Raw genomic sequence first — 144,179 nt, forward strand, 5'->3', positions numbered from 1 at the left:
CACAGACTTTTATCCTTTTTTAAAATTTTTTTTAAATTTTTTTTTTTTTACAGTTTTCTTACATTTTTCTTTAAAAATCGTAAAGCAGCTGGGGATAAAATAACATAGCATTTTATGAAATAATGAAAAGAAATTACAAACAAATATATCTGGACATAATATACATTGCACTAAAATATGTAAGTTCATTAATTAAAAAAATAAGTGCTCCAAGGATAATCTTTAACTGTCAAAAATTGTGATGTAGCTAATAATTGTAAATCTACTTATTTTGACCCCCCAAAATATGTGTAGATACAAGAAACGGTCATTATCTTGAAAACAAAGGTGGTGACATAGTATTTTCTTTGCATTTTTACATATTCAGATATCACTGCTTAGGTATGCAAAGTAAAAGAAAAATCTATCGACTTTTTTGAATTTGACACTAGGGAATACACGACTATTCAGAATTTCATGGTAAAGAATATGTAACATATCATCATGTTCAGGTGGAGCATATTTCCAAAATTCTGTAGGGATTTCATCTTGCCCTGGCCTGGGACGCTTTTTTGTTTTTAAGTATGTCAATACATTTCCGAATCTCCCCCATTGTGATTGGACAATTTAGTTCTCAACAGTCGATGCTAGGTCGGTCCTGCATGTTTAATTCATCTCTGTAGTTGTGGGTTAGCTCATAGAATAAATGTCGTGGGCTATGAGCTAATGTAAATCTGACGGTCGGAAAGTTTGTCGCAATGGATATAAAAGGTGTCAAATTCAAATTCAGATCAACTTTAAAATGTACCAATCACTATATAATAAATGTCATGGGCTATGATATAAATGAGTGTATACGGTCTGACGAAAGTTTGTCGCAAGTTTCAAAGTGTCATACCATTTTCTATATAGTTGCCTTTTATTACTAGCTCGCATGGTTCTTTGAGTAAAAGTAATGACCAGAAATTTTGTCGCATTGGAAACAATTTCGCATTGTTACGTGCGACAGAATTTCCGACGAATTTCTACGCATGCGCATATCATAGAACCGGAAACTTTGGCGCAGTGGAAATTTTGGCACACGACACCGGCTATGAGCTGCCAGCCAACCAGTAGTTGACAAGTACAACACATTTTACATACATAATTACAAACGGTTGCTGTGGCCGGTTGGTGTATTGTATGGGATGATCTGATCACCACTTTTACTGAACCCCGACACCTACAGGTTTGTACGGCCATCCAATCCAATACGTCTGCTAATATTGACATGGGGTCCCAGACGAAAGTAACACCGCTAATGTTCTCTCCTAGCGATTACCAACGCTGCCTGGATGCCTATCTCAGAAACACGGACAGGGCAACGAAAGTGTACGAGATTTGTTCCACCTCAGTTCCACAGAAAATAATAAATGGTGTCACTTCAAGTGGAGAAGACGTTGACATATTCAGATACCTCGGAGTTGGCAGCGGATCAGGTACGTATTCCTGATGTCCTCCAGATTTGCCGGATGACATCCGACGTTCTACGTTTTGTTGTTCATATATCTCGTCGGGCTATACCAGATCTGTGTTTACGTGTGTCAATACACCGTCTATAATCATAGACCCTCCACCCAAAAGTGTTGGGTGGAGGGTCTATTCTACAAACGCTGTCATTCATGTCATGGAAGTTGGAACATAGTTTGTGTAAGTACTGCAGTGCTGTGTCCATAGCACTGTACTCTGTATCGTTGTACAGACTCCGAGAAGGGCCGGGGCGCATATATTTCCAGAAAGTGATTACCATGGAAAATCGAAAGGCCCAGAAAGATAACAATAAATCACTGTGTACAATATTGTTGCATATAAATGTTATTGTGACATTTTGGAAGTACAAGCTGTGTCACAGTGTATGTACGTGTATACAATGTGCGGAAGAATGACATGTCCAGTGTGTATGCAATTTATAAACATTTGTAATGTATTTCGTACGTGTACATCTGCACATGTATCAAATTTGGAAAAGACGTACCGTACTGGGATTTTGACGCTAATTTTGGCGAGGACACGTTCCAGGGAACGCATTATAAAAAGGTGACCGCTGGAATGACCGTGGAATGATACGATCGCAAATAGAGCGGACGAGGCTCCGAAAACTTCCATTGACAGCAGCAAATTATACAATCGCCACCGTGGCGACAACGTTTTATATCATTTTTTTCCGCCAATTAGGAATTTTATTCGCATTTTGCGACTGTGGCGAGCGCTAGCGCGAAATCTGGGTCTGAAGTGTGATTTTAGTCACAGGCACTTGAGTCAATGTGTATGATTAAAAAAATGTATACATTTTTCCCCCAAATCATACAGATTGATTGGAGTGCCTGTGATTTTAGTGAGTACCAAGAACCCCCGAGTAATGATGAACTAATAAAATAATAATTTCATTCTTATTTGGTCATGACTTCATTCTTATTCCATTCTTATTTGGTCATGATTTCATTCTTATTCCATTATTATTTGGTCATGATTTCATTCTTATTTGGTCACGATTTCATTCCTATTTGGTCATGATTTCATTCGTATGACTACCCAACACCGGACTTCACGGCATTTCACAGCATTTTACTGCCTACGAGTAACTATATTCCATGTACGCGACAGCCTAGAGTGGGTGTTGGGTGCTCATCTCACTTTTACATCTCAAAAAACACAAAACAAATTGTCAATAATTGAATCTTCAATTTGGTCACAAAACTACTGATTGGAAAATGTGACTCTCCCCCAAACATTATAATGCAAAATATGACCCTCCCCAAAAACAGGCCTAGGTTTGTAAAATGTGACCCATCCCACCCGATTCCTCCAGCCCTCCCCTGTAAATACTGGAGGCGCCTTAAAATAACTGGTATTTCTGTTGCTCTGTTGATAATGCGTGCCCCTGTCTATATACTTATTTGTATTCATCACAGGCAAGTCCAAATTACACAATAACAAAAACGTAAAGTAACCATTCTCGCAAACCAGAGCTGGTATCTATTTCGGATCCGTGACACTGCGATTAACCTATTGGCAGTGCGTCGTGAACGGTGCTGTAAAAAGGCTGTGGTATACGTACGACGTTAAAAATAACAAAATAGACTATAAAGAGGACAAAAAGACCATACATATTAGGCTAGCAGCACAACAAACAAAAAAATACACAAAACAACAAAAGACAGCTTGTAAAGGGAATGGTTGAACAGCTGTCAATGATATCTACTAGTGACACACCATAGACCCTGGTGGAGGGTCTATGGACACACCCAACATCAACCAGATACAAACTGAATGCCTCTATTGTAAAGCCCTCTGGCCATAAGATGTTTTAAAATTACCAAGTGGTTTCATGTTGGAACATAAATGCTAATTTATCAAAAGACACAATTGTAAATTCCTTTTGTCGCTCTCTCCTTTCACTCTGTCATTCATTGAATTTAACTGATATATGTTAAATAGTAGAGTTGGAACATATCATTCATCTATTATAAAATAGATCCATGAACCATCTGTCCAGGGGTCACTTGCATTGCAAGTACTGCACTGGTGCAAGTGTTGTCGATTATGTATTAGTGTCGACTTCATTCTTTGACAAATGTGTTAATTTTTCGTACCGAATCTAAATCACCTTCCTCCCATTTTCTCGATATCAATAAGATTATTAGACCAGGGAGTGTCCAGATTTTACTTCCAGGGGGACCCCAGAGGATTTCCCTTTTTTCCTTGTGTATGTTTTTCATGGCCCCCTACAAAAGCGTGGGAAAAATTGATGCGCCCTGCAAGTTCTTGATTTTTTCCATGCCCCTCCCCCATAGACTTACACACGCACACTATACATACACAAAATACATAAAAATGTATGTATGTTTTTCTTTAATCGTCAAAATGTGAATGGTTTCCTGTCTTCACAATCTGATGTGAAAAGGAAACATATACCTGGTAGTACGTACATGCAGAAAATAAGTAAATTCATTGAAAATCATTATCACATTGGTGAACTGTACATGGAATTCATTAGGGATACATTTACATAGAATAATTCACAAAATGTAGTTACTGTTCAAATACAGACTGGGTATCTCCATGTATATACAGAATACCACGTCCTATGCCTTAAATTCACAATCCAGGTCACTACATGGATGTTTTTGAAACCTCAAACACGAACCAAACTGTAGATGACTTCCAACCCCGTGCCAACATAAACCAGATTTAATATAAACTGAATGCCTCCAAGGGCAAAACCATATATCTTTGGGCCTACACACATTATTGGAATGCAAAATTCTAAACTATAGCTATTACACATGATGTACCACTTATTTGGAAAATCAATTATATGAAACGAAATTTGAAGCTTGTATAGTTAACATATTGCCTAATTATTAAAAAACATTGATTATGCAAATTAACCATATAGATTATAAGTTACAACATCAAGCGTTAAATGACACATGCACTTCAGAGGATTTAGAGGCTTTAGAGGATGCGCGTCCTGTCATGGTTAATATATGTACCAAATTATATGGAATTGAAACGTGCATTCCACAGATATAGTGCTTAATTACCGAATGTCATTAATTATGCAAATTATTCATTAAAACTGTAATCTACATCAACAAACCTTATAGGACATATGCGTTTTGTTATGGTTAACATATGAACAAAATTATATTAAACTTGAAGTATGCCTTCCAAAGATATAGCCTAATTACTCAAAACAATTAATTATGCAAAAAGCTAATTAATGTTCATTGGATGTTTACCAAAGTCTAATCAGTTCTTGCCATTAGCATATGGAAGATGTGTAGCAAATTTCATTATGACTGAGACAGCCGTTGTTAAGAAAATGACGACACAGACAGAAAGACGCACAGATGGACGGACAGATAGACAGACATACAGGCACATACACAGACAAAGACACAGACAGACCGACACACATCACCATTTCAATACCTCCCCTTACGGGAGGTAAAAAGCTTTATACTTCAGATATAGCCTAATTAACAAAATTCATTAATTATGCAAATTAATTTGTAAATCTGCTGCTGTGCACCGTGGCTTGTTGAAACTTGTTACATGTATATTGAATAGGAAATCACAGCAGCAGCCTTTTTGGTTTGATGCCGCGTGGAAAGATTTCAAAGCTCAGAAATATAAATGTTTAGACTCCGCTCATTATAGGAATCACACACTCAGATATGTCACAATAGTATTAAAATTTTATTAACAACAACACCTAAAACTTTAGACATGGTGGTCAAATATGTTTTCAAAACACAGTAAACACGAAAAAAATGGCGACCGCACCTCAACGCAGTCTCTTCGAGTATTGACAAATGAGGCATTGAACGAAACATGAATGTGTTTATTGTCTGATTAGCAATCAGTGTTTGTGTCCTTCGTTCTGGAGAAGTAGGTAATGGCGGTGGTGGAAGCTGTTTCCGGGGTGGACTTGCAGGTAACGGGGATGGTCTGTAATGCCACTTGCACCCTGGGTTTGTGAATGAGTAGCAGGTGTCTGGTACCACTGATGAGACGGGCTGCAGCATTCAGAAATGACTGCAGACGATCTATCTGGTATTATGAAATTCCATACAATAGGCATGGCCATTGCAGTAATCGAGCCATTCATAGCACTACATATTACTACATACTGATTTGAAATTGATTATTGTGTTGTCTGAAACAATTTTCAATTTTCACCATTTTCGTTAGAAGGGGGGGGGGGTGAGGTTGGGGTTTGAGGCCTAAATAAAGGAATTGAGTGTTTTATCCTACATTGAACTTTTGATCTCGTCTCATAGGGTTACCAGGTTAGGGCTAAATAAATGTTCACTAGCTAGCGAAAAGTCAGCTGTGGTAGGGGAAATGTGAGAATAAAAATCACGACTGGACTGTAGGCTTAGATTATGGTTATTAACAAAAGTGCCAACATCAACGACTCTGTCAGTCTAGCTGCCTTAACATTTCAGCTTCAATTATCAACATGGTCATTTTTTTTTCTTTATTCCAGGTGAGGCCGACATTAACGTTTTGATTGAGCTCAAGAAGACATATCCAAAAATACGGGCGACTATTTGGGAGCCTTCGTCTGGTCTGATTGAAGATTTCAAGGAGAGAGTTAAAGACCAGCCCGCTCTAGACGACATAGAATTTGAGTGGAAGACGGTGTCGATCGAAGAACAAATGAAGAATGGTACAAACGGTGAACGTTTCCATTGCATACTTCTAGTTGGTGTTATGGCGTACTTAGATGAAATGGCTCCCCCGATGAAATATTTGTACAATTTATTGTCAAAATCTGGGACTATGTTCAATGTTAACAGCGCAGGTAAGGTGAAGTCTGTGTCTTTATAAATAATCAGCATTATAAAGAGCGTATTTCCTACATTTGACACAGCCATGACTATACAGAGTGAATGCGAGGGCGGCTAGGTTATGACGTCACCTCCGGTATTGGCAGACGACTGCACTGTGCTTACAATAGTGAGTGAAAGTGATAATTTTTTTGGAAATGGAATGATTTTAGCCTATATTTTTTATTTTAGACCACTGTTTTTGCAAAAGTGTCGGCTCACTTTAAACTGTGCTTATTATTCGTTCATCGTGTTTTCAAGGAAATATAAAACATATCATGTTGTGTTGGCCACTATTTCAAAAAATATTTACTCTCAGTAATCCCTGATTTTTTCCCTTCATTTTAACTGAGAATGCGCCAAAAATTTTCTTAGGCAAGGTAACGGGAAAGTTGAATCATTTAGTTCTGAGGAGCATAATAATGCATAATGTATAATAACGTCTCAATCTTTTAACTGTCACTAGATTCGAGCGTCTTTGACAACCTACGGCTGAAGTTCCCTGAGCTATTGTATAGGCATAAAAGCGTACACACTAGCGACATAGTTACAGTATTCGAAGAAATCGGAGCTGAGGTTACCCTAGAAGAAGTAAAGGCAGTGGTGGATATCACAAAGTGCCTACAGCAGGATTCGGACGAGGGAAATGACATCCTAGATTTAATAACACACACTCTCAATTTTAGGAAAACTGTTCCTAAAGAGACATACGATAGTGTGTTTCAGTTATTGTTAAGTCCCCCAATGGTTGAAAAGAGAGATGGTAAAGTGTTTGTTGATAACACCAGAGATGTTATCATTGTCCGCAGAGCTTGACTTGGTTTCCGTTTTCATGATCACAATATCCTGATGTGACGTAACATGTGGGGCTTTACACCCTTACCTTTTTACCTTCGGGAAGGTTACGTTATGCTTTTATCTATCTATCTATCTATCTATCTATCTATCTATCTATCTATCTATCTATCTATCTATCTATCTATCTATCTATCTATCTATCTGTCTGTCTGTCTGGGAATACGTTAAAAAATAAGATAAGAAATAGATTGGTAGTATAGTTTAATGACGAGAATAATGAAGGGAATGGACATCCTATAGGATAGGGTCTCTCCATTGGTGACTATTTTGGGGTAGTGTTTGTTTGTTGTTGTTTATTAATATATTTATCGGTTTATTTGTTACGTTTGTTTGCTTGTTTACTTATTTGTTTATTTATTTATTTGTGTTTGTTTACTTGTTTTTGTAAATAAAACTAACAGCCTGAGCTCCCTGTGATATAACAGTCGAGTCGTCATGGAAATACAGTGAAAGTCAAACGATCGATTGTCTTCTGCATGCTTGTCTATTGTGGTCTGAGCGCTAAATTGACAGTAAATATTTAATACGCAGAATACGCGATGTGCAAAGACTGTACTTACACCACAGGGTTCAGCGAGCATGTAGTCGATTGACCGATTATCTTCTGGGAGATTATCACACTCGTTTATGCATCAGCTAGTATACTACTTCCTACTAATGTGTGTGCATGATTGACTGTTTGTCCGGTGTGATAATCTCCCAGAAGATTAGACATAAAGCAAATTTTCGCGGTAACTGATCCATGCTAATTATAAGATTAGAGGTGTTTTAATTTAGATAAGAGGAGAAGAATGGACAAGGTGTCTTTATTTAGTCAATAAAAGTCTGAAATCATCATGTGAAACGATTTCTTTTGAACGTGTTTATTGTATATGTGTTAGTTTGAATGTACTGTATTTGTATGTGTACACGTGCATCGATTTAGTGTATGTGTACATCTAGATAAAGAAACGGTGTATGCATGCACGTATGAGCATGAAAGTCTACTATACTATACGCAAGTCTGTCTGTCTGTATGTCTCTCTCTCTCTCTCTCTCTCTAGTAGATCTCTCTCTCTCTCTCTCTCTCTCTCTCTCTCTTTTACAAAGACAAATGCTAGAAACTAATACTGTTTGTATGTTTTGACTCAAAATGGCAGTGGTCAGGTTTTACGCAATAACGCGACTAACAGAATTGGAATGCAAAATTGTAAAGGCTTTATCAACAAAATAGCGCCAGTGGCATTGTAGCACAACTGTATTTGACTGTTACTATGGACGTGGTCTTGTTGCTATGCATATTTGCATCATATTCATTTCACCTATCGATGTCTCGCTGAGGCGTACATTTTATCCTCTTTATCGATCGTTGATTTGCAATCCATACTGACAACACTACCATGAAACCTTCAGGGGGTTGCTGTGGATGTCGGATGATGTTGGACTCATTCCTAAAAGTGTTGTATCAATTTAGAACATACTTGTCTTTATATAACCCTACTTACTCTTCACAACAGGGAACTTGCAATCCAGACTGAGCATGCTCAGATGCAAAGGACGATGGGATTATCTGTGGTTATCGCAATATCTAATCTGCAGCTACCCATAAAATAAACCTCCCGCAATGCTCAAGGGTAACTATGAATTGATTATTTGTGGTTGCAAGCAATGGAACATTTTTGTTTACAATGCTTATTGATTAGTATTTATTATCACATTTCCCATGATGCAACATTCAACATGGCGGGTTTGCAAGTTCCCTATCAATAAACCACATAATTTAAAAGCAGCTCCGGGAAGTAGCATAAGTGTTAGTAATTTCATTGGCAGTTGCATCATTATAGTCTTTCGACTGTGTAAGTTTGGTATAATAATTTATGCATGTGACCTCAATCCATACATTAGCTAGGGTTAAGTCATGTGGGGTTAGAATTTTAATTATCATCTCCTCTCTCGCCGAGCATTTCCTAACGAATTGTACTGCAGTGAACGCCCAAGTGTAACTTGTTAGTAGGATTTTGAACGTTTGCCTGCTGTGAGAATCTTACAAACTGTGTACAACATCAGCGAATTGCTGTAAAAGTATTAGAACAACATAATGAACCTGAAGATTTAGTTATGTATTAGTTTATTGTCATTTGGTTCAAAAACCCCATAATTTATTTACAGAAGTTGTTTTACTGATATATCAAAAATAACACACACCAAAAATCAAGTTAATTTACAATGAGAACTATTGACTTCTATATAATTTATCAACATTTTATAACTCACACCTGTCCTGCCAGTGACTCTTCAACTCTGGTTATGTAATCAAGCACCCACACAATATGCTATATCCAGTTCAAAAAACAAGTTTTCACACCAAATTCTCTTTGAGTTTGTTGAATTCATGGAGATCAGTCCAAGTTCAAAGGATGCACACTGCCTAGAGAGGTCAGAACTTTAGGAACTGTATGATGTCAAAAACAAGAGCTCAGTTCCCAAAGTGATTAATGGGGAACACCACTCCAGGAAATAAGGGTATTTTCATAAATTTGTGGTTTTGCAGAGTCATGATGGGTGAATGGTTAGCGTGACCGACTTGGAATCTACAGGTTGTAGGTTCGAGTCCTGTCGCTGCCTGCTGTTTGTTTCTGAGTGGCTAAAGTCCTTGGGCAAGATATGAACCACAACTGTGCCTCAGTCAACCCAGCTGTATAATTATGGGCCTGATAGGATGTAGGTTGCAATGTGAAGGCTTTAATCCTATGCGCTTAAATGGCTGCAATGGATTGTATGCTCCCTGGGGAGTTGAGAAAGAATAAAAGGGTCGTTGTGCTGTTCTGATCCGTGTCAGGTAATAATTGCAAAGCATTTGAACAAGGCAACAGTGCATCACAGCTTGAGTTTCAAATTGGTATATTTTGGCAATCAGGCAAAATTCATGTGACATGAAATCATGAAATTGACTCTTTAGAATCCAAAGTTTCTGAAAATACCTTTATTTTCTGGAGTGGAGTTCCCCTTCAAATTGAATTCTTTTTCTTCGACATAAAATTTCTGACCTACACGGAGGACCTTTGTGGGAATCTAAGTAAAATGAATAAAATCACATACCTGCCTATTTCTTTATTTGGTATAAAAAGATATAATTATATAAATGAAGTTTTTTAAATTCTTCATATCAAAAGTTATATCGTAATACGTACTTGAACAACATCGTAAACCACACACCGCTTTATGGCACCGTCCAAAATGTACCCGCCAATGTGTTCTGGCTAATTGCAGAGTATATGGTACTTGATATGGAAATGATGAAAACACAGAAAGGTACTCGCATTTTACTTTTCATTATTTCTCTCTTTAAGCACTTAGTATTGATACAAAATCTATAATGCAAATGAACCCCTATATATACATGAAGTCCTGTAGCCATATGAAAGAGTTGCATTACAAAAATCAGTATTTCCCAGTAAGTGAAAACGAGATGTAAATTGTGCAATTTTGTGTATGTTTTCACTTTTAAGATCAACAGACAACATGGTGATATAAGCTATTGAATGGACAGTTGGTTTCATTGTACTCACAGCAGGGTGACATTTTTCATGACTTCCGTGTTCTTGTATAGTATATTTTACAGGGGACTTTGAATATTTATGCTATGTGATTACAGATTCACATGAACAGAGGCACCGCTATCATCCACTTGTGTAATCTATCATGTTGAGCAATTAATAGTTTTAGCTTGTTTCTATCTTAGTAAGCGGAGACCTTGATTGCCAGAGTAGTAAATGGAGACATGGGAATTACAGGGGACAGGTTGTTCTGCAACATGTCACTTGATAAACTCTGCCAGTCAAGGATATTATACAACCCTAAATAAATCTGGCCTTCCCCTTAAACTGTTGTATGTTTTGACTCAAAACGGCAGTGGTCAGGTTTTACGCAATAACGCGACTAACAGAATTGGAATGCAAAATTGTAAAGGCTTCGTCAACAAAATAGTGCCAATGGCATTCTGCACAAGTGTTTGCATGTTTTGTATGTTGTTCTATTTCTGGACACAATGTAACCCCCCCCCCCCCCCCCCCCACCACCACTTTTTATGGTGAACATAACACAGCAAGGAAGCAGACGGTGTCCAGTTGTTTTACATTTCAATAACAATGGCCATAGTATTTCAAGTGTTTGTAAGGTTTCTGGAGATGAAGATCTTCTAAGGCAGAAGAAGAAATCATATTCCAATTTAGAACATCAGAACAGGATACAAAAACAATTCATTCCCCATCATCTAGGAGGTTCTGTGCCATTTTTGAAGTGATTCTAACTGCAATATCATTCTTTTCTTCTGTATTCCATTCTACTCCTAACATCATAGATTTCCTACACTTACAGTAGAGGTAGGCTTTAGCTCATAGAAGGGTTAATCCCGAAACATCAGCGATCTATCACCTTATTGGACTGAGTACAATTATCTCAAGTCCCCCCCCCCCCCCATTTTTTTTATCCAAAAAAGGCTCTTAAATCGGCAACATCATACAGTATATTTGAAGGTTTGGAAGGATATTAACCAAACCTGGGTAAAGTCACAACGGTTTCTCCTTTATGTTTTCTGTGCTGCTTCCTTGCAAAATTTCTGAGTTGCTGTACACACTTTCTTGAGGCCACAAACTAAATCCTCCTCTTCGTTGTACGTGAATGCTAAACGCATGCAGTTCTGGAAGTTACCTTTGATGGAAAAGCTGAAATATAACAAGATATACACAATAGTTATGATACATGTAGATAGTGATTTCAGTGAGAAATGTACTTTCTGAGGTGTCAACCCTAATATGTATACTGACAAACAATCTAAATCATTTCCTTGAAACGGTCACATGGGTGTCACGTGAGACCCTTCCGGCCTCCTCTGGTACAACCCATGTGGGTGGTACTTCCATACTTGATATATGGCAGTACAACCCATGTGGGTGGTCCTTCCATGCTTGATATATGGCAGTACAACCCATGTGGGTGGTACTTCCATGATTGATATATGGCAGAACAACCCATGTGGGTGGTACTTCCATGCTTGATATATGGCAGTACAACCCATGTGGGTGGTCCTTCCATGCTTGATATATGGCAGTACAACCCATGTGGGTGGTACTTCCATGATTGATATATGGCAGAACAACCCATGTGGGTGGTACTTGTATGCTTGATATATGGCAGTACAACCCATGTGTGTGGTACTTGTATGCTTGTATTCATAATGTAATATTATCATATATTCAACTAGTCTAGTTCCAAACAGGACAGAGTATTACATACTAAAAACTTCATTACACTTTTCCAATCTAGTCAAGGTAGCTAACATTTCCACATAATTCTGTGCTCCTTCCGACAGGGTTCATATAAACATGATGACGTCCTCGCATCTCCATGTGATCTTAGTTTAAACAGACTTGAGGAGGAGTTGGACATTTGCATATCATTATTACATGCTAAATTCCCGCGATAGTCAAAACATGGTCAAAACAGTTGTATCAAATGTATTAATGAGCGATGACAACAGCCTGTCAATTTGTGATGGATTACTACTGACATACGCCATTTGTTCTTTGCTCACCATGACGTTCAAACACACTTGACACCTTTCGTTGGGACCTTGACTAGACTGGAAAAGTGGAATGAAGTTTTTAATACGTAATACACTGTCCTGTTTGGAACCAGACTAATATTCATCCATAAAAGTAAAAATTATGTACTATTGAGAAAAGTCAACTTAAATTGTGACAACTTCAGCAATGATGTGATTACCAGATAAGTGGGACTCTGCTAAGTTATGTTATCGTTCTACATACATGTACAGCTGAAATTATAATTGTGTTCACTTTCAAATGATCACATGTGTGATAAGAGCTATACTCAACTAAGTAACATCAACAAAACCTTAGATAAGTAACATGTGACCAATAGGGAACTTGCAATCCAAACTGAGCATGCTCAGATGCAAAGGAGTATGGGATTATCTGTGGTTATCATAATACCTAATCTGGCGCTACTGATAAAATAAACCTCCTATAATGGTCAGGGTAACTGGTCATTCGTGGTTACAAACAATGTAATATTATTGTTTACAATGCTAATTGATTAGTATTTATTATCCCGTTTACCATGATGCAACATTCAACATGGCGGGTTTGCAACTTCCCTATTACTACAAGTAATAAATCACAGTAGGTGGGTACAATACAGTATGACAGCTGGGTGCTGATGGGAGAACAACATTGCATATCACTTTCATTAGATAGTTGACCTTTGAACTTAAAATATTCTTTTTTCTCCCAACTTGTACTTAGTTGTGTACAAACAAATACCCCCTAAGGGAGAAAGAGGATTTTCATAGATATATGACATAAGAGTACTTACCTTGGACCAGGCGCAAAGGTCACTTTGTATTCTTTCAAACAATATTCTCGAAGTTCTGTCACACTAACTGACTCTGGTAATACAACCCAAATAAAGTAACCACCCTGTGTACAGAGACAAAAAATTATAAATTACATCAAAGGGGAACATGAGTAAGATTGAGTTTATCTTAGCTGCATTTCTTAGGGATGATTGCACAATGTCACACAAGCTAAATAAATGAACTTTGTTTGTTTAGTCCAAAACCCCTCCCCCTTCCCCTCCCCTCCCCCTAAATGAATGTTCACAAGTGCATATCAACATGTTTATATATTACGTAAAACCATGATGAAAATTGGAACAGTCGTACCACTACAATTGATGCACTTTAAAAACACAGTGAACACATTAAAATATTAATGAAAATCCAGTACTGTTTATCACATTAGCAGTAAATTTTTTAATCAACTTATCAACATCACAATAGTAAATACAGAACCTGTTATCATTGAAGGCGTAAGTTTTCAAATTTTTTTTTAGAAGTCTGAAAACGAAATTCAACATTCACATTGACGTCAGACCTCCTCCTCAAAGTTTGTTTATTGAGCTTGTGTGATATCGTGTGATCATCACTTGTGCTTCAGAAAAATCAGAAATCATATCTATCAACTCTCCTGCATGCTGTAGTGTATCTTGGAGTGTCTCTGAAGTAAAATGATGAAAATTGGCAAACCTAGATTTTTTTAAATCAACTTATCAACATCACAATAGTAAGTACAGAACCTGCTATCATTGAAGGCATGAAAGTTTTCAAAATTTTGTGATGGGGGACGTTACCAACTTCCGAGAATTTAGGACAATTGTCTGAAGTAACACATGCGTCGTGACTTCAGAAAACACTGATGAAGCCATGGTGGATACCTCGCGAAAGCTTTGGTGAGCTAATTGTAAATTTTGGTGCAATACGAAGTTAAACCCATCAATTTAGACTGAACTCTTGCACAGATGAGCTATCATTGATTTATACTATATTTGTTGTGTTAATGCTTAATATATACACAGATGTTGAGGTGAATAATCACTCAGGACAGGTGTTACAAATTGTTAATATGTAAATCTTTGTATGTACAAACCTGAGGTTTGGTAAATTTCACTTCTGGTGGCATTTCCTTCGTCAATACATCACACATGGCATCTAGATGTCGCTTCAAATAAAACAAAACATATTTAAATTATCGCAGTTGGTTATAAACATGCAGCTATTTGTACCAAAAAGTTATAAATATTATCAAAATAGTGAAGGCATTGCGAAAGTAGTTTTGCTGTGATTTAATTTTAACAGTAAGAATAAACATCGCTAAAAGTTATGCTACAATGTATGGAAATCTTTGCAGTGTTTACATGATTTTTTTTCCTTTCATTACCTGATTCCCCAACTTCAGAAAAATCACTGAGAATCATCAATGTTTAAATACCTTGTATTTTTTTTGTAGTTTCAGTACATGTTCAGAAAGTAGACCAAGTTCTATGACACTAGCTAGGATACCAGAAGTGTAATTATTCCAACCTCCACCACTTCTTGTTATACCTCTAAAAAAAAACAAAAAAAAAAGATTTGTCAGCCATTTTGTTAGAAATTTCAAAATTGAACATACGTTAAATGTATATATTTTGGCTGTAGATCTATTTTTAGCTGAATTAGCGGGGATGATTTTTTGTGCCAAATTAAATAAGAGGGTAAATATATTCACAAATTGCAACTACAAGTAATGAAGGCAGATTTATCTTGAATAAGTTGTGAACTGATACATCAACTTTCAAAAGTGTGGCTATGAAATGTATTGACCCAAAAATTTGTTTCCGCCAAACGAAAATTAGTGAAAATGTGAAAAATTCGTCCCTCAGTAAAAAGTGTTTGCACCAAAATAGATATGTTCAAAGTATGCCATGTTCTGTTCATGGACTTTGTGGCCAATTTTGAATGACGAATCATGCATGGGTGCTCTGCGGAAGGGAGAAAATAAATGGTTGAAATTTCTGTCATTGTATTTGTCCATTTATCATTGTGGGGGGCTATTATTCTTGAGGTATGCTCACAATTAAAATAACAAAAGTGTATTGTGTGCTGTTACAAATGACTGCATTTTTTGTTGTTGCTGTCTCATGGTCAACTTATTGCCGGGTCAAGAACAGGTCACATGGTGTGACCAAAAAGTTGAGGTCAAAGTTCAAAGCATGGGTATTGGCTCATAATTTTAATACCTCATGATAGCAATCTCATCATTGGTGTGCATAAACTCCTTACAAATACACAAAGATTTTGTTTGTCTTTGGCAGAAATACTGAAATAAAACTATTATCCTCTAAATGACTGTTTGAACATATACATATAATTAGATGTTATTCCCCAATAGTTTTTCTTCGTTCAGCAACGGAAAATAGTAGTGACCTAAAGGGCCTCTCTTACAATGAGTTGTTAGATGAGTAGTGTGACAAGGCCCCTTAGGTCACGAATATTTTCCGGCTGAATGAAGAAAAATATCGCACAATAACATAATTATACCAGTGCCAGTAATATCAAAGAAAAATCAGGGAAAGTAATGACAATTTTGAACATTTTGACCCATACTTCAACACAGCAAAAACCAGTGACACAGACACATGTGATGTAGAACAACCAGAGTATATATTCCATATTTTTGGTTGACCCTGACTCATGCATGGTATAATACACAGAAAATTGAATTCTTTTTGATTTGTATTGTCTGAGATCACCTCTTTGAATTAAGACAAACCAGTATATTGGGTTTTTGTGGACATACAACGGCGGAACTGAGAGCTTTCAGATAGCAGAGATAGGCACAAACTAAAATGATTGTTGTGCCATAAAGGTATTACTGAATGGACATTGGTCACACAGAAGGATCATGGCATTTCTGATGACTTCCTTGATCTTGTAAGATACATTTTCGGTTACTTTCATTCATTGTTTACACTATCTTGATTTATATGGTGATTATATTCACACAAAGGCAATGCTGTAACCCTGCACTTGTGTAAAAATTACGACATTGACCGACAAAAATAGTTTGTGTCTGTCTTTGCAATTGTATGCTGAAAGCTTGGTTTCCACAGTACTTTTTTTTTTTGACAATTTAAACTAAAAGATTCAAGACAAATGATAGTTTGAATTATTTTGTGAGATAGAAATCACGAAAATCTTGTTCTTACGAAAATCTCAAAACATTGAGAGATCTAACTGGTGCTTCCACCCAGCCACACCGAAGTCCTGGTCCGAGGATCTTGGAAAAAGTGCAATTTGAAATAACATTGCCTTTGTACTCAGGATCCAATTTGTCATCATATGCAAATAATCGTTTAGGAGCAGGTAGAGGTACGTCTTCAGGCTTGTCACCGGGTATATACGACAATAAATTGTAGACATCATCACATACCACAAGTACGTTGTATTTTCTGGCTAGTTGGATAACTTTACGACACTTTTCTGTAATGTAGCACAACAAAAAAGCACAAATGATACGGTGAGATCACCAAGACTGCAAGAAAGGATTCCACACTCAGCACCTTAGAATGTAAGATACATTGTGTTGTGATGCCCTAACTGGGTTGACGGATGAGTGAGGGCGCCCATCATATCTTCGCTCGCAGTCTAGAACCTCCCTAGGGACAACCACATAGTATCACACAAGCTCAACAAATGAACTTCCTTCATTTAGGACAAAACTTCCTCCCTCTATAAACGAACGTTCACAAGTGTGGCATCGACGCATTTATATATGGTGTAAACCATGGTGAAAATTGTAGCGGTCACACTACTCTGATTGATACAATGTAAAAAACATGGTCCACACATTAAAATGCTAACTGGAAACCGCGCACCGTTTATCATATTTGTGGTAAATTTTAATTATCTTATCAACATCCCAGTCGTAAATACAGAACCTTTCATTATTGAAGGTCTTAAAATTTTCGAAATTTGGTTAGAAAGTGGAAATTTAGTTCAGCAATTATATTGACGCCAGACCCCTAGGCCCTAGCTACCCCCTCAACAAATGACATTTGTTTGTGAGTTTGTGTGGCATTGTGCAATTGTCTCCAAGGACTTCAATCATGGAAGTATCGCCATGGGTGTAATGGCTGTTTTGAGTGATTCTGTGCACTACATGAGGTAGTTGTTCATTTGCATGTTTTAAGGGAGATTTCCTTTTGAGTGAGCATAACCCACTAGAATGAGGTGTATTTACTAACACCACAACTTGACAAATTTTTGGGTTAAAATGAAGAAGCCTCCTTTCAAAGTAACACCTAATGACTCTGAAGGTACAATTTTTGTATTTTAGTGTAATAGCAGATTTTCTGAGTTAGATTTGATATCTTGCAAAATTCAATATGTCTGTCCTCATGTAAATCATTTGAAATCCGATTACATTTCCAGGAGTTTTTGAGTCAGTAACCCTCAGGAATTTTTTCGACCAACTTTTGTCATTTTCCAGGAACATTTAGCAGTAGTAGTACACGTCCATCTAACAGGTATGTCTTGAATATGTTTCTCCAATTCACTTACCTTCAGGAAGGCAAAATCCTCTAGGGTTGTTGAAAGTTGGAACGAGGTACACCATTGCCCAGTATGGTTTTGTGTCGGTAATCTCACGACTTGATTTTTGTTGATATTCAGACAAAAGTTTGTCAAGGTCATCAATGTTGAGGCTGTCAGCACTGGGAACTGGACAGAGAAGAAAATGGATACAACTGTTGAGTTATAATTAGATATCATTCCCCCAATATTTTTCTTCGTTAAGCCAAGGAAAGTACGTGTGACCCTAAGGAGCAGTGTGCCCTCTAAGCCAATTAGATGTGCTACTGACGCACACAATTTCTAATGACGCATCAAAATTTGATGTTCCCCTATCTCTTACTATGTGGTGACTCACACGAAATCCCAGTTCTTCTCATTTTGACTCACAACAACAAAATTAGGCTATCATTAGAGGGCACACTGCAGTAAGGAGCCCTTGTCAACCCTTAGGTCACAAATATTCTCCAGATGAATGAAGAAAAATATTGGGGAATAATATAATTATACCATAGCCAGTGATATAAAAAAAAAATTGGGGAAAGTAATGGCAATTTTGAGTGTTTTGACTCATATTTCAAACACTGCAGAAGTTCAGAACCAATGACGTAGACGTGCGTTATCATGACATAGATGCATGTTGCAGAATGACCAGAGTATATATTCCATATTTTTTTGTTGAACCTGGCTCATGCATGGTACAACTGTTAACATCAAACCGTGGACAAACAGAACCTGTTACAAACAGCGAAAGTAAACAACTGAATTGGATTAATAACACTTCGCACAGCATGTACAGGAACTTGTATTACCATGTACATTCCATTCCATCATTTGATAAGAACAGTTTTATGACCACTTTAACAATTTCCAGTTCCCCCGAAGAGGCCATAAAACTGTTCTTATTAAAACCATGGTGTGTAATACTAGCCTCTGCTGTTCCAGCATGCTGAGACAAGTGTTATAACAGGTTTCGTTTGTCCATACTCTGGTATCTGCAGTTGTATAACCATCTTATTACAGCCAATGTCATCTAAGCTGGGCAAAACAGTGTGTGTGACAAATGTATTTTTCTCCTGGTTGTGAGACGACTCAGTGTTATTGGGTGTTGACATCATTTTGGTAAAAATAGATATCAGATAAGTAAATAAATAAATAAATAAACAAAGCTGGCTCTCCACAGTCATAAGGGGCAAGATCAACAGTTCAAAGTAGGACAAGAAAAATCATCAAATTGAGAAATGGAAGACTTTTTGCTACAGTGATAGCAAATGCATATCACTAAAAATCATTGTACATGTACAGTGAGGTGTCAATAAAAGAGAATTTTTCTCACTACTTTAATAATACTGGCTTTGTATTTATAGTACTACATACTATGACATACTGAATTAAAATTAATTGTGCTGTATGAAACAATTATCAATTTTGCCTGATTATGTTAGAAGTGGGGGGGGGGGGGATAACCAAAATAATTTTTTTTTATCTTACATTGAACTATTGATCTCGCTCCTATCTAGACTGTAATATACGTTGTGTCAATCTGCCCTCACCAGCCTCCTCTCTGGGTGGGAGGCTGACCAATGTGTGAGGGTGCCCCGTCATGGCGTACCTTACTGACTTAGCTCCTATCTAGACTCTCTCACAGTCCTCGGAGCTTCACTTTACTAAAGTTGACGCAAAATGAATTATTTTGTATACACCGATACCATCTACAAAAGGTACTCCAAGATAGTACTTGAATAACCTTGTACTGTGTGCCCTCATCGACCACATAGAGATATCTGTTCGTTGACATGTGACTGCGACGCTCCATGTTTTCTCAAAGCCCGGGGCCCGGAAAACACACAGAGCGTCGCAGTCACACGTCAACGAATGGTTATCTCTATCATGGTCGATGAGGGCGCACAGTACAAGATTATTCAAGTACGGTGATATAGCTGGCATCAGGACATACAAAATAATTCGTTTAGCTTTAATTTTTGTAAAGCGAAGCTCCGAGGGCTGTGAGAGAGTCTAAGCTCCTATCATGTCTAAAGCAAGAACACTTGACAGGTCTTACCAGGCACTACTGTCATCCCCATTTCTTTAAACATATCTAAAGCAATAAAATATGTTGGATCTTCCACAAACACTATATCACCTCTGTTGAATAGCAGTGTTCCAATCATGTACAGACCATGTGAAGCACCGCATGTCACCATTAGGTCTTCACTAACAGAAAAAAAGAGAACATGTAATTATATAAGTATGTACATACAATTAAGGGCAAAAAAAAAATAAATCTGGTTCTGGTCAGCGCGCACGTGCCCTGAATACCCTCGCGTCGATCCTTTTTTCCCCTGATAATTTTTGCTGTCCCGTTCCTTATTTATTCCTGATATCAGGAGAACAAGCAGCTGAAATCTACCCTACATGCCAAGACTGCTTAAATACAAAGCCTAAACTGCTTCGAGGAAAAAGGAAGTTTTTCAAGAGATAAATATGATAGAACAGAGTATGTAAAGTGTCAAAAATATGTGTATTTACCAATTTGCAAAAAAAAAAAAAAAAAAAAAAAAAAAATAGGAAAAAAAAGAAAGAAAAGAATTCGCGTCATCGCACCACTCTAGAAAGTTTACCCTGACCAGAACCAGATATTTTTTTTTTGGCCTAATCTTGTTTCTCCCAACTTGAATCTTTTTTTTTTGTATACAAACAAATATCTCCCGGTAGAAAGAGGATTAAAAACCATACAATATGAAACAAAATATCGTCTGGCTCAACAAAAATCTTAAAGTATTATTAAACACTGCTATATTTTTTTGTCTAACCAACAGTGCTAAATACACAAACACACACACACACACACACACACACACACACCCACACACATACACACACACATGTACATGTACACACACATACATACATACATACACACAGAGACATTTCCTTGTGAATATAACACTACTGCACCTCAGTTCAATAGTGTTAACAATCTGGCCTACTTTTACATACGTATTGTACATACCTGGAAACATCATCTTGGTATTTTTCTGTTAGGAATTTTGACATCTGAATTCGGAATTTGCCGTCTCCTTGAGTGACACCATACTGGAATATATGACCTTCATCAGATTGCTAAAATACAAGAAAATGATAAAGAAAACAGATATATTAGAAGAACATTATTACATAGTCAAACATCTCTGGCACATACTGTACAGGAAAGGGTTACCTAGCTGCAGTCTTGGCGCTCGCTTGTTTAACCCTTTCATGACTGGAGACGAGTTTTAAATAATTTTGGGAACCAATTTATATGAACATTTTCATAGTTATAATAATATTACTTCATTACGAAGTAACATTTCTTTAATTCCAATCTAAAATGAAGCTGATATATGCCAAAAACTTACATAAAAACAAGAATTTTGTTCAAATAATTTTGTACTTTCAGTACTGAATGTGTTAAACGATACTTCATCAACAGGAATAAATGAATATGCATTAATTAGCCTCTAGGTATTCCATGTACCAGTGCATTGAATTTTCGTAATAGGCCATTATAGACTGCAAACAGGAAATTGAGAATACAGCACCCTCACTCAGATTGGGGGTATCATCACCTCATTGTACTGTTTCTTAAGAGCTTTGTCCCTGGGCTATTATGGAGAAGTGTAAATCATGGACGTTTTTTTTTGCATTGTTCAGAGATCGAGGAAAGCACCAGTGCTCTATGATTAACCGAGTAACCTATACCATGAATACCCCCTAAGGTACACACAGACAGGTAGTAGAGTGACTGACACCATTCTGCATGGATGTCCTTTCATTTGGAGCTACCTGCACTCAAAGTATTCAATTGAATTCAATTGAATTCAACTGAATTCGATTCAATTCAATTCAATTCAAAACCTTAATTTGTCCGTTAAATTCAAACATATAATGGAAAATTTCATTGTTTGGTGTATATTCAAGTTAAATAATGGAAAATGCAACCATTCGACCATCCAATCTAATTTTGTCGTTTGCTTACTGGAGAGTTCAGGGACACGGTAACATATATACTCTATTCATTGTATTGTACATACTTGGTTTAATAAATCATCTCCCTAGAGGTGGTATTCATAAAAGAATTCCTGCCGCACACAGCACTAGAAAAAGCAGTGCTGGTATGAAAAGTGAATTTGCCACAAAACAGATGTACACTGAAAGTACTGCTTTTTAGTTAATTTCTAAATATCTTGTTGACTTTAGGTCGAACAGAAAAGTGTACATTTGTGACAAACAAACAAACAAACAAACAAACAAACAAACAAACAAACACACCAAGTTATTTGAAATTTGAAGCTTAATTCAAATAATTGTACAATATTGCCTAATTACCTCAAAATGATTAATTATGCAAATGATTTATTACAATTACAAGCTACATCAACAAGATTTGTACATTGTATGTGTTTTGTTACCATCCATGTGTGCACTAAATGATAAGGAGCTTGAAGCTTGCATTCTGAAGATATTGCCTATGTGCCAAAATACGATTGCTTAATTAACTGACATTGTACAAGGATTGGAGATTGCTGCCCAACCTAGTCTGAAAGATTTATCATACTTGTAGTCTAGTTACTATAGGTATATAGTCGGTGGAGATGATTGAGATGATCGTAGCATGTATAGGGACCAGACTTATGATTGTTGTTGGTGCTCCTGGCAGTGGTAGCCATTAGTGAGTGATTATAATGAATATACACACAACAATGAATCTATCGTATTACAATTATTATTATTATTATTATTATTATTATTATTACAACCCATAATACCAAAGTAAAGCATGTACCACAATCATTTATAGCATCCTTATCAAGTGTAAAAGTATACTTTTTCTTTTGCCAATTGATCAGGTACATTGGAAAGGCATTGCAAATAAACCAATGTGAAACAGTATATTTTTACACTTGATGTGAATGCTGTATATATGTGTATCACATAGAGAAAGTATTTCACTTTGTCACTCGTGAATTCAAATTTAACCTACACAGCCTTGTACAAGCATGTTGTAACGTATAGCCCATTACAGTAAGAGGTCAACCTCTAGGCTAACTTACATGTACATTTTTATATGCTGTGCAGGTTATTACTGAGTTTTTACTCATAACTTACAAGTCTATGCTGTGTAGCCTTGCTCAACACATCAATACACATTGACAGGTCACTCTGATGAGGTGCACCCCTTGTTAAACAGACTATATCCTCAGTTGACTGACGACCTGAGCGTCTTAACTCCTCCTTCAGATTAGGTACGGGTTTAAATGATGCATACTCAGGAGAGGTTTTAGCCATTTCACCTCTATTGCTTACTCCTTCTCTGCAAGGATTAACTATATATGCTCAGATGTTTATACTTCCTGTTCTGCAAAGGTCAAAGGTTGAGTTCAGGTGTCACACACTGATGCAATGCAACAACTGTGTAGCTTTGTTTTTGTTTGCAATATTTTATCTTTTTAAAAAAAAAAAAATTATTTTGTGTGCCTTGACAGTTTTCGTTTGACTATATTTTCTGTCAGGGTTTGCAAAATATCAAAGTTTCTAGCAGAGGATTGGTACAGCGAAAATAACTTATTGTTACTGCTGTTATACACACTCATATCATTATTGTTTAGTGGCAAATTTTAGTTTATCATTTATGTAACAGGATTACAATGTCCTTATGAAATTTATATTTTGCTTCTGCAAAGGTCAGAGGTCGTGTTGCTTTCATACTGCATAGGTCAAAGATCAAGGTTTACCTATTGTGTGAGCTCATATATACTCATATACTTTCAAACTATCCTGTGGTGGTTTGCAAGTTAATGCAGCCAAATCAATTTATAATTTCTTACTTTTCACATCGATTCTTTGATGATTTATCTAAAAACGGGACATTCATAGAGTCTGTGTTGGGTGCAGTCAGTTCATTCCTAATCCAACTCGTCCCACTGCCGACTTGCTATAGTGTGCACTTTGACTTTGAAAATTTACCTGCACATGACGTGCACAGTATTTCAGTTCAATTTTGTGTATTAAAGAATTGTTTCTGGTCAGGAAATTTTGTCTAAAGTGGTGCAATGAAGCAAATTTTTAAAATCTTTTTTTTTTTTTTTTTTTTTTAATATTCTTAACAAAACTGTCACTCAATCTACTATTTATAGTGGTTAATGTTCTTTTTATTTAGTACTTTAGAGAAAGTGTGTATGTGGGGCAGATGTCATTTGCTTGTTCATCATTGGTTCTGCAGTTGTCTAAATCAGTGACGTAGAGAGAGTTATTTTTTGTATTTCCCCCTGGATGTACAAACTAAATGGGTTGGACAAAGACACACAAAGAGAGACCAACACGAGGGTATTTAAGTGAAGTGTGCACTGACCAGAAACAATTCTTTTTTTTTGGCCTTACATTATATTATTACATTGCAGCTGAAATGATGCCAGGAATTAATTCAAATGTGGAATTTATGGTAGCATTTTAATGTGTGTGTTTTTTTTTTTTGTATTTAATAACGTTTTTGTTTTGACTTGTTACAAAAATACAAATTTTTTCATGAATGAAAATTTTTACATTTTGTATTCGGACACTTTTCTTAAGTTATCAATTTCAAAAATTGTCCCCATATTTTGATATGTGCATTTAATTATTTTTTCTTACCGCAATATGAAACTCTGAATATTGAGCATTTTAAAGTTACCAGGTCAAGAATAGGCTGCCTGGAGTTTATGGTTTCATTGCTTCTTTGGTCTGGTAGACTGTAAGATGCTGTACGTTATGTTGTTCAGCCCTATCAGGCTCGCTGATAGTGTATCACGAATGTCTGTGTCTTTATACTGGTTCAATTGTCTGGGATGTTTGGCTGCACATTTCTGGAACTGAAATGCATTCTTTGATACTACATTTTATCAAAAAGACTATTATATAGTTGGTGTATCATTGTTGGATGATATTAGGGCTCTTCTTAGATGGCAGAAGGTAACAGTGGGACAAATTGACTGTGGTACGAGTGTATGGGACATGTTGGTTTTGGGATGAAGTGCAAAAAAGGGGTCAGGAGTTGTGAGTTCCCTTCTCAACAGTCATTTTGAGCTACTATTCTATTCAAGGATGGAGTTGGTTTTGGGAAAAAGGGACCCCCCCCCCCCCCACAAACATCACAAGTTTCCGGGTTCCTCCACAGTCACTTGTGAACTAGTATAATTTCTATTCAAGGATGGTCATGATACAGGATACAAAACATTGGTATTTTCAAATTTTCAAAAAAAAAAAAAAATACAGTCACTGGTGTTTGCACTGAAAAAGGAGACCAACACCGATGACGGTATTTTTTTGTAAGCCATTATTTTACATAAAAATTGTATTTTGATAATCCTAGCTCACAAGTGACTGTGGAGTGGGTGGTACTTCCGTGTGCCCAGAGACATGGTTGACAATGTTCAAGCCATAACTAGGACAGGCTAGCTATGAACGGTATTCGATATGTTCAATGTTTAGTTTATGATGTAGATTACAGAATGGTGTTTCTTGCCAATGGGTAACAGTAGCTACAGTAATTGTAGCTTTATTTTTATTTACAATACTTTTTTTTTTATTTGTATATTTTATTTTGTGTGATTCAACATTGTTTGTTGTACTGTTTATTTTCTTACGGAGTTTGCAAAGAAAAACACATGTTCTAGCAGAGGATCGAGAGTGTAGCGAAATCGCTACAGTACTGCATCTAGGCACAGACAAGTGTCTGTGATCTAGCGTATACTAAATGGATGTACACGCTGAGGGGTTTGGACATTTGTCCCCTACCCGGCTAGCAGCGTATACATCCAGAGCCACAGGGGCATGTATTATTGCTTAGATTGCTGTTTTTCTTAGGAAAATATCGTACGAATCCTGCTGCTACAAATGTATCAATCTCTATACTAGTAGAAATATTAAATATTTTCTCAGTACAGGTAGGAATATATAATCAAAAGGTTGTTATTTTTAGTCTGTAGACCTGGAAAAAACAATCTGTGAAATATTACATGCCCCTGTGTCCAGAGCTAAGGTAACAGCAAGTAGGGTCATGGCAGTGTCATCCAGGTTTTGGGACATGACGTACGATCAGTACATCCTCAGGCAGTGGACGCCAGTATCATAGAGTATCCTCATGTTGATGTATGTCCCTAAAATTTCAATGTCAACTGCATGTGTCACTTACTAGTCTGTTTGACGTGGCTCTATTCATTATCTCCATACAATCTTCCAAACTCTTCAGTGATGGAGATCCCCGGAATGCCACCAATGGTGTATCTCCATCTTTCGGAGTTTCTTCTTCGTGAAAATCCTTATAATACACCGTTTGTTGTTTCAAAATATTCGCCATATTGAACAATTTTGGTTCAATCGGTGACCTACTACAGTGAGGTGTACTTTGAACTCGCCCCCCTAGCCCTGGTCCCTGCTGGGACTCGCCATGAATTTTTTGTGTGCAGCGCCCTCTCAGACGGAAACATTAAAATATTGAGACTACCACCAACAAGTTCCTGCTTCTTGAAACAGGATGGATGCCGTGTTATTTTTTGTTTACAACCGATGAAATCGTGGTGAAAACCAAATATTTATATTTGTAAAATAAAGGAACATAATTATTAGATGAGCTCCTGGTCAGTGATTATTTTTCAGTGAAAAGATAATTCAATACAATCTTTTGTTATGTTACATCTCCAGACCACTAAACGAATTACAAATACGATACACTCAGGGGGATACACTCTATATCTCCAGTGTGGTTATGGGGTTGTAAATTGTTACAGCTTCATTTACTATGAATTTTGTATAGGTATCCATGGTTAGGATACAACAAGCGCTAAATATCTACTAAGATCTTGAAAGACCTTTACATTCCTGTCAAAAATGAAGAAATTCTGAAGAAAAAACACTTCTAGAAGCATCTCACCCAATCTGATAAAAATGTAGATGTGGGCTATTCGGTCATCAGGACGAAAACGTAAACATGTATCACGAAGGTCAATAGAGTACAAGCAAAAATACCGAGGAAAAATAACAATGAACGATTAGTCGACATCTACATCTGATTTTAATCAGATTGCATCTCACCAAGTTTCAGTCTCATTGACCAAGTACTTTTTGAGATACGAGTTTTTGACCAAAGTTCACATTTTAATATCTAATTTGCATATCACTGATGAAATCATTATGTGCTTAATATTTCTTCATCTATATACCCCAGGTGCTTCCCATTAAACTTCAACCCAATCTGCTCAGTAGTTTTGGAATTAAAGATTTTTGACCAAAAAGACACATTTTAGCCATTATTTGCATATCACTGAAAAAAGGCAGTAATTAGAGGGGACTTTCTCTTGAGAAAGGAAAACAGGCCTGGGATATGCTGATACTAGAAACGCCCCAAAATGAACTTCTATGTAAGTGCTGTGCTAAATTTCAGCTAAATTTTTCAATGATGCAGGCTTGGTGTTTCACTCATGGGACATTACGTTTTTGACACAAAGATAGACATATTTCAACTCTAGAGTAAACAACAACAGAGACACAATAAACACAGAGAGATCCTATGCCAATCACATTGAACAGTGATAAATATTGCTATTCTTTCACAGTGTCAGTGCAGTAAAAACTGGCTTTTATTCTAATGAAAACATTACACACATGGACTTGATGATTTCAATGGCTGCAAGTGTTTATTTTCTAACCAGGGCTCAAAATAATGGCCTTTTACTTGCCCCAGGCAAGTGATTTGAAGGCTTGGTCAAGTTGTTTTGAAAAGTACTTGTCCCAAGGGGCAAGGAGAATTTTGTATGATTATTGTTCAGGGATGTGTTTTTGCCTGTGTTCATGCTGTACTTATCAGACACTACACATGTCTGATAGGACTTTGGATACATTGTATAACCAAGGTGCCAACAAGTCTGGAAAATTATAACATTGTAGCAATATTGAGAAGATGTCTTTCTTGACTGACCACTTTTCAAAACAATCTGGACCAGCTGTCCTTGACATACTTTGTTTACTCTATCAAGAAAAAATACCTGGAATGACCAGTGACTCATTGAACATTGTTCAACAATAGTAAATTACAACATGATTTTTCAGGTTTTGGGTGTTTGAATCAACTGCACAGTTTGTGGGAGAAAAATAGTTGGTGTGGATGAAGAAGGAAAGAAAATATATTGACATGGTGCAAAAGGAAATACTTAGAAAGATTTTATATGTGTTGAAATAAATGTTCATTTTTTTTATATTGATAGCTTATGAAAGTGCTGAAAAACTTGTGATTATTTTAACAACTACTTTACAGGTGAACAAAAAATTGTATGTTATGCTACATAGTATGAATATTAATTAGGCCATATTATCTAGGACTCCTGTTTAAAAAAAAATCTTTATTGTGGAGAGAACTTTTCAGTACCCACAGAAACTTTCAAAGAGACATTTTTTGATAATAAACAAAAGAAAGACCAATCAATCACAACAGTGCATTTGTAAGCCACAAAAAAACACCCCACTATTTGGAATGGGCAAGCACTTCTTGATTTGGGCAAGTACTTTTTGTTTTCTACTTGCCCAGTGGACAAGCGAAATTTTTTCATTATTTCGACCCCTGCTAACTTATATTGTTATAATCAACATTTCAACTTGACTACTTATAGTACATCCTCGTTGTGCACGGCACCTATGTAATTGTTTCTTTTGCATTAGAAGTTGTCTGAGGGTGTGTGTGTAATAAAATGTCAAGTTGCAAGAGTGAAACACCTGCAAGCCTACTGGACTAATACGTGTTAGTCCAGTCTGCTGTCAGAATGAATAAGTAACGCTCAGACACTGTAACCGGTAGAATCGATTGAGTCTCGATGGAATGCAACCAATGTGACATTGTCGATGTCGGCCACTAATCCTTTGACACGAAAAAACGTCTTAGCGGGAAGTACCACTAAGTTGAAGCAGGCAGACACAGGCAGCAAACAATGGAAGCAGGCAGAAATGACCTTTGACCTTGAATATCGAACCCTCTAGCTTACTGTCAAATTACTGTATATCAAGAAACAAGGACTTTACCTTTCTTTATCAGTTTCACAGACTTTCAGAGGTGATAAATCATAGAAGTAACATAATATAACACATAAATAAAAACCCGAAGTAACTTTTTAAAAAAAATTATTCTTATGCAATGTGATATTTACATGTTGTAAGTATTAACCAAACAATTAGTTTCTCCCCATGCAAGAGTACTGTGTATTCACCATGCTTCAAAATAGAGCTCTATGAAATCTGTATTATTAAAGTTGGTTGTACCTAAATTTTGTCTTTTATACCCTTCAAAGAGTTAACTATAATAATGGGAATGTTACTAAGTCATGGATTTCAGAACTTCTCCTTGCAAACCAGTGTTCACACTATTCACATAGTATATACAGCAATGTATAAATGATGAAAAAAAAATCTACACAGAAACATGTGGTGCATTATGGGATATTCCATTATTTCATACACAAATCAAATGTTTTTTCATTTCAAACCATTCAGTGTGCACATTATTAAATCACCAATTAGGCCTAGTAGAGTACTATGTATGCTATAAAAAAAATAGGTATTTCATACACACATTCAAAGGTTTATTTTCTTCCAAACCATTCAGTGTGCAAACAATACAAGTATTAGGCCGAGTACAATAATATATCAGCCATCGTACTATAGATGTGACTTTGAATAAACTTCGACTTTTCTACCCAGCAGACACATAAATATATGGTGCATTATGGGAAATTTCACTATTTCATACAATATATGAAACCGTTGAGTGTGCACACTATACCCCTATTAGTACAGTACAATATCAGCTATCATATGATGTTTTTCACTTGCAAACAATTGAGTGTGCACACTATTGATGTAGTAGACTTAATACAGGTATATATAAGCTATATTATGATGTATTTCACTTTTGATAAATTTCGTCTTTCATACCCAGCAGACACACTTTTATTTATACAATTATAGGAATATTTATAAATTTTGATGAACTGCACATGCGTTTTCTTGTAAACAATTGAGTGTGCACATTATTCATGTATTAGGCCTAGTACACTACTATATGAGCTATTAAATGATATGTGTGACTTTATATAAATTTCATGTTTCATACCCAGCAGACACACTTTTATTTAGGAAATTATAGGAATATTTACAAATTTTGATGAAACTACACGTGTGTTTTCTTGCAAACAATTGAGTGTGCACACTATTTACCTATTAGGCCTAGTACAATATCATATCAGCTATTATATGATATATGTGACTTTATATAAATTTTGTCGTTGATACCCAGCAGACACTGAAAGATGTGATGCATTATGGGAAATTTCATTCTTTCATACACAAATTAAATTCACTTTTCTAGCAAACCATTGAGTGTGCACACTATTCACGTATTAGGCCTAGTACACTACTATATGGGCTATCAAATGATATATGTGACTTTATATAAGTTTCGTCTTTCATACCCAGCAGACACACTTTTATTTAGGAAATTATAGGAATATTTATAAATTTTGATGAACTGCACATGCGTTTTCTTGCAAACAATTGAGTGTGCACATTATTCATATAGTAGGTTTAATAAAGCTATATAGTAGCTATAACATGATATATTTCACTTTTAATAAATTTCGTCGTTCATACCCAGCAGACACAGACAGATGTGATGCATTATGGGAAATTTCACTATTTCATACACAAATGAAATTCCCTTTTCTAGCAAACCATTGAGTGTGCACATTATTCATGTATTAGGCCTAGTACACTACTATATGAGCTATTAAATGATATGTGTGACTTTATATAAATTTCATGTTTCATACCCAGCAGACACACTTTTATTTAGGAAATTATAGGAATATTTACAAATTTTGATGAAACTACACGTGTGTTTTCTTGCAAACAATTGAGTGTGCACACTATTTACCTATTAGGCCTAGTACAATATCATATCAGCTATTATATGATATATGTGACTTTATATAAATTTTGTCGTTGATACCCAGCAGACACTGAAAGATGTGATGCATTATGGGAAATTTCATTCTTTCATACACAAATTAAATTCACTTTTCTAGCAAACCATTGAGTGTGCACACTATTCACGTATTAGGCCTAGTACACTACTATATGGGCTATCAAATGATATATGTGACTTTATATAAGTTTCGTCTTTCATACCCAGCAGACACACTTTTATTTAGGAAATTATAGGAATATTTATAAATTTTGATGAACTGCACATGCGTTTTCTTGCAAACAATTGAGTGTGCACATTATTCATATAGTAGGTTTAATAAAGCTATATAGTAGCTATAACATGATATATTTCACTTTTAATAAATTTCGTCGTTCATACCCAGCAGACACAGACAGATGTGATGCATTATGGGAAATTTCACTATTTCATACACAAATGAAATTCCCTTTTCTAGCAAACCATTGAGTGTGCACATTATTCATGTATTAGGCCTAGTACACTACTATATGAGCTATTAAATGATATGTGTGACTTTATATAAATTTCATGTTTCATACCCAGCAGACACACTTTTATTTAGGAAATTATAGGAATATTTACAAATTTTGATGAAACTACACGTGTGTTTTCTTGCAAACAATTGAGTGTGCACACTATTTACCTATTAGGCCTAGTACAATATCATATCAGCTATTATATGATATATGTGACTTTATATAAATTTTGTCGTTGATACCCAGCAGACACTGAAAGATGTGATGCATTATGGGAAATTTCATTCTTTCATACACAAATTAAATTCACTTTTCTAGCAAACCATTGAGTGTGCACACTATTCACGTATTAGGCCTAGTACACTACTATATGGGCTATCAAATGATATATGTGACTTTATATAAGTTTCGTCTTTCATACCCAGCAGACACACTTTTATTTAGGAAATTATAGGAATATTTATAAATTTTGATGAACTGCACATGCGTTTTCTTGTAAACAATTGAGTGTGCACATTATTCATATAGTAGGCTTAATATAGTTATATATAAGCTATAACATGATATATTTCATTTTTGATAAATTTCGTCGTTCATAGTCATACCCAGCAGACACAGAAAGATGTGATGCATTATGGGAAATTTCACTATTTCATACACAAATGAAATTCCCTTTTCTAGCAAACCATTGAGTGTGCACATTATTCATGTATTAGGCCTAGTACACTACTATATGAGCTATTAAATGATATGTGTGACTTTATATAAATTTCATGTTTCATACCCAGCAGACACACTTTTATTTAGGAAATTATAGGAATATTTACAAATTTTGATGAAACTACACGTGTGTTTTCTTGCAAACAATTGAGTGTGCACACTATTTACCTATTAGGCCTAGTACAATATCATATCAGCTATTATATGATATATGTGACTTTATATAAATTTTGTCGTTGATACCCAGCAGACACTGAAAGATGTGATGCATTATGGGAAATTTCATTCTTTCATACACAAATTAAATTCACTTTTCTAGCAAACCATTGAGTGTGCACACTATTCACGTATTAGGCCTAGTACACTACTATATGGGCTATCAAATGATATATGTGACTTTATATAAGTTTCGTCTTTCATACCCAGCAGACACACTTTTATTTAGGAAATTATAGGAATATTTATAAATTTTGATGAACTGCACATGCGTTTTCTTGTAAACAATTGAGTGTGCACATTATTCATATAGTAGGCTTAATATAGTTATATATAAGCTATAACATGATATATTTCATTTTTGATAAATTTCGTCGTTCATACCCAGCAGACACAGAAAGATGTGATGCATTATGGGAAATTTCACTATTTCATACACAAATGAAATTCCCTTTTCTAGCAAACCATTGAGTGTGCACACTATTCACGTATTAGGCCTAGTACACTACTATATGAGCTATTAAATGATATGTGTGACTTTATATAAATTTCGTGTTTCATACCCAGCAGACACACTTTTATTTAGGAAATTATAGGAATATTTACAAATTTTAATGAAACTACACGTGCGTTTTCTTGCAAACAATTGAGTGTGCACACTATTTACCTATTAGGCCTAGTAAAATATCATATCAGCTATTATATGATATATGTGACTTTATATAAATTTCGTCGTTGATACCCAGCAGACACAGAAACATGTGGTGCATTCTGGGAAATTTCATTATTTCATACACAAATTAAATTCACTTTTCTAGCAAACCATTGAGTGTGCACACTATTCACATATTAGGCCTAGTACACTACTATATGAGTTATTAAATGATATGTGTGACTTTATATAAATTTCGTGTTTCATACCCAGCAGACACACTTTTATTTATACAATTATAGGAATATTTACAAATTTTGATGAAACTGCACATGCGTTTTCTTGTAAACAATTGAGTGTGCACATTATTCATATAGTAGGCTTAATAGAGTTATATATAAGCTATAACATGATATATTTCACTCTTGATAAATTTCGTCGTTCATACCCAGCAGACACAGAAAGATGTGATGCATTATGGGAAATTTCACTATTTCATACACAAATGAAATTCACTTTCCTAGCAAATCATTGAGTGTGCACACTATTCATGTATTAGGCCTAGTACACTACTATATGAGCTATTAAATGATATATGTGACTTTATATAAATTTCGTCTTTCATACCCAGCAGACACACTTTTATTTAGGAAATTATAGGAATATTTACAAATTTTGATGAAACTAAACGTGTGTTTTCTTGCAAACAATTGAGTGTGCACACTATTCACCTATTAGGCCTAGTACAATATCATATAAGCTATGACATGATATATTTCACTTTTGATAAATTTCGTTGTTGATACCCAGCAGACACAGAAACATGTGGTGCATTATGGGAAATTTCACTATTTCATACACAAATGAAATTCACTTTTCTAGCAAACCATTGAGTGTGCACACTATTCACATATTAGGCCTAGTACACTACTATATGAGCTATCAAATGATATATGTGACTTTATATAAATTTCGTCTTTCATACCCAGCAGACACACTTTTATTTATACAATTATAGGAATATTTACAAATTTTGATGAAACTGCACATGCGTTTTCTTGCAAACAATTGAGTGTGCACATTATTCATATAGTAGGCTTAATACAGTTATATATAAGCTATAACATGATATATTTCACTTTTGATAAATTTCGTCGTTCATACCCAGCAGACACAGAAACATGTGGTGCATTCTGGGAAATTTCATTATTTCATACACAAATCAAATTCACTTTTCTAGCAAACAATTGAGTGTGCACACTATTCACATATTAGGCCTAGTTGACTACTATATGAGTTATTAAATGATATACGTGACTTTATATAAATTTTGTCTTTCATACCCAGCAGACACACTTTTATTTAGGAAATTATAGGAATATTTACAAATTTTGATGAAACTACACGTGCGTTTTCTTGCAAACAATTGAGTGTGCACACTATTTACCTATTAGGCCTAGTACAATATCATATCAGCTATTATATGATATATGTGACTTTATATAAATTTTGTCGTTGATACCCAGCAGACACTGAAAGATGTGATGCATTATGGGAAATTTCATTCTTTCATACACAAATTAAATTCACTTTTCTAGCAAACCATTGAGTGTGCACACTATTCACGTATTAGGCCTAGTACACTACTATATGGGCTATCAAATGATATATGTGACTTTATATAAGTTTCGTCTTTCATACCCAGCAGACACACTTTTATTTAGGAAATTATAGGAATATTTATAAATTTTGATGAACTGCACATGCGTTTTCTTGTAAACAATTGAGTGTGCACATTATTCATATAGTAGGCTTAATATAGTTATATATAAGCTATAACATGATATATTTCATTTTTGATAAATTTCGTCGTTCATACCCAGCAGACACAGAAAGATGTGATGCATTATGGGAAATTTCACTATTTCATACACAAATGAAATTCCCTTTTCTAGCAAACCATTGAGTGTGCACACTATTCACGTATTAGGCCTAGTACACTACTATATGAGCTATTAAATGATATGTGTGACTTTATATAAATTTCGTGTTTCATACCCAGCAGACACACTTTTATTTAGGAAATTATAGGAATATTTACAAATTTTAATGAAACTACACGTGCGTTTTCTTGCAAACAATTGAGTGTGCACACTATTTACCTATTAGGCCTAGTAAAATATCATATCAGCTATTATATGATATATGTGACTTTATATAAATTTCGTCGTTGATACCCAGCAGACACAGAAACATGTGGTGCATTCTGGGAAATTTCATTATTTCATACACAAATTAAATTCACTTTTCTAGCAAACCATTGAGTGTGCACACTATTCACATATTAGGCCTAGTACACTACTATATGAGTTATTAAATGATATGTGTGACTTTATATAAATTTCGTGTTTCATACCCAGCAGACACACTTTTATTTATACAATTAGGCCAAACAAAAAAAAATGTGTGGTTCCTATTACATGGTCTTGAAAATAAGGGTAGGTAGGTAGGGATTTTTTTTTTTTTTTTTTTTTTTTTTTAATTTCTATTTTGCAGGTATGGACGGGGTTGAAAATACAACTAGCAACTCAAATATATGTACAGAGCAGACATAAATTCACAAATCAAATTATTTTTTATTTCTTTTCATATGATAATTCAGTAATACAGATTCCTTCACAATAACACTGACCAGTTGGTTTTACTGGCCTGCAAAATAACAAAATCAACATCCAACTGTGGATGTTATTTTTTCAGGTTACATTTCATGTACATTTATACATTATATTATTCACTTCAACGTCTCTTTCCAAATGGGCGTTGAACAACTGAATGGTTCCCATTGTCTTTACATGTAGTACAAATAGGTAAGACTGTTTTGTAGCGCTTCTTCAGTTCAGCATCAACTTCAGCTCCAACATCACCACAGTGGCAACATACATCTTTTCTTCCAATATCAATCCAGTCCTCTTTCCTCAAATAGATCTACCAATGAGTTATATAATTCTTGTTTATTGGTCGGTGAAACGCCACTACAGACAAGAGAAATTAAATAGACATTTATTAAAAATACTTTTCACTCACCCACCTCAAAGTATTACGAACATATATACACTCATAGAGTTAAAGCTGGAGTTATTTTTGAAGTAAAATTGAATATTCAACCTCGCATGCCTTAATTAAAACTTTGTGCGCAAAAAGTCTGACTATTGCGCCTAGCCTGTAAACGACGTATGAAAATAGTGGCGTTATAGAATAAAAAACGCAAACAAAACATTCAAAAAATCACGTCATCTTTACCCACAACAAATTCGTCTTACGTTTCGTCTTTTACAATGTCTTATTTTTCCAAAAGAATGGCACAAAAAAATGCTTCGAAACAACGAAGTAAAAAAAAAAAAACGGAGTAAAAATAAAAACCAACCTTGACGAGGGTTTCTTCCGAACAAAGTCCCGTCCGTCTGCTATTAGTATTTCGAATGCATTCACGGCTTTCGTTGTGGTTTCCTCAACAATATCCTCCATTTCACGAGAAACAGCGTCTCGTTGACATTGAACTCGTGCGTATTTAATACTAAAGTTCTGACTGACGGTGCCTAGTTGAATATTGCTTTGAGTAACTTCCATCCACGGGCCATTCATTGAACTCGGAACATTCAATACGACTCTGGTAATATTTGCATTCCGAATAACCTGGATGGTGGTCTTCTAACAATTGCTCGAATGTCCTGTCTGAGTTACCAGTAGTCAGTACAGATTTTTGCTGAATGTGGTCGCATCCTAGATCCTATTCCTGCGAATTCTGAAAACACGCCGTGTTCGAACGAGCGAGCGGCCATTTTTGTTTTCAAAGCATGGACGTCGTAACTCTCGCCCGAACTCTCGCGCTTTGCGAGATTCGTAAATTTTCGATTTTCTGTCGGGTTTTCGGTATTTTTCCGAAACCTCGAATAAAAAGTCGGCAGTCGGGGGTTAAAAATTAGGGTCGGTCGGGTAACCGGAACCACACAATTTTTTTTGTTTGGCCTTATAGGAATATTTACAAATTTTGATGAAACTGCACATGCGTTTTCTTGTAAACAATTGAGTGTGCACATTATTCATATAGTAGGCTTAATAGAGTTATATATAAGCTATAACATGATATATTTCACTCTTGATAAATTTCGTCGTTCATACCCAGCAGACACAGAAAGATGTGATGCATTATGGGAAATTTCACTATTTCATACACAAATGAAATTCACTTTCCTAGCAAATCATTGAGTGTGCACACTATTCATGTATTAGGCCTAGTACACTACTATATGAGCTATTAAATGATATATGTGACTTTATATAAATTTCGTCTTTCATACCCAGCAGACACACTTTTATTTAGGAAATTATAGGAATATTTACAAATTTTGATGAAACTAAACGTGTGTTTTCTTGCAAACAATTGAGTGTGCACACTATTCACCTATTAGGCCTAGTACAATATCATATAAGCTATGACATGATATATTTCACTTTTGATAAATTTCGTCGTTGATACCCAGCAGACACAGAAACATGTGGTGCATTATGGGAAATTTCACTATTTCATACACAAATGAAATTCACTTTTCTAGCAAACCATTGAGTGTGCACACTATTCACATATTAGGCCTAGTACACTACTATATGAGCTATCAAATGATATATGTGACTTTATATAAATTTCGTCTTTCATACCCAGCAGACACACTTTTATTTATACAATTATAGGAATATTTACAAATTTTGATGAACTGCACATGCGTTTTCTTGCAAACAATTGAGTGTGCACATTATTCATATAGTAGGTTTAATAAAGCTATATAGTAGCTATAACATGATATATTTCACTTTTAATAAATTTCGTCGTTCATACCCAGCAGACACAGACAGATGTGATGCATTATGGGAAATTTCACTATTTCATACAAAAATCAAATTCAATTTTCTAGCAAACCATTGAGTGTGCACACTATTCACCTATAAGGCCTAGTACAATACTATATCAGCTATCATATGATATATGTGACTTTAAATAAATTTCGTCTTTTGTACCCAGCAGACACACCTTCATTCAGGAAATTATAGCAATATTTACAAATTTTGATGAAACTACACGTGTGTTTTCTTGGAAACAATTGAGTGTGCACATTATTCGTATAGTAGCCTTAATACAGTTATGTATAAGCTATGACATGATATATTTCACTTTTGATAAATTTCGTCGTTGATACCCAGCAGACACAGAAACATGTGGTGCATTATGGGAAATTTCACTAGTTCATACAAAAATCAAATTCAATTTTCTAGCAAACCATTGAGTGTGCACACTATTTACCTATTAGGCCTAGTACAATATCATATCAGCTATTATATGATATATGTGACTTTATATAAATTTTGTCGTTGATACCCAGCAGACACTGAAAGATGTGATGCATTATGGGAAATTTCATTCTTTCATACACAAATTAAATTCACTTTTCTAGCAAACCATTGAGTGTGCACACTATTCACCTATTAGGCCTAGTACAATATCATATCAGCTATTATATGATATATGTGACTTTATATAAATTTCGTCTTTCATACCCAGCAGACACTCTTTTATTTAGGAAATTATAGGATTATTTACAAATTTTGATGAAACTACACGTGCGTTTTCTTGCAAACAATTGAGTGTGCACACTATTCACCTATTAGGCCTAGTACACTACTATATGAGCTATTAAATGATATGTGTGACTTTATATAAATTTCGTGTTTCATACCCAGCAGACACACTTTTATTTAGGAAATTATAGGAATATTTACAAATTTTGATGAAATTGCACATGCTTTTTCTTGCAAACAATTGAGTGTGCACATTATTCATATAGTAGGCTTAATACAGTTATATATAAGCTATAACATGATATATTTCACTTTTGATAAATTTAGTTGTTCATACCCAGCAGACACAGAAAGATGTGATGCATTATGGGAAATTTCACTATTTCACACACAAATCAAATTCACTTTTCTAGCAAACCATTGAGTGTGCACACTATTCACGTATTAGGCCTAGTACACTACTATATGAGCTATTAAATGATATGTGTGACTTTATATAAATTTCGTCTTTCATACCCAGCAGACACACTTTTATTTATACAATTATAGGAATATTTACAAATTTTGATGAACTGCACATGCGTTTTCTTGTAAACAATTGAGTGTGCACACTATTCACCTATTAGGCCTAGTACAATATCATATCAGCTATCATATGATATACGTGACTTTATATAAATTTCGTTGTTGATACCCAGCAGACACAGAAATATGTGATGCATTATGGGAAATTTCATACACAAATCAAATACATTGTTCTTGGAAACCATTGAGAGTGCACACTATTCACGTATTAGGCCTAGTAAAGTACTATATCAGCTATGATATGATATATGCCACTTTAAATAAATTTCGTCTTTTATACCCAGCAGATACATAGAGGAATTTTACTATATGCATTGGAAATTCACGTGCTTTATCAGTGTGCACACTATCCAACTAACAGACTTAATACAAGTATATTTAAGCTATAATTTGATTTACTTCAGTTTCTGTAAATGTTGTCTTTACACCCAGCAGATATAGAATTATGTGGTGCATTATGGGAAATGTCAATACTCCTACAGAAATCAAATGATTCTTACTTTCAAACCATTGACTATGCACACTTTTCAACTAGTAGGCTTAATTAAGTACTATATTAGCTCTAATATGATGTACTTGATTTTACATAAATTTTGTCTATCATGCCCAGCATTATGGCATTATATAGGAGAATACAGGATTTTATAGGAAATTATTGAAATTTTTACCAACGCTGAAAGTTGGCAGTCTTTTTTCTTGTAAACTGACGAGTGTGCACACTATTCACCTAGTATGCTTAATACAGGAGTATATGACCTATAACATGATGTATTTGATTTCATCTACATTTTGTCTGTTTAATAATATATCAAACAGAAACGACTCTGATTATGAAGTTATGTGAACTTTTAGTAATTTTTGCAAATTCACAGACATTTTTCTTGTATAGAATAGAGTGTGCATGCACACTTTAATTATGGGGCTAAAAATATGTTTGTGTGTTATTCGATAACTACAGATAATTCATATATAATAGTATCTAATTTTCTATGAAATAATATTGAGTATTTTTGCATTTTATCATACTGATATATGTCACATACAAACCTTTGTTTAACAGGGGAAAACATTGCCTATAGGTGTTGAAATATAAGGTGACTTTGTTTGGTCATGGAGATATAATAATGTTCTGCCTTTAATTAACATGACCTTCTCAAGGTTGTTATAGATGACATGTGTATCCTATACTGATCGATTTTTTCATATTGAAAATTTAGCAGTTTGGAGATACCTATTAAGTACACAGAAGCATTATTATAAGGGACTTTGACTTTATAGATGTTGACTGAGTCAAAGTTGGCATAGGTATACATACATGTAGCATATGCTACTCCCTGTTATGCAACTTGTTGATTCCCTTAAAATTCCTGAGTTGTTTGATTTCCTGTACTTTAATATAAAGTATTGTTATTGTACAGTCACACAGACCAAAAATTGTTTTTCTTGTAAATATTGCAATTTTATTCTTTATGAGAGTGTAGCTGAGTACACTATCATTGTAATATGAAAGAATACTGAATGCTGTCATGTTCTAGCCATCACTCTACACTTTACAATAAACTGTAAACTAATGCCAGAGATGGCTAGAACATGTGGCATTCAAATTTGGCTAAGGACTACTAGCTGTGACAAGTTTTGATGAGATTGTCAGCTGTTTTAAGCCTTTGACCATGATATGTCCAGTGTAATTAGTGTCAAGTATTTAGAGAAACAATACCATAATTTTTGCAAACTTTGCAGTCGACACCCATATGCAGTCAAAGCCATACCAGTGTAACAGTTTTAAATTAACATGGAATCCATGCTAACTGTATAGCCTGGAATCCATGCAGATCGAGAAGTTCTAAACATGGCTTTCAAACTTTAAAATCCGAATCTGCATGGATTCCAGATTTATTAGCTGTTATCAAACTACATGTATACCTCTTTTTCCCACACATCGTGCACTGAAGACTATATGAGGCTTTTAAGCTATGCTTTTCCTGAACCTGACTGATCCTTCCTAGCACATGCAGATAAGTTACATTATTATCTCAAACTCAAGCTATATTATTCTGAGGTAGGTTTTGAATGAGTTCATTATTTAGACAGGCTACATGCAGGGTACTACAAGGAATCTGTCCTTTAAAATCTGATACTATACCAAGTAAACACAATAAAAAGAAACCACTTAGCTAATCAGTATTATGTAGTGTGTTTACACTACAACCCTATAAAATTAGCAAACAGATAGTAGTCAATATTATCATAAGGGAAAACATGTGGACTCTTTGTAAAAACTGTCCACAGGAGTAAAAAAATATTAGATACAAGTTTTTCCTAGGATGCAAAACAAAAAAGCATGAATTGAGAAACTTTATTATTAGTCATCATTGATATGTATGTATGCAAAATGCATCATGTTCAATGCATCACTAAATATCGACACTACCCCAGAAAAACTCAAAATTCTGCGTGTTATTATGGCACACGAACTTGTCACAAAACATGTCCTTTTAGTAAAGTGTGACAACCCATTACAAAAAGCTACACATGAAGTTCAACACAGAGATCAGTATCCATCACATACCATCCAAACATGGGTTTTTCATGCGAGCCTGTGTTATGTAAAATGGTCCACACTTGGTCAAAAGCTATGGATGATGGTAATCTAAATGGTGTTATTTTTATTGACTTACGTACGGCTTTTGACTTGGTAAGTACCACAAAAAAATGTATAGATGGACAAGATCGATTTACCACGGTATAGCAAGGAAATTAGTCAAGAATGGCAAGATACACCAGTAGAAGTAAAAAAAATCATACATGAATTCACCAAAAGTCAACAGCAACATGATGAGCAAGCAGCACAGAAGATACCTGTTGTTGGTTTGGAAAATTTTGCAAACAACTGTTGGTTTAATGCAGTGAACCAAAGCATCTTGCATTGTACAACAGTGAAAACAGCTATTGATCTATCACAGCAAATTGGGACAGCTGAAGACCTATCACAGGACAATGCAATTGCATTTGAGAATTTAAGGTGGCTATTCAAAGAAATGTCAAAGACAAACAATTATGGAGAGTACCTCATGGAAAACGATTTAGTGAATGTTCTCAAAACCAGCTGCAAAATGGCTACGTCAATTAACTTTGGTAAACAGAATGATGCACATGAATTTTATATCCATGTCATCGATGCATTTCTACAACAAATTGGAGTTGACACAGATATTTCAATAAAACGCGAAAGGACCTGTACAACATGTGGGAATACAACAAGTAATGAGGAAAGATTAACTTTTCTTCAAATCCACTTCCCAAAGAGTACAACAAAGCATGAGAAATTTACATTGCAAGATCTTCTTCATCGATTTTTTGAAGGAGAAGAAATTGAAATGGTTTCTTGTGAAAGCCCTGAGTGCAGGAATGCTAAATCTACAGTCAATTCACAGGCCTTCCTTCAATCAAGTTCAAATGTTCTTGTTGTTCTATTGACAAGACATAAATGGAATAACAAGACAAATAGAACATCAAAAATTTCCAATACAGTATTATTAGATGATAGACTTGATGTTTCCTTACTGACTGAAAACCCCACATATCAATTTGAAAGTGATTATGTACTACGGTCAACAGTGTCACACGCAGGGGCAACACCAAGCAGCGGTCACTACATTGCAACTTTATACTCGGACACAAATCAGCCTTTACATTGCAACGATACACACATGTTTTATGAAAACAAAACACTGAGGAACTTTTGTGAGTACATCATTATATATGAAAAACAAGCAACTACTTGTCGAAATTCTCCAGGAATGACAACATCTTGCAAATGGCAAATTTATATACTTCAAGCTTTAGGACAATGCTTGGCAATCCAAAAAGCCCTTGAACAAATAAATGATAAGGTATATAAAGATGTGCTCATTAAGAAAATCATAGACCAGGATAGTTCTGCACTAACATCTGTGGCAGGAAGTCAACCTTTGCATGTTTTGTCTATGAAAGATTTCATACAGTGTGTCATTGACAAGTCACTGAAATCACCATCAACAATGAAATTTAGTACAAAAGTTATGCAACTGTTTAAATGCATTAACTGTAAGAATATTTCCACAGGAGTCACAAAACAACTGACTTATTTGCCAGTAAAAAGTAGTATCACAAATCAAACTATTATTAATATGATCCATGAATTGAAACTACAACCAACAGCAAAAAAATGTTGTCATGATTCATGTAGCAGTACAAAAGGTTTCGAACCAGCCAAAGACCCCCACATCTTCCATGCAGGGGACACTATTCTTGTTCATGTACAGCATTTCTCTTCAAGTTTAGAAATAACTGATATCTTAGATCTATCTGCAATAGCCAATGAATTTCCAATGTCTCAATCAAACAAAACACTGTATTCACTGAAAGCTGTTGTTGTCAGACTATGCCTGCAACAATCAAATGACACAATGTATGCATTCTTCATTAGATATGACAGCAGGTCCTGTCAATGGCATCAATCAGTTGACAACACAGATGAGGTTAAGATGGTAAACTTCAAAACTATGGTTTCTGTTTGCAGTGATGCGGTGGAATGTCTGGCAATATATGACCGAACCAGTCAAAAGTTGGTAACGAATACTATACTAAAAATGTCTACACAGCACACTGTTTCATCAAACAAAACTAAATTGGTCAGATCAATTAATAAAGCAACTTATGACAATATGTTGGCACTAATTAGCAAAATTGAAAATGTAACAGTAGCAGGGATAACACTGGCCAAACAAGATATCTTACATTTAGTACAAGCTGATCATTGGCTTGATGATAATCTTATTACTTCATATCTGAGACTGCTAGTAGAAGTAAGTAATCAGCAGAATTCAATCTGGGTACAAGATGCTTGTTGGGCAAGTCAGAAACTAGGCCATTCTGACATTTTAGGTCTGCCAATACCATATAGGACTATTGACTGGTTCGATTATAAGTACATCTACATTCCTGCTAATGTCAATGAAAATCACTGGAATCTTTTTGTTGTGAAAGTTAAAGAGCAACAGATAGATGCAATAGATCCATATGGTTTCCTTAGTAAGCATGGAAAAACTCTTTTGAAATTGCTTATTAAGTTTTTGAAGTTAAATCATCTGTTGCGATATGGGAACATCATGAAAGACGAAGACTGGTCTATCACTATCCTCTCAGAAAGTGAACATTTCACAAAACAGCAAGACATGATCAATTGTGGTTTATTGATATGTATGTATGCAAAATGCATCATGTTCAATGCATCACTAAATATCGACACTACCCCAGAAAAACTCAAAATTCTGCGTGTTATTATGGCACACGAACTTGTCACAAAACATGTCCTTTTAGTAAAGTGTGACAACCCATTACAAAAAGCTACACATGAAGTTCAACACAGAGATCAGTATCCATCACATACCATCCAAACATGTACAGAAAGCAATAAAAGAGATGGAGCAACAAAACCGCGTCCTTACAATCGCAAATCAGTATTAAAGAGAAACTGGATGTTTGACATCGACTTCAGCAAAATAAAGATCCCGAAACTGTACAAAAGGGAAGTTCAGTGGGTTGAAACTACAATATTATGGGAATATCGTGAAGTAGATAGACGAACTCTAAAAGATCCTGGCAAAAGACCTGATTACCTTGATGCTATTATCAAACCAAAGATTATCAGCGATAATAACATGGTACTAGAACCTTTGATTCTGGCAGTGAAATGTGATACAGGACATGCTTACCTGTATGATGGTAATCACCGGCTTAGAATTGCAAAAGAATTGGAAATACGATGGGTTCCAGTAAAAATAGTTACAACATTTTTAAATCCACTCACAGATTATTATGGAAAAGAATGGCCCAAAGTTCCATCATGGAAAGGTTTACCGATTGCCATAGACCCATTACCCATAACAGCTGCAGATTTAGGATTTCTTGCATATGAATCGCACCCATCAAACTAACACCTACACTTTCACTGATTATATATCAAACCATTCTCCAACCTATTGTGTATACTATTATCTACTTTCTGCAAAACTGATGCCCTCAACTTAAAAATAGTCATAGTATTAAAACGTCCATCCAAAATAAAAATGAAATACTTATAATAAAGTGCCATTATTGTTTCATATTGTTTCCCAAAGTTGTGCAAAATTTGCAAATATACCTTCCCGAAACTTAGATACCACGTAATGACAATTATTATATATAAAAATGAGTTCGCTCATTATACCAACATATATAACATAATCAATGTTTCTCTATACTTGGATACCTTTCTACAGGAAAATTCCAGCAACTTTTGTATATAAATACTGGCATCCACCATTAAGAAGTGATTATAAATAAATCATGTGACTTTAATACGTTTATTAACTTTACGTATATTTTTGAACAAAAGTCATGTATGTATGTATGTATGTATGTATGTATGTATGTATGTATGTATGTATGTAACTATGTATATCATGTGTGTATATATGCATGTATGTATGTATGTATGTATGTATGTTAAGAAATGCATAAGGAACTAGCGAGACAGTCCGAATAAATAGATGTAATCCGACGTTACAAATAAACATTCTTTTTCAAGGTATTCAGAGGCAAGACATATTAGGTACACATGTATGTATGTATGTATGTATGTATGTATGTATGTATGTATGTATGTATTTATGTACAATTATAAATTATGCTGCATGTGATAATGCTAATGTGTTGTTTTTCTTTTACTTTGTATAGTGTAGCAATAATGTGTCATATTGTTTTGCATGTATATATAGTGTTTCATGGCTAATTATTGTACATAATTGCATTCATAAATTATGTTGTATTTATAATACACTGCATGACATTTATGTTAGCTTGTTTGTTTGATTTTTGTTTTAATTTTCATTTATATTTAATTTATTTATTAATAACTCTCTCTATATTTATTGCAATGCAGAGAATCGGCAGGGAGGTTCGAAACCTCTATGCTCTGAACCAGCATGGCTGGCCTGCCTTGGGATGTCAATAATGAAATATAAAAGCCATGGGAAATGCATGACAAGTAAAGGATTACTGTCCTGCACTGTCTGTGCTTTTTATTTACTTATGCAAAACAAAAGAACAACAAACAAGGAATGTTAAATTGCAAGATCCATTATATCATTTATCTTTTTATAGGTCTGCACAGTTGAAAGAAAATTAAAAGACTTGATCATGTAAAAATGGTTTCAAGTTATATCCTTGATATTCAATATTCAAACTCAAAACTTCTATCCAAAGATCAGACCTGCCTTGTTATTGCCATGTCAGTGTTGTAACATTGATATCCCTAAAACAAAAAAGAGCTATGCACAACAGCAATGTTATTATATTTGTTAGAATAGCCTTTAATTTCATGTTGGTTAATACTACCAGTAATACTGTTAACCATTTATGTTTTAATAATAGTTAACAGTAAACAACATGGGTATTGAATTAAAATGAATTATTACAGCACAAACTCTGGCGTGTCTACATTTCTTTCAAATAATGAATGAATGAATGAATGAAGGAAGGAACTCTGTTCACATACTGTAGTGTTTCCCTTTATATAGTTAATAATCATTAATAGTGAAAAGTTATCACACTCACTTATTTTACAGACAGATGACTTTTATCAAACAAACATCATTGTTTACATTACTAGGTAAATTCCCACTAAATCCCGGGTTTGCAAGACAAAAATCTATATAAAGTTAAGCACACCATATTATAGCTATATATAGTCAAATTAGTCAAATTTCCCACAATTCACGACACAATCATGTGTCTCTTTGATATACTATAGTATAGGATGTAAGTCAAAATTTACGGAAACTGAAATACATCAAATTATAGCTTATTTATACCTATATTGAGCTTCCTAGATGAATTATAATAATAATAATAATTCTTTATTGTATCTTTATCCAAATCTGGACATCAGATCTATTCACAATAAAGAAGGAAAATAACCTTACAATAACAATGCAGAGAAAAACAAAGAAAATACACCCTTGCAGGGTGTCAAAAACGGCTTATGTCTAAAATATTTATGTATTTATTTTTTCGAGGCAGCTGACAGTGTACCGCTCTCTAAGTTTGAAGCATGTGTATGTGTATTTAGCCACTTCTTTAATTATATTCTCATTTTTACTGTTCATTATATTAAGGAATTTTTCTGTGTCTGACAAATCTGGGGGTCATATTTTAAAGTGTGCTAATATTGATTTTCTTTCGTCCGTGAACATTTTACAGTTTAAGATAAAGTGTTGCTTATCTTCAATGTTTTTTTTTTTATGTCCATACACAATGGTTTGGAAGCAAAAAAAGCATTTGATTTGAAAAAGTGACACTTCCCATACAGCACCACATATTTCTGTCTGCTGGTTAGAAAAGACAAAATTTATGGAAACTGTAATACATCAAATTTTAGCTGACGTACATCTGTATTAAAGCCTACCACCTAATATTGTGGACACTCAATTGTTTGCAAGTAAAAGTATGTGAATTTTCCATGAATAAATAAAAAGTTAATATATAATTACTTATCTGCTGGGCATACAAGACGAAATTTATCAAACAATTCATATTATAGCTGATATAATATTGTACTAGGCCTACTAGGTGAATATTTTGCACACTCAATTGTTTGCAAGAAAACGCACATGTACCGGTAGTTTCATCAAAATTTGTAAATATTCCTATAATTTCCTAAAAAAGAGTGTCTGCTGGGTATAAAAGACAAAATTTATTTAAAGTAACATATATCATATGATAGCTCATCTAGTAGTGTACTAGGTCTAATATGTGATTAGCGTGCACACTCAATGGTTTGCTAGAAAAGTGGGTTTGATTTGTGTATGAAATAGTGAAATTTCCCAGAATGCACTACATCTTTCTGTGTCTGCTGGGTATGAAAGACGAAATTTATCAAAAGTGAAATATATCATGTTATAGCTTATATATAGCTTTATTAAGCCTACTATACGAATAGTGTGCACACTCAATTGTTTGCTAGACAACGTACAGGAAGTTTCAACAAATTAGTAAATATTACTATAATTTCCCAAATAAAGGCGTGTCTGCTGGGTATAAAAGACGAAATTTATTTAAAGTCACATATATCATATGATAGCTGATATAGTATTGTACTAGGCCTAATACATGAATAGTGTGCACACTCAATTGTTTGCAAGAAAAGTGCATTTGATTTGTGTATGAAATAGTGAAATTTCCCAGAATGCACCACATCTTTCTGTGTCTGCTGGGTATGAAAGACAACATTTATCAAAAGTGAAATATATCATGTTATAGCTTATATATAGCTTTATTAAGTCTACTATACGAATAGTGTGCACACTCAATTGTTTGCAAGCAAAACGCACATGAAGTTTCACCAAATTAGTAAATATTGCTATAATTTCCTAAAGGAAGGCGTGTCTGATGGGTATAAAAGACAAAATTTATTTAAAGTCACATATATCATATGATAGCTGATATAGTATTGTACTAGGCCTAATACATGAATAGTGTGCACACTCAATGGTTTGCTAGAAAAGTGCATTTGATTTGTGTATGAAATAGTGAAATTTCCCAGAATGCACCACATCTTTCTGTGTCTGCTGGGTATGAAAGACGAAATTTATGAAAAGTGAAATATATCATGTTATAGCTACTATATAGCTTTATTAAGTCTACTATACGAATAGTGTGCACACTCAATTGTTTGCAAGCAAAACGCACATGAAGTTTCACCAAATTAGTAAATATTGCTATAATTTCCTAAAGGAAGGCGTGTCTGATGGGTATAAAAGACAAAATTTATTTAAAGTCACATATATCATATGATAGCTGATATAGTATTGTACAAGGCCTAATACGTGAATAGTGTGCACACTCAGTGGTTTGCTAGAAAAGTGGGTTTGATTTGTGTATGAAATAGTGAAATTTCCCAGAATGCACCACATCTTTCTGTGTCTGCTGGGTATGAAAGACGAAATTTATGAAAAGTGACATATATCATATGATAGCTGATATAGTATTGTACTAGGCCTAATACGTGAATAGTGTGCACACTCAGTGGTTTCCTAGAAAAGTGGGTTTGATTTGCGTATGAAATAGTGAAATTTCCCAGAATGCACAACATCTTTCTGTGTCTGCTGGGTATGAAAGACGAAATTTATGAAAAGTGAAATATAACATGTTATAGCTACTATATAGCTTTATTAAACCTACCATATGAATAGTGTGCACACTCAATTGTTTGCAAGCAAAACGCACATGAAGTTTCACCAAATTAGTAAATATTGCTATAATTTCCTGAATGAATGTGTGTCTGCTGGGTATAAAAGACGAAATTTATTTAAAGTCACCTATATCATATAATAGCTGATATAATATTGTACTAGGCCTAATACGTGAATAGAGTGCACACTCAATGGTTTGCTAGAAAAGTGGGTTTGATTTGTGTATGAAATAGTGAAATTTCCCAGAATGCACCACATCTTTCTGTGTCTGCTGGGTATGAAAGACGAAATTTATCAAAAGTGAAATATATCACGTTATAGCTTATATATAGCTTTATTAAGTCTACTATACGAATAGTGTGCACACTCAATTGTTTGCAAGCAAAACGCACATGAAGTTTCACCAAATTAGTAATATTGCTATAATTTCCTGAATGAAGGCGTGTCTGCTGGGTATAAAAGACGAAATTTATCAAAAGTGAAATATATCAAGTTATAGCTTATATATAGCTTTATTAAGTCTACTATACGAATAGTGTGCACACTCAATTGTTTGCAAGCAAAACGCACATGAAGTTTCACCAAATTAGTAAATATTGCTATAATTTCCTAAATAAAGGCGTGTCTGCTGGGTATAAAAGACAAAATTTATTTAAAGTCACATATATCATATGATAGCTGATATAGTATTGTACTAGGCCTAATACGTGAATAGTGTGCACACTCAATGGTTTGCTAGAAAAGTGCATTTGATTTGTGTATGAAATAGTGAAATTTCCCAGAATGCACCACATCTTTCTGTGTCTGCTGGGTATGAAAGACGAAATTTATCAAAAGTGAAATATAACATGTTATAGCTACTATATAGCTTTATTAAACCTACCATACGAATAGTGTGCACACTCAATTGTTTGCAAGAAAACGCACATGAACTTTCAACAAATTAGTAAATATTGCTATAATTTTCTAAATAAAGGCGTGTCTGCTGGGTATAAAAGACAAAATTTATATAAAGTCACATATATCATATGATAGCTGATATAATATTGTACTAGGCCTAATATGTGAATAGTGTGCACACTCAATGGTTTGCTAGAAAAGTGGGTTTGATTTGTGTATGAAATAGTGAAATTTCCCAGAATGCACCACATCTTTCTGTGTCTGCTGGGTATGAAAGACAACATTTATCAAAAGTGAAATATATCATGTTATAGCTTATATATAGCTTTATTAAGTCTACTATACGAATAGTGTGCACACTCAATTGTTTGCAAGCAAAACGCACATGAAGTTTCACCAAATTAGTAAATATTGCTATAATTTCCTAAAGGAAGGCGTGTCTGATGGGTATAAAAGACAAAATTTATTTAAAGTCACATATATCATATGATAGCTGATATAGTATTGTACTAGGCCTAATACGTGAATAGAGTGCACACTCAATGGTTTGCTAGAAAAGTGGGTTTGATTTGTGTATGAAATAGTGAAATTTCCCAGAATGCACCACATCTTTCTGTGTCTGCTGGGTATGAAAGACGAAATTTATCAAAAGTGAAATATATCAAGTTATAGCTTATATATAGCTTTATTAAGTCTACTATACGAATAGTGTGCACACTCAATTGTTTGCAAGCAAAACGCACATGAAGTTTCACCAAATTAGTAAATATTGCTATAATTTCCTAAATAAAGGCGTGTCTGCTGGGTATAAAAGACAAAATTTATTTAAAGTCACATATATCATATGATAGCTGATATAGTATTGTACTAGGCCTAATACGTGAATAGTGTGCACACTCAATGGTTTGCTAGAAAAGTGAATTTGATTTGTGTATGAAATAGTGAAATTTCCCAGAATGCACCACATCTTTCTGTGTCTGCTGGGTATGAAAGACGAAATTTATCAAAAGTGAAATATAACATGTTATAGCTACTATATAGCTTTATTAAACCTACCATATGAATAGTGTGCACACTCAATTGTTTGCAAGCAAAACGCACATGAAGTTTCACCAAATTAGTAAATATTGCTATAATTTCCCAAATAAAGGCGTGTCTGCTGGGTATAAAAGACGAAATTTATTTAAAGTCACCTATATCATATAATAGCTGATATAATATTGTACTAGGCCTAATACGTGAATAGAGTGCACACTCAATGGTTTGCTAGAAAAGTGGGTTTGATTTGTGTATGAAATAGTGAAATTTCCCAGAATGCACCACATCTTTCTGTGTCTGCTGGGTATGAAAGACGAAATTTATCAAAAGTGAAATATATCATGTTATAGCTTATATATAGCTTTATTAAGCCTACTATACGAATAGTGTGCACACTCAATTGTTTGCAAGAAAACGCACATGAACTTTCAACAAATTAGTAAATATTGCTATAATTTCTTGAATGAATGTGTGTCTGCTGGGTATAAAAGACGAAATTTATTTAAAGTCACCTATATCATATAATAGCTGATATAATATTGTACTAGGCCTAATACGTGAATAGAGTGCACACTCAATGGTTTGCTAGAAAAGTGGGTTTGATTTGTGTATGAAATAGTGAAATTTCCCAGTATGCACCACATCTTTCTGTGTCTGCTGGGTATGAAAGACGAAATTTATCAAAAGTGAAATATATCATGTTATAGCTTATATATAGCTTTATTAAGTCTACTATACGAATAGTGTGCACACTCAATTGTTTGCAAGCAAAACGCACATGAAGTTTCACCAAATTAGTAAATATTGCTATAATTTCCCAAATAAAGGCGTGTCTGCTGGGTATAAAAGACGAAATTTATTTAAAGTCACCTATATCATATAATAGCTGATATAATATTGTACTAGGCCTAATACGTGAATAGAGTGCACACTCAATGGTTTGCTAGAAAAGTGGGTTTGATTTGCGTATGAAATAGTGAAATTTCCCAGAATGCACCACATCTTTCTGTGTCTGCTGGGTATGAAAGACGAAATTTATCAAAAGTGAAATATATCATGTTATAGCTTATATATAGCTTTATTAAGCCTACTATACGAATAGTGTGCACACTCAATTGTTTGCAAGAAAACGCACATGAACTTTCAACAAATTAGTAAATATTGCTATAATTTCCTGAATGAATGTGTGTCTGCTGGGTATAAAAGACGAAATTTATTTAAAGTCACCTATATCATATGATAGCTGATATAATATTGTACTAGGCCTAATACGTGAATAGAGTGCACACTCAATGGTTTGCTAGAAAAGTGGGTTTGATTTGTGTATGAAATAGTGAAATTTCCCAGTATGCACCACATCTTTCTGTGTCTGCTGGGTATGAAAGACGAAATTTATCAAAAGTGAAATATATCATGTTATAGCTTATATATAGCTTTATTAAGTCTACTATACGAATAGTGTGCACACTCAATTGTTTGCAAGCAAAACGCACATGAAGTTTCACCAAATTAGTAAATATTGCTATAATTTCCCAAATAAAGGCGTGTCTGCTGGGTATAAAAGACGAAATTTATTTAAAGTCACCTATATCATATAATAGCTGATATAATATTGTACTAGGCCTAATACGTGAATAGAGTGCACACTCAATGGTTTGCTAGAAAAGTGGGTTTGATTTGCGTATGAAATAGTGAAATTTCCCAGAATGCACCACATCTTTCTGTGTCTGCTGGGTATGAAAGACGAAATTTATCAAAAGTGAAATATATCATGTTATAGCTTATATATAGCTTTATTAAGTCTACTATACGAATAGTGTGCACACTCAATTGTTTGCAAGCAAAACGCACATGAAGTTTCACCAAATTAGTAAATATTGCTATAATTTCCTAAAGGAAGGCGTGTCTGATGGGTATAAAAGACAAAATTTATTTAAAGTCACATATATCATATGATAGCTGATATAGTATTGTACTAGGCCGAATACGTGAATAGAGTGCACACTCAATGGTTTGCTAGAAAAGTGCGTTAGATTTGTGTATGAAATAGTGAAATTTCCCAGAATGCACCACATCTTTCTGTGTCTGCTGGGTATGAAAGACGAAATTTTTGAAAAGTGAAATATATCATGTTATAGCTACTATATAGCTTTATTAAGCCTACTATACAAATAGTGTGCACACTCAATTGTTTGCAAGCAAAACGCACATGAAGTTTCACCAAATTAGTAAATATTGCTATAATTTCCTGAATGAATGTGTGTCTGCTGGGTATAAAAGACGAAATTTATTTAAAGTCACCTATATCATATAATAGCTGATATAATATTGTACTAGACCTAATACGTGAATAGTGTGCACACTCAACGGTTTGCTAGAAAATTGAATTTCATTTGTGTATGAAATAATGAAATTTCCCATAATGCACCACATCTTTATGTGTATGAAAGATGAAATTTATGAAAAGTGAAATATATCATGTTATAACTTATATATAGCTTTATTAAGCTTACTATATGAATAGTGTGCACACTCAATTGTTTGCAAGCAAAACTCATGGGAAGTTTCATTGAAATTTGTAAATGTTGCTATAATATACTAAATAAAGGTGTGTCTGCTGGGTATAAAACACAAATTTAATATAAAGTCACATATATCATATGATAGCTGATATAGTACTTTACTGGGTCTTGTACATGATTAGTGTGCACACTCAATGATTTGCAAGAAAAGAAGAATTTGATTTGTGTATGAAATACCCATTTTTTATAGCCGATTTGTAATAGCCAAATAGGTGAATAGTGTGCACACTGAATGGTTTGTATGAAACAAAAACATTTGATTAGTGTATTAAATAAAGAAATTTCCCAAAATGCACCACATATTATGTACTTTTTCTAAAGTGGAGTACATCATATCATAGAGTACTGTATATATTATTGTCTACTAGGTGAATAGTGTGAACACTCAATGGTTTGCAAGGAGAACTAGTGAAATCCATGAATTAGTAACATTACCTTTATTATAGTGGACTCTTTGCTTGGTATAAAGACAAAATTTAGGTACAACCAAATTTACTATACAGCTTACATAGTGTTGTATTATGAAGCATGTGCTAGGTGAATAATGTGCACACTCTTTTTAGCATGGGGAGAAATAGTTGTATGTAAATATGACAATGCATAGGAATATTTTGTTAAAAACTTACTTTGGGTTTTCATTTATGTCCTATATTATGTTACATCTATAAATTACCGCTCTTGAAAGTCTGTGAAACTGATAAACGTTGGTAAAGTCCTTGTTTCTTGTTATACAGTAATTTAACAGTAAGCTAGAGGGTTTGATGATCAAGGTCAAAGGTCATATCTGCCTGCTTCCAATGTCTGCTCTCTGTGTCTGCCTGCGTCAACATAGTGGAAGTACCTGGATAGCAATGTAGTTCAGTTGTATGGTAATTCTTCGAACTCTGACCTGCTGACCTATCGATGTTTGGTATTCGTTTTTAGATCAGATTATTCATTTACAGAGTTACACGATTTATCCCGGGACTTGAAAATGACAAAGTTTGGACTCAAAATGGACCATTTTCACAGGTTTTTTTTCAGTCGAATTACTGGGAAATTCACGCACTTCTAGAATGTGTTGTTTTGAATATGTCCAGGTCACAGTTCCGGGTGTACATGTACGCCAAATACATTTACAGGCAACGCTCGGCGAAATTGTCACCGATTTATTTCCAAAAAATTGACCAAATTTGACGTTTTTGTCCAGAATTTTGCATCCATCAACCAATAATTGTTTCATACATCGATTCACTAGGTACTTTTAAGGCTGTATTCGAAGTTTCATGAAAATTGAACGGCAAATTTCTATGTGAAAGGCCTTTGAACTTGAAGTTGAAGTCAGTGTATCATTGTATGCTACAGATGTAGTGCCTCGCCGGCGCCCATCATTTGTGAACCTGGGTTCATCCCCCTGGCATGGTGTTTACACTTCAAGTTCAACTTAAAGCTACGACTAGAACTACGAGTCGTTGTAAACAAAAGTTCTATTGCTCATGTGTAAATCAGCAATTCCTGTACTCCTTGACTCAAACATATGTGATCACCTGTGATCAGGATGCCTGTCATATGGTAATTAATGGTCTCAAATAAATTAATAACTAAAATAATTAACGTTGGCAGTTGACTTACAAGTCTGTTTACAGTAGCTGTGTTCATCATACCCACACATTCTTCTAAAATCTTCAACGAAGGAGCTCCTGTTTCCATATCCAATACCATCGTATCTTCTTCTTCATACTCTTCAAAATAATGCTTTAAATACACTGTTTCTTTTTTCAGAATATTTGTCATCTTTGCATAAAATATAACCAGTAGTACAACTTGCAATGGTGAACTTCGGACCCTTTATACTCCCTCCCGGTATCCTCTGATTGATATCAAGACGCACGTGTACGCGAGTCGAGAGTATTCAGTTAGCGATGTGAGCAGCGCCCTCTTAGACGATTCTCCTTGGAACAAGATGTTTTGATTTTTGTTCCCACACACTGTCACACATTGTTGGAATGCGGAGCTATTAGCTATCATGATCACACGTGATGTATCCCTTAATTAGAAAATTAATTGTATGAAATTATGTTATGTATGTGCCATATAATATGAAATTTGAAGTGTACTTTAATATAGACTAATTACCGAAAATCATTTAATTATGCAAATTACTCATGTCAACTAAAAAGATATGCCCATATGCAATCTGATAAAAATCTGATGTTAGATAGGCTGGTTTTCCTGTATTTACCTTTATTCCATCGTTATTGCGTCTTTTACGTTAGTTTTTTTTCCCTGGGCGAACGGCCAATCAGATTGGCCCATATGCTTCATAGATGTATGCACTAATAGTTAATGAATTTACCAAATTATGTGAAATTTGAAACTTTCATTCTTATAAGGTATAGCATAATTACCAAAGATAATTAATTATGCAAATTACTCATAAAAAAACTATATTAACATACTTTCTAGGACATTGTTAACGAATGTTCAAAATTATTTTGAAATTGAAGAATGAATTGTTGAGATGGGATATAGCATAGACTCTATGTTGTAGCTTTCCTGAGATAAATAACCAAAACAAATAATTTTAGCTTTCCTTACAAAACTAATCAGCATTGTTATGCAAATCATATAAATTATGCACATTAGCGCTATAATTTTAAAAGCTATCAGAACAATCCGTGGAGAACACTGAAAACCATCAATACGTCGCATCTCAATGTATCACGTAGGAGTCACGTGTATAAAACTCCCGGGGGGGGGGGTACTCGGGTGGGTAATGGGTACATGTATGTACCCTCAGTGGTGGACAAAAATTACAGCCATAAACACTACTAAAATTCAAAGTAGGGGTCAAAAGTCTACATTTTAGCCAGAAACAGGGGTCAAAACTCTACAATTCAGCCAAATGAATGGGTGAAGAGTTCCTGCTCTGTATCTAAATGGGAGTTTAAAATCTTCATTTTACTTTTTAGCAGATGGAGATATTTAAAAAATGACTGAAAATCGGAACCCGCCGTGGAAACAACCTTGTTGAAAATATGGGGTCAAAAGTCGTACGTGCATTCAAAGAGGTGGGTCAAACCTCTACAGAATGATTTAAAAATCAATACTCAAAAGTCTACATGAGTCGAAAAAGGGGGGGGGGGTCAAAACCGCGGTGCATACGTATGACACCCTTTCTATGGGAGTTCCCCCCCCCCCTCCCCCGGCGGTGAAACTGTACACAAGTTCTTGTGTAACTCATAAGCAATTCTGTGCTGCTTGGACGTCTACGCGATGCGGTATGGATATACCTGCATTAACTTTTAATGTCAACTAAAAACGTTATATGTCCATTTTTATGAGTCTGTTTGCAGTAACTAATTCCATTACTCAAACAGCCTTGCAAACTTTTCAACGAAGGAGCCTACTCGAGCGCGCCCACATGGCCCACATAGCAAACGTTGTGAACAGCGCCCTCTTGGAAGATTTCTCGAGAAAACAGACGACCCAAGTTACTTACAATTTGGTAATCTTGTGGACATAAGCAGAATTTCGTGTTTTTATTTTTAATAAAAAGTAATTTTTATTTTGACGAACTCTTGATTAATCGAAGTATTTACAATGTTTTGGGAAATAATTGGACGTAACTATTAGATATTCGAGGAAATTCAGTGAATGATTTTTTAACGCTATAATTTAAACTAACTTGTGGGGTCTGAATTAATCGCTGCCGCGTGAGCGTCGATTTGAGTGAGTGAGTGGATCATCTTCACATTCTCTTTTGATATAAAAATGACCGATTACACAGCGGTACCACCTTCAGCGCCGATAGATGCCAATGCTGCATTTGCAGATGCACTACAGAGAGCAAGACAAGTAAGTTTTTCGGTAAAATGAAGGCAGAAATTAGTTGTAAGAAGGTAGATTGTTTTGTAAGCGACTCGTGTGCGTGGCGGCCATTTTGACTCGTTCTTTGTCACGCAAGCAGAAAATTGTACGCCGATTCTCTGTTATTTTGAAGTGATATTAAGATTTAGCGAGGCATTTCGTCAATAATCAGAAAGAATACAAGTTCTCGTCGTTAGTTACGTGTCATTACTGGTGAAGATTGCGAAAAAAGGTTAATGTTTGTAATTTATGAAATTGAAAAGGTCAATGTAATCATGACTCTCAGAATGGTCATGGACATATATTATTTCAAAGGAAGCCAAAGTTGGCGGTGGTCGTCAGAAATTTTCCCGCGTCCGTTTGGCGTACTCGATTAACTTTTGGCAAAAATGTAATGTCTGTGTAGATGAAAGTACACTCGACCCGCGAAGTGATTGGTAACTATTTATGGAGGGAAAATCACGCAAACATTGACAATCATTAATACCCATGCCGCCTTTCTAATTGTAATAACACTGTATAACGTAACAGTAGAGAAAAACCTTGAAAGTTGTTGTTTTCATTATTGAGGTCGAAATATTCTATAGGAGACTGTTTTGAACAGTCAATGTGTAAAATCTTCCAAGTCACAAAGCATATTTTATGTTCTAACATATCTCCAAAAATATGACTACATGTACAATATATAATATTGTATATTGAAAACTTGGGAAATGGCATCTAGCAATAATTTTTTGTTGTATTGACTTAATTTAAAGGCAACATGTAGTTAAAAAACCATAAATTTCACATTTGTTAAAATTTATTTGATATGTTTACTTGAAACCTTCAATAACCCGTACATTTTCAGAAAGCTGTTGATTTTCTCATATGTACATTGTAGATGCCAATGAAATGTCAATATATTTGGGAGTAGTCTTGTGACCTTAAATAGTTGGAAAGAGGCCGTTTTTTTTGGTACTAAAAAAACCCCATTTGCCTTTGAGAGTGGTGTGATAGATAAAACATATCTCAGAGAAAGTTGTTTCTAAATCATGTAAATCTCTACTTGAACTTGAAGCCAAAATGATCTTCCCAATTTGAAATGTTGACTTCATGGAAATACATGTATGTCAAGTTTGACATGTTGTTTTGAACCCATGATGAACCAGCTATAGATGTAATGTTCTGCAAAGGCTGAGGGGCACTGGGCTTATGTATAGCTTATTTATTGTAAACCTTAGAGAAATGAAGGCGAATGGGATTTAAAGAGTTAGGGATCAATAAAATTGAGACTTTATCGAGTGAGATTGTTACCACATTGTTGGTTGAAGACTTCATCTGGTGTCCTTCAGGTGTCCTAAATGGCCAACCATGTTTTGTGTACCTCAGCAGGTGTAAGGTACACATACCTTAGTTTATAACATATAAGGGGAAAAAACATTTTGTAGTTTGTTCTGAAAGTTTGATCTATTGATAGCAGTTATTAAAAGCAATTTTTTGAAGGAAGTACAAATGTAACATGCCAAGGCCAAATGGGTTTGCACTGAAGCTTACAAAAAAAGGTGTTGTTGAAGCTAATATTTATTTTATTATCAAAAGAAGCTCTGGTAAAAGTTGCTTAGATTCCGTACTTATATGTAGCAATATAACTTTGATTAGTAATAATGTTTGAACTTGTTAACTCTGGATAAAAATTGTGAACTAACGACTTGTTCATAAGCTTTTGGAAGATCTTCCAATGAAGTCAGGGTTTCTTTAGGAGATCGTCGCTGTCAGGGCCCCCAGTATCTTGTTCCAGATCTATGAAAGATTGTAGCAACCCTCTGTCCTTGTGCAAGGTTGGGCGAGGCTACATACATGTATGTCAAACTTAGTGGTTCAAACAAAACAAATTTATGCACAAATTCCTGTAAAAGGTAGTTGGGAAAAATTTGTAGAGTAGTCAGTTATTTTTTGGGGGCTATTGACTCTTATCTACATGTGTACGTGTACATCCGTGTAATGGATAGATTTTATGTACAAAAACCCTTAATTTGTCTAATTTGCATATGGCCATTTTCTATTATGTTAATTTGGTCTGTGTTGTCATCCAAAGACATAACAGGACATAATATGAGCCGATGTGCTATAAACATAAACTTCAGGCGAGAACAGTCACACTGATGTATGCGTCTAAGACAATATACTTTATAATGTACTAGTGTCATGAAATACAATGTGACAAAAAGGCAATTATTTATTTTTTAGATAGCTGCAAAGATTGGAGGGGCTGGAGGAGGTGGGGCACCCCCAGCCGCTGTTGCACCGACACCAGCAGCAATGCCAACTCTAACACCCCCCTCAAACAATGACAACAGTATGGGAATGGGAATGTCAATGGTAGCAGCTATGGGTATGCCAATGAAAAGATCATTAGACGATGGAATGGAACCCGAACCCAAAAAATTAGCTGCACAGAATGACCGTAAGTTGATGTTTTTGTTATTTCAAGCAAACTATTTTTGCCCTGTACATGTGAAAGATAATCCTCTTTCTACCAGGGAGGTATTTGTATGTACACATAATATTATCAATTGGTGAAAAATAGGAATGACTTAGTCACTACAATGCCAAGAATTCCTACATTGCATGGAGCATTAGACTTGCATTTTGTGAATTTGGGAATTTTAGATCTTCTAGTAAATATAAACATGAATTTTGATTACAGAAGGGGAGTTTATATCTTATTATGTTTTTGCTGAGGTTTGGGACATCTGTTAATTAGTGTGCCCTCTAGTGATTGATAGCTATGCACAACTGTAGCTACAAATGTGTTGTCAATCAAAATGAATTATTAGTAGGTGGTATAGTGACAATCTTAAATCTCGAGCAAAAGGTTTGGAATCTGTTGCCATGTTAAAACTGCGCTAGTTTGTAACTTTAGCATCATTTTTCAATCAGACAACCACAATCTATTCTCTGAAAACTGTTAAAATACCAATAATGAGACATTGTACAATTGTTTTTAATTAATTTCAATATGCTATAGTTGGGGAAAAAAATGATTTTTTTTCAAGGGTCGATCTTATTCACAAATGCATGTAGTGCCGTAATAGGTCGAAGTCGTGGTCAATGTTGAGGGCACTGTTATCCATAAATAGTGAAGTAACAGGTTGAAATCATGGTCACTGCTGGCTTTTGGTGCAGACCCAAAAATCAATTTGATTACATAGAGCTACACAAAAGGAATTCACCCACAGGAGTTTCAATGCTATTCGAGGTGTACAATATTACAAGTAAAGTATTGTATTTAACAAAACATTATACAAAATGTTCAGTTGCAGCTAGTGCAGTTTTAGCTTGATTTCATTTGGAAGGAATGTCATTCAATTTACTTTTCATGCTGTATGGAGAGAGGAGAATGTGTTTAGTAACATGTTTATTTACAACTGCCGACATCAGACAGTGGACATATGGAACCTGTTATTTATAGGGAAAGTAAACAAATGAATTTGATTAATAACACAGGGCATTACATGTTGGAAGTACAGAGACTTGTATTACATTCCAACATTTTATGACCACTTTACATAGTAGTTCACATGTTCACAAACAAATTTCCAGATCTCCTGGCATTTCATGTACACATAAAGAGGCCATAAAATGGTTCTTATCAAACCATAGTGTGTAATACAAGTCTCTGTACTTCCAACATGCTGTGCCAAGTGTTATTAATCCAATTCATTTGTTTACTTTTGTAACGTGTTCTGTTCTGTTCGTCCACGGCCTGATGTCTGCAGTTGTACGCATAAGTAATCTATTGACCCCATAAATGCAAAGATTTGATGATGTTATAGGACAGTGCTATAGATTGGTGAGAAATGTTTTGAAACATTTCATGTTTATATATGATGTATAAATTGTGTTTATTTCAGCCATTGGTGCACAGTTAGCTGCTCTTGCACAGCAGGCAAGGTAATTTGAACTGTTATTTTATGTCAGACTCTGTGATGCATGAATTTTAAGCTTGCACACACACACACACACACACACACACACACACACACACACACACACACACACACACACACACAGAGATGCACATACACACATTCACATGTACACACATTTACACATGCACACAGACATACAGGTAGACACTTATAAATATATTATAAATATTATGTGTGTGTGTGTGTGTGTGTGTGTGTGTGTGTGTGTGTGTGTGCGCGTGTATGTGTAATTTTTCAATGAACCTTGTGATGCCACATAATGATTCAAGGTGATAATAGTGTTCAAACTATCAAGTTCTTTTCTGATAATACAAAAATCTTATTTTACAAATAAAACCAAGTACAGATGTGGTACACATCACTTTGTCTATCTGGTACTTTCTTCTATCAGAAGTCTAATATTTAGTATATTTATTTCATATTTGAATTTGAAAGAACTGGCCAAGGAGCAATAACAGAAGAGTACTCAATTCCAGACAAGCTTGTTGGTCTTGGTAAGTGTTCATTTTAATATTATAAATATATGACCATTATCTAGTAGCAGAAGAAAACTATATGGTGTTTGACAAACGCAGTTACAAACTCAGACTTAGTCTGCATGTGTGGTTTTTCGCAGGCAGCCAAGATAACATTGTTTTGTAAATGAAAAATCCAAAATAAATACCCAATCCTCATCCATATGGCTGGTTTATTAAGTTTACTTTAAGGTGATGAACTGTAGATTTATTTTCGTAAATTTCTGTGTTATTCAGTTATTGGCAGAGGAGGAGAACAGATTACCCGTCTACAGGCTGACTCTGGGTGTAAGATCCAAATTGCTGCAGATAGTGGAGGAAAATCGGAAAGAGCATGTACGTTAACAGGGTCTGCTCAGGCAATAAAGTAAGTCAGTTCAGTAATATCATGCATCTACTGTCTCTGCCAGAGGAGGTATTGGTGATTTTACCATCTCTCCCCCCCCCCCCCCCCCCCATTAATGGTAGTGTTGTATGGAATTTGCATAACAGTGAACTGTATTATTATGTAAAATATGTTTCTGTGGAATCCACCTTTACACGCCTGAGGAAAAGCCCTGTGTGAACACTTGTTGAAAAATAAAGTCTGTCATTAGGGTATATTTCAGACATCCCCAATTGAAAAAAAAAAGAGTCTGTCATTAGGGTATGATACTTGTATTATTAATGTAGTATATCACTTCAGCAAATTCTTCATGTTGAGAGATTTGCCATTATTTTTTTTTTTGCTTGTGAATGGAAGGGGATCACCACATCAAGAAAGTTACTACAACCCATGAAAAAACACTGGTGCGTTTGTTTGTTTGTTTGTAGTAAACAGGAATGAAACAAGTGTCGTGCAAAGACGCAATGTAATTAGCATCAGTAACTTATCAAAGCATAATCACCACCAGCAGCTAGGTTATCTGATAGAATGTTACATCTTATCACAATTAAGTAAGACTGTTAGTGTTAGTGTTTCATTATACCTTCCATAGATTGTCACGTCAGTGCAGTAAGGTCGTATCTGCTATGCAATTGTATAGGCAGATACGCCCTTAGTGCACTGGTGCGACGACAGATATAAGCAGACTGATAAAGGGTCGCCCAAACCTACATCAGTTGCACCCTTGACTCTTTTTGTATCAGTTGTATTGTTGTTTTTACCTAATTTTGTCAACGGATGAAGTCCTTCCTTAGTTCACTTCATTCAAGCAAATGCACCAGTGTTTTTTCATGGGTTGAATGTCTTGCAGTAGACTGTAAGATACGTTGTGCCGCTCTGATGTGCGAGGGTGCCCTGTCACGGCATACCTTGCTAGTCTTGCAGTTACCAGAAAGTCATATTTGAAAGCAGGATATCATTGCAAAGAATACATGTACATTGAGTTTACCATTGGATTTATTTTGCTTTTCACATAGACATGCAAAGCAGTTGATAGACAACATCATACAGAAGGGACAAGGCCCTCCAGTTGGATCAGATGGAGGGCTTGGTGACGGAAATACCACAATAGAAATCATGGTACCAACAAATAAAGTCGGTCTTGTTATTGGCAAGGGAGGTGAAACAATAAAAAAATTACAGGTATGAAAACTTTATTGTGTACCCTGATTGTAATGTTTCTATAGACGTTTGACTGCTGCATCAGAAGGTGCTAAGAACTTGGTCAGACAAGTCTCTTTTGGTACACACTGTACTGGTTGGCCCTTGTAGCACAGTTTTCCTCCTATAATCGTGAGATGAGTCCTTCTCTGATACAATCTGGCAGATGGGTTGCGTGGGTAGGATATACTCCTCCAAATTGTCGTGGGAGATAGCAGAAATACATTATTCAATGGTTCAACATTAAATATTCATGAGTACAAATGCTATACACTTCAGAAACAACTGTCGTGAATATTCAATGTTCAGTCATTGAATAATGTATTTCTGCTTTCTCCCATGATACAATAGCCCATAACAATGATACCCTCTATATGCACAATATCAACTTGATGTTTTTTCAGAAATCGAAATAATTGTAGGTGATGTGAAAATCATGAAATTACTCAAGAGAATGTATACTTTATGAAAATTTCTCTATTTCCTGGCGCTGACGTTCCCCTTAAATGCTGCATGATGTTTGATCATTAACACTGTTTTAAATTTGGTTATACGTACCGTGTGATTACTTTGACAGGAACGTGCTAAAGTCAAAATGGTCATGATTCAGGATTCTACAACATCAACAGGTGTAACCAAACCACTCAGAGTGTCAGGAGACCCAGAAAAATGCACAGTTAGTATTGATTAGATAGTATTCGCCAATAATTTTCTTCCTTCCGTTAAGGAAAATACAAGTGACCTGAGTCGCAAGATGAGTTGTGACAAAACCCTTTGGTCATGAGTATTTTCCGGCTGAATGAAGAAAAATTTTGGAGAATAACATAATTGCATGTATATCACCGCCAGTGATATCAAAGAAAATTCGGGGAAAAGTAATGACAAGTCTGAACATTTTAATTCATATTTGAACACAGCAGAACCAGTAATGTAGACACGTGTTGTTGTTACATAGGCATGCATTATTGTGCTGCGACATAGAACGACCAGAGTATATATTCCATATTTTTTGTTCAACTTGGCTCATGCATGGTATAAAACATGTTAAACTAATCATGTAATTATATCTTTTTTTCTTCCCACAGCATGCAAAAGAGTTGGTTGAGGAGTTGATTGGTGATAGAGATAAGCCACCTGTAAGATATACTGTTTTGAGCGAACCGGAATTTCCAATGGATGAAGTAAATTGGTTAACAGATAGGGTTGGGGAAGGGAGGGGGGTGTGCAATATAATTTATGGTACCTCTTAAGAGTAAAATCCGATGTAATATTTATCCTGTCTCCTTAGTTTAGTTGTAGTCCAAGACAACCTTGCATTCAATATAACAAATCACAATGGTGATATCACCAACGCCACCTGTCTTGCTGGAAAATTTGCATGCACATTCAACTTCACCAGGTGTTCACCTGTACAACAAGCTACAACACACATACCTATACTTGACATTTCCTTTGACTTCCACTACAAGAACGTGTTCATCAGGCAAAAAAAATAATTGTGTGTTTCTGATATGGCCTCGGAAAATGGATTGGTTGGTTGGGAATTTATATTATTTTAATTCGTCTTGTTAATTGTTTTTATTTTGAGAAATATTGCTTCGACCCAAAAAGAAACAAGTCAATACACCTGTGATAGTGGCCAAGAAGACAAAGAATTTCTGATCTTTTTGTTTTAAACCTGTAAAAAATGTTTAGGGTCGGAGGCTTAAACTGGGTCTTACAGGTTATCGGAAGCACACAATTTTTTCATTTGGCCTTATCTAGATTGAATGAAAATATTTGTATATTATAAATTACAATGCGATTTCTATTGCAGATGAGAGGAGGAGATGGTTTTGACAGAGAATTTGGTGGTGGTCCCCCAAGAGGCGAGTATGGATCAAGGATGGAAGGACCTGGCGGACCAGGTGGTCCTGGTGGTCCTGGGGGTCCGAGAGGACCAGGGGGACCAGGCGGTAATACCTATGAGGTACAGATATATACAGTTATGCATATTGTTGACAATTATTACCCCTGGTACAGACGAGGTACCCCCGGGTACATGTAGTACCTGGGTACAATCCGTGCCATGTCTACAAACACGAGAGTCCTTCACATAGTAATTTCTGTCTGTCCAGATCCCCATTTATACCACAGGGGGCAGTGAGTATGTTAGTGATGATTAGATTTGATTTGCATTTTTTGTGCTTGAGTAAAATTATTTTTCTGTTGTCTTTCTTTCCCTGACAAGTCTTTTCTTCTGATTGAATATTCTCTCTCTTTGCTGACTGAATAAAGACAATATTTCCTTTCTGCTATGCAATTCCCTTTGTCTAAATGAAAACATTTCTCAACTTAAAATTACCCAAGTATGTGTTTCAATCACAGTTTACCTACCAGGGACGATTCGGGGAAAGAAAAACACCAGAAAAATCACTTTCATTCAATCAACCACAAAAAAGCAAATCAAGTCAAACTAGTACTGACATCCTCAGTGCACCCTGTGTCTAGACGGGTTGAATAGGGCACAATGTTGAGCCATTTAGGCAGCATTGAGAAATAAACTGGTATATGCAGAATCAAAATTTGTATTCAGCCAAGTTTTGAATTTCCTGTAAAGGTTTATGTGAAAACCTTGTGTGAAGACATTACATTTTCTACAATCTGGACACTTTGTTGTTGTTTACTATAATGTCTTTCTGTGTTGGCGTAAATTTTTAGAATGTACGTGGTATGTGTATTTTATCCATTGACTGTAGTTGCAATAGTAGGCCTTTCTACAAATTTACATGATTTCCAATATAAATAAAGAAAAACGAATTTTTGGAAACCTGCAATTGTTTGTTTTCAAACCTACTAATTCCCTGAAGTTTTCTTTACCATTCACAACAACTGGTGTTAGTCTAATACTGTAGTTTAGACTGATACTTGCTTATCTTTCAACTCCAGATTTCCGTGTTAACATTCAGTGCATTTCTTCCTAAAATGTTTTTTAGATGGAGGTACCAAGGTTTGCTGTTGGCATTGTTATCGGTAGAGGTGGTGATATGATTAAAACTATCCAAAGTGAGAGCGATGCCAGAGTACAGTTTAAACCAGGTAAAGGAGATTTATATAATAATTGCATCTATATTTCCAGGTAACAAGAAACAAAGCAAAAGCTAATTTGAATGACTGAACTAAGTTTTTAGACGCCTGCTGTTCAAAGTGAATTAATATGTATTTTAAAAGTCACTTTTTTTTCAAATTTTTGGTGGCATCCTGAAGGGAGAGACAGATAAAAAGTAGTATAGATGCCATTACAATCTACCGTGATTTTGTTATGGAGCCCTGGTAAAAGTGATATGGAACCCCGGGAGATTTCATCCACTTAGCACCCTTAAGCAAGAATTCTGTAGTACATAGATAGTTGATTATCTGAACTTGTTTGGGGACATACATTTTGTTTGGATATGCAAACAAGTCGGTTGTATAATTTGTGGTTGGTGCATAATTTTCCATGTCTGAAACAATTACACATCAAGAGCAAAGGAAAGACTAAAAGGGACGATTGTACAATGTCACACAAGCTTGATAAACAAACTCTTTTAGGCCAACCCCCCCCCCCCCCCCCCCCCCCCCCCATACAAACATTCCCAAGTGTGACATTGACACCCTTATAAATGGTGTATATCCATTGTGGTAATTGTAGAGGTCAAACCACTATGATCTGTACAACTTTAAAACTTAGTAAACACATTACAATACTAACTGGAAACCCACTACTGTATATCACATTAGAAGTAAATTTTAGTGGACATCTCGGTAGTAAATACAAAACCTTCTATCATTGAAGGTGTGAGTGTTTTCAAAATCTGATTTAAAGTGCAAAAATGAAGTTAAGCAATTGCATTGATGCCAGACTTCATCCCCGTGTAAGTGAACAAAGTTCGTTTATTGAGCTTGTGTGACATTTTGCAATCATCCCTAAGACAAGGGTAAAGTTAGGTGAACAGAAGATCACATACAAAAACAACAGTGGATGCCTCTCATGTAGATTATGGTAACACACTGATCAGTTTGTCGACGTGTGAAAGTTACTCACATAGTAAATTGTCTGTTTCTAATAACATAGTAGCTTGGACACTCAAACAATTACCTTCTTTTAAGTGTCAATAAATATGTTTGGGATCTCAGTGTTTTTGCTCTGATCAATTAGCAACCTTTAATTACAAAATGTATGTCACACCATGAAGCATGTCTCATTGCCAGAACAAGCAAATTCAATGCTATTTGTTCCAACATTGTAACTTTCGTATGTGTTCATTTGACAGATGATGGTGGCCAAGACCGGATTGCTGTGATCAGTGGATCACACGATAGAATAGATGCAGCTGTTAGGATGATAGAAGAGCTGATTAGTAGTGCTAACGTAAGTCAAACAAAATATCTCCAGACAGATCTTTACTCCTTATCGAGATTCAGTGATACTTGCTGCAAAATGTCTAAATTCTTTGTAGTTTGTCAATTATAGGAGAGATGCTAGGTAATGCTAAATATTATGATGTATGTAATAACCAATTCTAGGAGAGATGCTAGGTAATGCTAAATATTATGATGTATGTAATAACCAATTCTAGGAGAGATGCTAGGTAATGGTAAATATTATGATGTATGTAATAACCAATCAATCAATCAATCAATCAATGTATGTTGGCAGGAGTGAACTGGGGCTCTATAGTACTTTGATGGTATTGCCCCAAACATGACCCTTGACTATGTACGTGACAACCAGTATTGGTGCTTGCAAGTCTACGATACAGATACAGAACTGGATTTATGTTTGTTCAAAACTGATTTTATGTGTGTTCAATTTGCTTCTAATCTTCGTTGAGCACTTCACATTTTTGAGGTTGTACACTTTTGAAATGCATTTTGTCTATTACTTCAATCCCAATAGAAAAGAGATGAACAAAGGCGTCAGCAAGGAGGAAGAGGTGACCGTGGTGGTTTTGGCCCACCCCACAGGGGAGGTGGCAGTGGTGGTGGTGGTGGTGGTGGTGGTGGTTTCAGAGGTGGTCCACCAGAGAGATGCGATACCATTACACATGAAGTTCCTGCCAATAAATGTGGACTTGTCATCGGCAAAGGTACGTACACTGTTTGAATGGGACGTCGGTTTGAAAAGCTAAGACAGAAATTAATACCGTTTGTGACATGGTATTGATACATTAATGGATGTCGATAATTACACTCACAGTAGGGCAGCAGCATCTCTGTGTTTAGACCTGCAAAACGTTAGTTTAGTCTTGAATAATGACACTGACAGTTGGGTAGCATATCTGATAACTCATCTTGTGTATGTACACCTGCAATATGTTCTGGTCTACCAATCTTGAAAGGATGCTTCAGCCTATACTATTGAAAGATCCATAAAATATGGACTTCAGAAGTATAATATGATACATTAAATCTCACTGTGAACACAAATAAACGTCACTGGTAAATGAAACAAGGAGCATTCAAACTCAAAACTAATTCATAGGAAAAAACCTGAAAGAATCTGAAATGTGTGCCACCTAATTGAAATGCTAAACCAGTAATAGAAATGTGTTCATATTCACCGTTTGAGATTCATTTTTGACTTTCATTTTGTTTACTTAGGTGGTGAAACAATCAGGGGTATTAAAGAAGCATCTGGAGCACACGTTGAGCTAACAAGGAACCAAGGACCAATGGGTGAAAAAGTTTTCACAATCAGAGGAAACCCACAACAAATACAACATGCACAGCAACTCATTCATGACAGAGTCTCAGGGGTCAGTACATCTCTTTCCCTAACTACCGTGGAAAATTTATTTTAAGGTGAAATTTTTTGGGGCCTTTCTCAAATCATTTCAAGATTACAACGTAGTTGCAAAATGCTGTGTAGAACTTCGAAGACACAGCTGACTTAACTGTATATCAACTATAGTTGAAACAAGTAGAAAGAGCAACAGTGTAATGTATTTGCAGCATACAATATTTCATCTACATACTGTACATCTGGAGAATCCTTTGCAGCCTGATGGTAACACAGCTTATCCAGGGTTAATGTATGGCTGATGCAAGCATTAGTCTAATCCTCTTTCTACCGGAGGCTATTTGTTTGTAGATAAAAAAAACTGCTAGTTGGGAAAACAGGATTAAGGTTCCCAGTTACATTCTCATGCTGTCATGCTTGTGAACAGTTAGTTCCAGCCAGGTGTTGGCACTGAACTTCATGTAGTCGAACGGTAGCTGAGGTGTGAAGTTATTTTTGAGGTGTATTCCACGAGAGGTGGAAGGGGAAGTGGGTCACATGTTCACCTGACACTAATCTAAACAATACTTTCCCAATTTATGTGATGGTGATTTGTTTCGTGGTTTTGCTTTTGTACATGGTGAACCTCCAGAGATGAGGTTATACATGTATGAAGCCCTGATTAACAAGACTGCACCAGGCTAGAACCCGGCATTGAGGCTGTATTCAGTCAATGATTGTTGGGCGTACTATGTGTGCGATAGAAATCCAGCAAGTTTTTCGCTGACGCCACTAGAACTCAATATTGGGTTCCGTGAGTGGAGTTCGATAGTAGGGCTTGCTACAAACATTCTTGGTGATGTTGTGTTATACTGTATCTACCATCCTACCATAATTACCTGATTTGATTTAATGACAACTATGAAATGTTTTTTTGTTGTTAATGTGCCATTTGTCACGTCGCCCCCTTTGCGATCAAATCTAATTATTGAAACATTTAACCCTTTCACCACCAATGGCCTCATGGGATTGTGTGTTGTCCACCAGCCCCCTCACTAACATAATGTGAGAGTGAGTGTGGTGTAATCAAACTGATATAAAAATATTTAGAGTTGCTTATTTTTTAAAAATAAGGTATCATTTGAATGGAAAATAAATTTTCTACATCATAGTAGCAAATACATAAATTCAAATATCACACACATAACCGAAATATGGATTAATGTAATAAAATATTAATAAAACAAGCATAGGTTGTTTATTTATTGACATATCACAAATAAACAAAATATTTATATTACAAACAAAATTCAAATTACCAACATTTATGTTCCTACAAAACTTCTGTATACTGGTTAAATGGTCAAAATCGGCGAAAATTTGTCAGAAAATGTTATTTTTAGTCGTAATAAATTTGAACGAAAATAATTAACGGCTCACTAATCCGATTACGACGCAATAGTCAGCCCCACACCGGCAATCAAAGGGACAAAAATATCTGAAGTCGTCGCCCCAATACCTTCTGAAAAATCAGTTTGTGTAATTATATATCATTATTTGACAGAACAACAAAAAATTATCACCAAATTTATCCTCAAAATCAGTAAAAAATGCCCTCAAGTTGGTAGTTTACGAGTCCGAATCGGGACGCCAACGTGACGCTTTTCGCCGACATGTTTACCCACAAAAGCAAATCTGCAGTCGGGACTTTGAAGTTACGTTGCGATAATCTGATCCTTCCATATACTGCATCGAGTTCACGCAGCCATCTCCTTGTATAAAACATCGTATTCATAGTCAAAATTGAGTGGAAATTTCTACGAACAGCACCTTTATTTACATTGCAAACGATGTTAGGGGAGACAGATTTTGCCTCAGCGATGTTGAAATTTGAATTTTACATTGAAAAACTCGCGTAAAAAATCCGATCGGAAAATCGCCCATATCACGAGTAAGTTTCCCTCCACTGACCTCTACACACTGAGCTAATACAAATACAAGTCATTATTGAGCCGTAACAAAAAGTAATAAAACCAAAATAATCCACTATATAGCCCAAAATTACCCCCAGAATGTTAGCATGGGCGTCGGCACGGTCACAAGATTGCGTAAATTTGAACGACATTCAAAAATTCAACCGTAAACTGCCGTCGGCAGCTCAAACGGCCTTAGCGGGAATTTGATGCTTACATACAAGTACAATGTGTTCCCATAGCTAAACACTTGTATTCAACGATGTATTTCAAGTCAAATTCTGTCGAAATATCCAAAGATAGTGACATAATTTATATCGTAGGCCATGTTATGAGAGCCGTTAATTACTTCCGCCATGTTGAAATTCGATTTCGTGAGCGAAAAACGCACAAAAAATTACGATCGCTCGTCATTTGGATCGTACTCGAGATACCGTTCACTGTCATGCTTTCAAAATGGCTGTGTAGATAAACAAGGCTAATACGCATGTGTGGAACTAGTTATGGCAGCAATTTTTGCAGCAATAGCTGCCGTTAAACGGCATAACGGCGAGGTAGGTGAATGAACTTTGGCGTTCCCGCAATAGCGGGAATTGGTGGGCGCCCTAGAGCGTTCCCGCAATAGCGGGAATTGGTGGTGAAAGGGTTAAGATTTTCCTTTTATTCTGTCCAATTCGGATTTTATAATCAAACTTTTGTATTCAATCATTTAATCAACAGTTAGGACCTGGGGGACCAGGAGGACCTGGAGGCCCAGGAAGGCCAGGAGGACCTGGTCCTCATGGAGGTCCCAGAGGACCACCTGGTGGACCTGGAGGTCCCGGAGGACCAGGCGGTCCCGGTGGGCCAGGTGGACCTGGCCCAGGAGGCTACAACCAACCACCTCACCAAGGGTATGTATGATTAGTGCACTTGTTTGATAGAGTGGATATGGCATAGAGTGAAGTCTCACTGTACAATAAATACTGCATATATGTATTCTAAGAACATGTTATAATTTTTGGTGTGTTATGTATCTCTTGATCCATGGTGCAGAAAATATGGGTCACAACTTTCCAAATCACTGTTATATTGTATGTGTGTCTCATTCAATTGTTCTGGCTGTACTAAATCATTATACTCTGAATTGAAAAAAAAATCGGCCTGATGTGAATTCATATGCAGGAAAGTAATTATAACATTAACACCATCAATAAAATCATCATTACTTATTCAAGACACAAAATGTATATTGTCATAGCCCCCCCCCCCCCCCCCCAGCCTCTACATTGGTGTTTGTCTGATGAAATGTATATAATATTTAGATATGAAGTACTTGTTAATGATATAGAAGATGAGACGAAGTTGTGTAGTTTATGATTATGATTTTCCTTGACAAGTCTGCACCAGGCTAGAACCCGGCATTGAGGCTGTATTCAGTCAATGATTGTTGGGCGTACTATGTGTGCGATAGAAATCCAGCAAGTTTTTCGCTGACACCACTAGAACTCAATATTGGGTTCCGTGAGTGGAGTTCGATAGTAGGGCTTGCTACAGAAGTATCGTTGTGATTACTTTCCAAAATAAAAATTTCATTTTACACTGAATCCATTTTCCAAATGAAAACGGGTCGTTTTGAAAACAATCCATTTTCGGCAATGTTTTCAAAATCATGCCCTTCGACTTGGAAAATTTAAAGACGTTTTACATATTTAAAACTACTGAATTCTTAGTGTGAGTAGGATTTGATTTTTCACGCCAACAAATGTATTTATGACTTAATCATTTTACAGCGGCCCAGGACAGGGACCCCCTGGACCACCACAGGCGTTTGCCCCACAGGGATTCGCAAATGCATATCAACAGTGGCAACAACATGTAAGTGGCCAGATTCTAATCTTGAAATTTATGTGTACCGTTATTGAACCAACCACCACAACTAAAGTTTTCTCTTACACATTGCATCATTCACATTACCAAACTCAAGACAACAGGATAGAATTGTATTGGACTTCAGTAGATTGGTAATATGTGTTGATATCTTTAGCAAGTTAAACCCCATTGTTTGAATCCACAGTCTTAGATGCTACAGTGAAGCCATACAGATTTTATAGGATGATTCTTTTGTTCAGGACCAATTTTTTTCTATACATGTACCTCTCTCATACATTGGATTTTCTCTCCAAGTCTTAACCCGATGTTTGATTTTAAGTAATACAATATATTCTTATGTCAGCAGTGACTCAAAGATGGAAATCGTCAGTCAAACCATTGCACTTTACATCTACATTAGACTCAACAATCGTCTTGATTTTTTTTGTTATTTATCTTTGATACTATTTTGTTGATGAAATAGAATTAAAACATGGTGTGAGTTGCATGTTCGATGAAGTCAAGATGACGTCGGATTATATATGTATGTTCAAATGTTCAGTGAGTAGTACGTGTTCTGTATAGAATGCACTGTACATGCTGATTATTGTATTGCATGTTATAGGTTATGTATGTGCATACAATATTAGTAATAAATAAAAAGATGTTTAAGGTTTTTTAGGAATATGATAAAATATATAATAGTCTGCGTCCGAATACAGACTACATCTACACATATGTCTGTCTTCAGTTACTCATTCCGTTCACATCATTTACAGAATCCTCATGATCCTAGCAAAGCAGCTGCAGATGCCAATGCTGCAGCATGGGCTGCATATTACCAGCAGTACTACCAGCAACAGCAACAACAGACGACGACACTTAATCCATCTCAAAACCAGCAGCAGCAACAACAGCCCCAACAGCAACAATCCCAACAACAACAACAGCAGCAACAACAGCCGCAGCAAACGTCACAGTCATCGTCAAGTTCAACAGCAGCTAGCAGCAACACAAGTACTACAAATCAGAATTCTAGTCAAGGTATGACATTTCAAGTCACTTGTTCTTGTTGAAGTGCAAAGACTATGGAACATTGTTGAAATTTTTCTCATGTTGTACTTCTTGTATAAAATGTTTGTTGATTGATTTGTGCAGCTTTCTCTGCATATGACACTTGCTTGGTCATGTGCCATACCTGTTTTTAAACTAGTATGCATAATTCAGGAAAGACTCTAGTAGTCAGCAGAGTTGCCGGTTATTGGTGAAATGAGTGGTGCAAAGTTGTCTGCAAAAACTGGCCCAGGACTAAAAGTGTTGGATTAGCCCCATGGAGATATCCACAAAAATTGGCAGTCGTAAGATAAAGTTGATAAGCTTGCATTGTCTAATGTTTTGTAACTAAAAACGGCATGTTGTTGATTTGTTGCTGGTGTTTTGCATTTGTTGTCTTGTTCAATTCACAAAGAGCTAAGTCGGGGTAGTGTTTGTGTTTGAACTGTGTAGTAATATTTTTTCAATGAATTACAAACAGTTGGTTTCCTTATCAAAACTTAATGATGCATGAGCTAATCCAACACTTATTTCAAAGGCCTTGGTATAGTAGCACATCTCATCATCTCATTTAATCTTGCATTTGCAGGAACCCAGGCAAAAGTGGGGCCTAGTGGTCAAGGTGACTACAGTGCGAAATGGGCTGAATATTTTAAATCACTAGGCATGTACAGTCTGCATTGTGTTGTTGTTTATTTGTTATCATGCCCAGACAAGTTAAGATAAAAAAAAAACACCTTGTTTACTCTCTTTTTGTCGAATAGATACACATGTTCAAGTAATAAACCCAAAATGTCATAGTGATAAACTAGCATCGCTGTAGTCATTTTAGAAATAAGAAAACCTTTATTACTGAGATGTTTGGCATTCACACTTTCTTTGAAAAAATATATTGAATTTTTGACATGGCTGATTTGAATGTCGCAAACTTCCTTGTGGATTGCGAGGGCAGAAAAATGTTTGTAAAGTAAGCAGTGGTGAGTTGACGAGACCCTGTAAGTGTGGTATATAGGTAAAATCTATTGTGACATTGTAATGAGAGGATTGCGATGATGTCATTTACTTGGTGATCAAAAGAATGATAACAATGTTTGCAGTCGCACAAAACTAACAGATAAAGGTTGCCTTTGCCTTGTAGTAATGGTTGCCGATCGGTGTTGTAGTTGCAGGATTAGTGAAGGTGGACAAATATTTCAACAGCCTAGACAGTTACGTTTATGATCAATTTCTCTCTCTTTTTCAGGTTCTCAGGCACAAAAGACAAATGATGGACAACCCGATTACACTGCAGCATGGGCTGAGTACTACAGACAGCAGCAGGGTCAGTATTACATCACAGAATGATGTACATGTGGGTTGTTTTTGTGCCACGGCAAGTAACTTGGTAGAAATAGATAGCTCTAACAAGAGAGATGGGCAGGAAAAAACCCCACCAATTTCAGATATTAAAGGGTCGAAAAAAGGGAAATTGCAAATTGCCATTTTGAATGGTGCATTATGGGAAATGCATAGGGCAATGGCCCCAATGAGTAAAGGCGAACACTTTTGTAGTGGGTCAAATTAGAGAAACTGTTATTGAACAGTAAAGGATAGGGGAACACCAGGTTTTGGAGTGTCTCAAGAAAGTGTGAATCAAATCTCCACAGTGTTGGCCAACTGTACTCCAGATGGCACACTTAGTTTTGATTAAGATGCAACCCCCGCAACCCCCCCATCCCCCCGAAAAAAAAAACCAGACCTGATAAAAAACATGATGAGTCATTGTCATGGATATTTGGAAAGTGAAGGAAGATGAACTCAGGAGTGAAGGTGTGTCAGAGATGTGCATAATGCCCCAATATCCTGTAATAGAAGTGTATTTTACTAATGTGGTGAGTGGTCACATAAAGAAGGTAAGCGTATCATATACTGACCCTGCTGAATAGTTAAGATTCGTCTCTTGATAAAGTGGATGTGGGTGATCCTGCAATGTTATGGTAGGGTGCTCCTGAATACTTCTCTCTAACAAACTAGATACTACCTTTTGCACATTACAAATATTGAACACCGGGCACTACCTGTAAGCTATTCGACACAAGCAAGGGACTTGCGTAAAATGAAGGTATAAAATATTCAAGTTTGGCGTAAGAATACATGGCAAAACGGATAAAAACATTGTTACCCACACTACCTGACGTAAAATTCTTCTTACATTGTAGGCTGGACCTAGCGTCCTGAAAATGCCTGCTAAATATTAATTACCTACTTTCAGAGATTCTTTCATATTCTAGGAAATTAAATATAGTCTCTGAAACAGCAAGTCTATTAATAGAGCAGGAGAAAGACTCCAGGTGTCTACAATACATTCACAGTTACGATAGTTTCAGTGTATAGATGTGACAATTCCCATGATGTGTGCCAGTGTGGTGTACTTTGGGTATATGTTTATTTTAGTGCTTTGGTTTTCTTTGTAGTACCAGAGCGTGTAGAAACACCACAAACATGACTGCAGATACCTCAAGTCCCCACACTTGGTTCATCAAGTGTCGTGGAATTCTTATTACACATGTTCATCAGAAACCGCAGATTTAGTTTGAGAAAAATGCAACTGCATTCATTTGATTTGTGTATATTGACCAATCACGTGCTTATTTGCACATAGGTATGCAAGAATGTTTTGTGTATTGCACTGCAGTGTAAATACCAAAAGTGTGCGCGTGCTCTAGTGTAAATAATGACTGGTATATGTAATTAAGCGTGTTCCTGTCTTGTGTTCATCAACAGCTGCACAGGGTGGTGGAGGAGGAGGAGCAGGAGGTCAGACTGCCGATTATAGTGCAGCATGGGCCGAGTACTATAGACAGATGTATTATGGTCAGGGAGGAAATAACCAACAACCTGGAGGTCAACAACAAGGTGGCCAGCCACAGCCTCAGCAACAGCAGCAGCAGCAGCAGCAGCAGCAACAACAACAACAACAACAGCCACCCCCACAGGTAGGTGGAACTGATGAACCAATAATTCATAATTCTAACTGTTTATAAATGTGTTCTCATATAATGTTTGAAAGCATTCTAATTTTATCAGAAAGTTGAGAGATTCAAAGTTATGTTTGTAATTATTATAACTTACCTAAGCTGACTATATACATGTATATATATATAGTTAAGAGTTATGAAATTTCTTCCTATTTGAATTTTTAAATGTTATTCTTTTTTTCTAAATGTTGAATTTCTGTCTTTAAAATGCATGTTAAATGGATAAAAGATCTGTGTTGAGAAATAAAACTGCATGTTTGTTATGTTTGTCAGTTCTCTGAAATTGTAAATATGTCCCATCATTATGCAGTAAATGCATGGCTTTTTCTATTTCTGTTGTCTTATTTTGTGTTGAACAGTTATAAATGAACATTTCAGTAAAAAGGAGGCTTTTAGCTGACACCCTCAGTATGTATTTGAAACTCTACTTTGTTTTCCACAACTGCCCTTATTCTCAACTTACTCAAGTTGTTTGTATTTACTGAAACAGATATGACACTGGTAATCCAGCCTTCAGTTTACTAAGATAGATGCAAACTAAATCTGTTGTTCTTCAATGTGGTAGATTACACAAGTGGGCGATAGCAGTTGCTCTGTTGTGCAATTGTAATCACCCTGAGGTCAACATACATGTAGTTTAAACATTGGAAGTCCAAAACAACACTGCAAGTTCTTGTAATTATAACTAGTTTTCAGAGACGCCTCCCTCCTGAGACTATAATTAAACCAACATCCATTCAATAGCATATCACTGCTGTATCAACATGTTGCGACAATAGTTTTCAGTTTGTGTCTATCTTAGAAAACCGAAGGCTCAACTTACCAGGGTAATGTAATCATCAGAATTGGCTTATAAAAACTTGTGACCAAAATCATGAAATCTTTTATCTCTCCAATAACCAAAATATGGCATATTGTTAGTCATCACACGGTGAATGTGTGCAATGCTAATATAGTGTTTGATCACTAAGCAGTCATACATGTTTCAGCAAGTACAGTCGCAGAGTATAAATAAGTTGAAAATAAGAACTAAAATAAAGAAGAAATAACAGCAAATTATAGTTATGAGGGGCTTTACAAGGCAATAGAATTGATTCACTAATTCGTTTTAGCACTGAACTTCAAAGAAATTTGATGACTCAGTCTCGACTTATGGAGACACTTTCTTGACGGTAAACTATTTAGTCTCAAGTGAAGTTTCAGTCAAAAATATTTGTCCCACCAATATTATTTTGTTATGTCAACGGAGAAAGAAATTTGAAGAATTCAAATCAATATCTTTATTTTGGAAAATACCCTATTTTGAGATTATAATTGTAAAGACTTCATGGATAGGGTAAATTACTGAAAAGAAAATGACGTGAAAATCTACATAAGATGAAATTCATGCTAAAAGCTTTCTTGTTAAGAACCCCAATCTTGCTTTCAAGCGTTCATCTTTTGCTTACATTAAGTGTACATTCTCTAGTACTCTATGTTATGTTTTATGGTTGCCACTGTTTGTGTTTGTGCCAACATTACTTGATGCTTCCATTACTTACAATTTTTGTGCACTGCTCTCCTTCATCATGCTCAGGGACAACAACAACAACAACAGTACTGACTCCAGCCAGCCTGCCAACATGGCTAAATCATTCCACAGTTAAGGTGTGGGTTATCTCTTTTCTGCCCAAAGTGTTATGTTTTTGTGTCTGTCTTGACCTACTAATCCAAGATTTCATTGATTGATGTTATGTTCAAATTTTCATTTTTTTTACCCGCATGTTGATGTTAAATTACTCGTAGTTTCATTTTTTTTGCTATTATTAGTTTGTGCTTTCACATGCCATGCATCTCTCCTTAGGTTAGATGTTCTCCTTGCCAATTCTGTATTGGGAAGGCACCCCCAGTCATTATATCACCCCCTCTGTTTTACAGTTTCTTCACCTCCTTTTATCCACTGCCATCATTGTCATATAGCTTGTAATGTATTATTTGAAATAATTCTAACACTTGTATGTTTTTTCAGTTTCTTGTCCATCTTGCCATGGTCATATACTACATCGTTAAATGTTTGTTGTTGCTAACGAGTCAGACTTCTTCCTGACAGCACCCTCTCTTTCAGCTCGACGGAGACGCCTAGGTGATCGTTCATTATTAACACGATGCCCCCTTTTATTGCCTTATTCCTACAGGGTCAGTAAGGATCTATATTGCCCTCTTGTGCATTGCATAATGACTTGTATATCATGTGACATGAAAATGGATTCTTGGATTACCTTGTTTCCAGTGAAGAAAATGCCTTCCCTCATCAACATATATGTCCTAGCTGTAATTACAACTTTACCAAATGAAGACGTGTTCTTCCCATTTAAGAAAAAATTGAAATTTAAAGTAGTCCCTAAAACTGATAGTAAACTAAGAGTTGTAGTAGATTAGGGGATGATATATATTGTGCTATTCACATGTGACTTTTAGATGTTAGTTTTATTTCCAGTATAATGTATGGTTCAAATTGTTATATGACTTTCACTCTTTGCACAAAAGATTGTTTCATTAAATTGTGTAGTGAACATTGTTGCCGTATCTTTTCGTTCTTGTTCCATTGTAGCTGAAAAAAAAAGCGTTAAAGGTAAGGTTAGATTGTTTAAGTCATCTATATATCAATATTGTCTTCACCATGACTGTTATCATAGTAGAGTTTGTTTCGTATCATCATGTACTTTATCGACCAATGTAGACACTGTAAAAAGTTCTTCCAATTTATATACAAGGAGGACGAATAAGTTAGTTGACCTGTCTTTTGCTGATGTTATTATTGATGCTTTTATTGTTCTACTGTGTAACTACTCTACATTTGCAAAATTGAAACATTTAGGGTTTTATTTTTAATTGATAAGTGTTATTTGACACACATGCACCCTGTATTACACTGTAACAATGACTTCCATCTTTTTGAAGTGCATATGTTGCTTGCCATGTTAGTTATCCATAGTGCATTTATCATGTATTCATGAAATATATTTGTATTTCTTGCATTTTAATAAAGTTTAACAAGTGTTCTTGTGTATTTCTATCGATTGGTATGCATTGCATATTTTTGTTTTTGGATATGTTCTTCTTTTCTTAGTAGTTCACTCCATCGCTGTGCGCCTATCGGTGTTGGAAAGTTTGGAGACGTGCCTGTACTGGCTTAGAGCTAAAAGGACAAGAAACAATGTCCCAAGTAGAATAAATGTCCAACCGTTTGTGCATTCGCCAGTGTTCTCTGTGTTTATTGCCCCATGCATATATATCTATATGTAATATCACATTGATAGTATTTAATTCCAAATTGTATAAATGATTAAATATGTATGCCTTTGCGTAAATGTTCTCTTGTTATTTCACATGCATATATATATATATATAGGTGTATCTATGTGACTGGATTGTTTTTAACCAATTTCCCACAACTGAACGCATTCATGAAAGCTTGTCCATCTATGTCATATTTTTATAATGACTGTATTGAAATCTAAATTGTGTAAAATATTACTTATGTATGCCTTTTGCCTAAATGTACAATTGTTGTTCCCTATGCTTATACACATATACCTATGTATTTCATCATGTCTCTCAAATATAATGCTCTATTACAAATTTTGAAACTGATCAAATTGTATGTCACGCTGTTTCTGAATTGCATTGCTTGTGCATGTATTCTTGCGATGTTTTTGGAATTCAGTTTCAGCGTGTGGAAAAGGACTGCAAATAAACAGGTAGGGAAATATTCAGTGATAACATGATGTATTTTTTTTATCAATGATAACCATATTTTTTATGAATCGTCATCTGTTGAATGAATTGAATGATTTTGTTATGCTTAATAATGTAGACATATATGGTGAACTAAACTTCCATAAATTTTTATAAACTTTGCTAAAATTCTTCTTAAATTTGTTGCATTGATATAGTGTTGATATATCTATGTATAGTGTGTTTTAAATAACTAATAATACAGTAATACTCGACATTGAAATTCATGATTGAAAAATGTCTTCATAATAATGGTATCATGGGATAACTTAGATGTCGTTATATTTTTTGTTGGGACCGAGGTATGTCCATACACCATATTGACTGCTTTGAACTCTGGTACATGTATTTGTAACTTCCATGGAACTCCTTAGTTGGTGAATGTGACAAATTGAAATGTCAACCTGTGCACACAAACTATGCCATTTTATACCCTTGTTAGATGAGAATTGACTTGCTCAACAAAGGCAGGTTCAATAATACTTTTAAAAAAAACTTCAGTAATACTTTTTAAAAAAAAATTCAAATGGAAATAAAGTGGTATGGAAATATTGTTGACTAATGTATGATAGACAAACATGCTGCTGTTAGCCCAGGTACCAAAGGTAAAATAGGAAACTGAAGTAGCTGTTGAACTATTTAAACCTGAGCATTTGAATCCCATGGTGGTTGTTGGTTTCTCCTATCTTATCAGTGCCACAGTGGAGACATATGGATCAAATAGGATCATTCTTTTCTTCAGAACTAAGTTTGTGTAGCTCTACCAACCACCCGTATTTCACACCAGAGAGTAGTGCTAATCTGACATTGACCTATCAGCATTTGATGAATTATGGCACTGGACTATGTGGTAGTTGTATGTGCCATAGCTTGTTTCTGCTGCTCATGTGTGTCGCAGACACAATGGAACACCACAAATTATCATTATACAGATGAACAATACTGCGACATAAAGTTACAATGTTTTAATGTTTCAATTCAGTTGCTACGTGTTAGGCAGACTTACAAATTTTAGCATCTTATAAACAATTGAACGCGTTCATTAAAAAGACAATGTAGTATTAAAATGTTAATTAACGTGATAAATTAGCAAATAAAAACTAGATGTAGCTAGTGAAAGTTAAAGAAAAGTAGTCGGCCAGTGATTTTTGTTGTACTATTCACCTTGGAGTCACTGAATTATGAGGTTAAATGAAGCAATTGCATAGTGAATGAAGTGAGCTTTCGCGAGTGTATCGTCGTTTGACATCATAGCCAAAATGTGATGAAAGACGCGAGCTATAAATCTCAATCGGGTAACTCACAATCCAGACTGAACATGCTCAGATGCAAAGGACTATGAGATAACCTGTAGTACTACCAAATCTGGAGCTATCGATAGAATAAACCTGCTACAATGGTCAGGCAAGCCATGACCTTAACCAGATTATCTGTGGTTACAAACAATGTAAACAAATTGTGACAATATCGATTGATTCTTATTTCATTATCATATTTCACATGAAGCACTGTTCAGGATATTCAGATGGTGGATTTGCAAGTTCCCTGAAGTAAAATATAATGAGACAAGGTGAATACAAGCCAATTAATGAGAAAAGGGTCCTTGGTAATAGTAATGCAAAGAAGGATTCCACCACACACTGGGCATAGTGTGTATAATGGAGTAAATAGTGTATTTACTCATTGTATAATATGTCTGTGAAGATCTCCCTTGGTCATTTAAATCTCTGTAAATCCAACAATGTTATTTGGAAACACTGTAGCAAAGCGTTGTTGCTCAAAGGGGTGGATGGGGTCATTTCTGTATATGTACAAATAGTACTGCCTTGCCAAGCAGTCTGAAATTGTTAATTTTCATTTTCGATGCCCATGTGTCTGTATTTTCCAAGAATTATGCACAGTATGTATCATATTGTGGCAATGGCTAATGACCCAGTGAAGTGGGGGATGTTGAAATTTACTGTCTTCCATATGAAGGATTTGGAAGGAATCTGTATCAAGTGACCTTGACTATAATGTCAAGGTTGAATCTTAATGTTCTTGACCTACTTATGGAGGTATAAGGCAGGATTATACAGCCATAATCTACTGGAACATCACAAAGTTAGGGGACACGTATAGAACAGATAATATGTAGCCAGTTAATCATAGGGGTGCTGATTTAAATCCTAACACTAATTCTCTTGAATACAAATGTGTACGTCTTGTACACTGTTCTAAATTCTTGTCCAGTTGAGATTTGATATAGACCCAATTTCCTGTAAGGGGTGTTTATTCATGTGTTAATTTTAAATAAGGAAACTGTCTTTGTGAGGCTTTTGACATCAGGAACTATTGAAATTGTATCACTGGTTGTTTTAGCCTTTGAAACTGCATCATTAGCAGTGTTTACCAATGTACCAGTTAATCATTGCAAGCGTAAGGGTATAGGGAAGTACATATGGTGGTACCTGGGCTACAGGGCAGTGTTCATCAGGGACTCCACCCAGTACACGAGTAGTACCTGGGCTACAATGCAGTGTTCAGTAGAGACCCTACCCAATATATTAAGTATCAGAGGCTGAAACTTTGCTTGATATAACTAGGTGCAAATGAGCTCCAACCCATTTAGTTAAAATTGAGAAAAATATTTGGGGTCACTATGCACATATTTGAAAATTGATGTTAAAATTACCTTAGAATCTGGAATGGTTGCTGAATACTCACAACTCCAAGGGAAAATAAAATTGTTATCTTTGAAATTAAGATGAACCCCAAATTTCTTTTTCTTCAAACTTCAAAAGTACCAGGAATCTGATTTGGGAATGCCTTGAGTGATTCAAGTGACTTAGATTTTCAAACAAATTGGCCCCTTCTTACATGGTAAACTAGTATATCAGTACAGTGCAGTAGTAATTTGATGTATAAGAGCCCAGTGAATTTCAGTTCTGTTCTTATGCATAGTTGTCGGTCGATAAGTAACTTTCTGAAATCCAGTTGAAGTGTTGTGTTTTGATAAACAAATGAATCTTGTTTGATATGCAAATCACTGTAATGGCATCACACCAGAAAAGTAAGTAAAATGGGGAAAACAAATCATCACTTTTCATGTAATATTGTTTTCTTGCGTGTAAAATGTCAGTAATGATTTTGTGACCGTTGATGTTGATAGCCTGATTTCTTTCACAAAAGCAGGGAACTGTGGCAGGAGGTCTTTATATGTTGTTTGTAACTATGAATCCAGAAGTCCATGAATGTTCATTCTCGCATTTTATTATTTTTTCATATTTCTTATTTGCATATTATGTTGATACTGAAAAATGATTGTTGTAATATAAAATATTAACATGACAAAACTTGCAATCAGAAATCTCCATGTGCTATTATTTCTGTGTTCATGTTTTCCCCGCACACATGCCCTATAATATTCAAATTTGTTGATTGTTGTTCTACAAACCTGTTGTTGTTTACAGGATAATCTTATATGACTTTCATATGTTCTACATGCATTCATGTTGTCTTGTTTGTTTACCTGTGTATTTACCAGATAGTTGAAATCAAATGTATATATATACACATCAAAATTGTTATAAGATCTCAATACCTGTTACGCTCCAACAGTGTATTCTCACATTATATCTCTTTGTATGTGTTCTATACAATTACACTTGCATGTTTGCATTCATTATTACATGAAAAGTGCTTCAAATTTCTGCTGTTGAAAACGGTAAAACATTACAAAAACTATTACAGAATGTTGGATCATGTGTCCTTATGTGTATAATTTTGATAATGCAACTGTTGATGCTTTGCCTATGACAACATACATGAACCCTCAAAAAGTTGCACATAATATTGGATCATGTTTCTTTATATGTATGTATGTATATAATTTTGATTATGCCGCTGTTGATATTTTTGTTGCCACGACCCCCATACATGAGTCCACCATGTCTGTTGCATTAACAAAAGTTTATTTTGCAAGATCTGATAAAATACCATGTAATTATATCCCTGCAATTCTGTGTTTCAATTCAAAATGCATCATTATTGACAGTTATATTCATTGTGCATCAAGTCTGTATTTCTTCTGAGACATTCTAAATTATGTTCATTATATGCAAGAGTTTTTTGCTCTGCAGAAGGGCCTGCGATGGCATGTCTTCGATGCACTTGACCACACATAGCTCATGACTTTGAGGTTTGGTTGAGACTGGAGTGTTGTGTAGCCATAAATAATCTTCAACGGATTCGTATATAACCTAAGGTAAATTTCTTTGAGATATGGCACTCATTATTTGTTGACTATTGCATGTATGTTAATATTGATTTGTCTGTTGACATCAGAATGAACTCAATTATCATGTCTAATTCATTATGCAATGCCTAGTAAAATATCCTTCCATTTCTACAATTTGAAAACCTCCATATATCTAGGTGTGCCTACATAAACTCTGTGCTACTTGTCTTGAACTCCTCAATTATTATTGTGCTAATGCTGATTTTGCTGATCAATTCTATCACTTCTTAATTGTCAATGTGAACACAAGGGTTGGGGGTTAGTATTTGTCAGTTTTTTTTTGAGAGCTTCCACGAAAATACAATTATAATGGTTAACATGTACCTGTGATGCCCATGTGCTTTCTCAATACTCTGAATATATTTTTCCTCTGTGATGAAGTAGGTGCCAGTACAAGCATATAATGCCAACAACCAACTGCTTGGTGTTGCAAGGGGCAACATTTTCTAAATGTATACATTCATAGTCTCATTATCAGTAGAATTATTGTATGTTGTCTGTGTGTGTGTGTGTGTGGTGGGGGGGGGGGGTACACTGGATATTGATCTATGAAACCAACTATGTTTTGCTCTGTGTAATCTTAGAAACCCTAACATTCTACAACTTCCTGTGCATTTCACAGAACAAGAATATTCCATTCATTTCTAGTATTGTTTGCTATCTATGATGGACACTCTAATTTTGCCTTTTCACTGTTTTTTGTCATGTGTGTTTGAAACAAGCTAGCCTAATTAAGAGAGATCACAGTTCGCTTCCTCAAAAGTTTAATTTTTATGTCAAGTGTGTGGGATATATTTGTGGATTTGTGTTAGGTAATTTTGATTCAGAAAGGAGCATACCAGGTATAGGTTAGTGCAGGACAGACATAGGTTTGCCATTCACATACATGCCATGTGACCAGCTGAATGCGAGTGTTAGAGTAATCAATTATACCCCCATCCCCTCTGGGGGGTTGGGTTGTACTATAGGAAGCCTTCTGTTATCTGAAATGGGAGGGGAAGTAATACAATATATATTGATGTGTGTTGCTCTTTTTGAAGACTACACTCTCATATATATGTATATACAAAATTATTGAATGAACTCTTGCACATAGCTATTGTTTTGCTACATATTTCCTGCATGTTCAATATTGGATGGAAGGGGGTTGTACACATCAATAAGTTGAGTTCATTGATGTCTTGGCACTAATTCAGTGGTATGAGATATTGTTCTCTGCACAATCGGAAAAACGTTAGGGCAAATAGATGAGCTACAGTGAAACCAGCTGTCATTCATATTAAAGATGATAGTTTGCATAACCAATCTCGAGGTGTTCAGGAGATATTAACATTTTGAAAGTTTTTTAAAAGTAGTCGTCCACTCAGTGTTGGTTGTCTTGTGTTGTTTTGAAAGTTAATATCTCAAATAAACTACTTTAAACTTTATAATATGTCGTGTTTGTGATTTGTGATTTATTTTATATGATCCTCATGCTAGGATAGAAAAAAAAGGCATTTCCTGAGGTAAATGTAAATGCTTAGAAGTTTATTCAGCTAAGTGACTAGGATTTCCCCAAAGTTATGTGAGCATACTTTGCAAGGTCTGTCTAGCGAAACACAAGAAATGCACCGTCTAGTCTGCAGGTGAATGTGTGGTAAATGAACGCACATGGTTCACCTTTAGCGCTCATTATTTCTCTCTAGAGACACCTCTTTCCAAAATTGTTGGTCATTGATATAACGGACATACAACTCGCGAAAAAACGCCACTGCATTTGCATGTATGTGGTAGGCAGAAATGAGAGAGAGAGAGAGAGAGAGAGAGAGTGTGTGAGAGAGTGTGTGAGAGACAGAGAGTGAGAGTGAGTTAGAGTTCATGCAAAGACATAACAATGCAATTAGGGTTGGTATTACAAAGGGTAAAACACCACAAGGGGCCCAGATCCAATGATTTTGTTTACTGATAGAACACTACACTTGGTAACTTACTGTTACTGTTACCCGCTATTGTTTTTGCACCGGTTGTTTTTACCCCAATTTTTCTTTGCCTGAAGTCTTTCCTCGGCCCACTTCATTCAAGCAAGCGTATTTTGGGTATGTTGTTTTTCGCGGGTTGTATTCTGGTTTATGCATGGCTTTGAGGACCACAGACAAGAAAAAGGCAAAAGCCTTGCATCCGAAATAAACTCCTTTAAAGATAACGTAAAGGACCATAACATGAGATGTCACGCTGGGCGCTAATCTATACCTTGAAATGTATAGCTCGCAGGGCCCTTCCTCTTACCGGGGGGGGGGGGGCACCATCATAACAGCATGTTGGAGGGTCTGTATGGAAAGCCACAACTGACTTAAGTGTGCAATTACTATTTATTGTATGTGCAAATGCTATGTTATTATGTGCATTCAATAGTTTATTATGTGCTTACCTTAAATTATTATGTGCATACTGTATTATTATATGTACAGTTACTATTACTATATGTGCAAACACTATGTTATTATGTGCATTAAATAGTTTATTATGTACAGTTACTATTATTGTATGTGCAAACACTATGTTAGTATGTGCATTTAATAGTTTATTATGTAGTTATTATTATTGTATGTGCAAACACTGTTATTATGTGCATTGAATAGTTTATGTACAGTTAGTGTTATTGTATGTGCAAACACTATGTTATTATGTGCATTAAATAGTTTATTATGTGCAAATCTTAAGTTATTATGTGCATACTGTATTATTATATGTACAGTTACTATTATTATATGCGCTAACACTGTTATTATGTGCAAATCTTAAGTTATTATGTGCATACTGTATTATTATATGTACAGTTACTATTATTATATGTGCTAACACTATGTTATTATGTGCATTAAATAGTTTATTATGTGCAAATCTTAAGTTATTATGTGCATACTGTATTATTCTATGTACAGTTACTATTATTATATGCGCTAACACTGTTATTATGTGCATTAAATATTTTATTATGTGCAAATCTTAAGTTATTATGTGCATACTGTATTATTATATGTACAGTTACTATTATTATATGCGCTAACACTATGTTATTATGTGCAAATCTTAAGTTATTATGTGCATACTGTATTATTATATGTACAGTTACTATTATTATATGCGGTAACACTACGTCGTTATGTGCATACAGTAGTTTATTAAGGGCTTTCGTTAAGATCCCCCGCTAGAGGGCACACTTTCTCGCCGATTCAAACACGCACGCGCAGACTCGAGTTGCTGTTGTGTTATCCTTTTGTGAGCACGTCCCGTCGTCGTCTGTCATGGAGTCCCACGTCTGTTCTGTCAGATTTAGGTCTGTCAGCTTTCACAGCACGTTTCTTGGCAGAGGGAGTCACTTTCTCTCATGTGCTCGACATGACTGAGGAAAATTTAATAAGTTTTGGTGTCAGAAGATTGGGTATGACCGACTTGATTTAAGAAGTCGGTGCCGGGAAGCTTTGGGGCGGGCCGGGCCTGGGAGCTGACAGGGGGTCCAACTCGTGCGGCAACTAGATCGCCTAGTGACGTCTAGATCGAGATCTACCGTAACTAAGGGGAGAACCGTTTGATTTCTGGGGGGGGGGGTATGGAGGAAGTAGGTATGGGAGCAAATTTTTTCCCCAGTCAGAGTGACAGCAATTTTTTTTTCTACTGTCAGTCCTGCATCAATTTTTTTTTTCAAATGGAGTAGCAGTGCAATTTTTTTTTTAATTAATCATTAAGTTTGAATGCGTTGTTCATACTTATACCACGTCACAATGGTTCACAACTGTACCTCTAAATAACTTGTTCTGTGCAAGTAGAAGAATTAGCAGTTAGTATATATGAAAGACGTCTGTCTACGTTAAATTACAACTTTAAATTATAGAACAGTTCCAAAATCAACTCTGATCAGTACTAAACTTGCTTTTCTTTGAATCAGTCAATTCCTGTAAGTTCTCAGGGAAGATATTATTTTTTGTATTTCGTTATATTTGTTGTTCCTCAATTTTCATTCTCAACTTGAGAAAGATTTATTTGTACATCTTTGTAAGAGATTTATATTGAAAGAAAAACACTAGATTTTAACACTAGTCTATTGACTCCTGTCTTGTTTTTTAAATTGTCTTAATTTACAAAAAACAAATAGTCCCCTTCAGATATTGACTGTGTCATTGAGATATTGCAACAAAAATCCTGAAATATGTTTTCTTGGGTCAGAAAAGGAAAGGAAAACTTATTAAATTTTCCTCAGTCATGTCGAGCACATGAGAGAAAGTGACTGCCTTTGTCAAGAAACGTGCTGTGAAAGCTGACAGACCTAAATCTGACAGAACAGACGTGGGACTCCATGACAGACGACGACGGGACGTGCTCACAAAAGGATAACACAACAGCAACTCGAGTCTGCGCGTGCGTGTTTGAATCGGCGAGAAAGTGTGCCCTCTAGCGGGGAATCTTAACGAAAGCCCTTAATAAACTACTGTATGCACATAACGACGTAGTGTTACCGCATATAATAATAGTAACTGTACATATAATAATACAGTATGCACATAATAACTTAAGATTTGCACATAATAACATAGTGTTAGCGCATATAATAATAGTAACTGTACATATAGTAATACAGTATGCACATAATAACTTAATATTTGCACATAATAAAATATTTAATGCACATAATAACATAGTGTTACCGCATATAATAATAGTAACTGTACATATAATAATACAGTATGCACATAATAACTTAATATTTGCACATAATAAAATATTTAATGCACATAATAACAGTGTTACCGCATATAATAATAGTAACTGTACATATAATAATACAGTATGCACATAATAACTTAAGATTTGCACATAATAAAATATTTAATGCACATAATAACATAGTGTTAGCGCATATAATAATAGTAACTGTACATATAATAATACAGTATGCACATAATAAACTATTAAATGCACATAATAACATAGTGTTAGCGCATATAATAATAGTAACTGTACATATAATAATACAGTATGCACATAATAAACTATTAAATGCACATAATAACATAGTGTTAGCGCATATAATAATAGTAACTGTACATATAATAATACAGTATGCACATAATAACTTAATATTTGCACATAATAAAATATTTAATGCACATAATAACATAGTGTTAGCGCATATAATAATAGTAACTGTACATAGAATAATACAGTATGCACATAATAACTTAAGATTTGCACATAATAAAATATTTAATGCACATAATAACATAGTATTTGCTCATACAATAATAGTAATTGCACACTTAAGTCAGCTGTGGCTTTCCATAGGTCTGTCCTCTTCTGACCTCGAACTCTTTTAAAACCAGATTAAACTGAATGGTAAACAAGTTTTTCTTTGCTAAGGGCGGTAGTATGTAAAATCTACCACGGTTCCAATGTCATTTTACCTTGGTTCCCAAACAAAATTACCACAGACTCTGGGAAACACTGCCATTTTCACCCTTTCTGTTACCGGGCCGCGGGGTTCCCCAACCTAAAAGTTGTAAAAACACTGAAAAAACGTAGATTTTCGTTCCTATATACACATCGCTGGAATGCAAAATTCTGAGCTATGGCTATCAATAGTATCATATATGATGTGAAAAGGACCTTCAGTACTTCTCAATTTTGCTGTCGGTATATGAGGAGATATTAAGGAAGATACACACCCTCTTTGCTTGGCTATCAACTGCCTCATAATAACATGCGGTGGGTAAATGACGGGTATAATGCAATCTGGTTAAAATCTGATGTCGTGAAAGCGGCTAGATGTCTTTATTTACCACTATTGCCGTCGTTTGTTTTGTTCCGGGTGATCACCGCCTTCATCCGGAACAAAACAAACGACTCAACACGATGGAAATAGAAGTATAAAATAAAGACATCTAGCTGCTTTCACCATATCAGATTGGGTATAACGTTGCTGTGAGGCCGGAATTTTTGTTGTTGTTGTGGTTGTTGTTGTTGTTGTCGTCGTCGTCGTCGCAAACTTACAAGGTAAGTAGATGGATGTAAGACTGCGTATATAACTTTTATTCTCAAATGTGTAAGGTAACCGCGCGTACGACTCCTAAGGTTCACTTTAGTTCAAATCATGAGCAATATATCCCCCCCTTCCAATTATCAGACTTGTAAAACGATGTATTAGGCCTGTCCCATTTTCTCCACAATTACCTCCACTTTGTCATTCTCGCAAACCAGAGCTATTATTTCCTCCTCTCCACTACGAAATAATAGGGACCAGCTCGTTAAGAACGGTACCGTAAAACGGTCGTAGTTTGCGACGATGCCACTTTGTGCCTTTGATTTTACTCATAATGCATTACAGACTGTATGATTAGGCCAAATACGTATGATTAGGCCAAAATTGTATGTGGTGCAGATGTCATTTGTTTGTTCATGGTTGGCTCTGCAGTTGTCTTCACTTCAAGGAGGAAGGGTTATTTTTATGTGTCCCCCAGATCTGCAGACTGCATTGGATGGACAAACATGAAAATAAAGACCGACGCGAAGTTATTTAGGCGATGCGCGCGCTGACCAGAAACAATTCTTTCTCTTTTATTTTTGGGCCATAGTATCATTTTGGTTATGGTAGTATCTCTTATTTCTGCGAGAACACACAAAATTCCAGGTGTGGTGGGCTTAAAGAGCTCCATTGATACTACATGTAGTATGGCGAGTGGGTAGCTTCAACAAAGCAGAAGGCAACTCGATCGAGCAGACACGCATGGTACGAGTTTAACTAAGGTCACGACCTCTGAGGACGCCACCATGTTATTGTATGATAACCCAAACAATAGTTCCTTTGAACCACAATGATTGCTGTTATATATATAACAGGAACAATGCTGTCTGTCGTTCGTGTTCTTAGTGAGGAGTTATAACGATATACACGGTAAGAAAAGGAAAATATTTTTTTTTTCACGCCAAATGTATTAAGGTAAGTACAAATCATGTACCTTGAATCACAGATAAGTAAGAAATTACTTGTTTGTGACTGAATTAGCGCCAGTTTTTATTGAATGTTAGATCTTGCTGGCATGCAAACGGTGTTATGACGCCATGCACTCGAATGATAACAGTTTTTGATAGTATAGTGGAGTTCTAAAGAATGCCTCTCTCACTCTGAAGAACGAATCACGGATTCATGATACAGCAATACATGATTTCAACCGTAAGTAATAAAGTAATATTCAACTCGTACCATAATCGAGAACAACCGATACAAAAAAATGTTTATTATATGTTGGGTCGTTACACATGATCATAAAGAACGGACTCTGAAACTTGTAAAAACACACACTGAGATCATGTGATACACGTGCGTTGATTTATATACATTAATGTTGACATGAGCCGAGGGTACGGTGTTGACTTGACGGTTCACTTGGTTGTGGGCCTGCCATGTTGTTTAGAGTAAGTAAGGGCGCCGTGTACCATCGGGACGGCGTACCAACTATGTCACATAAAGCAACTTCCCCTTCTTTCCATTCCAGTTTCCGTACAACCACTAAAACCTTAGATATGGAAAATATTCTGAAGCATGCCGTCACGTTTATAATACCGTTTCTGTATTTTCAAGACGCGCATTCATATATCGAAAGTCTTTCCAGACCTCAAAGAGAGAATCCTGGGTACACAAGGCTTGAACGAATGACAGACTCCACTGACTATGGTTCGTGGGTTTGGCCCTTTTCTGAAGCACAAATACAAGCTATTGTGAACACACATAATGATCTGAGGAGAAAGACGGACCCGGAAGCAGCAGATATGATGAAAATGGTACAGTTTTATATGATATAACAATGATATACAAGTAATATGGTTCGTATTAGTTGTCTGAGGTTGATGACCATGACAGCCCTGGTACATCGGGAGAATATAGGCTGGCGGTGGTGGTGGTGGGGGGGGGGGATTATTCTGGCGTGCCTCCCTGATGACTCTTCCATTATTCTACATAATGATTTTAACATTTTTAACATTCAAGAAAAATATTCAAATTTTTTGTACTTATAATCAAAATAAATTGTCACAAAATTTGTCAACAATATCATTATTTTTCATAAGCGTACTGTATACATATTTTCAAAACATACAATGTACTCAGGAATATGATAAACGCCCTCTATGGTTTATATGTTACTTATAAAACTCCAATTACAACAACACTTTAGACGTAGAAATCAAATTGATATATGGTAGATGTAGGCTGCTGGCCGACTTGGGACGATATGCACATCTTGCAGATATGGCAACTTCAATTGTTTACGTCCAGCCTTCTAGTGTTAATACCCCTATTTAATTTACATAAAGGAACAGTTTGGCATTTCTCCAAATAAAAGCTATCCATCAGACCAAAGAGTCACAACCTTATGCCATTCCCGTGTCATGTGGGGTTACTTCCGTATTTTTAATGTAGTTACTAGTAACTATGTCTAACAATGTACGTATCAGTGTGTGCGACTACCCATTGTTTGTGTGTGTATGCGCGTGCGTGAGTGCGTACGTGTGTGCATGCATGTGTGTGTGTGTGTGTGTATGTATGCGTGTGTGTGTGTGTGTGTGTAAAGGATGACACTGTGTGTATATACAGTGATTTTGCGAAAGTTAGAGAACCCCCGGTAATAGAAAAGGAGAAAGGGGTAAATATGGCAGTGTTTTCAAATAGAACCCCGCTAGATTTTTACCTATTTACTGCCCTTAGCACATACACTGGTTTATATAAGATAGATAAGTAGCTATATATATATATATATATATATATATATATATATATATATATATATATATATATATATATATATATATATGATAGATATTAGATAGATAGATAGATAGATAGATGGATAGATAGATATTTCTTGGAAGCGAATCCCAAATTTCGCTGATATTTCCTAGTACACTTCTGATGAAACTGAGTTGAAATCTTTGGTATTGTGCACTCACTGTCCATGAACATACATTGGCGTTTTGTGTTTTTTTTTCAGGTTTGGGATGAGGAACTGGCGCAACTTGCCCAAGACTGGTCAGAACAGTGTATATTTGACCACCCGAAAGATATCGACTATGGTCAAAACCTCGCAACTCATGGCGAGTAAGTCACTATCACAGAGCTAACGTTTACACGGCAGCTTACGATAAAGACAATGACATGCCTACGGGTAGTCTTGCTGCTCGACTTTCGGGTTTTCTTACGATGAGATATATAGCGAACGGTCTCTTGTCGTACTTATTTATTTTATTTTTTTATCCTATACATAGTGGGACTATGTATATAATAAATAAATAATCTCCCGGTATTTCTCATTCGTGCTACGTCATCTCGGACTCATGACTTCCCTATGTCTGATACGGCCCGACACGAGGGGAATTATTCGTCCTCGATGACGTAGCACTCCTTTGGAATACCGGGAGATTATAAGCATTACTTCATTGCAGAGAGAAATTATACGGATTGAATGCCAAGAGAATTCAGACCCATCATTTCAAAGCAGCACCAACAATTGATATTGTGCTTTCTTGTTGACTATTTTACAGTGTCCTCGATGCCATAAATGCCTGGTATAGCGAATACAAGGATTATGATTATGACACAAATACGTGCAATAATGAAGCAAATATATGCGGTCATTACACGCAGGTAAATATTATTGATAGAATATGCGAGTGAAAATCATTACTTCTTCAACTTAATCTATCAGTATAGTCTATTAATTATTCATGGTGTCGATATTTGTCAGATCAAGACTCTTTGGTAGTTCGTAGCTGGATCTTCTGTCTATTTTCTAGTACTCTTCCTTGACATTAATAGTTAAGCTAATTACACTACGCAATTGTTGGCAATTGGATGTTTTTTGTCGTATTCAGGACGTTTAAGAGAAGATAATCTTGTTCTTCTTCTCGATCGCTGTCGTCTGCGTACCTGTGTCTATCTCTGTTTGTCTGTCTGTCTGTCTGTCCATCCATCCATCCATCTGTATGTCACATTCTAGCTCTGTCGTCTGTCTAGATGTCTCTCCTTCTCTGTCTCTCCCCCTCTTTATCCCTCCCCCCTCTCTCTCTCTCTCTCTCTTCTCTCTCTCTCTCTCTCTCTCTCTCTCTCTCTCTCTCTCTCTCTCTCTCTTCCTATTAGTTTATTGCTGTCTGTGGAACGATGATTTAAAACACACACAAATACAAAGAAAGTAAGAACGTTTATCAACATTTTCAACAAAAGTTCTCATTTCTGATCGATAGAAATCTAAATGTCTCTTAATTTCTTTGTTCATTTATGTTTCAGCTTGTGTGGGCGAATTCGTACCAAGTTGGATGTGGAATACACGAATGTGGTTTCAAACACATAACGACCTGTAATTATCGCCCTCCGTAAGTACACTTGACATTTCATTTAATGAACCCTTTTCCCCAAATATGGATTCATGATTCATATAATAGTTCCGAGTGTCGGGATGCCATTCCTTCACGATTACTTACAAAGATACTGGGAAAAAACACGGACAATTTAAAACAAAAAATAACTCTTATCTTTATTTACATCACCTGAAAAGTAGAGACGAAATAGAGAAAATACACATATTGAGGACTACCTTTCAAGACTCTTTGAGTAAGTTACATGTACGTGCACTATCTAATTGGCTGCATTTAATATTCTGTTTCTATTATAGGGGAAACTACCCTGGTGTTAGTCCCTACAAAAATGGCCACTACTGTTCTCTTTGTTCCTACCCTAGTTGGTGTGAGGAGCAACTTTGCAGTGAGTATTTTTTTTATAGTGTATCTTTAAGTGTTACTGTTAGGGTTATTATTAGAAATTCTATTACGACAGAAGAGAACCACCCGAGGTTCATTTATTGTTTGTTTATCCTGGCGTTGGATCGACAGAGATTCTTTTAGACTCGGACCACTAACTATTTTTAGTGGTCTGAGTTTTAGATAATGATTTGAAGACGGGTTGTAACAACACCTGCGTGTTACGAGTATTTTCCGGCAGACTAAAGGAAAATACTTGAGAAATAATTAATGTTGAATTTCTTACAATGATATCCCAATATTTATACAGTGTTGATGCAGCAATGTGCATATTTGGTCGGTGTGATTTACGCCATCGTAGATTGAAAAAATAGTGTGTTGTTTTCTTTCGGGAGGACATCATAAATATTTCGTAATTCTGCGCCTGAATACGTTGTATGTTTGAACATGCATATCTTGCTATCACGTGGTATAATTATGAAAATCAACCCTTCAACAAAATTTATAAGCATCAAAACTGATTTACTCATCCCTGTATATCTGCATCAGTACTGTACAAATATTTGTGTATTATCAACTGTAGGAAATAATAAAATATTACCATGCATGAGGTAATTGCAAGATATTGTCTTTGAACAGAGAATATGGGATTATAAACACTGGTCGTTCTACGTCACTACGTCAATGGGTCTGTGGTGTTCGCGAAATATTCATTGAATTAAATCGCCATTATTTTTCCCGTTTTTCTTGTATCATGCTTGAGGGGGTATAATTATATCATTTCACAGCATTTTTCTTCATTCAGCCGGAAAATACTTGTGACCTAAGAGTTTGTCACTACGGGTAGCTAGACAGAAAGAGACAAAGCCCCTTAGGTCATTCGTATTTTCCTTGGCTGAACGGAAATAAGTATTGGGGAATAATATATAATTATCCCACCCTATGTAAACGTTGTTGTTCGTCCTTCGTATTTTGATGGCGTCTGTTCCGATTCCTTACTAGACAGTAAGGATTAGACTCGTAATAAAACGGTAGGGTACAGGTAGATCGGACGTCGACATTCTCCACAGGCTGCGATAATTCCCCTTTTCATTTGTTTTCAGACCCTTCTTGCAAAGATGAAAATCGCATCAACTGTGGTAAGTTAAATAAAAAACTATCGATGTACGAAAACCTTCATTTTGCCAAGAGCAATATTCAGTATATATACCGTATCTGTAGCAACATATTTTTCTGCATATATTATTTATACTTCCAATATTTAAAAAAAAATATATTTCATATCATTTTGTTTCTGATTTAACTAGAATGTCATTTGCTATGTCTGAACTGCGGAATTTCCACACAAGAGAATTGTACCTGTACATGTAAACCAGGTTGGTCAGGGCTGGATTGTTCAGGTAATAAAGTGGCCATTCTTTCTAATATCAAGTTTTTGAGGCATCTATCACCACTTTTGTATCTTTTATCATAAGAGTCAGTCGTGTCAATGTAAAGTATTACTAAGATGTGACGTTATTCCTTCGCAAACAAAATCAAACCCTTTTCGATGCAAAACAAAAGATATCGCAATTTCACACTTCAAATCAGCCATTTGTGTACACCAGATAGGTTATTATAGAGAAACGCCTGTGGATAACATATATGCAAATGAAGCACCAGATGAGGACCAAATGCAAATCAAGATTTCTACTGGAAACATTGCATTGCATTCATGACTGGCGAAGCTATATACTCCCTCTTTGTATTTGCTAGAATCTCCTCTCTGAAGAAGTCATTGTGTAGTTTTCCCACTCACTAGTATATGATTTTCGATTTATTAAAAGAACCTTGTGCAGATAACCATAAGTATTGCTGGAATGGTTGGTATCCACATTTATGCGATGATCCTGAGTGGTATTTTGTTGAGCCAAGGTGTCCCCTTATGTGTGGAGCTTGCAGTAAGTGTTCGAATTTTCTTGTCTTTGGAGTTCAGATCTGAAAAATATACATGACAAGTAGAACTGAGCAAAAACAACAGTAGCAGTAACAACAACAGCAGCAGCAGCAGCAACAACAACAACAACAACAACAACAACAACAACAGCAGCAGCAGCAGCAACAACAACAACAGCAGCAGCAACAACAACAACAACAACAACAACAGCAACAACAACAGTTCCGAAAAGTATAACAATTAAATACAGAATTTGATCTATAACAAAAAACAACATAAAGAAATATAATGCATTTAAAACTTACGATATACAGATTTGAACAGTTGGTGTTCTGAAGACTTTGTCAGTTATTTTACTTCGACAATATTATCGAAATCTCAATGCTGCTATTGCCTGTATGGATGCGTGACTTTACACAAGCCATGCAAATTTACATTCAGGCAAACATCAATTTGCTTTTTAAAAAAAAACCAAACAGTTTCACTGTATTGTCTGATAGGCATCGCTTTGAAAACTGAAAAAAAGGCAAAGGGGAAAACTAGACGTGTACATCAGGTTGTCATAGTTACTTTATTCTGTAAAACTTATGCTTACAACTTATCTACTTTAAAAGAAATTGGAAAGGAGTCCTAATGTACTTGTCACGTGTTCAGTTATTTTGGTAATTAATTGTGCCTGTTGCTTGGGTTTCGTGCATGGAAAAAACATGATGTGACGACATCACATTTATCGCTGTATCTTTGTCTTGGCGCTGTAATATACTAGCCCTCTGTATTTGTCAAGGTAAATATATTATTATAAGTGTTACGTCAGCACCTACAGTTCACCCTTAAATCCTGTCCACATCATAAATGTTTTATCAGAGATTTATATGCCTGTGGCCTATGAATAACACAGACTGTGTATCCGTTCCTAGATGAAGGACCATATGACCCGAAGACACATTGCTGTGATGGTAAACTCTGTAAGCAAGGTTTGATTGATGGACGGAGTTGTGAATGTAAATGTCACACTGGTTATGGGGAAAAATATGAATGTGGTATGTAAATTATTTCATTACTGAAATAGGGCGTTAATGAAGTGGAGATATTTCTGTCTTCTGCTTTGACATATATAGTATCATGAGAAGTCAAACAGAGGTCGGCCCCAAAATTGATTTGGTAATTTTACTTGTCTGTGTTTCCATTTTAATGTACACCATATATTTTTTTTTTTTTTTTTTTTTTTTTTTTTTTTTTTTTTTTTTTTTTTAATTTTTGTGCTGGGAATTCCTCCCAGCGATTTTCTGTTATGCAGACAAATACAAACAAACAAACACAAATGCTACAGAGATCCATTCGGGTTTGGGACTACGTGACAGGGCTATACTGCACGCTCTATATCACGTTGCTGTGGAACTGTCAAGGCTTTCCCAGTCAGTCCACAGGCTATCCCAGAGTCACCCAGGCCCGGCAAACATAGCACCTGCGGGCTCCGTGTGAGTAATCGTCCCCGACTTTTCGAGTCATTACTCCAGGAGTCCCCCCAAATTCGCACTCGTCTTGTGAGTGAGACACGGCTGAGTGATACAGCCTACCCATCGAGTCTGTAGAACACTCACCCTGGGTTTGGGTCAGTCACAGAAAAATCCCCTGTTTCCAGTGGGATTCGAACCCGTGACCTCCCGACTGCTAATCCTGTGCGCTAACCACTACGCTACAGGGAGCCATATATGCTATTGATGAAAACACTTCTTGCAAAGGGCACCACCCCTTTCCCGTGTATGGAATATATAGTACCTCACATGACTTTTTATATTATTTTGGAAGCTACTACTATGGAAAGCGAGGTATCAGCAAAATAAGATAGACACAAACTGAATTCGTTGTTGTGGCAGTATACAACTGGGGGATAGCGTTGCCTTGGTTATGTAGCTATAATCACCATGTAATCAAGAAAGTGTAAAGTTGAAAGAGGTTGAGTATGCACCACTTGAGGAAAGCTAGATATCAGGGACGCCACTATACTGCGAGTGTAATTACATCAGTTTGTACATGGTTCAGATATAGCGTAATTACTGAAAATCGTCCAGTATGCAAATGACTAATTGAATCTAAAAGCTACATTGCAATGTCTTGGATCAACATATTGCACACATATTTTAGTTTGTGTTTATCTTAGGGACGATAGCACAATATCACATTAGCTCAACAAGCGAACTTCGTTTATTGGGGGTGGGGTCTGGGGGTGGGGGGGTGGGGATCTTGCGTCATTGCGATTGCTGAATTTCGAATTCATTATCGCACTTCTAACCCAATTTCGAAAACTTTCACGCCTTCACTGATACATGTAACAGCTTCTGTATTTACTACTGAAAAATGGAAAAAAAAAAATTTCTAATTTAAGATACAGTCCTGGGTTTACGGTAGTATTTGGATGTCTTTACCATCATCTCAGTAAACAAGTTCATAAGTTTGGAAATTCATGTTTACCATGTTTTTACATTGCAACGATTGTAATGGTATGACTTTTGCACTTTGCATTCTGGTTTACATCATATATAAACGTATGATGTCGCACTTCTGAACATTCGTTTAGGGTTAGGGTTAGGGGGTTTGTCCTAATTATAAGCGAACGAAGTTCATTTATTGAGCTTGTGTGACAATTGTGTGATCGCCCCTTAGTTTGCTTCCTTTCCGTATAAGAATATGTGTTTCTTAAGTTACCATATATTTGTTTTTACATACGTTCACCAAGTTGATGATGTGGACCAATACAAATCAATATACGGACATTTTATACTAATCTTGGCGGAGTTAAATAAGACCTTTAAAGGCTCAGATTAAAGTTACAACCTGAACAATTGCCAACGAGAAAGCAGTTCAAATAACACATTATGAGTACTACGCGATTACACAAAAACCCCCACAAAATTGTCTTTTTCTTTTCAGATGAACATGTCGTGGGAAGAGGGAGACGGTTGTGGATGAAGCCAAAGGTTCTAGTTGCCATCTGGTTGATGTCGGAAATGTTCGTTTAGAATATAGACCCACCAACAGACAATGTACCAGTATTTTAAACACCCCTTTGTGCTTCAAGAAGTAATCATTTTTGAATGCTCATTTGCCACTTTTTTGTATAAAAGAATTCTTCGTTATTTTCGAGGAAATGACAGATATGCAAATTCGTTAAAGTGACACAAAGTGTGTTCATATATTACTTGACTAGAGTGAAAATATTTACATAAAACCATGATTAATTAACTATACTTGTATAAAATTAATCTTGATGCATGCATTCAATGGCACTGGGTCGTATTCAGACATTTGTAGCCCTTTTGGTGGCAGAATAGCAATTTCCTTGACATTTTAATTACACGCATTATAAAATACGTCATCCATTCGTCTATGTATTTTTTTATAGGAATAACAGGTTTGAGTTCTTTAACCATTACGTTTCAGTAATTAGAAACAACATGTACATTTTAATCTGCAGCCAAAATTACGCCCTCAAAACATTTAAACTCAGTTTGTGCCCCTTTAACATATATACTCCTTTACAAGTTGAACGAGCTCGAACAAAAAATATGGAATGTACACCCTGGTCGTTCTACGTCACACACAATGTGCGTCAACTTTGCTGGTTCTGCAATCTCGAAACATGAGTGCAAACGTTCAAAACTCCTTCATTTTGTCTGTTTAGGAGGTATAATTATAGTATTCTCTCAATATTTGTCTTCATTCAGCCGGATAATACTAGTGCCCTAGGGATGTTGCCACTTATCGTCTTTCGACTCGTAGTGACAAGGCCCCTTTAAGAAGTTGTTAGTATGTCTCATGCAATGTGATATTTTTCAAAGACTTAGCTGGGTCTTCAGGAAATTAGGTTTCTGAAATCTATGCATATTCAATGTAAATAATGGTAACGTATTAAGAAGAACAATAAAATTTACACATCACGTCATGTTTTTTAGTAATGCTTTAACATTAGGCTTCTTCACATGGGTCACGATATACAATCAGTAGTCACAGTACCAAAGATATTTAACAGTATGACATCATGCATGCAGATTATTGTTGTTGTTGCTAAACATTACACCTTCGTTGCAAAGCATTGTCCCATAGATGCTAAGCATTGCATCATAGTTGTTATACAGTTGGTAGAGTAGTTGCTAAGCATCATGTAGTTGCTAAGCATTGCATCTTAGTTGCTAAATATTGAAGAATGTTTGTAGTTGTCAAAATTGCACTGTAGTTGGGCTAAGTATTACCCCATACATGTAGTTGCTAAGCATAACACCTAACTTGCTAAGCATTTCACCATAGTTGCTAAGCATATATATCACCTTACTTGCTAAGCATTGCACCGTAGTTGCTAAGCATACCACCTTACTCGCTAAGCATTGCCCCATAGTTGCTAAGCATACCACCTTACTTGCTAAGCATTTCACTGTAGTTGCTAAGCATTGCCCCATATATAGTAGCTAAGCATACCATCTTAGTTCCTAAGCATTGTACTGTAGTTGCTAAGCATTGCCCCATAGTTGCTAAGCATACCACCTTACATGCTAAGCATTGCACCGCAGTTGCTAAGCATTGCCAATAGTTGCCATGGAGTCAGTTGCTAAGCATTCCATCTTACTTGCTAAACATTGCATCGTAGTTGCTAAGCATACCACCTTACTCGCTAAACATTGCACTGTAGTTGCTACGCATTGCACCGTAGTTGCTAAGCATTGCCCCGTAGTTGATAAGCATTGCAACTTAGTTGCTAATCATTGTACCATAGTTGCTAAGCATTGCATTGTAGTTGCTAAGCATTGCACCGTAGTTGCTAAGCATCATCTACATTGTGTCTAATGTTACGATATAAACTTTTGGAATTTTGGAATTTCTAACTCAATTGGCCAAAATTGAAAATTGTTTCAGACAGCACATAATCAGTTTCAAATCAGTATGCAGTGCTAACAATGCAAAACCAATAAGTAGTGAGGAAAGAAATAGCTCTTTTGTTGACACTTTATTTTAATGCCATGCATTTACTATTATAGTGAAATTTCTTCCATTTCTAAATTCGATAACATTATTCAGAAATATTTGTATTTAGGGATACAAAACAGATCCATTGAAAGTATAATAATTTTGTATGAGAACTAAAATGGCCAAAGAAAGTAAAAGAATATAGTTTAAAAAAAAAAAATCCTATATTGAATTACTGATCTCGCTCTTAAATAAAACATATATTTGAAAATGTATTTGTAATGTTTCTACATATTATATAAACAATTTTGCACTATTTGGCATCTCTATATATATCCATCATCCATCAATACATATATCTATATATCCATCCATCCATCCATCCATCCATCCATACATACATATATCCATTCATCCATCCGTCCATCTATACATACATACATACACACATACATACATACATACATACATACATACATGCATACATACAAACAAACGGATGTTTTGAAACATAGCGCTATTATCATATGCTATTAAAAATTCAACCACATAGAATTGACATATGGAAAATGGTGGTCATTTGCTAATTACTTCATGTTCATATAGGTGAGTAGTAACATTCATTTAAAAACTGGGTAGCCATGAAACAACAAAAGCTTATTTCCATAACTGCCCTGCATGCTTTTATTGCGATCGATCTTTTTGTTCGAGATTTCTAATGTAAGCAAACAGTACATTCAATGCAATTTGTGGTCAGTCATAACAAACTAGTATGGCGATCGATGAAAAATGAACTGATGGTATCTGTCTTGTGTTTAATGTTGTCGTATAAACTTTTGGAATTTTGTTGATCGAGAATTCAAATATAGTAAAGTTAATGGTGCCATTTTAATTTGTAAAACAAAATAACGCTTGTGGTGATACAGTATATCAAGATCCATGTCCAGACCAAGAGAACCAAAGCCTATGTTCAACATAAAACACCTAAGTTTCGAGAAAAATATGTACTGCAGAACATCAATAACGAAAGGTATGTACAGGACACGTGTAAAAAACAGCCCAATGTGTACTTAAACCATTCGATCTGTATGTCTAAATCTCATCGGATTTGTTGAATTGGTGAGAAACAACACATATGTTTGAACGACAACATTCAATGCTCTAAACATATGTTTGATAAAGACACAATGCCTGAGTTGTGTTAATCGCGGTCTGAATAATTAGTATGAAATGCTCTGAATACTGTACACGTCACTATATACCTACAGCTTTGAGAGTACCACAGTTATATTGTTGCATCCATTGATTTCGTGACACATAACAAAGGAGCTCACAAACTCGTCCTGATGTGGAGAACTCTCGACGTGGTGTGTAATATAGTCTGAACAGCGCTTATGTACTGGTGGTCCAGGTCGTAAAACGAACAAGGAGAGAAGTTGAACATTGAAAGTTGACAAATTGACACACGGAAAACGTTTCGGTAAGTTCAATTTGTGGCTTATCTTTTGAACTATATATGTGGTAAATGTAATTTTTTTTTACACAAATTGTAATGAACCTATCTGTTTTAGAAAACGATTGCAAACGTTCCCATCTATTATTTCCTATTTCCATTTTCATTCCCATCATGTTCTTACCTATTGGGACATTTGTCCATATTATTTGTTCAACGTCATTATGTCATTATTTGGTTTGTCACGTTTCTGAAACCTTACTATAGTATTACGTGCCTCTTATAAAGCATAATTTGAAGGTAGATTTCACAAATATATATTCAAATTCCAGATTTTCCGTTTTTGTTTTGTATTTCGAGTATCCCAAATGGCTGATGGTGACCTCCAAAGAAAAAAAAACCGTTAGCACGATTCAGCGATAGTGTTGGACAGGCTATTGAACAAGACTATTCGCTTTGTTTGTCGAAAAACGTAATTATGCAAATAATTAGGGATATTAATGAATATCATGTTGTTTTCATAGTTTGTTTTAGTATTTAGAAATCGAGAAATCTACAATACAAACATATCATTTGTTCTGTTATTTATAATATAATGTTCAAAAACATCAAGAGTGCATTTTGAAAAGTTGTCTTTGAGGCCTAAAATAATTGTGTGGTTCCGATTACGCTCATTTAGAATAGGTGGGGTAGATTTTTGATTTTATTACTATTATTATTATTATTATTATTATCATCATTATATATATGTATATATATATAACTCGGTGAATATCAATCTGCTAAGACAGTGCTCTATACCGCAGTGGCAGAGCATAATAGTTTTGGTAGTACTGGAACTCTTTCTTGGTTATAACTCGGAGTTTCACGCATTGTGCGATCATCAGACAACTCAGAGTTGTCTGATGATCGCACAATGCGTGAAACAAAATTCTATAGTTTTGGTAGTACTGGAACTCTTTCTTGGTTGTAACTCGGAGTTTCACGCATTGCGCGATCATCAGACAACTGCTGGTTTCTACTCTCTGGGTGTGTGTTTATATTGAGTGGAGACAATAGAAATATCATCACTATTGTCTGTGTTGGTGGGTTGGTGTTGTGTGTGTTGAGGTGTTGGTTGTTATTGTGTGAGTTATTGGGTGCGGACAAGTAGGTGTTGGCGGGTTGTTACATGTTGGGCTTTGATGTTCCGTTAGTTAACGGGTTTAGTTTAGGTGATAGATGCTCTATTGAAGTTGGACAAATAAAACTTATTCTCGTGTCGGCATTTGGATATCAACTCAGTTCTTTTGTTTAGTGTGGAGTTTTTGTCTGCTTTAATGATGGTTAGTTTTTCGGTTAAACACAGGTTGCATCGTTTTGTTTTATTGGTGTATGCTTGGGCTGTCTTGCTGATGGACCAGGATATGGAAAAGGGCTCGTTGTTTCTTTTCAGTTTCCAAATGTGTTTTGATAGTTCTGTGCTGTTTTCGTGTTTTTCATGTTTGAATGACTGTTTGTGGTTGGCGTATCTCTGTTTGAAGTTGTTCTCTGTTAGACCGATATATACTTTTGTTTGTTTTTTTCCGTGGACGGTGGCTTGGTATACGATATTTTCCGTTTGGCATTCGCCATTCAAAGGGCAGGTGTCTTTCTGTCTGCAATTACATGGTTTTTGAGTGGGTTTGGTTTCGTTGTTGGAGATGGTGGCGTTGTGCGCTTTGATTATGGGAGCCATGTTTGGCATGCAGCTATAACTGACTTTGACATTGTTTCTGTTGAATATTTTGTGTAACTTGGAGTCTGTTGGGAAATGTTTTGCGATTAGGTTGAGGAATCGTTTGCTTACATTGGTGGCTACGTTTTTGCTGTATGGTGGGTTGAACCAGATGGTGTTTCTATTTCTGTTTTTCTTGTTTTTCTGTGGCGGGGTGCTTGTGTATGTGATGTTCTCTTTGTAGCCGCTGGTTTTTAGTGCATTTTGGTATAGTGGGGCTGCTATATATATATATATATATATATATATATATATATATATATATATATATATATATATATATATATATATATATATATATATAAATAAATATATATATATATATATTCTTCTCATATGTGAGTGTCTAGTTCACGTAGTTATGTTTTCCATTGTATTCCACATGGTCTCTGTGTTATTGGTTTGTTCTCACCAGATGTACAGCCATTACAGATTAGAAGAACAGTTATATACTGTATTTTCAAGTTGATATAATCAGTTTCCATATCCACTATTTCTCGCGGGACTTCACAATTTTCGAGATTGTATTATTTTTTTCTCGAATATATAAAACAAGTTCAGGGCCAGCAGTGAAAAAACTAGGTGAGGTTGGGTAACCGGAACCAAACAATATTTGTATGCAAGCGAGAAACTGCACCTTGAAAATTAAATTTCCGATATGACGTTTGCAAACACAGGTAACATGACCACATGATATATTGCCTGTCGGGCACCTGTTAGAAATACAGATACATGCTTTTTTTTTTACCTTTCCTGCAATGGCAAATTATAACCCGTTTGTGAATGTAATTTTTTTTCATTTATTGAGTTACAACATTGACTTGTGTAAGTTATTTCGTTGTATTGTATCAAATACAACAACGTGTTTTATTAATCATGTGTAGATGGTATCTCCCGTCTCTTCAACATATATTAGTAGTAATAAATATAGCAGTTCTGGATCAACGAAACGACAACCGTTGATTTAAGGCATTTTAGCTCTAAAAATTTGTTTAATCTATATTAATTTTTTTAGTCAATACAACATGACATTGTCCTTTTATAGGAAATCTTAACTATATTGTCGTTCCAGATACCCATGAATTAAGGCATTTGAGCTCTTAAAAATTGTTTAATTAAATTTTAGTAACTATAAAACATGGCTCTGTTCCCACTAAAATTCTACGCACTCCAAAAAACTAGGTCATAGTGTCTTGGTTAGTCATTTATTAATTCCTCGGCCTGTGGAATATTGCATGTGAGACTAGTCCTTTCAGACAGATTACTTACAGAAAACGTACAATAATCGTACAAATAGAATCGATGTCAATGTCGTTTGCATAACAATAGGCCCAACATACTAATCGGCACTTGAGATATGATAATAATATACATACAGCTTATTTAGTCTATCACACTTGGGAATCATAAAATCTTGGGGGAAATTTGATAAATTTGAAATTGTCTATCAGCTCACTGGGCAAGGAGAAAGTCTTACAGGGTGATCTGGTGCATAAACAGTCCTTACTGACTGTGTGATCATTAAAACCGTACATAAAGTTTTGGAGATAATATTGTAATATATCTGTGAATTAATAACTAATGTAAAGTGTGCGCGGTACCCCATAGTCGACTATAAACATAACATTGTGTATATTGTGTATTAATACCTTTATATCTGAAATGTAAATTTGTTTAAAGCAATCGATTGCTAAAACCAGCTGCTAGCGCACTACCGTATGGACTGCCACATATATAAGTACACACAGTCTCAATCTCAATAAATGACATATACAATATAATCGACTATAAACATAACATGGCCATGTATTGTGTATATTGTGTATTAATACCTTTATATCTGAAACCAGCTGCTAGCGCACTACCGTATGGACTGCCACATATATAAGTGTACACACAGTCTCAATCTAAAATTGTGACTACCAAAAACAAAGAAAAAAAAATGCAGGACCATAGCAGCGGTTTTGCTAATTAATAAAGTTAATTATTTATTTTTTTGTTTTGATTTTTGATTTATTGATTTATCTCATTACCGTTTAAGGATTATGTTCTGTGCACCTGCCTTTTTTCAAGTCCGGTATTTTACCTGCTTCTCGATACTTTCTTAAGTATTATAGAATTGATTTTATGATAAAGTTGATTGATCGACCTCGTGTTGGTTCTGTATGAACTTCATTGATTGATGAAAATATTATAGTAACAGTTGATAAAGTATAATAATCGAGATTATACCTCCTAAAAACTCGTTTTATGTGATTTTTAGGATTATAAATATTTTTACTTTTCACTTGTTCACATTTATCTAGAGGTCTACTAGTTTTTTGATAATGAAGCACAGCAGTCAAAGCAGTGGAACTTTCCAAAGATGTTACCACAAATGTTTTTACAAATATCGTCATGAGAGTATATTGAATTGTCTACATATATTACAATGTATAACATCACACATATTCATGTCTGACATCGAATCACAACAATGTGAGCAATGGGATTTTCCAAAGAACTTACCGCAAATGTTTGTACAATCGTGGGTTGCATCTTTCTGTTTACACAATTTACATACTTCCATTTTATATTTATATATATTTTTCTGTTAAACAAACTAATAATATTCCACCACCAGCTAAATAAAGGTATTAGGTATACCTTCATAGAAGGTTGATAATAATCATTGAACTGAGGTTCATTTTTGAGACGTTCAGTATGAGGATGATATTCTTGGTATAAATCTAAGTTTTCATCAGTCATAATCAGATTCTGTTTTGCATGGATATCTAATTTTTTTTGCTTTGCTATAAAATCTATTACTTTTTGTCTATGTTCATGTTCTAACCATACTTCATGATTTATTGAATATTTCCAAAGCTAAATCATGTCTCTTCACTTCTTTTTCATGTTCTTTTTTGTGTCACCAGAAGATAGTGTCTGGCCTATATAACCAGCTCCAACAAAGGCAGTTGCATTTAAAACTGCTCCACCAACCATCATCGCCATTGCAGCACCCATTATGTATATATATTTAGATATAATTATAAATTTATCCTTTATAAGGATCAACTGGTAACATATTCCTTTGTTCTAACATATCTTTCGCCAATACTGCTCCACTCACTGCTATTTCAAGATAAGCAAACTTCTTGAATGAAACACTTGTTTTAGGACTGTCTGGGGCCATTTTCATAGTTTTATCAAGGATTAAACTATTAGCTATTGTCAAAGCAGATATAACTGTGCTATCATAAAGACCATTCACAATCAACTTAGTGTAGTCTGTCATTTTGTATATATATATAATTGTATTATACCAGTTTATTGATGGCGCAAATCGAGAAGTGGAAACATTGGGGGTGAGCTGTCCTGTCCTGTCATAAAAATGAAGCAAGTGTAAGAGCCTACACTGGCCGACTTACCATTAATCTATATAGAAATTTGTCTTGGATCCTGTCCTAGAGTATCGGTCATCAAGGGGTGGTTTATTGCTTAATTATTCCATTTCAAACAGTGCATTATTTTAAACTTTGACCGGTTGTGGTATCGCCAATTGTCCAGACTTAGTTACTTATTATTTATGTATGACTGTCTTTTATAATACAAACCAGCTATCCCAATTACTAGTGAACCAGAGTTAATAAAATCATAGTACGATTAAATTGTGTGCCTTCATTGTCTGGCTGTGGAGAAAACTCGGTCACCTCCTTCGGCTCCTTCTGCTCCTTTGATTTTAATTTCTTTTTCTTTTTTGTTTCAGCTGATATTACAGCTAATTTTTTACCCCATACAACTCTACCTGGACTTTTAGTTTTACTTTTTATAGTCACAGTCTCTGCTGGTGTCTGTTCTGTATCACTCATTTTTACACTGTTATGTATATGATACAAAATATTCTTTTCAAGGCCCTTACTTTAATTTTTTGAAAGTCTTTTCAACTTCCTTCAAGTTAATTTTCAAGTTGTTTTCAACGGGAAAAACACTTATGGTGCTCGATGATAATGTTAAAGTAGACTTTTCAAAGTGTAAGAATGTCGCGAGGATACTTGGTTTTGAAGAGAAAGAATATGATAAACGAGTATTAGTCCATACAAAGCAGATTTTCTTCCTGTGACTGAATACGTAGTCTACTGCGATATTATAGATACACCTACTAATTACATCAATGGGAAAAGGTCTAATTATTTACAAGTTTTAACGATACAGGACCGGGGTGAAATAGGAAAAGCTGTCACTTGTTCATTTCCTGCTAACGTTCCAGTGCCAATCAAGAAAACGGATATAACTAGTTTTCGAATTTGGATAACTAATCAAAATAAAGAACTGATAGATTTTAATGACTATTCAATTTCATTTCAACTCGAGCTTAATATAAATCAGCTTAAATTAACGTGGCCATATGCGGTGATCAAGGACATAACGTTTGTCATTGAAGCAACTCAAAGAAGTTTTATTGATTGTATAACTACCGATCTGGTGATTCATTGATCGTATAGTATTCATGGAATGTTTTACCCGTAAATTTTCAAAAATATATTATATTCTTCGTGAGTCATATTCTTTTTTTATGACTGACTTTTTTTTATCCATTTGGCTTTACGTGTGGAAGTTGACTCTGTTATGTAAGAGTACATTTTACTTCGAAGTCCAATAAACTCAGTGATTGGTACACCCGCACACTCGTCTTTGAATTTACCGATTACTTTCTTGTTATGACCAAAGTAGTATGGACTCTTTGGTGAGTAGTTGCTATTGTCAAAGAGGTCTTTGTCTTTGTAGAAATCTTTATAAGAGTCATTGGCTTGAATTTCATACATTAATGAGTCTGTATCTGTGAATAACAATTTAGCTCATGGTCCATACTTTTCTTTTATATAGTTGTAATGAAAGTCGTACATTAAAGTTTTAGACAGATCAAGAATGCTCATCCCAACATATAAGGGCTGGTTTAGGGTGAATCGTTCTTTTTTGTTTTCCACTGCTACTAGACCTTCGGTTATAATTCTTTCCATAACAAACGTTGGTTTCAATACTAATTTCTTGATGTGTTTTTCTGTTATGCATAATTTTATACTATGGTGTTTACGTACATTCATCATGGTACGTCCAAAGACAGAGTTATTCATTAGTTTGAAGAAATCTTTTTCGAATGCATTTCTTGCTTTCTTTCTTTTTTCTGTGTTAAATAAGATGTACTGCGACATCCATTTTGATTGGTTGAACTCAATGGCTCTGTGAATTTTAGTGACTTTTAAATCAAGTTATAAATATTGTTTTAAGTTTTGAACATGAAGTAGATAATTCTTTTTTGGTCTCAGAGTTGTGGTTAATATCTCTATATTTCCACATTTTATATTAAAGAGGTCGCGTATGTTTTTATTATGTGGGGATAACATGTCTTCAGTAATACATACATCTCTCAGATGCTAAAGGATAATCATTGTGGAGATCGTGCAACTCGTCAGGATACTCGAGATCAACTTCAAGGATTAATCCATGGTCACTCTCGCTGGTGTACTTACTTATGTTGAGCGAGTCTAGGTCAACCCATCTAAATCCAAAGATTGAACCATTGCCCAACCATAGAGATTATTAGCATCTAGATACATGATATACTTCGTTTCCTGGGTTGGATCATAGTCTTTCATGTATGAATTGTTTGCCTTTGCGTGACCAGTGGATTTATGAGAGATACCTCCGCGGAGATCTCTTTCAATTAAGAGGTGCATATCTGTATCCGTTAATAATTCGAGATTACTTTTAGTCATTTTTAGACATGCATCCCAGGATAACCCAGGAGCGCTGAAATAATGACAGGGGTCGAGGTTATAGTATATATTACATGTCTTTCGGAAATTTTCAAATACGTCGGTTAATAAAAGTACATCGGTTTTAAGGTACAGATCATGATAATCACCCATCGTTTGCATATTGAAATGCTTCCAAATATCTTGAGCATGCTCATAGTCTTCATCGGTTATACAAGCGTCATTTAGAATTGAATAGAATTTTTCCTTTAGTGGAAGACTGTCATTGAATTTTTCTTTGTATAATATTTCGCAAATATGACATTGTGTTGCGTTTTTGAAACATATTTCATCGTTTTTACTCATACATAAAGGTTTGTTAAAATGTTGCTGTTTTATATCATTGCAATAGTCATCTGCTGATAACATCATTTCCATAAATTTCTTAGCTGCATCTGGTCTTCTATAAATAAAACTTTCTTTACTGAATGTGTCATCATATGCATAACAACAGACAAGTTTATAACCAAAACCACATACTTCATGCTTTTGGTAATGGTGTGTGTATGTTGTGTTTTCGTTAGGATGGCAGGTATTCACTTTTTGATTTATAGATTCGAAATCTGCATAAATAACAAATGGAGCATTTAATTGTTTTGGGTAATTTTTGAATGATAGCCACTTGTTCTTCTCAGTTGGCATTCGTATAGTTTGTGTTCCATTTATTTCAAAACTAATAGGAATGTGTTGCTCTAAAATCTCTACAGTTGTAAAGTGTTGTAAGCAATATCTACAGAAGTGCTTTCTTCCATCATAGTTTGTTATACAGTACATGAATCGATTAAAGTCTTTAATCCAGACATAACGACTTTTATCACCATGACTTATTAGTAGTAAGTCAAGGTGATCTTTATAAGTTTGTTTATTAACATAAATTGGATATGCTTTTTTATTTTTATAACCAAATACAGAAATAGATATATTGTTTTGTTTTTCAATTTTCGGAATTTGTTTTATAGTAACTGGGAATGTTATTCCTTTATAATCTGCATCAACAATGTGTTGACTGTATAAAGATGATATATTTTTTTATTAATTCTGACTGGAAACGTATATGCTAAGTGGCACCATCTAAAACATTCATTGTCATTGTTTTGTATATTAACGGGGCCTTTCTTTGGATTTTGTAACTCTTTTGGTAATTTAATATATGAGTTACCTTGTAGAGGGTTGTATCTTGGAATATTTACATAAAAATTAAGAAGAGTTTTTATTTGCCAACCAGATCCTTCACGTAACCATTTGGCAATGTGCTCAATATTTTTTTCGAAACTTGCATTCACTTGTTTCTCTATTTGTTCAGTATTTATAATTTGTAATGGACTACTATTAAAATAACCATCACTTGTTATCTCCTCCATGTCTCTACCAATTTTATCAAATTTTATCTTCAAGGTTAATATCGCTTTTATTCCACCTATATCTTGTAAACTTTGTTCTAGAATTTCCTTTATTAACGATTTATTTTCAGTTAATAGCGTTTGAGGTTCGTTTTCAGTTATATCAATTTCATATGACTTCACATATCCTTTTAAAGCACTCTCAAGTTCATGATATCTGGGTGGTGTAAAAACACCACCTACATGACGGTAGCCTCTGTTAATAAGAGTTTGATATGTACCATTACCTATTTTAACCATACGTTTGGTGATAGGATTCATGACGTATTCTTCTGTTAATGGTCGAGGAAGGTTATCAGGCACCAACTAATGCAAGATATTGTCTTCCTTAAGAGATGCAGTATTAGGAATGGGTTGTAGATCTCCATTTTGTATAAGCTTATTGTACACACGACCACCGACTTATATCATTCGGTTAGTGAGTGGGTTCCGAATCTTATACATGTTATATATAATAGGATATAGATTTTTATCCATATTGTAAACAATATTTATTTCTTCAATAGTTTTTTTTTTTGCAATTTACAACTTTTCTTTTTTATGTCTATATAGTGCAAAATAACTACTTAATTCTAAACCATAATAACTACTTAATTCACAGAAATATATCTTGGGTTCTTTAACGCAAGGTGTTCCTCTGTTAAGATGTTTCTATAAGTGACATTCATATTTATATGCAAACCCGCATTTATCACATGTGCACTCGGCAAAAACACGATCACATGTTGGGCATGCATCAGGATATTCATGTTTATTATTCTCACAGGAGTGTTTTATATTTTCATGTTTGATAAAATTATGTCTATGTTTAAAACACTTGTTGCAAATTTCACATTTGAATTCAGGCGCTGACCTACTGCAAGTAATACAGTTATCCCTCATGGTATATATTATTATAAATATATTTGAAATATTTCTTCAAATGATTGTCTTAATTCAGGGGGTTGTCGTGCGCTAGTAGCCGGTTTTAACAATCGATTGCTTTAAACAAATTTACATTACAGATTTTCAAAAAAAATAATTAATTAATTCAAAAAAATTGGATTAATGTAAAATTACATTATTACATTGTTTGTTTTCTAGTTCTTATTCTTTATTCTTACGTTTTTTCGGGACAGGAATAAGACCATTTGTTGCTTGCAAATCTGGGTTTACCCTTGCATATTTGAAATATAGTCTGCTTGGATTTTTATGAGACAGCACCAAGCCATATGAAACAACATAAATTGGTAAAAGTTTTTGATGAAGTTATGCTATCATTCTTGCTGGAAGCCAGCTTTTAAATTCACCATCAGGTCCTAGAAATTCACCAATAGCAGCAGGGCCATAGTTTGAATTTAAATTTTGAACTGAATTTAACAACAATATTTCATTGATTGGCACATCTCACCATTTTAATGTTTCATTTTCAGCAGCTTTATCAAAAACAGACATATCTGGTTTAATGTATTCTACATTTTGCTCGAATTGTTTTGCCATTTTACTTTATTAGTTGTTTGGTTTTGCTCGATAACAATGTGATTTTTTTTTATATACCTATGTTTTTATTTGTTTAATGCATAATCCACCAGGGTGCATACAATTTAAGTGGGAATAGAGCCATGTTTTATAGTTAATACATTTAATTAAACAATTTTTCAGAGCTAAAATGCCATAATACAGGGGTATCTGAAACGACAATATAGTTAAGCTTTCCTAAAAAATGACAAGGTCATGTTGTATTTACTAAATGAATATAGATTAAACTATTTTTAGAGCTAAAATGCCTTAAATCACCGGTTGTCATTATATCTATTACCGCTATATCTATTACTACTTATATTATCCGTCCACATTTCTCAGTGTATACCATATGCTAATCAAAAGTTTGTTGTTTTGCAGTTTATTTGTCCGAAGATTGTGTATTTTGTGTCGTCTAGTTCTGTGAACTCTAACGAAAACACCCCATTTTTCATCCATGAGACTCCTGGCAGATTTCTGATATCAACTGACTGACAACATCTATATATTTTGGGAAGATGAAGCGATATCGGAAACTCGCATGCTTTGCATTGCTTTTGAGCTTGTCCATGACGTCTGTGTATATTATGATGTTGTACCGAACGCAAAGACAACAACTTGTTGGCGAATTTTCTCGAATCCGGTCTGTTTTTCAGCGGCATAACAACAAGACAATGAGTTTAGGTCAGCTGCTTCGATTAGCTAATCTGTACGATATTGATATTTATGAGAATGATCACGATATATTGAACAGAGCTGAAAATTTAGGAAGCATACTGAGAAACTCAAGTAGCCGAGGTGTTGTGAGTACATCGACATCCTCGGCACGTGATCTAATGCGGTAAGTAGTTGAGAGAGAGAGAGAGAGAGAGAGAGAGAGAGAGAGAGAGAGAGAGAGAGAGAGAGAGAGAGAGAGAGAGAGAGAGAGAGAGAGAGAGAGAGAGAGAGAGAGAGAGCGAGCGAGAGAGAGAGAGAGAGAGAGAGAGAGAGAGAGAGAGAGAGAGAGAGGTGTGTGAACTCGCAATTGTATGGATAACTTGATTTGTGATGCTGCCTTCGTACAATACTCTCAGAATCTAGAATTTACATAATATTATTTTTCTTCGTTCAACCAAGGAAAATATGACAGAAAGGGCTTTGTCACTACAAGTTGCTGGGCAATAATGACAAAACCCTTAGGTCATGACTATTTTCCAGCTGAATGAAGAAAAATATTGGGGAATAACATAATTATACCATTGCCAGTAATATCGAAGAAAAATCGGGGAAAGTAATGACAATTTTGAATGTGTTTTACGCATATTTAGAACACAGCAGAACCAGTTACGTAGACACGCGTTGTCGTGATATATATAGGTACGCGCGTTGTCGTTACCTAGAACGACCTGGGTATAATTGCATACTTCTTGTTCAACTTGGCTTGTGCATGGTATGAAGTTATTATGCTCGAAAGATCACGAATGTGTACTTGTTAAATGGATGTACGTAACTCTTTACAATCAAATACATTGAAAAGTACGAAATAGAACATATGGCCCGACTGACAAATGCTGACATAGACAATATTTCTTTTTTTGGAATCAATTGCAGGAGTTTGGAAATGGGACGAGACATGAATTCAAAATCGACGCAATATCGAGTTACTGAACAGACTTCACGGTCCAGCAATTTGAAACACGGCATGAAAAACGAAAGGTGTTCTAAAGCAGACAACGTGATGTTCTTGAAAACTCATAAAACAGGCAGCGATACAACAACCCAGCTTTTACTACGTTACGGGGATCTGAACAATTTGTCTGTAGTTTTACCGAAAGGTGAATGGAATTTGGGATGGCCTAAACGGATACAAGCAAAAGACTATTTACCATCAAACAAGCCATTTAACCTGTTCTGCCTTCACACAGTATACGACAGATCAAAGATGGCAACTTTGATGCCGGATAACACGAAATTTGTGACGATACTTCGAAATCCTTGGAGCCAATTTAAATCTGCTTTCAATTATTTTAAATGGAACAAGTTGGTCACCAACTCAAGAATTACAACCGACATTGCACCTCTTGAATTTTTTCTTCAAAATCAAGAAGAATTTTATAGACAGGAAAAATATCGTCTCCCTTACTTAAGAAACTTTATGACCTTTGACCTGGGTTTCCCGCCACATCAGTATGACAACGCATCTGCAATAGCTGACTACATCACGGAACTTGATGATAATTTCCAACTTGTTATGATTTTGGAATATTTTGAAGAGTCTTTGGTTCTACTACGGCGCATTCTTTGCTGGAAACTGACCGACGTTTTGTACATCCCTATAAACGTCAGCCCCAAACAAAATACTCCAGCAGACGACTTGGAAAATCTCTACAAAAATTTTAGTCAGGCTGATTACGCCCTCTACGGACATTTTAAAGAGAAGCTCCTTGACCAAATCTCACACGAACCAGAATTCGACGAAGAGTTGAATTTCTTTAGAAAAATCAATTCGAACTTCAAGATGTTTTGCTTGAAAGTGATTAAGAATGAAAGCTTGACTATGAAAATTGAACAATCCAAATGGAACGATGAACACATATTAGACGGAGAATTCTGTAGACTTTCAAGGCTATACCTAATTGATTATGTCGCCATTTTGAAATACAAGCTACACAATATACCTTTGAATCCTGATCACAAACCATATCTATGGCCTATCAGTAGATAGTCAATTAAATAGACATGCTGTTATTAGTGCATGGACATAGCATGCATAGTATGAATATTAAAATTATGACGATGATAACGCTCAAAAATGAGCATATTGGAGATATCTTTCTGGGCCGAGCAGGCATATTGCAGCTGGGTATAAACACAGGGACGAAACCTCCTTTTTTCTGGAGACAGTCATTACCACACAGGAGAATATAAAGATAGTTTCTTAGCTAAAAATGTGTTTATTTTTCTGAATTCTCGCTATAATAACAATGAATGGGTTGAAATGATGCATCGATTGTGAAAAGAGAAAATAATGTAAATTTGTATGTGTTATGAGGTTTAAATGAATTCAGGGGTCATGGGGGGGGGGAGGGGGGTAGAGAGAAAGTTCTTCTATGACATCTTATATCACAATATATTCCTGGTTTTCATATTGAATAACTATGTATTATGTATTATTTTTATTTTGATTGTTCTAAAATGTGGTCCATTGTCCTTCACCAAATCATAACTGCCATTAATTGTCCAAAAAATGTTGCCTCCTTGCTACGGAAAATGTATTTAGGTCTCAACTTTCGTCTTTTAAAAAATCTGTAATGGTCTAAAATGGGGTTTTGATATTTGGTCAAAGTGGATCTAAAATGGGACTGGGGTTTCCAGCACTGGCCACTCACCACTACCAGAACTGGCCACTGGTACCGCCCCCGGGGTACTAGTATATCTATCATACAGCGTATTATGGTTTCACGTGTCCGTTTGCCTTATAGATATTTTTTTTTAAATTATGCTCCTCATTCTGTTCTAGTTCTGTACATGTTTAATTTCACATCAAGTACCTACCAATTCCTTATCAGTTCTAAGTAGAGAAAACACGTCACATGACATGACAGAACGTGTACGTATTGGACGGTCGCGTGAACAATCAGTTTACCTAATCATGTGATCTACCCTCAGTTTTATACTCACATGACACACAGCGCATATCAACAGTGTAGCCGAGGTATATATGGCGCCCTCACTTTGTCTTTATTTCATACCTTTGTTTTTCCTACTAGTTTTAATTATGTATGCATTTCTTTTGACTGATGTCCACCTATGCTTTGCTTCATAGCCACCTGTTTGAGTTAGACATCTTATGAATACCTAGTTCTATGTTTGATTTGTGTCTTCGTGTCACTGTACAACAGTCCTCAGAGCAGTACACAAGTGTCTCTGTTGCAGTCAAACTAGTTGTCCACGTTGCCTTTGTATTGGGATGGTCAACGGAGTTTGGTCCAAGAAGTCCCGGAGCTCCGCCAATAGATGTACAGGGTGTTCTCGTGTACCCGAAGTTACTTGCAGTGCGGGCTAACAAACCTTGGAAATATAACTATTTCCAGAATTAGTGGTATATTGGCTGTGCTTATGGTTATTGCAGTGGTTTCTGTCGTCGCCGTGCATACGGAGAGGAAACGTCCAGAAAACTGTAAACGTGAGTGTTCCTGCATTCTGACTACTCTGAAGCATTAAATTGTCGTACGTTGTTGCTGTAGAAGTGTAATTATACTGCAGAACTGAAAGTGTCGTACGTTGTTGCTGTAGAAGTGTGTAATTATACTGCAGAACTGAGAAGAGGCAGAGCTGTGTCCAGGAGACTGTCTTATTAGGAAATTCTGTGTTGTGTGTACGTGTCGCCGTCGGTACAGTATAAAGGGCGTGACTTTAAAAGCGTGTGCTATTGTGTTGTGTTGAAGTCCGTGAACTATTGCTCAATTATTCTCTTTCTTGTGACATTTATTTAAACTAGAAATTCTGAACTACTACTATTATTTCGTCTGAATATAACCTGCTGTTGTAGGCGTGTACGTCGTCTTTCTTGAGTTTTGTGGAACTAGACGTATTCTCGCCAAGTGTAAGAGTTGCTGAACTAAACTTATTGTTTTACGTGCGGTGAACTAACAATCAAGTTTCGCTCAAGAATAGTGGCAGCCATCTTGTACACGCAAACTTTATAGTGGCAGCCATCTTGTACATGCAAACTTTATTCTGTTTCTTTCATTCAAGAATAGTGGCAGCCATCTTGTAGACGCGAACTTTATTCTACTTTTTATGTATTTAGTTCCCCCCGTTTCAGCTTCGTGACATTTAATTACTTGCAGTTCCGGCGATATTTGATAGTCAATTTAAAACTACTCGTAATATTATTTCACTATACAAATCAATTTAGGACACTTATTGTAATATTATTTTCTTTGTAAAGACCAATTTAAAACTACTCGTTGTAATATTATTTCACTATACAAATCAATTTAGGACACTTATTGTAATATTATTTTCTTTGTAAAGACCAATTTAAAACTACTCGTTGTAATATTATTTCACTATACAAATCAACTTAGGATACTTATTGTAATATTATTTTCATTTGTATAAATCAACTCAAGACAATTTATCGTACTATTAATTAATTTTTTGGAATTTAGAAATAACCTATTGTAAACTAAATATTAATCTTTGAGAACGGATCCGATAGTGTTTACTTTTCTTACGGAAAGATTATTTTGTAGATATTGTGATTTATGTTAAGTAAAAGCATACTATCAATTCATTCATACCTATATAATCTCGTGCTATTAATTTTACTATTTATAACTACTGTGCCCACGACGGCATCGATAATACGCAACCTTAGCCCCGTCCGTAAGACTGTGTTGCTTACAACAGCATGGCGTCAAACCAACCATCAGGACACCTTGATAGAAGTAGAAAGAATTTTCTTCTCTGTACCATCTGTACTGAACGATACAAGGACGCTAAATGTCTACCGTGTCTTCACAACTTCTGTACGCCTTGTTTAGTCAATCTGGTGACAGAAAGAGCCATTACGTGTCCAATATGTGAACGGACACACCCACTTTCTGATAGCGGTGTTGAAAGTATGGAAACGAATATATTTTTTAATGAACTGGTTTTAACCGCCAACGAGCAAGAAAAGAGTTCGTCGGAACCTCTCCATTGTATGGGGTGTGGAAAAGGAGAAAGTACGACTCGATGCATCGAATGTTCAGTATCTTTTTGTGATAGTTGTGTGTATGCTCATAAGCGTGACGTTCTGACCCAATCTCATTGTTTTGGTAACCTTGGGAGTATGTACCTCAGGAAAGCTTATGAGGGTCGATGACCCATTCCCAGTACACTCTTGGTTGCAGTGCCAAGAACATGACAACCAGGTTCTCGATTTTTACTGTGACACATGCGACCTGATGATATGTCTGAAGTGTACTGAGTTAGATCACCCTCGGTTTGAGCATAAATGCAGGTGTGTGAAGGATGCAGCCAGTGATTACCGGGAACAATTCAATGACATGATTGCCAAGGTGAAAACGAAAGAAGCTGAAACAAAAGAAGGTAAGCTGTCGCTAACAGAAGAATCAGAAGCACTTGAAGAATGTCTTCGTACAGAGAAAGAGAAAATCAAAGACCACATTGAGAACACAATCAAAGAAGTCACTCGCTTGGTACGAGAAAATGGTGATAAACTAATGAGAGAGTTGGAAAAAAAAAAAACTTAAATGTAAAACTTAAAGGTCTTGATATTATTGAGAATGACCTATCAAATGTGAGAGAATACACCGAGAACTTGGTGACTTATGGGAATGCGGTACATTTGATGTCTGCAAAGAAAAGTATCTCAACTAAAATGGAAGAAATTATAAAAATTGAAACGCTCAGTAAAGTTACGAAATGTGCCCGTTTGGAGTTCGAACCATATGGTGACTTCTGTAGGGAAAAGAGTGCAGGCGTTGTGGTAACAGGTCCTGAGACATACAAGATAAATGACATACCCAAATTTGCCCGTGTGGATGAGGACATAAGTGTTACTATAACAACAGCGACAAGGATTACGACAGTAACATCTGATAGCGTCTGTGCTGTTATAGAAATGCCAGATAATAATATAGAGAATATGAGGGCGTACGATAATGAAAATGGGACCGTGACTTTAAAAACACTTGGAAAGATGGAAGGTGAACACAAACTGTCAGTATCTGTAGATGATAAACCAGTACAGGGATCACCAGTTAGAATCAAAGTTATTCCCCAAAAAGGGCTGGTGGCTACAATTGGGGAATCTGGGTCAGAGGGCGGGCAACTGGGTGGTCCATGGGGTATAACGATGACTAGAGATGGACATACATAAAGATGGGAAATACATAAATTCGTTCGCTTGTCTGGGCAAAAGTGATGGAGAACTCATTAACCCCCATTCTGCCTGCATAGATGATACAGGCAACGTCTGTGTGTCAGATAATGGTAATCACCGAATCCAAGTTTTCAATTCTCATGGCCATTTCATGTATTCGTTTGGCAGAGAGGGGAGTGGTGATGGCGAAATGGGGTCTCCTCATGGGTTGTGTCTGGATAAATACGGGTATGTGTATGTGGCAGATAACGACAATCATAGGATACTGAAATTTGAATCTTGTGGGAAATTTGTTGGTCTTGTTTGCCGAACTAGAAGCGAAGAAGATGAGTTGCTAAGTCCATGTTGGGTGTGTGTCACTGATGACGACCCATTGGGTAAAGTGATGGTAGCCTACAGTTGGTTAGATTGCATAAAAGTCTTTGCCCAATAAACCTAATATATAAAGTGATTTCAAGGTATATATGAAACCATCGTTGGTCGTTGTAGATTGTCACTGACTCAGTCATCCGACTACCTACACATGTATCGTTATTTTACCTGTCATTGGTGTTTGCCCCAAAGAACAGCAACAACAACAACAACAACAACAACAACAACAACAACAACAACAACAACAAGAGCAGGCAGCAGCAGCAACAACAACAGCAACAACAACAACAACAACAACAACAAATGAATCACAGAAAAATTGTGACACCCTACCGTTTGAACTGCATCCCAACACCACTACGGCAAACCATAACTTATTTTTCATAATCTTATGAATTGAAATTTTACAACTGGTCGAAAATGGAGAATGAAAATGAAGCGTTTTGTTCAGTCCTAAAAATTAGAGCATTTGAGCGATGTGTACTAAGAAATAGTGATGTTGCAATAAATAGTGTCGTATACGTTGATTGGGATATTAATCTTTCTTGTGTAGATGTAGTAATTGTACGATGGCATAAATGCCAGACTGTATGTCTAAACGTGCTGTGTGTGCACTTTATCGTCATATAGTCTAGCAAGGGGTGAGACAGTGTGTACTTTATAATCTAGTGCGATCGAGGGTGAGATGGGCTAATCGTTATCATCCTGTATACACGATGGGCGACGCCTTGGTGTTTATTCTATACTTATACCCTTTAGCTGTCCAACTGTTGATACAGTACATTGCATTTGGCATGTACAGGTAAAGAGTAGAATACAATGAAAAAACCCTAAGCTGAATCCAACCCCACAGGCTTGCAATTAGATACTCATACTATTTGTTTTGCTTCTTGTTTACTACTCAACTGTGTTATTGTAGACAATCGATCTTTCCTTGACTTGATGCTGTGCTCGCGAGCTTTGTTTAACGTGACTAACTTTTCTATGAATTATAATATTTGATAAATAAATGTTCTAGGAGAGAGAGAGAGAGAGAGAGAGAGAGAGAGAGAGAGAGAGAGAGAGAGAGAGAGAGAGAGAGAGGAGAGAGAGAGAGAGAGAGAGAGAGAGAGAGAGAGAGAGAGAGAGAGAGAGAGAGAGAGAGAGAGAGAGAGAGAGAGAGAGAGAGAGAGAGAGAGAGAGAGAGAGAGAGAGAGAGAGAGAGAGAGAAGGAGAGAGAGAGAGAGAGAGAGAGAGAGAGAGAGAGAGAGAGAGAGAGAGAGAGAGAATCACCGTCGGAATTGGAGGAACCAAAAAGAAACACAACAGAACTACCAATATATCTGCCTATATAGAAAAGAATTAACACACTAGGTACACCCCAAAGACCAATAACAGTACACACAAGTACCTACCTCAACAACAACAAACCCGCCATCCAACCCCCCCCCAAAAAAAAAAACAAACAAAAAAAACCACACAAAAAAACCCCCAAAAACATGACAGTTGGACTATATGTGACAATGATATATATATATATATATATATATATATATATATATATTGTTGATTCCGAAGAGCTCCAATGTCCCGATGAGGAAAATCATTTCCTACTCATTATCAGTGTCAATATTCTGTAAATGCCAGCTTGGTTGGTTGTCTTAGACACACTCATATAAATATTAAACATGTGCTATTCAGAAATAAATACCAAAGGTTAGGATGGAACCGACAATTGTAGATTTTACATAAGTGGCCATTATGAACAGTCTATAATTATAACCTAGGCTATAGGGAGACCTCGGTAGAATGTACATATGTATGGCTTATCAGGTGCACCGATTATACACGAAGAAAACAGACTACGAGTATGGCATTGTCGCAAGCCAAAGCATGTATTACCTTTTTTTCGCTGACACAGCAAAAAATTGAGTTGCATTTGTTACGGAGGTGACTGTTAAGAGAGCTGTCGTAAATAGGCTAGTGGCTTACGACGATGGAGTATGCACTGTACCAATGAATTTAGACGGAAACCTATCTTTTATTATAATTGTGGATACAACAGTTTACGATCTCTCAAACACGATATTCTTATCGCAGGTAAGAACATATATCAGAACATTTTGAAGATTGTAAAATACACTCGTAGGTGGCGCTCTAATACCTGTGGAAAAATAACCGTAGACCTGCATAGCGACACCTACGGTTGTTATTTTACAGTTAAGAATCAGAACTTCCATATAGGTAGGATGCCTGGTATCAATCAATCGTTTATTCAGTACGGCCAGAAAATACAAACCTTAAATATACAAAAATGGAACGGATCACCAAAAAATATCAAATTTATTAGGCCCTTTGAATCACAGAGTTTCTAGTAGCATCTTTTCTAAGTTTAGTAGCATAAAATATATATCTACTAAGTTTTCTTAGAGTGTCAACCTTTCGAGACGACAGAAGTAGTACAAATTTGTGGTGCAGTGGGAGATTATAAAAGTAATTGGCAATATGTTTTTGACCCTATAGAAGTATTAAAAGGACATAAAAGTAAAAAGTGGAATTCATCCTCTACTTGGTTTAAATTACACATTTCACAAAGTCTCTCTACTCTTGTAGTATCATCCCAACGACCAGTTTCGATTTTCAAATTATTTGTTGAGGTTCTAAATCTACAAAGCATCAGTTTGAATATTGGTTTATCAAGAGAGGTTAAATAAGGTTCCAGAGAATTCCCTATTAAATGAAGCATAACAATCAAATTTTCTAGACCTATTCATACTTTCAGACCATACTTTTGTACGTGTATCAATATCAATACATCTCTGTTTAAATACTCAATTCAATTCATCACCAACACCATACCTCCCCAAAGCCATGTCTTTGGAGTAAATGTCTAACATCTCTAGCCCAAAAATTATATTTAACTATGTCAATTTTACTTAAATGAAATCTGTAACATCTGCGTACAAGTCTTTCCTCATCCATTTTCAAAATCCTCAACCAATATTTAACAATTCTACAGTATCTATAAACCTTTAAGGTAACTCTTCCCAATTCTCCTCTTATGGCGACAATAGGGGTGTGGTAGGATACCGGTATGGAAAAGACACTGTGACAAGTCAATGGATTATCTTATGAATCCATTGCGAAAGAAAAAATGTTTCCCAAAATTCTAAAGGTGTATATTGTTAAGAATAGTTATAGCTGTTTATACAGTATTTGATATAATGACAAAAGTCAAAACAATAATGAAAACAATGTTCCTTACTGCCAATACAATGAAACTTACCGAGACAACTGTCTTGAATCATCTAATCTTGCTTCATCAGAGCACCATCTAGCTACGGAATTAAAGTTACGTTAACGTTGTTACACTCAATATTGTGCATTTGTCACTATTGTCATAACATGCACCCCTTTGGTCATGGTCTATGTTAGATGTTGTGCTATATAAATTAAGTATAGACGAACGTTTTACTTAATACTTAGATACAGAAAACTCGCATAGGGTTATTCCTAGAAATATCTAACAGTCATATCAAAGAATGAACCCCTGCGCTAACAGAGAGCCACGGAACCGCGTTACAAATAAAACAACGACAAACAAACAAACAAACAAACAAACAAACAAACAAACAAACAAACACAAATAAATAAATATAGTTATAATTAGAGTAAACAGTCAATGAGTAACAATGACTGACGAAGATTTCTCATTTCAGTTTAGCCCCCAGGGTTCGATCGGATCTTTTCTTAGGTCTACTTATCGTGCAAATACAGTTTGTACAATCTAGCTAACTGTAAATATAAGTTACCATTACATTACCAAACACACAGTGTCATCGGTGACACTGTTTATTTTGTGTTCAGAGTGAGATAAAATGTAATATCCCATGTGCATCCACGGCCACGTTGTCTGTATATGTATTTTTTGTGTAATTTGTAACAAAAAACATCGTGTGAGATGCACAAAATACCATGCCGAAACTCTATAATCTCTTGGTTTGGTAGTAAGAATTTGTAAAATCATCTTATAAATATATTCAAGAACTTTAAATGTACAGATTGTCATATTTGTGAAAGACTGTGCAATGAAGTACTTAGAAGTAAAAAAAAATGTAATTGATAGTCTTTGCCAGGTTTTTTTTACTTCCAAGTTTGGCAAAGATATAATAATTGTCAATTCTGTCTGTCTCTGAACAACTTCGGGTATATGTCAGTCGCTTTGTATGACACAAGATCTGTTACCACTATTCCAGCGCAGCACACTTTTCCCTACAGAAGTCATCGTGTGGTTCGAAATCGGGAATCGTCTGTCAGTTTACTGGGGGTCTCAACTTTCATAATTTCGTCTGCTGACATACTTTTCTTTGCAGTCATCAAATGTACCACATTCCCATAAGTCACCAAGTTCTCGGTGTATTCTCTATTTGATAGGCCATTCCTATCAACATCAAGATCTTTCAGTTTTGAACTTAAATTATTACCTTACCTTTTATCCTATTCATCTTTCAACCCTCTCATTAGCTTTTCACCATTTTGCATGTTTTAATGTGAGCTAGTGACTTTATTTGACTTTTTCTCATAATGTCGTCAATGATTTTCTCCTGCTCTGCGAAGACATTGATCAAGTGCTTCTGATTCATCTGTTATCGACAGCTTACCTGCTTTTGTTTCAGCTTCTTTTGGCGATATATATAGACACCCACAGTACCATCACATCGCCATTCTCAATCAACACACATATATACACCCCAACCACACACACATACATACTCTCTCGCTCTCTCTCATGCACAAACGAACACACACGCCTACAACGATGGATCGTTCAGCTTGACTGAAATAAAAACTGATTTCTCATGCAAATTAGAATTTCACAAATACCATGACTTCACAGATAGATCTGCAACTTCGGATCATTGCATAGTTAGATTATGACGTGAACTTTTAAAGTTAAAGTATTATAAGAACGTTTCTAAAGGTACAATGCGCAGCAAAACGCGCAACGTAGTCCTACTATGGGTTGTTTATGAATCGGTCTAAAATGCTAGGTTTAAAACAAAATATTCCAAAGAAAATGCTTACTTCAATCTGTAGCTAAGCTTACTGTACTTGTTCATTTCCAAACCGTACTCAAAACCGAAAATGTATAATTACAGCATATATAGTTTTATAAATGTAGTTTACGTATCTCCATCTTTACGTCAAAATGGTCTTCTTGGTTCCTCCTATATATATATATATATATATATATATATATATATATATATATATATATATATATATATATATATATATATATATATATATATATATATATATATATATATATATATATGACGGATTAGCCGTTTCGAACACATCACCAAGAGACACAGAAAACATCAAGAAAAACATATGCCGCATTTTCCACCTCAACGGACTACGCATAACAATAGAAGCCAACAAACAGATAATCAACTTTTTAGATGTCACCCTCAACTTGAGCAACGATACGTACCGGCCCTACACAAAGCCCGACACTATCCTGCAATATGTACACCGAGATAGCAACCACCCACAAACCACGACTAAGAGCATACACATCAAGCATGTCATCAACAACCACAACAAACGCATCCCTATTTCACACGAACGCACCAACACCACCGTAAACAGCACCAATGCCAATAAAACATGCAACTGTCGGCAAAAGAAAACATGCCCGCTCAACGAAAACTGCCTACAGAAATCCGTAATCTACCAAGCAGCCGTCACACGCTAGGACAACGACATTTATACAGAAACATACATCGGGCTCACAGAAAACGAGTTTAAGACAAGGTACAGAAACCACACAGCATCATTCCGACACACTAAACATAGGAACTCTACGGAACTCAGCAAACATGATCTGGACCCTCAAGGATAAAAACATCGACCACTCCATTTCCTGGCGACCACTTTCATCCCACCCAACCTACAATAGCGCAAGCAAGAAGTGCAATTTATGCCTCAAAGAAAAGTTCTTTATTATCTGCCGACCCGAACTATCCACATTAAATAAACGAAATGAGCTTGTATCCTCTTGTCGCCATCGAAATAAAACATTGTTGTGTAACACCTGACCCATCGCACACATAATTGACACATTTTGTACAAACAAAAGCACCACTCAACAACCTAGGTAAAACCCGCCTTACACCACACGATTTATACGAGGTATATTCAGTACATCAACATCTCCTGACGAGTGATTTACTCACGAAACAGGCTTGTAGAGACGAAAAACCCGACTTGATTTTCTTCTACCCTCAACATATATATATATATATATATATATATATATATATATATATATATATATATATATATATATATATATATATATATATATATATATTTACAAAATCCGCAAATCATTGAGTTTGATTGCGATAAATAGTTTTTAAGATCAATTGCTGTTTTTCATAAATGTAAGGTACGGAAACAAACGTGGAGAATATCCTTGCTAAACTTTTTCAGTATTATTTTGTCGCACTACTTTATCAACACAAAATTCTAATGATATATAAATTTTGTTTATTATAGTGTTGTATGTGAGGTAAAATGTCGTACTTGCGTTCAAAGAGGAGCCAGACTTGTGATTTAAAAAGCAAGAGTCAGAAGCCTCCATGAATTGAAAAAAAGGAGGGGTTTAATAACCGCAGCGTATTGTGCATATTATGTGAGTACACCCAATCTTTCCGTGATCGTTGTCTCGTCAATACGTTGTTAGTTTGTTATATTTAATGTTGAAAATGGAAAATATTTATTCAGTGATGAGTCATACATGTACATATGTCTTGAGTGGCACGTCAAAGTAGCAGAGTATGACCCGTACATTGTACTCCGTTGGGTTCATTTCAATAATTCTTCGAAATCTACACGATTATATGTCAAAGAAGGACACAGAAGCAACATGGCGTCAAACGAGGGGCAACTTCTCGACAAAATTGGCAAGAATTTCCTCCTGTGTACTATCTGTACAGAGCAATACAAGGACGCTAAATGTCTACCGTGTCTTCACAACTTCTGCAAACCTTGTCTGGTGAGGCTGGTGAAAGAGAATGCCATAACCTGCCCGATTTGCAAAAGATCCCACCCACTTCCGGGTAGTGGTGTTGAAGGTATTGGTACAAATTCCTTTTTGAATAATTTGGTTGACACTTTCAACAAACGAGACGATAATACGTCAGAATCGATTAAGTGTATGGGATGTGAGAATGGCGAAAGTACAACACACTGTATCGAATGTTGTCTACCAATTTGTGAAAATTGTGTTCGTGCACACAAGCGGTTCCCGATGTCCCGATCTCATCGCTTGGTTACCCTGGATGAATTCAATACAGCAAAGTGTGATGACCCAGCCTCGGTACAGCCTCCAATGTACTGTCCTAGACACCAGAACTACGAACTGGAATTCTACTGTGATACGTGTGACGGAACAATCTGTCTAAAATGTACTACCTTAGAACACCCGAGACCAGAGCACAAATACAGGTGTGTAAATGACGCAGCCAGTGATTATCGCAAAGAATTGGCCGACATGATAGACAAAGTAAAAGTGAAAGAAACCGAAGCAAAACACAGTGAGTTGGCGGTCGAGAAAATCTCGGAATCACTGGATAACTGCTTCACTTCGGAGGGAAAGAAGTTGAAAGATCACGTCGCTAATACTATCGAAGAAGTCACTCGTTTGATACAAGAAAACTGCGCCAGATTAATGACAGAGATGACAGATGAATATCACGAAAGGAAAACAAACTTAAATGCACAACTAAAAGGACTGATCATAGCTCAGAGTGATTTAAGAAATGCCAGAGAATACACTGAGAAACTGGTTGAATATGGAAATGCTGCACAATTGATGTCTGCAAAGAAAGGTATTTCAACTCAAATGACAGAAATTCTGAAAGTCGAGACCAAAACTGAGCCAAGAGAGGACGACTACATGGAGTTCAGACCGTATGATGACTTCTGTAGGGAGAAGAGTGTAGGAAATGTAATATCAGTTGATGCTAACATGTACAAAGTGACTGCTTCTCCGAACTTTGTGAGAGTTGATGAAGAAATTGCTGTTACAGTTGCAGCAGACACAAGACTGAAGAGAGTAGCGCCTGAAAGAGTTCTTGTCTTAGTGAAGAAACCAGACAATACGACAGAGAATGTGATAGCATGTGATAACGAAGATGGAACAATGACTTTGAAAACTCATGGAAAGATGGAAGGAGAACATGAACTTTTAATATCTGTTAATAAGAAACCAGTACAAGGATCACCAGTTGTGGTTAAAGTTATTCCTAAGAAAGGGTTGGTGTCTAGCTTTGGGGAGCAAGGGTCAGGGGTCGGGCAGCTGAGTGGTCCATGGGGTGTAACGATGACCAGAAATAGACATGCATTAGTTTGTGATCGGAATAATCACAGATTACAATCATTTAGCCTGAGTGGAAAACATCAGAGTATGTTTACATTTCAAAATGTTGGATATCCAATTACACCATACGATGCAGCTGTTTCAGTAGATGGTAATATCTTCATCACAGACAATGGAAATGAACAGATTCTTGTCTGTGATGAAAACGGCAAGCTGATCAGATGCTTTGGGAATGGGAAATGTGGGGAGCCAATAAGTATTACAATAAGTCCTACCAATGGGAAGGTTTATGTGGTTGATTTGAGTGCACATTGTATTCATGTTTACAACCAGGATGAAGAATGTATCAAATCTTTCGGTAGTCAGGGCAACATGGATGGCCAATTCTTCCAACCCAGTTCTGCCTGTATAGATGATACAGGTAATGTCTATGTATCAGAATATGGTAATCACCGAGTGCAAGTGTTTGATGCTGACGGTCACTTCCTGTATTCATTCGGTAATATGAGAAGTGGTGATGGTCAGCTGAATTCTCCGCGTGGCTTGTGTCTAGATAAACACGGCTACGTGTATGTTGCAGACTCAGGTAACTATAGGGTAGTGAAATATGAGTCGCGTGGCCGATTTGTTGGCCGTGTCGATAGTGGTGATACCGATAGAATGGAACCATTCGGTGTTTGTGTTAGTGATGATGAACCGTTTGGCAAGGTAATAGTTACTTACTATAGCAACCACTGCATCAAAGTCTTTGCTCAGTAAAACATATCAAAATTACAGCCAATGACGTCCTTGTACTTGCAGCAGCAAGAACAAAGTTAGAACCATCGTTAGGCTAGATCACATGGATGTAATAAAGATGATGTGCCTGAGATCACGACAGCGTTGTCTGTTTCATTCGACAATTCTACCCTTGAGACAATTCATTTCTAATATCACAATTGCAGTTAAATCATCATTAACTGGATGTCATACTGAATCACATATCCTCATTAGTAAATTCCCTACTAGTGTTGAATTAAAGGATTCGCCGTCATTGTCTTCTTATAACAAAAAGTGGCCATAATGATGAATCCACCTTACTGCTGAATCGAGATATTAATTCAGTAGTGATCTCAAACACCCTCCCAACTCGACACTGATCCAGTCCCCCTCCCAACCATAGCACGTCAAATATTCTGATACACAGACAGACTGACGTACAGTTAATATGACGACCAATTATTAACAAAACTATCAATAATTGAATGAAATTGTATACTTATTGTCTTCAGTAAATAATGGTACAAGATAAGAGATTACTTTTAAATCAGGGAAACTATAGAGTTTCAAATAGGCAGTATGGTGTTATTTTCGTCTCATTGCAATGTCTTTTGTTCCAAATTACATAACGCAAAATACAGACTGTATGTTGCGCAAGCATATAGCATGATACATGTTATCTGACTGTGAACACAAATTATCAACTCTGTCGGATGAAACAGTGAAGATTCAAACACAAAACTGTTAATTTATGAGATAAAATCGTAACATTTCATGTATCTACGCCCTTTCAGTGCCTGTATTTTGTTTGTGCAATTCGTAACAAAGAAAGTGTGAGTTGTAAAAGATATTCTATAGTCCCTCTGTGCAATTCGTAACAAAGAAAGTGTGAGTTGTAAAAGATATTCTATAGTCCCTCTGGTTTGGTAGTAAGTATTTGTAAAATTAGACTAATAAATATATCTATTTTATTTAGTATTCGAGAATCGAACTTCAAATGCACAGCTTGTCATATCTGTGAAGGAATGTACAATGAAGTTCTTAACAATAAATAGCAAATGATAGTGTTTGCCAGCTTTTACTTCTATCTTTGTCAATATTACAATAATTGTCAGTCGAGATATAAAAAACTAATAATTGACAGTTAGGCGTGTTACATGATCTCGTAGCTATCGTTCATGAAGAAATTTCAATAGTGTCAAGCGCTAGCAAAACTTGTACTTGCCCATGAAAGAATGAAAATTCATTTGTTATTTGACAAGAGTTTACCAAAAACATTCCTAGAATGATATATTCTATTGATTTTCATTGAAAATAATTCTATCTGAAAATGAATGAAATCAAATATATAATACAATTGGTGGGAGTAAGAGAAAACCCTCTGGTGAGGACCATGGAAGTAGTTCAAGAGTAAAAGTCCATAGACCGGAATGACATAAGGGACTCTTTTAGATTAAAGAAATTTGATTTTCTATAGGATAGATTTCTGTGTAATGTTAGAGTAGTCACCTTGTATGCACTTCATGTAAACATAGTGAAAGTATAAAAAAGATTAACAGACATAGTATAGAATATAATACAATGTTAGGAATATAGACTCGAAACTTTAAAATGGTCCTATCTGCAAATAATTTTTGTTATTGTGTTTGTGTATTCAACCAATGTAAATAGAGTTTTTTGGATAAACGATTCTGATCAGGAAATATCCAGAATACGTAATATTACAGAATGATAACGAGATGAATCATTCGAAAAATACTCAACATCTCCTGTCATATTCAATTACAAATTTAGCAGGGTTAGTCTTTTCAGTGAAGTTTCAGGCTTCTTAATAGTTATCTACCAGCAAATAATCGATCATTTGATCATCACTAGTCATATATAGAACACCATTTCAATGACGTAATCCACGGTGCACCCATGAGTAAATGTTTTTGTATTTCACTATTTATATTAGTCGCGATTGCAGATCTACAATTCGTCGGGTAAACATTACTGTTTGTACACATGAATACATTTTGATCAGATTTGTAGTAGAAACTAATAGAAAATTGTAAACTTCTAAACTGTGTTATTGTAGACAATCGATTCTTTCCTTGACTGATGCTGTGCTCGAGCTTTGTTAACATGACTAACTTTTCTATGAATTATAATATTTGATAAATAAATGTTCTAGGGGAGGGAGAGAGAGAGAGAGAGAGAGAGAGAGAGAGAGAGAGAGAGAGAGAGAGAGAGAGAGAGAGAGAGAGAGAGAGAGAGAGAGAGAGAGAGAGAGAGAGAGAGAGAGAGAGAGAGAGAGAGAGAGAGAGAGATCACCTTCGGAATTGGAGGAACCAAAAAGAAACACAACGGAACAACCAATATATCTGCCTATATAGAAAAGAAATAACACCCTAAAGACCAATAACAGCACACACAATTACCCACCTCCATAACAACAAACCAGCCATCCAACCCCCCCCCCAAAAAAAAAAAAAAAAACAACCCAAAAAACCCAAACAAAAAAAAAACAAAAAAAACAAACAAACAAAAACAAACCCAAACCAACCAAACATGACAGTTGGACTATATGTGTCAATGATATATGTGTCAATGATATATATAGAGTGTGTGTGTCATATATATAATGATACTTAAAGCATCTGTTGATTCCGAATAGCTCCAATGTCCCAATGAGGAAAATTATTTCCCCATCTCAGCCTAAGGCCGAATTGATTATCAGTGCCAATATTCTGTAAATGCCAGCTGGGTTGGTTGCCTTAGACACACTCATGGTTCAAATATTAAACATGGGCTATTCAGAAATAAATGCCAAAGGTTAGGATGGAACCGACAACTTGTAGAATTTAAATAAGTGGCCATCATGAACAATCTATATTATAACTTAGGCTATAGGGAGACCTTGGTAGAATATACATAATTATGTATGGCTTATCAGGTGTACCGATTATGCAGGAAGGAAACAGACTATGAGTATATATGGCATTGTCGCAAGCCAAAGCATGTATGACCCTTTTTTCGCTGACACAGCAAAATATGAGTTACATCTGTATGGAGGTGAATGTTAAGAGAGCTGTCGTAAATAGGCTAGTGGCTTACGACGATGGAGTATGCACTGTACCAATGAATTTAGACGGAAACCTATCTTTTATTATAATTGTGGATACAACAGTTTTACGATCTCTCAAACACGATATTCTTATCGCAGGTAAGAACACATATCAGAACATTTTGAAGATTGTAAAATACACTCGTAGGTGGCGCTCTAATACCTGTGGAAAAATGACCGTAGACCTGCATAGCGACACCTACGGTTGTTATTTTACAGTTAAGAATTAGAACTTCCATATAGGTAGGATGCCTGTATGGAAAAGACACTGTAACAAGTCAATGGATTATCTTGTGTATCCATTGCGAAAGAAAAAATGTTTCCCAAAATTTTAAGCTGTATATTGTGAAGAAATTTTATAGCTGTTTATATTAGTATTTGATATGATGACAAACGTCAAAGCAATAATGAAAAAACATTTCTTGTGGTTCATTAATAATTTATTCAGAAATAGTTTCCCTTCCTTTACATAATAGCCAACGTAATTACTTGTGTAGAAATATGTTCCTTACTGCCAATACAATAAAACTTACCTAGACAACTGTCTTGAATCTCCGTCAGAGCACCATCTAGCTACGGAATTAAAGTTACGTTAGCGTTGTTACACTCAATATTGTGCATCTGTCACTATTTGTCATAACATGCACCCTTGGTCATGGTCTATGTTAGATGTTGTGCTATATAAATTAAGTATAGACGAACGTTTTACTTAATACTTAGATATAGAAAACTCGCATAGGGTCATTCCTAGAAATATTTAACAGTTATATCAAAGAATGAACCTCTGCGCTTACAGAGCGACACGGAACCGCGTTATATCAAATATATATATATATATATATATATATATATATATATATATATATATATATATATATATATATATATATATATATATATATATATATATATATATATAGTTTTGGTAGTACTGGAACTCTTTCTTGGTTGTAACTCGGAGTTACAAGTTGTCTGATGATCGCGCCATGCGTGAAACTCCGAGTTACAACCAAGAAAGAGTTCCAGTACTACCAAAACTATTACGCTCTGCCACTGCGGTATAGAGCACTGTCTTAGCAGATTGATACTCACCGAGTTATATATATATATATATATATATATATATATATATATATATATATATATATATATATATATATATATATATATATATATATATATATATATATATATATATATATATATATATATATATACTAATATAACTATTACGCTCTGCCACTGCGGTATAGAGCACTGTCTTAGCAGATACTCACCGAGTTATATATATATATATATATATATATTGTAATCCATGATAGTAAATGAAGTTATAATTAGAGTAAACAGTCAATGAGTATCAATGACTGACGAGGATTTCTCATTTCAGTTTAGCCCCCAGGGTTCGGATTTTTTTTTCGCAAATACATTTTGTACAATCTAACTCATTGTAAGTCATCATTACTATACCGAATAATATTGTCACCGGTGACACAAAGGTCTTCTCCGCTACTAACTCGCTAACAAGACTTAACGAATTTCCCACAAAGCTTCAAATTTAACTATCCCATGAATGTCGTTATCTGTCACGTCACATACACATATCCGTACTTATCCAGATACTCCCCTCTCTGCCAAACGAATACAGGGTGTGGCCATGAGAATTGAAAAACTTGAATTCTGTGATTACCATTGTATGATACAGAGACATTGGCTGTATTATCAATACAGACTGAATGAGAGTTAATGAGTTCTCCGATCCATCACTGTTACCTAGACAACAGAACGAGTTTATGTTTTGCCCATATTGGCTGTAAATCTAGGTGCAGAGTGCACAAATATCAACACAAAAAGTCAGCATAAACCCCCCCCCCCCATACAGTTGTATGCCCAATCAATGAGAATTTTCATTTCCGATTAGTTTACCATTTTCATATCATCACTGAGAGAAATGTGTTCATTTGAAATATCTGAACAATTACATTTGGGTATTTCAGTCACTTTATAATTATGTCCCACGACCTGGTACAACTACTTCAGCACTCTTCTTTCTACAGAAGTCACCAATTCAAAGCATAAATCTTCTGTCAGTTTATTGGAGTCTCCATTTTCAAAATTTCTTTAATTTTATATAACTCTATGAGATATACTTTTCTTTGTGGATATAAGAAGACCTTTAAGTTTTGCATTTATAAGTTTTATCACATTCATCTTTCAACCCACTCGTTAGTTTATCACCATTTGTATGTATCATGCGAGTAACTTCTTTGATTATTTTGTCAATGTGGTCGCTTCTCTTGCAATTACGCTATATGGTCAACTGCTGCAGATTTTTCTGTTATCGGCAGCTTATTACCTTCTTTTAATTGAGCTTCATTCGAAATTTGGTGACATAGACAATACCCTTCGTATCTCTATTCTTAACACACACACACGCAACATACATACACATATCCGTACTACCCACGTACACACATATATAATATACATACACACGACTCACACACAACACATATATACAATGTACACACACACGACACACACACAACACACATACACCCTTCCCACACACATACATGTGCACCCCCACACAGACACAAAGAGACAGACAGACAGACAGACAGACAGACAGACAGACAGACAGACAGACAGACACAGATACACACACAAAGATACACAACCGCTATATGCTGCTGGACTTCTAAAATCGATATCAACAGTGGAGAATAAACAATTCAATCATTTCTCTATACTTCAATCAGCGTAAACATTGACGAAGGTCACACAATACAAATTTCATGACACATAAGCAGCTATCATTTATTCAGGATTATTCAAGGTCGATTTAGCAGGCAAACGTTGACCGTAAAATGCATTACAGATAGACACCAACAATTCTGTATCTCAGAACGTCGATTAGGTAAACAGGCTACTATTAAGAAGCTACATGTGATCGAACTAGAAAACCAGAAAGATGTATACAGAAACGATGTCATGCAGCCCATTTGAGAGCTAACACATATAATTGCCTCTGGTGAGAATATAAGGGATTCTTTATTGGCGCACCCCTTTTGCAGTTGAACTACGTGCAGTTTGCATGACAAACTCGGTAATTTAAATAACAATCCTGAATACTGAGATCAATTGTCCTCGTCTGACCGGTGCATAGTTCGTCCTTCAGGTTTTTTTGGCATTATTTAAAGACTATATATTTAAATGTGCGAAAAGCTTTAAGTTTGAACAAACGCTGTCTATATAGCGCAAATGACAAATATGAATCTTTGTTGAAATTGGCGTTGTGCCGTTTACATATATAAATCATGGTTGAAATTGGCGTTTACATATGTAAATATCATTCATCGTTGACATGGGCGTTGTGCCGGTTGGTGGCGATGAACTAATTTCGCACTGTACTTAAGTTCCCTTTGTCAACCACTGAATTAGTAGCCGCTGGGTATCACTTGGTATAACCTGCAGATGCAGCTATCATTAGGAGGAATGACAGCACTGACTACATAGTTACCCTGTTTTTGGACTAAAATCAGAACATAATCACTCATCGTTTACACCAAAGCTGTATCTGGACCCGCTGAAATCTCCCGACCGTGACTCAACACGTTTTGGCTCGTCAACAACTGGTATGTACAAAGCACTGACAGGGGGAATTCTCACAAACAATTTGATTTTCACTTCTGAAAGATTGCACAATTAACACATAAGTAAGGATGGTAGGTCAGCATAAACTAAAATATATCATCGGCATACAGAGACAGACAGACAGACAGATAGACAGACAGACAGACAGACAAACAGGCGCACAGACAGACAGGCAGACAACAAACAGACAGGCAGACAGACAGGCAGACAGACAGACAGACAGACAGACAGACAGACAGAACAGCAGACAGACTAGGTAGGCGGGCAAACAAGTAGAATAACAGACATACAGACAGGCAGATAGAACAGCAAACAGGCTCGGCAGGCAGGTAGAACAACAGACAGACAGACAAAACAAATATGCAAATTCTTACTTGGAGAAAGGTGGTGATAGCTATTGACCAAGTTTAAGTTGTAATCTCAGACGCACACAGTCTATCTCAGAGGTACCAGAATCTCAGGACACGTATTCAGTGGATTAAACTCACAAGCACACAAAATATTACTTTTGGTGAATATGATGTATGCTTAAACCAACAATACGAGAGCTTTGTATTCGTTTTCTTTCACTTACAGCAATTCAGACTAGATTGAGTCAATTAGTTCGCCGTAATATTTCTACTACGACACAGATCAGTTACCGTACGTTAAAGACATGTTGCTCTCCTGCTGCCCACAAGATCTCTTCTCGTATAAGTTGGTTTTCCCGCATACACCCTACATTCACATTTTATTCAAATTCAAAGCTTCATTCCGTAATACAAATACGGCCAGTAAATAACATGTTTACAATAAACTTCAATTCTTTCCCTTTTTAGGAAGTGTTTATGAACTACAGTTAATTTAATTCAGAGATAAACAGTTTTGAAAATACCCTTTTCTACTATAGCTGAATTCATTAAAAGTTGTGATCTATCACTTATAGTGACACTTGCGCTTAATTACAAGTAATGACATGGCATAGCTCGTATTATTAGCTCATTAATCAATTATACATCACACAGTCGGGTAGCCTTGATACAATTACTGTTTGTTTATAATACAATTATATACTTTGTAACACCACCCCCTTCTCCATAATGTTGTCCCAAAACAAGCAATTAAAATTGAAAAGAATAATAAAAGAGTAATAAATGGTATAGAAATGTTAATAATTTGAGTAAAATTCAAAATTCAAAGGCACTCGGTGTAAAGTAAAATATGATCGAAGAATAGAAAATCGGTAAGAATTGTTTTGTTTTGTTTTGTTTTGTTTTGTTTTGTTTTGTTTCGTTTTGTTTCGTTTTTGTTGTTGTTTTTTGTTGTTGTTAAAATGTTATTAAAAGTTGAAAAGTCACTGAAATCACTTAAATGTTAGAATGTTAATAAAAGTATGTTAATAAAATTATTGAAATCACTTATGTCGACAGAAAATCACACACATCGGCATTGAAAGTTAAAATGTACTTATCCTAAATCGTAAACACTCTTATCTAAAATAACTTAAAATGGAAAAAGTGTCTTATTAAAACGTAAAATACTTGTCTTCAACAAGTTAAAATATCACTTATCTAATCTTAACGCATTATCTTAATTATTACTCAAATTGTCCATGGTTGAAAATGTTTCTTCTTATCAGTAGAAGTTCAAAGTTGTCTCACAGTGTAGAGTTCAATATTATTTCAACAGTCATAGTTGAAAATGATCTCAACGTTCAGAATTCAAAGTTTCTTATTTCAATAAGTAATAACGTTCAAAAGTAATAATATTAAAAAAACTCAGTAAAATGTCACAAATTGACATCAAAATTGAAATAATCATTATAAATAGGTACCATTAATATAATTTAAAAGTCAGAAATCAAAATTGACTATAATCAACCATCAAAATTCCAGTTACGCTACCTTTATATTGTAAACCACGTTAAGCGCAAGGGGTCACACGGTGAATTAGCCTTATCATATTTAACCGGCGTACGTAAGATCTTATTAGCGCTGGATTTACTAGCATCAACACTATGAGGCCGTGTATTAGTCACATCTGGTATGCCAATATTCGCATTAGGCACGTCCTTATTTTCATGAATGAAGGGGCCTTCTAAGGGTTGTCATGAATCGTACAAACAGTCAAGGGTGTCATGTCCTTACTACTATTGTTCCTACTATCATTAGATTGAGTGGGTAGCATCGGAATGCTAGATATCTCAACAGAACCCACTTCATGATCTCTATTCTTAATCGTTAGTTTTCGCCAATATTGTCTAAATGTATGAAGAAAGTATGCCATGAATATCAAACAGAGAGCAAAGATACACAGTGCTTATAATCGGTGCTTTGCGTAGGTTCAAATACTTGTGTAGGCAATGGGATCGTAGATTTAAACCAAGAAATTTGCTGCGATTCAACTTTTTTAGTCATTAAGATTTGTAATGTTATATTTAAATGTTCTCAATTTCCGCATTAAATATAATATTAAGGCCAAGTCAAACACATGACAAGAGCAAAGTTACCCAGCTCAGAGTGAAGAATATAAAGTAGATATATCCCAGAGAACCGTCATTAAAATTGATTGAACTGTCATTACTACGTCGAGCTTTGTACAGCTGTTAGACCTTGTCATCTAGAGATACAGTTCCCAACAGGAATTTCCCGATTAAGTTTTAACAAGTTACTGACTAGTCGATTGCATCCGCGAATCACGCGAATAGCAATCTTATCAAATAAACATACCCAATACAAGACTTTTACCTTCAATGATCTATCTGACATAACCTATTTTAAGCAAGGTAAATATGCCAACGTTATAGGAGTGTTATACACTATTAACAAAATGCCTTGTTTCATCTATCCTAACGCATTCCTCCACCATGTCTTTAATCGACACAATTATTTTATATGATATTCAATGCTCTTAAATTAACATTGATTATATAATCCAACTTAATATTTCTAAACAATATAATATCAGAGTTACTCAACTTGGAGTCGAAAACCATGTAAATCCAAACAGACCATAAGAAACATGTATTATTTTCATATTAGACTCGTCAAACGAAGTGAGATAGACTCTACAATAAGTTCATCAAATATATTTATTCAATCTATAATCTGTTTATCTATTATTGTTTCTACCAAAGGGTCACTGTCAGTTATTGTCAAGACTTGTACCTAGGGGAACTGTAGTCATGTAGCGATTACTTAGAGTACTTTAAATGAACAGAAATGTAGACATTTGAAACAAAACATAATTACATACCAAATACACGGTGTGACCATGCTTAAAGTATTTTGGAAATTTTCCATTAGAACGAAAACAAGACTTCCCTTACCATATAAGGTGACAAAACAGTATTTAAAAAAAAATTTTTTATTATTGTTTGAGAGTGGTGACAAATGAGACAGTTCACTAAATATACAGTCAACAACAGTATTGTCCTCACCAAATAAGATGGTAATACTTTTCACTGATAGGAGTGATAAATGAGAAAAGGTAATTATAGCGACCATGTCTTTGTTATAGAAAAATTCCGTTGTTTTGAGCAATCATTGAAGAAGTACCTTTCAGGGCCGCTATCATTCAGCGTCTGGCCAGACTAATTCAATTACTCACACAATCCCAGCTGTCTTTGTTCCAGATAAAAATAAACCCCCTTTTTAATTTCAACTTGCAAAATCAACCATACAGGAAATCCCAAATGACAACTCAAGATAATTGACCTTAAATAACTTTGTCATATTATGTGATATCAATTGTCAAATATAATCAATTTCACACGACACGATATGTTAACGTCTTTAATGAAATATTGCAGCGATCAAACAGGTTGTTTCCTGAGTTGACCTTTAAGTGTACATATTCTATTCACGAAGACGTGTAAGGTGACGCGAACCTATAACACAATAAGGTGCCTTCGGAATTATACACGCATATGAATTGAAGTCTGTGCCCGATAATATCGCAATAACCTAAAGTATTAGATTTATCAACAAATGCCTGTTTATTTTTCCATAGCTATCTGTCAAATCAGACTACTGACCAGTAACGTCGAATAATGAATTGAATTCCTCCCGTTCCGAAGAGGGATTAGTCTTATAGGGATGTGTCTTATTATTTAAATATCTGTCTGTCTTTAGGTAAACATGCAACTATTCAGAAGCGACGTAATGATCGAACTAGAAAACCTGTAAGATGTGTGTACAGAAAAGATATCAGTACCGTAGCCTGCGGGGGGGGGGGGGCAGGGGGCCCTAGAAATTTTGGAAAAAAACACGAAAAAATCGACTTTTTGAATACATAGCGATGTTATTAAAATCGTTATTTACGTGACAGTTCCTTGCATGCGCGATTTAAATTGATGGTTCACTAAAGTCAAACGTGACTGTACACTGACTCCTCGCCAATATGTATCTTTATATCTATTGTACGCTCGCTTATTACTTTGAATAAAAATGTGCCCAGTTAAAAATTGTAACTTTAAAAAAGAAGTTCACATGCACTGTGCATTTTCCGCGAGTAACAGTAGTCTTGAAAGTCTCCTTCATTTGAAGATAGCAAGTCGCAATAATGTCAGAGAGTGAAACTCCAAAAAAAGACGGAAAAAGTCGTTCAACGTGAGGTCGCCTGTTGCTTGCAGTGACTTCGAAGATGCACTCGACCTCATTTACATCTTGTTCCTCATATTAAAACATTTACTGATAAAACGGCAGACCTCTTTTTGGAATATTTGGTGGCCCTGAAAAACTATTAAACTAGGTACGCAATTTAAGATCCACTCTTTAAAGATCCACTTTCAATAATTGTGTTCGACGTTGTCTTTGGTTAAAATGTTGTTTGATATAATTATCTCATTGCACTGACACTAGCGTTATTACGCAATTCATTTTGAAGCGACAAATTGCTATGGAAAGAATGGCCCTGAATTTGTAAACAGAGCAGTACCTTCGACATCAAAATCCAAACTTCAATTATTGCCATTATAATGACACTGGCAAGGAGAATTCACTGAGTTCACCTTGGGTTCCAACATAAAGGAGGGCCATAAAAGTGTTGGGAATAGGGTAAAGAAAATGACCATTTTGTGTTACTTATTTGAGAAAGCACCATCCATTTTTTTTATTTTTAAGTTTGTGTTTTTTTTACTTTGAATGTGATATCCTTTCGGCAACTACTTTGAAAGATGTGACATTAGGCCAGAAAAAATGAAAAAGCTGTTCAACCTACCCATATATTTTTTACATGTAACATGTAACGATATACATTTGAGTCTATTCCAAATTATATAATATTTTATACGGTGGTTATTTGGCTGTGCTGATGCATACAAGCATGAATTGAGATTAAATTAAGCTGTTGTATTTCCAATGTGCACTAAAAAGAATTGAGCAACGGTTTACGACCATGGGAGTGGGCTGAACAGCCTGAGTGATAGGGGCATCAAAGTCTGAAAGTCTTGAAATGTTTTTGAAACTTCAGGAGAAGTCATTTACCAAGTGCACATCCGCAAAATATCTTTCAGCTTTGCAACAACAAAATACACTTCCAGATAATATGTAATGTATA

General features: G+C 35.6%; 6 protein-coding genes, 1 long non-coding RNA gene and 1 other non-coding gene across 12 annotated transcripts; 6 read left to right on the forward strand and 2 right to left on the reverse strand.

Annotated features, from left to right (window-relative positions):
• The first annotated feature begins 1,200 nt into the window (after positions 1-1,200).
• On the forward strand, positions 1,201-8,007 carry LOC144440916 (histamine N-methyltransferase A-like). The gene is made up of 3 exons (XM_078130375.1): positions 1,201-1,457; positions 6,017-6,334; positions 6,826-8,007. Exons 1-3 carry the CDS (start codon positions 1,250-1,252, stop codon positions 7,173-7,175), a joined length of 876 nt encoding a protein of 291 aa, XP_077986501.1. The 5' UTR covers positions 1,201-1,249; the 3' UTR covers positions 7,176-8,007.
• A 3,646-nt stretch (positions 8,008-11,653) lies between these two features.
• On the reverse strand, positions 11,654-56,009 carry LOC144441198 (uncharacterized). Of its 2 annotated transcripts, none has more exons than XM_078130750.1 (9): positions 55,914-56,009; positions 21,179-21,288; positions 20,228-20,379; positions 18,157-18,315; positions 16,803-17,076; positions 15,047-15,161; positions 14,705-14,776; positions 13,593-13,696; positions 11,654-11,920 (listed from the first exon to the last, which is right to left on the reverse strand). In XM_078130750.1, the coding sequence occupies exons 1-9, from the start codon at positions 56,001-56,003 to the stop codon at positions 11,782-11,784; spliced, it is 1,215 nt and encodes a 404-aa protein (XP_077986876.1). In that variant the 5' UTR covers positions 56,004-56,009; the 3' UTR covers positions 11,654-11,781. The 2 variants fall into 2 exon arrangements, with proteins under 2 accessions (XP_077986876.1, XP_077986875.1); XM_078130749.1 differs by lacking the exon at positions 55,914-56,009 and adding an exon at positions 23,314-23,548.
• On the reverse strand, positions 35,975-37,130 carry LOC144441483 (uncharacterized). The gene is made up of 2 exons (XR_013481244.1): positions 36,717-37,130; positions 35,975-36,324 (listed from the first exon to the last, which is right to left on the reverse strand). It is a non-coding gene; the product is annotated as an uncharacterized LOC144441483 (long non-coding RNA).
• A 1,993-nt stretch (positions 56,010-58,002) lies between the features above and the next one.
• Positions 58,003-80,175, forward strand: LOC144440914 (far upstream element-binding protein 1-like). 4 transcript variants are annotated; one of them, XM_078130374.1, is made up of 20 exons: positions 58,003-58,139; positions 60,381-60,597; positions 62,048-62,087; positions 62,561-62,619; positions 62,878-63,007; positions 64,042-64,207; positions 64,803-64,901; positions 65,311-65,361; positions 66,042-66,135; positions 66,169-66,194; positions 67,201-67,303; positions 68,518-68,615; positions 69,144-69,333; positions 69,848-70,002; positions 72,659-72,831; positions 73,711-73,795; positions 74,569-74,833; positions 76,086-76,163; positions 77,606-77,817; positions 80,034-80,175. In XM_078130374.1, the coding sequence occupies exons 1-20, from the start codon at positions 58,056-58,058 to the stop codon at positions 80,040-80,042; spliced, it is 2,334 nt and encodes a 777-aa protein (XP_077986500.1). In that variant the 5' UTR covers positions 58,003-58,055; the 3' UTR covers positions 80,043-80,175. The 4 variants fall into 4 exon arrangements, with proteins under 4 accessions (XP_077986500.1, XP_077986497.1, XP_077986498.1 ...); XM_078130371.1 differs by having other exon boundaries at positions 65,311-65,406; positions 66,042-66,194; XM_078130372.1 differs by having other exon boundaries at positions 66,042-66,194.
• Positions 73,318-73,476, forward strand: LOC144441852 (small nucleolar RNA SNORA62/SNORA6 family). The gene has a single exon (XR_013481559.1). It is a non-coding gene; the product is annotated as a small nucleolar RNA SNORA62/SNORA6 family (small nucleolar RNA).
• Positions 80,176-92,789: 12,614 nt separating the features above from the next.
• On the forward strand, positions 92,790-101,834 carry LOC144441182 (GLIPR1-like protein 1). Its single transcript, XM_078130730.1, has 11 exons — positions 92,790-92,840; positions 93,528-93,727; positions 94,933-95,039; positions 95,483-95,585; positions 96,225-96,310; positions 96,610-96,698; positions 97,798-97,833; positions 98,002-98,094; positions 98,521-98,634; positions 99,548-99,670; positions 101,562-101,834. The coding sequence occupies exons 2-11, from the start codon at positions 93,599-93,601 to the stop codon at positions 101,648-101,650; spliced, it is 969 nt and encodes a 322-aa protein (XP_077986856.1). The 5' UTR covers positions 92,790-92,840; positions 93,528-93,598; the 3' UTR covers positions 101,651-101,834.
• A 3,109-nt stretch (positions 101,835-104,943) lies between these two features.
• Positions 104,944-118,489, forward strand: LOC144441181 (galactosylceramide sulfotransferase-like). Its single transcript, XM_078130729.1, has 3 exons — positions 104,944-105,069; positions 115,875-116,334; positions 117,084-118,489. The coding sequence occupies exons 2-3, from the start codon at positions 116,012-116,014 to the stop codon at positions 118,195-118,197; spliced, it is 1,437 nt and encodes a 478-aa protein (XP_077986855.1). The 5' UTR covers positions 104,944-105,069; positions 115,875-116,011; the 3' UTR covers positions 118,198-118,489.
• An 11,172-nt stretch (positions 118,490-129,661) lies between these two features.
• On the forward strand, positions 129,662-131,875 carry LOC144440658 (tripartite motif-containing protein 2-like). The gene has a single exon (XM_078130043.1). The coding sequence runs from the start codon at positions 129,662-129,664 to the stop codon at positions 131,873-131,875; it is 2,214 nt and encodes a 737-aa protein (XP_077986169.1).
• The last annotated feature ends 12,304 nt before the right edge of the window (positions 131,876-144,179 follow it).

This window comes from Glandiceps talaboti, chromosome 10, assembly GCF_964340395.1.
Source record: "Glandiceps talaboti chromosome 10, keGlaTala1.1, whole genome shotgun sequence".
Classification (NCBI taxonomy): Eukaryota; Metazoa; Hemichordata; class Enteropneusta; family Spengelidae; genus Glandiceps; species Glandiceps talaboti.

What these genes read in the sequence shown, in the direction of transcription:
- LOC144440916 (XM_078130375.1), top strand. Translation starts at nt 1,250, where the DNA reads ATGGGGTCCCAGACGAAAGTAACACCGCTAATGTTCTCTCCTAGCGAT. An exon ending in CGGAGTTGGCAGCGGATCAG is followed by an intron (nt 1,458 to 6,016) that starts GTACGTATTCCT and finishes TCTTTATTCCAG; the next exon opens with GTGAGGCCGACATTAACGTT. An exon ending in GTTCAATGTTAACAGCGCAG is followed by an intron (nt 6,335 to 6,825) that starts GTAAGGTGAAGT and finishes AACTGTCACTAG; the next exon opens with ATTCGAGCGTCTTTGACAAC.
- LOC144441198 (XM_078130749.1), bottom strand. Translation starts at nt 23,493, where the DNA reads ATGGCTAAAACCTCTCCTGAGTATGCATCATTTAAACCCGTACCTAAT. An exon ending in CTCAATGTTTTGAGATTTTC is followed by an intron (nt 15,162 to 16,802) that starts GTAAGAACAAGA and finishes GTTTTTTTTTAG; the next exon opens with AGGTATAACAAGAAGTGGTG. An exon ending in ACCTTTGCGCCTGGTCCAAG is followed by an intron (nt 11,921 to 13,592) that starts GTAAGTACTCTT and finishes GTTATATTTCAG; the next exon opens with CTTTTCCATCAAAGGTAACT.
- LOC144440914 (XM_078130371.1), top strand. Translation starts at nt 58,056, where the DNA reads ATGACCGATTACACAGCGGTACCACCTTCAGCGCCGATAGATGCCAAT. An exon ending in TGGACTTGTCATCGGCAAAG is followed by an intron (nt 69,334 to 69,847) that starts GTACGTACACTG and finishes TTGTTTACTTAG; the next exon opens with GTGGTGAAACAATCAGGGGT. An exon ending in AACCAACCACCTCACCAAGG is followed by an intron (nt 72,832 to 73,710) that starts GTATGTATGATT and finishes ATCATTTTACAG; the next exon opens with CGGCCCAGGACAGGGACCCC.
- LOC144441182 (XM_078130730.1), top strand. Translation starts at nt 93,599, where the DNA reads ATGACAGACTCCACTGACTATGGTTCGTGGGTTTGGCCCTTTTCTGAA. An exon ending in TATGCGGTCATTACACGCAG is followed by an intron (nt 95,586 to 96,224) that starts GTAAATATTATT and finishes TTTATGTTTCAG; the next exon opens with CTTGTGTGGGCGAATTCGTA. An exon ending in CCTTATGTGTGGAGCTTGCA is followed by an intron (nt 98,635 to 99,547) that starts GTAAGTGTTCGA and finishes ATCCGTTCCTAG; the next exon opens with ATGAAGGACCATATGACCCG.
- LOC144441181 (XM_078130729.1), top strand. Translation starts at nt 116,012, where the DNA reads ATGAAGCGATATCGGAAACTCGCATGCTTTGCATTGCTTTTGAGCTTG. An exon ending in TCGGCACGTGATCTAATGCG is followed by an intron (nt 116,335 to 117,083) that starts GTAAGTAGTTGA and finishes AATCAATTGCAG; the next exon opens with GAGTTTGGAAATGGGACGAG.
- LOC144440658 (XM_078130043.1), top strand. Translation starts at nt 129,662, where the DNA reads ATGGCGTCAAACGAGGGGCAACTTCTCGACAAAATTGGCAAGAATTTC.